The following is a 120,005-nucleotide window of genomic DNA, read 5'->3' on the forward strand; positions in this document are numbered from 1 at the left end:
GGTGATTGGCCTCTCAGTTCCTGAAACCAGAACTCTGAATCCTATGCAGATACTACATCCAACTTGAACTCAAGACCGTAGTTCCTCTCCACATTCTCACTCAGACTCTAAACCTCAGTGTCTATCCGCACATTCTGGCTCCCAGCCCCAGCCACACCAATCCCTCCCCGGCTGCCTCTCCAGCTGCCTCGCATCTCCCTTTTCTAAGAGAACGGAAGGGAGGGGAGGGGGAAGGGACAGGAGAGGAGGTGGCTGTGTGTTAGGGGCAACAATTCAGAGGTATATGGGGGGAGGGGGGAGTGGAAGAAGGGCAAGACTCAGAGACTGGGAGGGGCTCAGCTGCCCCGTCGGGGAAGTGGGAGGCGGCTGTGGCGCCGGGAAGCGCTTGAAGCCCCTGGGCGCCTGACCACCACCATCCCAGCTTCGTTTTCCCTGCTGTAGAACTCCCCAGGTCTTTTCCCAGGTCCTCTTCACTAACCCCTGTAGGGGCACCGCGCAGTGAGTATCAGATGAGCAAGAGGGGAATTCTGAGACCACCTCCCGTTTTGCCCCCACTCTCGTCCTCTTTTCCTGGGCCTGCCCTTCTCACCAAGCAGATAATGACCTGACATCGTAGAGACTTCGGGTCGCGAGAGAGAACCCTAAAAGGGGGAGGGGAAAGAGACTCATGTGGGAAGGAAGGCCAAGGGGACCAAGAAACTGAAAACCTGAGGCTAGGTAGAGCGCGGGACTGCGGTTAGAAGAGATGAGGGAAAGTGACCAGGCTAGAAATGAGAGAGATACTAAAAAAGCGAAATAGAGAAATAAGCTGGGAAAAGGAAAAGGGACTGAGCTGGGGAGAGAGATGGGAGAAGTTCTAGGAGAGAAAATAGGTGGGAGAGCTGAAGAGGGGCTGTGTCGAGAATCAAAGGAAGGCGAGTAAAAGCTGTAAGCGATTTGGGGGGAGGGGCTCTCCTTCTCTCTGGAGAAAGTAAATTGTCAATTTCTCCCCCCTCCCCTTCCCCATGTTCCAGCTGTTCCCTCGGAGCCCACTGTGACTTTGGGCCATTTAGGGTAGAGGGTGAGGGTGAAGAGATCATGCCCCGCCTCTTCAGCCCCCGACCTCCCCCCAGCGAAGATCTCTTCTACGAGACTTATTACAGCCTGAGCCAGCAATACCCGCTGTTACTACTGCTACTGGCCATCGTGATTTCCACGCTTCTTGCTCTGCTTGCGGTCACTTGGGCCAGCGGTCGGGTGAGGAGGGACCCCTTTGTCCAGATAAGGGAGATGTACTCCGGGTTTTCTCTCCTTTCAGCCTCCACAAGAGGCAAAGGGGCTGAGCATCCAGCAGATTGTCTTGTGGTTGGGTGAAGTTGAAAAAGAGAAAAAGATTGATTCTGGGTTTAGGACCCTGCCAATAACTAGCCTGGGACTCTGGGTCTCAGTTTTGTCATCTATAATATTATTGGGGTTGGATAACTATGAATCTATACTCCAGGATCAATCTTTTTCCAGGTTTTACATTTTTCCAGGAGGGGAATTCCACCCTGGCCCCTGGGAAATCCATTTCCTGGTTTTCTTTCCCTCTTAAGGATCTCAGAGGGGCAGTTGTACCCACAGCCAGTCTCAAAGGGCAAATATATCTAACGAATTTTCCTCTCACACAGTGCCCACGCTCACCCCAACTCCATTCCCAGGAAACAATCATCTTGCATCTCTCTGTTTTCTGCTTTATTTTCCTTCCAACTGATTTGAGGTCAACCTGGTTGGGAGCAGAGATAGTCAATTAACATTTATTAAGCACCTCATAAGCCAGGTTCAGTACTGAGCACTGGGAATAAAAATTGAAAAAAAAAAAAAGACAGAAGACAGTACCTGTGTAGCTCACAATCTAAGTGAGGAGAAAACTTGCAAACAATTACTTACAAACTATATACAGGATGAATTGGAGAAAACCAACACGGGGAAGACATTAAGGACCTTAAGGACCTTGTCCACTTTCTCTAGCCTCATAAAGGAAATTAAGAGAAAGTTGTCCTTTGCCCCAGTCTACTTAGTAAGTGACAAAATTCATATTGGCATCTAAGTTCTTCTGAGTACTAGATCTCTTTCCAATATGCTATACCAGGGTAGTACAGCAGAAAGGGCAACTTCCTCTGGAGTCAGAGAACCTAGATCTTGACATCTCAAGGTAAGTCTTCACCACTTTGCAGGACTTGGACAAATCATGTAATCTCCTGGGGCTTTGAATTCCTCATTTACAAAATATTAGCCTTGGACTAGATGGCTTCTAAGGATGCTTCCATTCTAATAAATGATCCTATGACCAAGATTAGACTGGGAAGCCTTGGGAGAGGAGAGCAGAAGGGAGGAAGGACAAGATTTCAGGTCAGGTAAGAGCCCAAGTGGGGCAGCTAAGTGGCACTGTGGATAGGGAGTCAGGCCTAGAGGTAGGAAGATTCATCTTAATGAGTCCAAATCCAGCCTCAGACATTTTCTAATTGTGTGACCCTGGGAGAGTCACTTAATCATATTTGCCTCAGTTCATCACCTGTAAAAGGAGCTGGAGAAGAAAATGACAAACCATTCCACTGTCTTTGCTAAAAAAAATCCTAAATAGGGTCACAAAGACTCAGACACAACTGAAAGGACTGAACAACAAGAGGAGCTCAGACAAGATTCATGAAACTACAGAAAAGGTCCACCAGTCAGCATCCTTACCAGCCACACCTGGTGTTTGCCCTAAGCAAAGTTTCAAGACCAACCAAACACCTCCCTAGTTCTTGCTTAGGAGTTAAAGGGAAGCTGAAAACAAGTAAAGACTTTGGGGAAATCTGTATTTAAAATAGCAAGATGTAAATAACACATTATCTAGCTGCTTTTTAGTCCTCTGTTTACTTTTTGGAGTATCCCTCTCTTATCCAGAGATTTCTCCCCAGTTCCTTACATCCTGGGTTCCAGGTAGATTCTTTTTCTCGATTCTACATCTCCCACAGGTCTTAGGCCCTATTATCTCCCTACAGGCGTTGGACTCAGACCCAGCCTTCCTGACTGGGGTGCTGTGCGCACTGGGAGGCTTTGCGATGCTGCTCTGCTTGGCTTCCCGAGAGCAGCGTCTGCAGCGCTGGACCCGCCTGGTATCAGGCCTTGTGTGGGCCGCCCTGCTGGCCCTGGGCCACAGCTTCCTGTTCACTGGAGGTGTGGTCAGCGCCTGGGACCAGGTCAGAGGGGAATGAGCCTTTACAAGGGAGGGGAAGGTGGGAAACAAAACTAAACCAGGAGGTCAGCTGGGGTGGCAGGAAGGAAAGTTGAAGGTAAATCATTGAGGCAGGGAGGAACTGCTTCTACAGGTGAAAGATGCCCAGGGCTTCTAAGGACATTATGGGGACACCTGGGAGCATTCCTTCTTTCTCTTCTCTGTCTCAGGTGTCTTTCTTCCTCTTCATCATCTTCACCGTGTACACCATGTTGCCTCTGGGTATGCGGGATGCAGCTGCAGCCGGCTTTACCTCTTCTTTATCCCATCTCTTGGTCCTTGGACTGTACCTCGAACCTCAGTCTCACACCCGGCCCACTCTTTTCTCTCAGGTGAGAGACATAAGGACCATAGAAAGTCCTGAGCTCTGGACAGTTCCCTAGTCCAGGGACCAGGTCCCCTAGGATTTGGCTGAGATTACTCCCTCTCAGGCTGTTTTCAGCCCCCAGTGTTTAATTCTGCCCTACACTTTGATCCCTTTATCTCACTGTAGTTGGCTGCCAACGCTGTGCTATTCTTGTGCGGGAATGCGGCAGGAGCCTATCACAAGGCGCTAATGGAGCGTGCGCTTAGGGCCACGTTCCGCGAGGCTCTGAGTTCCCTGCACTCTAGGAGGAGACTGGATTCTGAGAAGAGACACCAGGTCAGACCTGGGGCCTAGGACCAAGGACCTAGCACTGGGAGGGACAGATCATCATTGGGATAGTTACTGTAGGAGGAACAGGGCCCCGGGAACTGGGGACATCAATCACTTACGACTGAGTGTGATCAGGAGTGATGTATGGAAAGGGTGCTTGTTTTGGGGTCAAGAGACCTGGGTTGGAATGTGGGCTCTGCCACTGAGACTTTGAGTGAGTCACTCTCTGAGTTTCTTGTAAGTATAAAAGGGAGATAAGATTTCAAAGAGTTAACCTACCGGCTTGTCTCAAGTGTTAGGTGTTTTATAAGCCTTGACTGCTAGGTGGCGCAGTGGATAGAGTGCAGGACCTGGAGTCAAGGAAGACCTGAGTTCAAATTTGACCTCAGATGTTTAGTTGTGCAGCCCTGGGCAAGTCATTTAACCCTGTTTGCCTCAGTTTCCTTATCTGGAAAATGAGCTGGAGAAGTAAATGGCAAACCACTCCAGTATCTTTGCCAAAAAAAATACCTAAATGCGGTCACAAAGAGTCAGAGATGACTGAATAACACACACACACACACACAAAAAAAAACCGTTAAAAGTGCTAAATGAATACAAGACACCATTATTACCCAGGTGGAGTAAAGTGTTTGACAGGAGCAGTGTTTTGCAAAAGGAGCAGAGTTGGAGGGGACACAGCCTTGGGTTGGTATTTGGTGGGAACAATATTGAGAAATTTGGTGCCCACAGCTCATTCAATTCAACAAGTGAAGTATACCTGCCTGCTCTATGACAGGCACTATGCTAGGTGTTAAAGATAAAAAGAAGGAAAAGAAAAAAACCTAAACCATGCCTGAACCTCAAAGAACTCGCTTACATTCTAGGAACATCTCTTGCTGTCCATTCTGCCGGCTTATTTGGCCAGGGAAATGAAGGCAGAGATCATGGCTCGGCTCCAGGCTGGGCAGGGTCCCCGGCCTGAGGGCACCAACAACTTTCACAGTTTGTATGTGAAGAGGCATCAGGGTGTCAGGTATGTTGAGAGAGGGCGGGAGAGGGAAGAGAGAGAGAGAGAGGGAGGGAGGGAGGGAGGGAGGGAGAGAGAGAGAGAGAGAGAGAGAGAGAGAGAGAGAGAGAGAGAGAGAGAGAGAGAGAGAGAGAGAGAGAGAGAGAACGAGAACAGATGAATTGGCTGGGGCAAGAGGGAGGAGTGGAGAAAGGACAAAAGAAAAGAGGAGGGAACGCAGACACTCTATTCCATGGGATTGAGGGTTCTAATTTCTGTCCTCCACATCCTGCCTCAGTGTATTGTACGCTGACATTGTCGGCTTCACTCGACTGGCCAGCGAATGCTCTCCCAAGGAACTGGTTCTCATGCTGAACGAACTCTTTGGCAAGTTCGACCAGATCGCCAAGGTCAGAGCTGGTGAGGGACTCCCACCTTAGAAAGACCCCTTACTTCTGAGGCACGATCTCAGCCACATCCAGGCCCCCAGACGCTCACTCTCTCAGATTCTCGAGTCTGGGAGACCAGATAGTTGGGAACTGCAGCCCGCACCCCCTCCTACCCCAACCCTGACTCTCCGAGTCATCCCCATTAGTCAATCTCCTGCCCCTCTTTCCTCGTGTTGCCTCTAATCTGTTGCCCATGTCATGTGTCTCCCGCCCACCTCCCTCCCCCTTCCTTCCTCAGGAGCACGAGTGCATGCGGATTAAGATTCTGGGAGACTGTTACTATTGTGTGTCTGGTCTGCCACTCTCTCTGCCGGACCACGCACTCAACTGTGTGCGCATGGGGCTGGACATGTGCCGTGCTATCCGGTCAGAGCTTGGGAGACACCCTGGGGTGGACCGAAGAATGGAAAGAACAGGAAACACAAAAATTTGAGGGCCTGGGGTCCAGTGAGGGAAGTTGGGCGGACGGGATGCTGGGCTTACACTAGGCTGAGCAGGGGCAGGGAACCTGCGGCCTCGAGGCCACACGTGATCCTCTAGGTCCCTCAAGTGCGGCTCTTTAATTGAATCCAAACTTCACAGAGCAAATCCCCTTAATAAAAGGATTTGTTCTGTAAAACTTGGATTCAATCAAAAGGCCACACCCAAGGGTCCCCATCGTTGCTAATAATGTAACTGTTTGAGTAGGGGGCGTGGCCTAGGCAAAATCAGAAGCCAAGCGTCAGGGAGAGGATCTGGGTTCAGATTAAGCCCGGGGCTGAGCCAGCCCTCTTTCTGCCCTTCCCTAGGAAGCTGCGGGCAGCTACTGGAGTGGACATCAACATGCGTGTGGGCGTGCACTCGGGCAGTGTGCTCTGCGGTGTCATCGGGCTTCAGAAGTGGCAATACGACGTCTGGTCCCATGATGTCACCCTGGCCAATCACATGGAGGCAGGTGGCGTGCCAGGGTGAGCGGGTCTGCTCCATGAAGCAATAGAACAGTGTGCTTAAAAAGACATCCTATCTCAGTACGCTAAGACAAGCTTCTGTCCCCACCAGTCCAACTCTGCCCCAGCCCCCAACCAATATATCCCCTCCAAGTGTACTACAAGCCTAATAGATGTGTGTGTGTACATATACACAGGTATATGTGTTTATAGAGAAAATATATAGTATATGTGTACAGCATATATGCACATGTACATAGTATATATGACTATGTATATAGCATAAATGTGTGTATATATGTGTGTGTATGAATTTGTATACAGCCAGAGATGATGCAGAGTGACTGGGGGTAAGGGCTTCTTACTGGGATCAAGGGACTGGAGAAGGGGGTGGGAGGAATGGCGGCCTGGGCACAGAGATCCTAGGCCAAATACAAGCACCTTGCATAGGGCAGGTACTCAAGTAAATATTTGTGGAACGAACATTTCAGGTAGAAGCTGGTTAAGATGACCTGCAAAAGGAGAGATTTGGATTATATGGCTTCTGAGGTCTTTCCCAGCTCTGCATTTATGATACTATAACCTCTTAGGTCTCTTCTGACTCTTAAGATTCTGTTATTTTTGCAGCCAATGAATAAGAAGGCTGGGGCTACTGACACTCCACTTTCCCTTCTTCTCTCCCCCCACCCCAAGTCGAGTGCACATCACAGGGGCAACCCTGGCCCTATTGGGAGGGGCTTATGCTGTGGAAGATGCAGCCCCAGGGCATCGGGACCCATATCTCCGGGAGCTTGGGGAGCCCACCTACCTGGTCATCGACCCAAGGGTGAGATCCCCCACCCCAGCTATCAGCACAGCTGATAAGAGCCCCTGAAGCATGGTGACAGAGTAAAAAGAGTCCTAGATTTGGAATTAAATAACCTAGATCTAATTCCCGTTCTTCCACTTACTATCTTGTGTGGCCTTGAACAAATAATTTCTCTTTATAAGGCTTCTTCCTTGTAAAATGGAGACATTACTCTAGATGACCTCTAACTTCCCTTCTAGCTCTCAGACCTTATGATTACAGATGGTACCAGACCCAATTAGCCCCTTTCTCTTGAGCTCCAACAGAGCTACATTGCTAGCATCTGAAGTGGAATGCAGAAAAGACTTAAAAGAACTAGGTTCCTTCCATTCTCTGAGAAATCTGAGCTGGGGGATGGCATAATGGTGGAGGGGTCTTGTCATCAGCCTATCTTCCTTTGAAATCTTCCAGGCAGAGGAGGAAGAAGAAGAGGAAGTAACTGCAGGAGGACCACTGTCCCCTCCTGAGGGACCTAAAATGCGTCCTTCACTTCTGATGACCCGATACTTGGAGTCCTGGGGTGCAGCCAAGCCTTTTGCCCATCTCAGCCACCTGGACAGCCCAATGCCCACTTCACCCCCTCTTCCGGTATGTTCATTTCCGTATCGGGGAACCTCAAGTCTCTTCCTAGGATAGATCCCGCCGTTGTCATCCTGGGAACATACATCTCTTCTCTCAGTACTGTTCATCCACATGCCTATGCCTTCAGACCTCTAAGTACACCCATATTTCTCAAGTGAACTCTCCTCCCTATTAGAACCCTTGATACCTTCTAATATCCTGAGATTCTGAGTTCTCCTTCCAGCTGGGTAGGCAATGGATGAACCCAGACCTTAATCCACTCTTCCAGGAAAAGAGCAAAATTCACTCCTTCCTACCTACCTGGCTTCTAAGATCACCTCAGCAAAGATTCCCAAATCCTAAACCTCCCTAGCTGACCAGGCTCCTCAGGCATGATCTCAATTCCCTTCCAGTTCCACTTTCACCTCCAGGTGGAACATTCCTTTCTCCAGAGATGTACAGAGACAGATGCCACTGTTTGCCTGGGTCACTAGTTTCAGTATTACACACCCTTTCCTATCAGGAAATGTTTCTGTTTAATTTGAATACAGTCTGTTGCAGCTTTTAAAAAAATAGGAGCCTATTTAGTCTTTCTTAGAGGAGAAAAGATTTTCACAGCAATCTCCTCAGAGGAGCATGGTAAAAATGATGAGGGCACTGCAAATCACATTATTTGTACCCTATTTCCCCAATATCTTTACAAAGGTGATATCAAGTTAAAACAGTAACTTTTTTAAAGCTTTATTTTCTCTCTCCCTCGCACTTCTTCCTCTTCCCCATTATAAAAGAAATAAAAACAAAACCATTTTAATAAATATACATAGTCAATCAAAACAAATTCTCTCATTGGCCATGTCCAAAATGTATAGCTCAATCTGCATCCTGAGTGTATCCCTTCTCAGACAGGAAGTAGGTAACACGTTTCATTAGGCATCCTCTGAAAGCATGATTAGTCACTATGTTGAGGTGTCCTCACCTTTTCCTTATAAAGAAGAGGGTGGTGTGAGAGAAGTAGTGTGCTCAGTGGCCTTGCTCTAGGTTTGATACAATCTGCTTCTGCCCCCTTCCCTTTCCTTCACTCAGAGCACAGGCACAGGTTCTCAACCATTCTTTTTTTTTTGTCTTAAATTCCTGCTAGAGATCCAGTCTCCTTAGGTAGAATTTTGTTTGTTTGTTTGTTTAGGAATAGTCCTTCTCTCATTCTACCCTCCCTCTTACTCTCCTTTCTTTTCTTCCTTTTCACTCGTTTCCCTGTTGAGCGAAGTGTATTTCTGCACACAATAGTCTATGATATTTTCCCCCCATTTGACCAAATCAGATAAAAATGAGGTTCAAATGTCACCTGTTCCCTTAGCCCCTTCCTCCTTTGTTTGAGTAGTGTTCTACTTGCTCACAAAACTATGAGATGATTTCACTTACCCTCTTCCTTCCCCCATTCTATTCTTTTCCCCCCTCCCATTCTTCTAAGATCGTCATACTATAAATAAAAAACACATCTATGCCTCCTGTCTTCTTAGACTCTCTCAATAATCCCTGATAATGATAGGGTTTTAAGGGAACATATGTATCATATCCCCATAGTGGAATGTAAACAGTCCATTATGATTTTTTCACTCATATTTACCTTTTTACCTTTCTCTTGACTCCTGTGTGTGTTTTTCAAAGTTCTGTGCAGTTCTTGTCTTTTTTATCAGGAATATTTGGAAGTTCTCTGTCTAATTAAAAGTGTATTCCCTATCGATTTTACTGGGTAAGTTATTCTTGGTTGTGAATCATTATCTGTTGCCTTTTGGAGTACTGTAATCTAAGTTCTCTGCTTCTTTAGAGTAATAGTTGCTAAGTGTGGCTCATCAGTACTTGAATTCTTTTTGGCTTCTTACAGTATTTTTTCTTTGACCTGGAGGGTATGAATTTGGGCAACTTGTACCTAGGAGTTTTCACTTGGAGGTTACTTTTAATAGGTGACTGACTGGTGGATTTTATTTCCCCTTTGCCCTCTGTTCTAAGAAATCTGAGCACTTTTATTATTTCTTGAAATAATTTCTTTTTTTGGTTGAGATTTTCAGATAGTTCAAGATTCTTAAGTTCTCTCTCCTTAATCAGTTTTCCAGGTCATTTGTTTATGAGATATCTTGTACTTTCCTCCAATTTTTTTTTCTCAGTCTTTTGACTTTGTTTCAATAGTGTTTCATGAAGTGTTGTATTGTGAAGTCATTAACATCTATTTAGTTTATTCTAGTTTTCAAGGAGTCTGTCATGTGGTTAAGGTTTTGTATCTCTTTTGCCAAAAATGTTCATTCCCTTTACAATTGTTCCTTTAACAGCTAACATTTCTTTTCCAATTTTACGCTGGTGCTTTCTTTTCTTTTTCAGTCATTTCATTTATGGAGTTCTTCCCTTCAGTGAATTTTTATATATCTTTATACATTTGGCCAATTCTGCTTCTCAAGGTATTCTTCTCTTCTTTGGATTTTTGTGTCTCTTTTTACCATTTGGCCTATTCTGTTTTTACAGTATTTTTTTCTTCAGAGTTTATTTGTGTGTGTGTCTCTTTTACCAAGCTGTTGACTCTTTTCTCATGATTTTCTTACATCACTCTCATTTCTCTTCCCAATTTTTCCTCTACCTCTCCACAGATACCTGATTTTTTAAAAAATCCTTTTAGAGCTCTTCCATGGACTAGAGGCTTTGAATGTAGGAGTTTTGACTTTCTTGTCTCCTTCTGAATTTGTGTTTTGATCTTCCCTCTCACCATAGCAACTTTCTATAATCAGGATTTTTTTCTGCTGTTTGCTCATTTTCCAACTTATTTTATGATTTTTAACTATGCTAAAGTGGGGTTCTGCTTCTGGAGAGAAGGGGGCACTGTCCCAAGCTTCAGGGTTTGTTTTTTTGTGTGTGTATGCAGCTGTTTTCAAAGGTAATTCTGGGAACCTGTAAGTTTTCAGTTCTTCCAAGGTGGTATGATCTAGGGATAGGTGAGTTTATTATTCTTCTGTTCTTTGCTCTGGTCTGTGAGGAACTACAGACTTTTCCACCCTAAAATTTTGTTCAGGGTCCCAGGTTCCCTGTGACCACAAGTTTTGGTGTACTAGTGTTTCTCCTCACCCAGGGACTGAGACCCCAAGACTATGACCCAGATACAAGTATGGGCAATGCAACAGAGTTCTGCCCCTGATGCCAGCAAAGAGACCTACTGTAATCTCCTTCTGACCAGCTGTCTCACCCCTTGCCATCTGTGTGCTGAGAGGTCAAGAAACCTGCACCACTGCCACTGATTCACTCACTCCCCAGGGCTGCCTTTCTGGAGAGTTGCTGGCATCTGTGCTCCACTCTCACCCAATGTAACAGACCTTTTCTGCTGACCTTCTCAATTGCCGTAGGCTTGTTTTACTTTGTCCTTTCATGGATTCTGCTGCTCTAAAATTTGTCTGGAGGCATTATTTTAAAATGTGTAGAAGGGTTTTAGGGAGAGCTCAGACTAGCCCCTGCCTTTTCTCTGACATCTTGACTCTGTCTCCTCTCTCATTTCATTTATGAAATAATGTTTAACCCTAAAACAAAAACTCTTACTTTCTCTCTTTCAGGCATTCTAATTGAACTCATGCCCAAGTTGGGTTTTTCTTTGCTTGTAGCTGTTTTGGAATTATATTCTTCTTCTGAGTTTCCACCTCGAACGTTCTCATTATCGTAATAACTCTTTTTGGTAGTATTCTTTTTTGTTTGTTAATTCTTGCAATGTTACTTCCTGACTTTTATGTTCAGTCTGCGCTCTGCCATACTTCTGAAAGGAATGACTTGGCAGCACTTGGTCCCATTTTGTGTCCTCTTGGTCATCCCAGGTAGTCAAAAGAGGCCTGGATGTGGGTTGGGGTCAACAGTCCCAGTATTTTTCCCTCATAATGAAGAAGGGGAGGATTAGAAGCATTATAAAAACGCTGTCACATATATGCAGTTGTTTAAGCATTCCAAAGTGTCTTCATGATAGTACCACCAGACGATCATCTCCATCATATAAATGAAGAAGGTAAGGCTCAGACAGGTTCAGTTATTTGTGCAAGCTCACATATCAAGGACTTGAACCTGTCTATCGAGTGCAAGATTAGAGCTCCTTTTACAATACCAAGTATAAAAGCCTTGTTCTTTTTCTTAATAAATGGTGGTAGAGTCATGTCGTCCTTAACTAGTTGCCCCCTGGATGCTAGTCCTAGCCATAAGTAGTTTCAGTGTCAAGCAAAGGGTATTAGTGCGGTTATTTTCATTTGCCAAATTCTAGAATAGCATTACACCTTGCGTTACCCGCTCCAGACATCTCCAGTACTGAAATCAATCCCACTGTCTGCTCAAAATTTGTTTAGTATTTCATGCTTTCCTTTCTTAAAAACTTATGTTATTACACAACATATGTGTCTTAGTAATGCAGTGATTTAAATCCCATATGCTTAACACATTATTTTTTTGCAATAAGTACTCACCATACATTCCCAGAAGCAGTATTATCAATAGCAGTCCTATCCCATTAAGATAGTGCACTGAAATATATATATGTATACATGAAATATGTATGTGTACATATATATACATATATGTATATGTATATTAGTAACAAGATGATGTAATGTATTTTACCATTCCTCTTTGGTAGTGTTGATTTAGTGCAGGGGTGAGGAACCTGTGGCCTCGAGGCCACATGCAGCCCTCTAGGTCCTCAAGTGTGGCCCTTTGACTGAATCCAAACTTCACAGAACAAAGGATTAGTTCTGTAAAACTTGGACTCAGTCAAAAGGCTGCACCCAAGGACCTAGAGGGCCACATGTGGCCTTGGGGCCACCACAGGTTCCTCATCCCTGGTTTAAGGCCTGAGTTTTCATTCAAAGAAACATCACTGCACAATAGCCAATTGTATTAAAATAAAATGGCATAAATATCATTTGGGTTTTTCTTTTATTATTCTCTCCCCTCTACCGTCCTCCTCCTTAAGCAATATCTCATTATATGAGCAATATACATAAAAACATATGAGACCTTTCATTTGTATATGTTTATATATGTATATATTCATAAAATACATACAAAGCTGCATAATCCAGCAAAACAAATTCCCACATCAGTCCTGTCTAAAAGCTTGCATCTCTTTCTGCATTTTAAGTCTGGTGACCTCTCTATCCAGAAGCAAGTCGCATGTTTCATCTTCATTCTTTTGGACTCCTGCTTTATCGTTACATGGATCCAAGTTCTAAAGTCTTTCAAAGTTGTTTTTCGTTTTGATGTTATCACTGAATAAATTCTTCTCCTAGCTCTGCTCACTTCCAGCTATTAGAGTTTGTAGAGGTCTTCCTGGCAGCTGGATGGACTACAGCACCTGGAGTCCAGAAGACCTGAGTTCCAATTTGGTCTCGGTTACGCACTAGCTGTCTGACCCTGGCAAGTCTCTTAGTTTCCTCCACTCTAGTAATGAGGATAATAATAGCACCTCTTTCACAAGGTTATTGTGAAAATCAAACATGATAATTTTTGTAAAAGCTCTTAGCCCAGTGTCTGAAACGTAGGAGGCACTACATAAATGCTTATTGTTATTTCCTCCTTCCCTACCCAGTTGTCTTGCTTCATTTCTATGATACAATTTTCCATTGCATTCAGCTACCACAGTTTACTTAGCCATTTTCCAGGAGAAGGACATACCCTTAATTTCTAATGTCTAGCTACTATGAAAAGAGCTGCTATACAGATTAGTACTTTCCCTCATTCTTTGATCTCTTTGGGGTATATTGGCCTAGAAGTGCAATTGCTGGATGAAAGGGTGTACACAGTTTAGTGACTTTTGGAGTATAATTCCAAATTATCTTCTAGAATGGTTGAAATAAACCACAGCTCCACTGACAGTACTAGTGTGCCTGTTTTCCTGCAGCCACTCCAGCATTTGTCATTTTCCTCTTCTGTCATTTTTTTGTCAGTCATCACATCACATCAGGATGTGAGGTTGGAACCTAAAAGTTTCTTTAATTTGCATTTCTCTAACTATTAGTGATGTGGAGTATTTTTTTTCCATGTGGTTGCTGATAGCTTAGATTTCTTCATTTGAAAATTGCCTTTCATATCCTTTGACCATTTACCTATTCTAGAATGGCTCTTAGTCTTATCAATTTGAATTCATTCCATATATATCTTGGATATAAGACCTTTATCAGAGAAACTTCCTATAAAGATTTTTTCTAGTTACCTCTTTCCCTTCTTATTTTAACCCCTTGTTCAAAATAAAAATGTTTTAAAAGAAAGGTGGTAGCATTGGAAATGGAAATAAAAGGGTGAGTATGAGAGATATTAGAAATAAGACTTGACGGGATTTGGCAACTAAGTGGATGTAGAGGGAGAGGGTAAAATCAAAGATGACACTGAATTTAGGAGGCTGAATAAAAGACGATACCACTGAGGGAATGACAATGTTGAGAACAGGGATAGTTGGTGAAAGATAATGAATTCTGTTTGGAGCATGCTACATTTAAAATGCTGGTGGGATCCATGGGCAAAGATATCCAAGGAAATATGGGAATGGAATTTGAAAAGGTGATCAAGTCAGGAGCTGAGACTATCCTTGGTTTTACTACTGAGCGTTGTCTTTCTCCCTCAGCTACCTACCTGGGGAAAAGCAATTTTCCGGGGTTTACTTCCTCACATAGGAAGGCACCCAAGCCCCTGGAAACTCTAAAAAACCAGTGACTTGGAAGTACAAAATAAACACTCCAAACCAACAAGCATGTATTAAGTACTGTGCTAGGTGCTGGGGATACAAAAACAAAATGGAAAATTATCCCTTCCCTTCATACCCTTATACTACAGCATAAGTAGCAGCAGGGCAAGTGAAGGTCAGACATCAAAAAGGACTTCCCAGGTAGGAGACACTGGAATAAGGAGGCACTTGCAGACCGTCTCTTTCCCCAAGAAGTCCTTATCAGTCTGGCAGTAGAAAAGGAGAACAAAAAGTCAGAGGAAATGGACCATCTTGACTTAAGGCACCAATGATCATTTTTAACTTGAAATTTACAGCTTATGTTGCTGCAAGCAGAACTGAGGGATATTTGCTAACAGAGTTTCTTAATTCACTTTGTTTTCCCCTAACAGGAAAATGCCTTGGCCTCCCTGGGTCCTCAGAGGAGCCTGGACCGGTGAGAAGTCCAATACACATAACTTGACTGGCCTGGGGAGCTGGGATAAGGGCAGAGGGAGCTGAAACAAATCTCCTTGATCCTATGTTCTTACCACACAATAGCACCTGTTTAGCCCAGAGACATGAGGGTAACAAGACAGTTTCTCTGGTGATGGGCTGAGGTCTCCCCCAACAGGACTAGAACCCCAAGGGGACTTGAGGATGAGCTGGACACTGGGGATGAGAAATTCTTTCAAGTCATTGAACAGCTCAATTCCCAGAAGTAAGTAGAAATCAGAGCCTAAATCTCAGGACTTCCAGTATGGAGGGATCAGGGGATGAGGAGATTGGGAGAGAATGGGAATGGTATGAGGGTGAATGTGAGAAAGTACAGCATCTATCCCTGACTGCAGCTTAGATAAAAAGCTAACTTCTATGGCTAGCTCCCATTTCTCTGTGCCTCACTCCCACCCTCTTCCCCAGACAGTGGAAACGATCCAAGGACTTCAGCCCACTTACCTTATACTTCCGGGAGAAAGAGATGGAGAAGGAGGTATGGGGAGACTGAATCTAAGGGAGAGGTGAGGGGGAATACCAAGGGGATGACTCAAAGACCCCTAAAGAACTCCCTGACCCGTTGACCCAAAGTCCTTGCCCATGCCCAGTCATGGATTAGTCAATCAACTGTTATTGATGAAACCCCTCCTATGTGCTGACTACAGAAGACAGTTTCTGGGGTTGGGAACATTTTTCAGGTATGTTTAATGCTTCATACCTTGATACCACTTAATTATAACCTGATTCGTGGGGGGGGGGGGTGTGCACACATGTCCCACACACACACACACACACACACACACACACACACACACATTCCCTTGCTTTCCTTTTCTTTCCACCAATTTATATACCCAAATGAGGCATATATATTCCTTCTTGACCTGAGTTTCTCCATCAATAGAAGGGATATTCTGAGTATAATGAATTAAAAGTATGGTTGAGATGGGAAGGAATACACTGTGAGTTGTGGAGCCAAGGGATCCCACCTACTTGGCCTAGATTGACTCCTTCAAGGTGATAGACAGCATTGATCCCTTTGTCTCAACTCCCACACCTAATCCCTTCTTCCTTAGTATCGGCTCTCAGCTCTGCCAGCCTTCAAGTATTACGCAGCCTGTACCTTTCTGGTTTTCCTCTCCAACTTCGTCATTCAGATGCTGGTGGCCAACAGGTGAGCTCCTCCTATCCTTACCCCAGACCTCCACAGAGGAACCTGGGCAAGGAAAGGATATGGCTTTCTCCCCCATTGAAGTATTATAGTGGAAAGAATATTGAACCTAGCTTCAGAAGAACTGTACCACTACAATCAATGACCCCAGGGAAATCATTTTCAAGCCTTAGGTTCCTTCTTCATCAGATGGGTATGATATGTGTGATATGTGTCCTTCCTCCTTCAGAGAATTGTTATGAAAGTGTTTTGTAATTGTAAAGCCCTGTGTAAAAGGAAGTTCTTACTACTGTTGATTCCTCTTGCCCTCTCCTCCCTCCTTCCACATTTTCTCCCCTTCTTTTTCCTTCAGTCTTCTCATTCCCCATGGGGACAGAAGTGGGAAACAGGTGGCTGAGGTGGGAATATTGAGGTGATCTTGGGAACTCATCATGATCATCATCGTGATCATTCCTCCCATTTCACACACTCTCAAGAGCCTTGTAAATATACTTTAATAAAGAACTGAGATTTCATCAGGATAGATCGCAGTCTCTCCAGACTTTACTGGATCTTCATGAATTGTCTTGGCCTGATAATTTTTCTACCTAAGGCCAGCTCTGATGATAAGTTTATTTTAACGTGTCTAGGCTAATCCTCAAGTGCCAGGACAATACCTGAAACCTTTAACACTTGGTGTGATCTGCCAGAGATCCCAGTAATGAAAGCAATTCCTGGCATTTGTATAGCACTTGAAGGTTGGCAATGTATTTTCCAAATATTATCTCATGTTTTCTTCACAACGACCCTGGGTGGTAGGTGCTGTTATTATCCTATCCCCATGTTGTTATCCTCAATTTTTTTTTTTGCGTTTTTTAAAACAATATTTTTGTCCAATTACATGTAAAGATAGTCTTCAACATTCATTTTTATAAGATTTTGAATTCCAAATTTTTCTCAGTCCTTCTCCTCTCCCCTCCCCAAGCCATTTTACAAGTGAGGAAATTGAGGCAGACAGAGGTTAATGAACTTGACCAGGATCACAAAGTTAGTAATTGCCTGAGATTAGATTTGAACTTGGGTCTTCCTAACTCCAACTATAGTGTTCTTGACATTCCAATATATAGAATACAGAAAATAATTTTCATTTCTATAGTGCTTACAGTTACAAAGTACTGTTGTATATGTTGTCCCATTTGATCCTCACAGAAAAGCATTATGCTTATTTGACAGATGAGGAAACTGAGACTCAAAGAATTAAATTGCCTAATATCTAGAACCCTGGTCTCCTAACTTACTGTCCAGTGGTAAGATGAGAAGTCAGGACTGAGTTCAACAGGCTTGTGAGCATTTATTTGTCTAAATGCCCATGGTTATTTTGATGGAGATGCAGAGCCTCTGCTTCCCCATGGCTTCTGGTCTTTTCCTAATCCCCTTTGCACTCCAAGCCTTGGTTCCACAGCTATTCCACCTGGTCCTCATGCACATGTAATTCAACAACCTAAAATTGGGTTGTCCGAAACCTTCTCCTAGGCAAAAAGTTCTACCTAGATAGCCCATCAGGATGATTGCCCAGGGAGTCACAGGAGTGTTTTATTCCTGACCCTGTTAGGCCTCCAGCTCTGGCTGTCACATATGGCATCATCTTCATCCTCTTCTGCCTCCTCCTTTTCATCTGCTTCTCAGAACACTTGACGGTAAGAGAAGATTAATGAACACCATGCCAGATAATTATTATGTAGACTGCCCCAGGAAGCTGGGTCCAGCAGGTCTTTTATTCCAAGTTTCCCTGGGGTTTGGGGCTTTGCTTTGTTTTGGATCATACCCATTTTTCTTGGTACTTAGGCTGGGAAAGGACAGGGTTGGGGAATAAAAATAATGAAAGAAAGAAAAGTGATTCTAAAAGCTGTTAGACTTGGGACTCATTTTGGTTTTTCTTAAGTAAATGAGACTTAGACAAGGGGACAAAGCTCTGATCCTAGCTAAGAGAATCCACCTAGGGCCTGGGTCCCAGCAAGCTAAGCATCCTAGAGATATTCCAGAAACCTGCTCAGATCCTGCCAGCCTGGGAACAGGGTTGGGGCATAGACTATCTCAAGGGCATAGGACCAGGACTTCCTATTTCTGTCCCAGAACTTTTAAAAGAGAGGCAATTGGAGAGAGGCAATGGGACTCAGAGAACCTTCTGAGACAAGCCTAGCCAGAGGCTTGCCTGAAGGCAGAGCTGCAGCTTCATATCCAACTCACTTTTTCTCCACTCCTTCCTCCCCAGAGATGTGTCCTTAAGGGTCCCAAATTCCTGCATTGGCTGCCAGCCCTCTCAGGAACAGTAGCCACGAGGCCTGGTCTTCGCGTTGCCCTTGGCACTGCCACCATCCTTATCGTCCTCACCATGGCCATTGTCAACCTGGTGAGCAGGCCTGAGCTGCTGGGTGAAAACAGCTGGCCCTGGAGGTGGGGTATAAAGAAAAAGAAAAACCTCATTCTCTTAGGGTAGGAATGGGATAAAACAAGCAAACAAGTAAATTCTACGGGAAGGGCAGAAATGGAGAGTCAAGGGCTAGGAACAGGTTGGTTGATAGCTGGGAATTTGCCAGTACTCCTATCAGGTCCTACTCCCGCTACTCCTTCTCCCCTCCCCACCCACCCCCAACCCCAGTTAATAATAGCAAACTGTTTGTCTAGGACCTGGCCCAATACAGGAAGCATAAACTCATTACTCCAGGAAAATTAAGGACCAATTCCAGACCATTTTTGTGCTCAGAAATTTTTCTTGCTCTTCTCTCAGCCCTCTCTCCTCTAACAGTTCTTTCAGCCAATGTCTGACTGCTCCTTCCCAGCCCATAACTCCTCTGCTGCTGTCAACAACTGGAATAACTCTGGTCTGTTGCCTCTCATCAGTATCCCGGTGAGTCTTTTGCCTGGCTCCACCCAGTAACCACTGTTCTAGGCTCTGCCTAGAAACCTCCTAATCTTGGGTAAAAGATTTCTATTTTCATAATCATGATGGAAGGGATAAGAATCTGGCCACAAAGCTTCATCCTGTTTGGGGAGGGGAGTTAGAGAAACCCAAACCTTTCTCAGTTCTCTGTTTAATCATCAGAAATAGGAACTGGGAAAGGGGAGGGGGAAGGAAAGAGGGAGAATGGCAACCTTAGGGGCCAGAAAGGAATATAACTGGAAAGGCACCAAAGCACTCACTCAGGTGCGCGTGCGCGCGCACACACACACACACACACCTCTCACCTTGGCATAAGGGCTGTAGGGTCTAGAAAAGAGACTTTAGAGATCATCTGGTGCCATGCCCTTTTACAGAAGAGGCGATCTCTCCCTTTGGACCCTACCTGTGACCCTTTCCCCATTCACTGACACCACCATCTCTACCTGCTCTTTGTCTCCAGTACTCCATGCATTGCTGTGTGCTGGGCTTCCTCTCCTGCTCTCTCTTTCTGCATATGAACTTTGAACTGAAGCTGCTGCTGCTGCTGCTCTGGTTACTGGCCTCCTGCAGTCTCTTCTTGTATTCCCACGCCTGGCTCTCTGACTGCCTTGTTGCCCATCTCTACCCGGCCCCCAATGCTCAAAGGTACCCAGCCCTGAGGAGTGAGTTCAGCAGGTAGTAGCCAATGCCATTCTGGTGGGTGGGGGGGGATGATTGGATCTGTCCCTGGTGCTGACTCTGGCAGATAGAATAGAAGTAAAAAGGGGGGAGAGGAGCTTGGAAAATGGGGGAGGCTCAGGGAAGGGGTGTGATGAGAAGCTCTAACCTGTGGTTTCCCTAGACCTGGGGTACTAAAGGAGCCCAAACTGATGGGTGCCATCTCCTTCTTTGTCTTCTTCTTTACCCTTCTGGCTCTGGCTCGACAGGTCAGTCTACCACTTTCAAGCCTCTACTATCCCCAGTTCCATGGAGGGAGAAGGGTGGGGGAGGGCATGCACACAGTGCTCTGGGTTTGCCTAGTTGGGTCTCCCATATCTGTGACTTGGTATCCTCCTTGTCCTTGACTACACCCCTCATTTTCCCTCAATCATGTCCCTGTCCAATCTTTTATGTCCATAATCCTTCCCCAGGGTTGATTCCAGGGCAAAATTTCAAAGAAGAGTTTGTCTTCTGGGTGACTTCAGGTTCACCCCTTCCTTATTGCTGATTTCCACTCCTCACCATCTTCAGGAGTTCAGTGTCCTTAAACTCTTTCCTCTTTTCCCCAGACCAAAAAGGAAAGGATATATTAGCAGTCACAAATCAATGTAAAATTAAGTCCCTTTGTTACCTTTTCTGGGAAGTACAGATACCCCAAGCCCTCCCTTTAATTGTGAAATGAAATTTTAAGCATCATGGAGAAAGGGGAGGTGTATTTTAGGGGGTGTGTGTGAGGTGGGGTGGTCTTCCCAATGCACCTGATTGCAGATGAGACTGCTTCCACTGTTTGCCTACATGGAAAGTCAACTCTACCTTGGCCTCTTGTTTCCCTGAATTGATGCCTCCCTTCTCCCCCTCCCCAACTCTCTGTGGTGATGAATTCCTCTCAGAATGAGTACTATTGCCGCCTGGACTTCCTGTGGAAAAAGAAGCTTCGGCAAGAACGGGAAGAGACAGAGACAATGGAGAATTTGACTCGACTGCTGCTGGAAAATGTGCTACCTGCACATGTTGCCCCCCAGTTCATTGGTCAGAACCGGCGAAATGAGGTGACCTTGACCCCACAGAATTACCACTATAGAGCAACTTTTTGCTGCTAGGAGCTGACCTTGCCCCTGCTCTTGATCTTTGGCCCTCAGAATCACAGTGGAATGTACTCCAATCTTCAGCTTCCCCAAATGAGTTTACCAGATTGAACTGCCCCCTCCCCCAATCTATCCAAAAAGTTGATGGGCTGGGGGAATTCCTTGGAGTGTACAAATAAGGGGAGGAAAACATCCCATATGGACAAGGAACTTGAGGTAGGCATGTGCCTCCCCTTTCTGACTCTTCTACCCCCCCAGGACCTTTACCACCAATCCTATGAGTGTGTCTGTGTCCTCTTTGCTTCTGTCCCTGACTTCAAGGAGTTTTACTCTGAGTCCAACATCAACCGGGAGGGGTTGGAGTGTCTTCGGCTGCTCAATGAGATCATTGCAGATTTTGATGAGGTGAACAAACTTCCCACATTTGGGCCTTAAGTCCCATTCCCCAGCATTTCCCACCATCCCTTCGGAATCTTCCTGGCCTTTATATACCTACTGTATCCTTCCCAATAGCCAGCAGAGCTATCCTTTCCCCTTGAGGATTTCCCAGTTGAGTCTTCCACTTACCTCTCCCACAAGCACCCTCTTCCTCCAATACTCATCTACCCAAGCTTTTTACTCCTGTCCCAGTTACATATCTCTTCTATCCCAGTCTCCCCTCCCAAAAGCTGAGGCTTCAGCTGTAGGGATGAGAACAAGAACAGGGAGAGAGAGATGGCTCCAAACAACACTGCTGCCTCCCTCCACAGCTACTCTCTAAACCCAAGTTCAGCGGTGTAGAAAAGATCAAAACTATTGGCAGCACATATATGGCAGCTACAGGGTTAAATGCCACCTCTGGACAGGACACCCAGCAGGTATTTCATCCTTTCCCATCCCCATGTCCAGCAGGTTCTCCCTGCTGGAAGGCCTCTTGGGACCAGCCTCCTTTAGTTGTATCCCAAAGGTGAAGCCTATGTCTGTTCCCTTAGTAGTGTATCCATGGGAAGTGATCCTCCCCTTTCCTTCATTGATATGTTTTATATCATGTTCCCTCAATGACACATCCTAGAGAAAATACCTCCCCTGGACCCTCACTAGTGTATCCCATGAGTATAACCCATCTCTGTCCTTTGCTGGCTCATTCTGGTGGGTGGCCCTTTCTGCCAGGACTCTGAACGAAGTTGTAGCCACCTAGGCACCATGGTGGAGTTTGCAGTGGCCCTGGGGGCCAAGCTGGATGTCATCAACAAGCACTCATTCAACGACTTCCGTCTTCGTGTGGGTGAGGGTGCCAGGCTCCTTCCCCTAGCCCACCCAGAGAGTCCCTTTCTCCACACTCCCTCTCATATCTCTCAGCTCTCCCTAGGGCTTCCTTAGGACATTGTTTCCTTACCAACTCACCCTGTATCAGTTAGGCTTGAAGTAGGGGAGGGACACCAGACCAAGATCTTTGAAGACCAACTCCAATTCCTCATCTTTCCTCAACTATGGTGGGGTGACCAAGGTTTTATTTGTGGGACTATGACATCCATCATCACAGGTGGGGTGAAAGAAGTACATCTACCCTCCACAATCCTGAGGAATTTATACGTAATCCTGTTGGCAACATTAATCCCTTTCCCAAGGTTTGGTTGGGTAATTAGTGTGTTGCTTTGGTTCGTATCTTAGTGACCCTTCTGCTAGAGAACGAGCCTGACTAGTGTTTGGTTTGTAAATCATACCCTTTCTCCACATCTGTTACCCAGCATGCAACTGGGGCAAGAATTCCTCCCTCCTGTTTCAGGGTTGAATCATGGGCCAGTCGTGGCTGGGGTAATTGGAGCACAAAAACCACAGTATGACATCTGGGGCAACACTGTGAATGTGGCCAGCAGAATGGAGAGCACCGGTGTCCTGGGCAAGATCCAGGTGAAGGGGGCGGCAGAAATGTGACGAGCAGGCAGCCTGCCAGGGACACAGGAAGCAGGATCCCACCCCCAGCCCACCACCATCTCTCTCTCATCATTTCCAGGTAACGGAGGAGACAGCCCGTGTGCTACAGTCTTTGGGCTACACCTGCTATAGCCGAGGAGTCATCAAGGTCAAAGGCAAAGGACAGCTCCGTACCTACTTCCTGTCCACAGAATTAGCACGGACTGGGCCCACGCTCAGCTGAAATGCTCCCTCCCTCCCCAACTCCATCCTTTCCCCTTGGAAATACTCTATAAAACAACACTGCTTCAGCTAGACTAACTGGTGCTGATTGCTGCTTTCTGATATTACCACATTCATCGTTCTGTGTCTGAACAAATGCTGGTTCCTTCCCAAAGACAGATGGTGGAGTGGAGGATTGGGAGGGAGGAAGTTCTCAGTTCCTGGAAAAGAAAGAGCCAAACTGTCCTTCCCTCACTCATTCCAACTTGTCTCATTCACCATCTTAGAAAGGAGAAGGGCCCTGTTCTGAGGCATTCACTTTTCCTTCCTTGGTTCAGGATAACCAGGAAGGTCCCATTGTGGTTCTGTCTTCCCTCGCGACTCCAGACATTTGGGACCAGTGGCAGATGTTTCCTTTCTGTTTTCTTACAAATGGTAAGGGAAAATGCCAAAGAAAAATTTTCTCAGACCCACTAGTGCCCAGAATGAAGATTTTGAGAACGGCATACAATCCATTCTGAATCTAAAAGCATAGAGTTTGATTGAGGGGTCTCTGAGGCCACTGTTCATCACTAGGGAATCAACAGAGTGATTTAAGAACAGAAATTGCCTCAAACTAGATAGAAAAGGGAGCTTCAAAAGCTGACTCGTTAGCTATTTCATCACTCTAATTACCTCCTGTGTAGGACTAAAGTGATTGTCAGCAGGAAACCTGACAATCACTGATAGTCACCATGGGTACTACTCTAGATGAAGGTCAACTATGTAACCTCTTTGTTTCAGCTGTGCAGGGCTTCCAGCTGTGAGGGGTAAAATATATATCTGTGTCTATATATACATATACATACATATATACATACATATATATATATCTCCAATGATAAGAATATCTTTCTTGATTTTCTTATGAGTGATTTGGAATTGGCAAACTGCTATACATGGGTCTCCTAGTTCAAGTCAATGGTACATGTATGTAAGTATGAGCATGTATATGTGTCTATGTATATATGTATACGCATATATGTATATATGTGAGCTTATATGTGTGGCTGTCTTAACTAGGATGCCTAATTTCCCTCATTCTGTTGCCAGAAACGAGTCAGACTCAAACCCAATCATTCGGTCATCAGATGCCTCCTTCAGAACTCCAAAGATGTCAGTCTTCTCACCTCTCTCTACTCAGGGCCTCAGCAGTCCACTGCAACCAAGTCTGCTGAGGAAAAGTCTGGGTTGTCCCAGTCAGCACTCCAGGGAGATCCCTCATGAATAAACATTTTCAGGCTTTAGTTTTTAATTGTAAAAACTGCACGAGGAGATAGATAACAATGTGGTTTCTTTTCTTCTTCATGTTTTTCCATCTCTTCTCCTGCTGTCCCACCCCTATGCCGATTCATCTCCTACATAAACAGACTCTCAGTCCAAACTGAGAGCTTCCTCTGACTCCATGTCCCCTGGAGAAATGCCTGAGCTGGAATGAGACAGCATTTTGTTTCAGTCATCCCTAGGAATAGGGGAGCTATCCCGAGTACAGGCCCATCCCCAACTCCCCAGGCCTCACTCAGTAGTTCAGTCAATGGGATTGGTAGAGAGAGTGAGTTCCTCTGTTGGGCCAGGTTCTAGAGGATTATTGGGATTGCTACGGGGTGTTTGAACCTGAGTGCCTCTCCGGGTGGTGGAAATCTCTGAGCCAGTGCCCTCAAGCAGCTTGGCTACAAAGCCAACGCCAGCTGAGCGGAGTAGCCCACCACCAGCACAAGCATACAATATAGGGTTCAGGCTGCTACTCAGGAAGGCTAGGGCAATAAGAATGTATCGAGCCAAGTTCAGCTTCACCCCTGCCAATCCCTCCCCTATGTCATGCCCACCCAGGGCCCTGAAAGCCTCTGCCAGGTTCACAATATGGTAGGGCAACCAGAAGACAGTGAATGTCAGAATGATCAACACCACCAGGCGTCCAGTGCGGCGACTCCGACGGAATCTAGTGGCCCGCAGCCTCCGCCCAATGTCCGAGTAGCTGCCCACGATTGCCACGAAGGGCAGCATGAAGCCCGTGATGGATTCAAACAGCAAGTGGAAGACCACGTGGCCAAGCGTAGAGTACCATGTTTTACATTTCACTATGCCTGACTCCTCTGTATGTACCTGCCGGTACACAATAACCGGCACTGCCAAGAAGGCAGAAACCACCCAGATGACCACCAAGACTCGCCAGGCGACTGACTTGGTTCGAAATTTCTGAGAGACAAAAGGGCGAGCTACAGCCAGGGAGCGATCGAGGCTCATGGCTGTGATAAGGAGGACGCTGGCATACATGCTGACTCCACAGATGTAGTGGCAGAGTCGGCAACCAGCCAGACCAAAGGACCAGGTGCCACCAACCAGGGCATGGAGGAAGAAAGGTGCAGTAAGCAGCACAGCCAGATCAGCCACTGCCAGGTTCAGGACCAAAAGGGCAGTGACAGAGCGATGTCGCATTTGGGCCAGGATGCTCCACACCACAAAGCTGTTTCCAGGAAGTCCCAACACCAGGGCCAGCGAGAGCAGAATGATAGACAGGGACCGGATGAACATGAGGCTGGAGGGGATTGGTGCAAGGGTTGTGGTGTTGGTAGCCATTGGAAAGACCTGGATGATGAGTTCAGGAAAGAAAGGAAAGACTAGACATAGGACAAAGGGAAAACTTCCTGCCAGCCTCCACCTTTGTCTGGGGTCCACTCACCTCATAAGGACCATGAGTCAAGTGCTCAGTACCTGCCAGGCTTTCCCTACACTATGAGACAGCATCTCGGAAATCCTCTCATGTTCTAGTATCAGGATTTTCCAAGCCTGCTTTACAGGGGTTGATCTACCCTGCTCCACCCATCCTCACCCCACCCTTCAGCTACCTTAGAAGAGAGATGGACTAATTTCCTAACTGGGCCATAGGGCTTCCTGTCCACAGAGCCAAATTGCTAAATTTGCAGTAGTTGCATTTCCACACCTCTATAGACCTTCTTCCCTTCAGAAAGAGGCTAAGTCTCAGAATAAAATCTTCTTCACTAGCCCTGTCCTGTAATCAGTACCCCTAATCTCCTGTCTCCTCTTACACCTCTCTCCTTGGGGATGATTTACTGTAGCCTTAGCATTGACTGTCCAATTCTCCTACCATGCCACCCTCTCAATCCCCATCACCCTCAGCTTTCTGATTGTCTCTCACACCATTTTCTCTTTTCTCCTACATCACTTGCCCCTAATTCTTCCCTTGGATATCTGAGATGCTACCAGTGTGGGAAGACTGGGGGTATTAAGTGAATCCAAATGTTTCTCATTTTAAGTCCTCTATCTCACGTATGGACTAGCCCTTGTTTCCTTCATCCCCCTAACCCTAACCCTAACCCACTGTCTTGGACACTTACCTTATTTGCCAGAGGTTAGAGGCCTGGCTGGCCCAGGGTTTGGATGCTACTGTCTTGTTAGTCAATGGGGAAGGAAGTGTTGGGGCATAGGGGTGGAGAAAGGGGAGGGGGCAAGAGGAGGTTGAGAGAAGAACCCTTTTGAGGGGTGGTGCTTAATGCTATTTCCTACATCTGAGCAAGAAATAGCCCCTTGTGTTCCAAAGACGAAAGCAAGGAGGGAAGACAGGTCAGGGAGGGTGGGGCCAGATGTGATGGGAAATGAGAAATAGAGAGAGGGGAGGGGAGGTAGAGGTTCAGCACTAAAAAGCATGTCTGAACACCTCTAGGGCTGGTGCCCGGGAAGTATTAAGTGAGTGAGTCAAGTGTTGGGAGTGTGATTTCCTTACAACAGTATTAGGTTTTGATTTTTTATTAGTGTATGGCTAGTGTGAGTTACCTGAAGAGCTAAATTTTATCTCCCTTTCCCTTCCCCACTTTCAGTGTTTTCCATCCTTTCTCGTCCCCATGGCATCACAGCAACATAAATTCAAGGGGATATTTGAAATGACCTGATTCAATCCACTCATTTTAAATTTCCAGCAGGTCAGCCAAGGACAAGGCTGGGAAAACCCAGAACCTTTCCCCTCTCTAGCCCATTAAGTTGAGGTCCAAGTTGATTGATGTTAAGGCTATCCCAGGATTTGGAACTATTCCTGTTCACAACTTGGGTGGAATAAAGCCCCCGAATCAAAACCAACTGAGATTCATCTTAAAGTCAGTCCCCATTCCCTCAGATGAGACTAGCCTCAACGTACTTTCCTGGATTTGGATCAGAATGCTCATCTGCCTCATCACTCTCCCTTAATGCTGATGTGTATGCTCTTGTAGATCTAGAAACTTGGGGGCTTAGCTAAGGGGTGCAAAACTTGAAAGCAACATAGCACAAAAGAAAGGGCACTGGAATTGCTTTCAGAAGACCTGGGTTCAAGTCCTTGCCCTGACAGTTCTAGTTGCATAGCTGTAGGTCACACAAACATGTGTGACCTCTCTGAGCTTCAGTTTCATCAGCTATAAAATGGTGATCATATGTACTCCTTACCTCACATAATTATTATAATGAAAGTACGTTATAAACCTTAATATATTATGTAAAAGTTATTAACTCCAGCATTTGGCAGTCCCCTCAGATTCTCCCACATTGATCTGCCCCACAGAGGGCAATGAAAGAGGTATAGATTTGGAGTAGGAGCTTACTACATGTTTATTAAGAAAAGGTGAGACTGAGATCCAAGGAACAAAAGGAAAGATGGAATTGGCCAACTAAACCAGAGGCAGTCAGATGGCACAGTGCTGGATTTAGAGTCAGAAAGACCTGAATTCAAATCTAGCCTCCAACACTTACTGTGTAAGCTGCGTAACCTTGGGTGAAGCATTTAATTTCCTTTGACTTCAGTTTCCTTATCTGTAAAATGAGGATACTAATAGCACCTACCTTTCAGGGTTGCTATGAGGCTAAGAGGGGGTGGTATTTGCAAAGTACTTTGCTAACTTTAAAGCCATATCTAAATATTATTATTACAAGGATAGAAAGATGGAAAGTATTCCAAGGAAGATAGTGGGTGAGACATGCCACCAAACGCTACCTTGTGCATACCTTTGCATCAAGGTAGGGTGACCATCAGAATGAAAGGGAGTCTCCTTCATTTGGAGAGTTTCCCAGTGCAGCTGCCCCTTTGTCCCTGAGAGAGAACTTTCTTTCATCTGACCATGAGCCTTCCTGCTATGGTTTCAGCAACTCACTTCCTCTTGTTCTACTCTCTCAAAAGATGCAGGAAGTAATGAGGGTTACTGGGTAATTTTACCCTCCCCCAGTTATCTGTTGTATTATTGGAGTAGTCAGGGTAGGATGATCAAGTAACCATCAGGCAGAGGATGTGAGGAAAAGCTTTGGACTGAAACCACAAGTACTGAGGTCCGAGGTGAAAATTCTCAAACAACGAGAGATATGGTATGTGAGATGAAGTGTGAGAGTGGAAGTGAGTAAATTCTCTGTTTCAGAGATCATGATAGAGAGTTGAGTCCCATTTGTCTGGTCTGGAGAAGTAACCATCTCACTCAGAACCAAATGACTTTTTAAAAAGCCAGTCAATAAAGAAAGCATAGTTTTCATAGAACTATAGGATTAAGAGATAGAAAGGGTTTTTAGAGATCATCCGACCCAACCCTCTCTCATCTTACAGACAAAAAACAGATCCCCAGAAACAAAGTGGCGATCACACAGATAGTAAGTTGAAAAAGACATCCCCCAGGTCTTCCTTTCAACTCTTTCCTCCTCCCCAACAAGGACTGAACACAGAATACTCTTATCTCCTTTCACTTCTCTGTGTTTTAGAGCACCATATTCCAGACTAAGCACCTGAACAATTCATTTATCATGACTTTTTACATCACATTTATATCCATACCACATTAAAATAACTTTCCTCCTTTCCCTTTGCCAAACTGTAACCAGAGTAATCACACAAGTTGAGTTAGGAGGAAAGATGCTAGAGAGTATATGTGTATATTGTGAACTTGCCAGGGATAAACAGTGTGTATGTATGTGTGCATATGTCATTGCTGGCCATGTGGATAGACACATGTATAGACAGCAAATTTCTTTCTTTTTCCGTTTTCCCTCCACCATTTATCCTCATGAGTTCACAAGTATAACTCGTCCTAGGTAGATCCAGGGAAAAGGACTACCTTTTCCCCAAGACTCCATGACTCAAGGATGGGCCTATTTGAATATTCTAAGACTTCAATTCCTGTGACACTGTATGCTTACAGCAAAGGATGATTTCTTCAGGAGACAGAAACAAGAACTAAGGCAGAGCCAGGTAGGAATATGGTCATGTCAAGAAGATCTGAAGTGCCAGAAGGAGGACAGCAGCAATTTGGGATTCTAAAGGCAAATGGAAAGAAATATACCAAGAGATCTCTGTATCTACTAAGAGATCTGTATGAAAGTATATAACCTAAGCTTTGGTTTGGTTGTACCAAAGATGGTGCTGTGCCTTCCCCATCCCAGAGCATGGCTGCTAGAAGAGATTGCCTTCCTCCCTACTTCTTGGGAATGAGACCTAATCTTTTACTAATTACCCAAGTCCCAGCTCTTAGTATGGTTCCTGGAATATCAGGAAGCTGTTGTTTTTTAATCATGTTCAACTCTCTGTGATCCCATTTGGAGTTTTCTTGGCAGAGATACTGGAGTGGTTTGCCATTTCCTTCTCCAGCTCATTTTACAGATGAGGAAACTGAGGGAAACAGGTTAAGTCACTTGCCAAAGGGTCACACAGCTAGTATGTGTCTGAGGCCAGATTTGAAGTCAGGAAGGAGTCTCTGAATCCAGGTCTGGCATTCTTTTCATTGCGCCACCTAGCGCCCCAAACTTCAATTGCATTGGTGAAGAATAGAACCCGGAACAACTGCTTTGTAGGTAGCTATGCTCACCACCATACCGCCAACACTAATTTTACTTTAAAACTCTTCTTTTACGATTTTTTTTAGCCCCAATGAGGTGTTTTATTTTTATTGTGTATGTTCTTTGTCTGTTCTTCTACCTTGGTGGTACTTGAATTTAGATGGCCTTCAAAGTTCCCAACCAGGCTAGGTGGAGCAAAATTATTAAGCAAATTTATAATGAATAATTAAGCAAAATTGTATACGCTTATTCAAAGTACTCTCCATTAAACCTTGCAATCTGATTGAATTCAGAATAGAAGGGCATGTGGTTTCCATCAGTTTGTGTGACCTAGATATAGGGGATCTGTGAATGACAAAGGAGAAAGAGTAACTGGGAGAGCCTAAGGGAAGGGAAGGAAAATGCCAGGAAAGGATGCGTCATTCGCCCTCTTTAAACTGGCATCAAATCTTGTTTTGATGGAGACAAGGGGGCCACCTCACCCTTTGCTCCTTCCTATGTCTCCTCTGTTCTCTTTTTTCAGGCTCTCTCCTTCCAAGCCCTTTCTACCCACACACACTCTATCTCAATGGCATACCTTGTCTCTTGGTGCCAACCCTGTTGGATGCCAGGTACCCTGGATATTTGTTAGAGATATGGGGAAAGGAGAGGGTGCTAGGTTGAGGAGACTCAGAGGCTTTTCATCTGAATCAGAACAAAGCTATTTATACACCCCAATCAAGGTTTAAAAACTTCATTCCGAAGACATGGCCCCAGTGCTTTCAGTTTTCTTTTGACAACTAACCTAACTTCCTTTAACAGATCCACCACTTCATCCCTTTACCCAGAGATCACAGATTGCCCATGCCTTCCAAACTGTGTGTGTTGTTCACGCTTTTCTAGAAATCTCCTGTTAGGGATGCGACATTTTGAAGGCCTTCCTCAGATTCTTTTAACATCTCAATGAACCAGGTTAATTAGCTCTTGGGCTGTCCATCGGTTGCCCTTTTTTGGATGATATGACCAGGGCTCATCCTTTCCAAGTTACAGAAGTCCTAGTTGTCTTCCCTACCATTTCTCCAACAAAAATCATTCCTGAGAACATGTCGCACCTGTTCATACAAATTGTGTTCTTTCCATTGACTTTTGGGTTACTTATCATTTTGATTCTTCTGAGATTATGACATACAATATAGCATCAACTAGAGGCATTGTCAGACCTGCGTTTTAGAAAAATCAGTTTGAAAGTTAAGAGGATGGATTGAATAGGGAGAAGACACAATGCAGAGTCTTGAACATAGTAGCCCCAAATAAATGTTGAATTGAATTGATTAGGCAAATAATGGTATTAAAGGGAGAAACTTTTGTGGCAAGAAATATTTGAGAATCGTGACAGAACAACTCACATTTGGGTAATATATGAAAAAAATGCCTATGAAATGAGGAATTCTGCTTTCCTTGTTTTCTCAATGGTAGAGGCAGGGAGTGGCAGGGAGAAATTTTTTTTTAAATTTAATGCAAAAAGAATACCCTATGTGCCACCTTGGAGGGCAAAATTTTCTGGTACTAAACAGAATTTATGTGATCTTGCACCTCCGCGTTGCTCCCTGGGTGCTGTCTGCTCCCGACTCTTATGAGGAAATTTCCGGACTGGGATAGCCCAGCCCTAGACTGACCGCGTGGAGAAGAAACTAGAGGGGGAGACTTTAAAAACATCCTTGTATTTTTATGTTGGCTGGAAAACCATTCAAGTGACATGTATAAGGTTATACAAATGGCTGTCCATTGTATGGACAATCTACACCTCTGGCAATGTTGGTCAACACAGCTGAGCACATGATAAAAACAAGCCACATACAACAAATTCTGCTCCCTGAGATCGGTGGGCCAGGGGTGGCTACCACCTTTAGGAATGCACAGTAGCAGTCTCTGGGCCAGTGAGGACTTCAGGCAGGAGTAGGGGAGTCGTTCCTCTCGGGTACCAGCGGGAAGGGGGAAGGAGGAGATGTTCAAACACGTACAGGGAGCTGGTGGGAGAAGAGGTGTTGGAGAAATAGAAGGAAGGAGACAAAGGACTTCAACTTTTACAATCTGAGCTGTCCCCCTGGACCCCGCCATTTCCTCGTCCCTGCTCTGCCCCTCCCAGGCGTCTAGTAGCTCGTAGTTCCATGGTCCCCTCATGGGAACGGCTTCCCCCTCGTGCCTCCCCGGAGCCCTCGAAGATTCGGGTGAGAAAGCGGGGTCCAGCCCGAGGCAAAAGGTCCCCGGCGGCAAAGACGTAGAGAATGGGGTTGACGCTGGAGCTGAAGAAAGCCAAAGCTGTGGCCCCGGCCCTGGCCGCCTGTCCTGCCCCTCCGAGCCGTGCCAGGGACCCTTCGGAAGGTGCCAGGGCGGCCGCCGCCTGCAGCAAGTTCACAGCGTGGTAGGGAGCCCAGAGCAAGCCGAAAGCCAGCACGATGGCGCTCACCAGACGGCCTGCCCGCACGCCCTGTCTCCGGGTGCCCCAGCGCCCGCTCCGCAACCGGGCCAGAGTCACTCCGTTGCAGCCCAGGACCAACCCGAAGGGGAGCACGAAAGCCGTCAGGGTTTCCAGGAGCAGGTGGGCCGCGGCCTCGGGACGTGAGGAGTGGCACAGCTGGCACACGTGTCCCCTCCACATATGTCGGTAGGTGGCCGCGGGGAGCGCCAGGAGCAGGGCAGCTAACCAGACCCCGAGCAGCAGGCGTCGGGCGAGCGCTGGGCTGCGCAGGGTGGGTGCCAGGAAAGGCCGGGTGATGGCCAGGCAGCGCTGCAGGCTGAGCAGCGCGGTCAGCAGGACGCTGGCATACATGCTGACCGTGCACACGTAGTACACGGCCTTGCAGCCCGTGAGGCCCAGGGGCCAAGACTGGCCGGCCAGAAAAGCCACGAAGAGCGGGGTGAGCAGCAGGACCGCGCCGTCGGCCAAGGCCAGATGCAGCACCAGGGTGGCCGCCAGGGGCCTTCCCCGAGCCGGCCTCCAGCCCACCAGGCTCCACACCACGAAGCCATTGCCGGGCAGCCCCAGCACGGCTGCCAGCAGCAAGAACACGGTGCCCGTGGCTCGCGAGGCCGGGGAGCTCAGGAGAGTCTCATTGCCCGGGGGCTGGACGCAGACCGGGGGTGGGGGGGAAGGTAGAGAGGGGAAAATGAGGGCTGTGTGGGAGAGATCGGGAGGGCCGGGATCGGGGCCAGACATCTCCCCGGCTGCCACGGTGCCACCCTTCCCCACCCTTGGATCTCAGGGTCTCCCACCCTCAGATCTCTTGGAGTGGTAGCCCCTAGGACAAGCCCGGCCCATAGCCTCCAGCTGTTTTCCACTTCTCTGTCCCTTTCTCGCTTCCTCTCCTAGAACGAACCCAAGTGTTCCGTTCTGAGCCCTTCCACCCCACCGCCCAAGCCCCGGGCACCTTCCTGCCCAAGAGACTCCCGCTCTCTTCTTAGAACCCAAGCGTCCTGTCCCACAAGCCCACCTAGACTCCCAGGTCATAGGAGATATGACCCCTTCCCTACTCTGCTCAGCCCCTCCCTCTTAATTCAAGCCCCCACGGATGGGGAAGGTGGGGAGGGGTTATCCAGTGAAGGAGGGAGCGAGCTGGGAGACTCACCCGGCGGAGAGAGCAGGGCTGGGGGGCGATACTAGGTGACCCAGGGGGACTGCTCAGGTGGCCGGTCAGGTACTAGGCCCGTCGGGTTCTCTGGGGCTGGGGCTGGGACAGGTGGGAGTTGGGGAAGTGCGGGTGGAGCTCATCTCTGAGCCTATCCTGCTGCCCCTCCCTCCCCTAAACTCCAGCGAGTCTAGGCGTGAAAAAGAGGGCTCCGCCTGCCCCAGGAAACAGGATGAACTGAGAGGGTGCCGATAAAGCTCCTTGGTCAGGGATGTATGAATAGAATGTCTCATTCCTGGTCCTTCCCACCGCCTCCCCCTTAACTGACCAAGTTTCTGCCCCCACTTCTCTCCCCACCTCCATCCATACCTCGGTGCATTCCTTAGTTTTTACATCTCCTTTCTGTGTGAGGAGGGGCGGGGGAGGAAAGAAAGACAGAAAAGGGAATCCAAATCCATTCTCCCACGGTAGCCTCCTAATCTTGGTCTCCTGTCTTCCCATGCCATTGTCCTCCAGTTCCCTGGGTGACCTGCTTCCCAACTTCCAATCCTCCTGATGAGGCTCTTGTCAAATCAAACAATTCAGTTCAATTCAACTGACATTTACCATATGCAAGCCTTTGTGTTATGGTCTGTGGAAGATATTGTAAAAGGATATAAAACACAGTTCCTGACCTCAAAGAGCTTAAAATCTATGTAAAACAAGACATACACATGTCAACAATAACAGACCTAATTCTTAAATGTCATCTGGGATGGGAAGGGATTTGAGAAGGTGGTCCTTGAATTAGACTTGGAAGAGTGGATAGGAATCAGATACAGTAGAGAGGAGAGGGAGGGCATACCTGAAATGGGATAGTCACCAAATAGAAGGGACAGCGAGTACTCAGTTTGGCATTTACGTAAGAAAACTTAAGATTCGAGATTGCATTCAACATTTATCAAGGGCCTATGTAGTATCTTGGGGAAAATGGACAGAGAGATTCCTAGGCCTCTCTCTCAACTAGGGCAATACCCTCCTGTTCTAAATAAGGAAATAGGGGCTCAAAAAGTTAAGTGAGTTGGCCAAGGTCCTATGTGGTAAGCAGAGTAGGTAGGATTTGAATGCAGATCCCTTGATACCTAACCCAAGTACACATTTACATAAGAAAGTTTGGAAGTAAAAGGGAAAAAGCTCAGAACCTGAAGAACAGATTTTAGAGAATTAGAGAATTCCCCACGTCTGAAGTGATCTCCTTCCTTCCACCTCTTGGCTTCCTTTAAAACTCAGTTCAAATTCCAACTTCTCCAAGAAAATTTCTCTTTCCTTCCTCTCTCTCAAACCTACCTCCACCCCAGGGTTTTTCCTCTATTGTTGAGTGCTCTGATTTGTCATTTGGGGTTTTCTCAGCAAAGATACTGGAGTGGTTTGCCTTTGCCTCCTCCAGAAAATGTATGCAAACTGGGTTAAGTGACTTGGCCAGGACCACACAGCTAGTAAGTGTTTGAGGCCAGATTTGAACTCAGGAAGATGTCTTCCTGGCTCCAGGTCCTTCACTGTATCCACTGTGCCACCTAGCTGACTTGTATGTACATTGTTTGTACCTAATCGTTTGCATATTGTCTTCCCCATTAGCATGTGAGCTCCTTGAGTGCAGGGGCTGCTTTTGCCTTCCTTTGCATCCCTAACAGCCTTAGCAGATAGTAAGTACCATTATGGACAGGCCAATATTATGCACCCCAGGATCCTTGGTGCTCTGACTTTCCTAAAAACACTCAGACTTTTACTTTCAATTGCCCTCCCCCTCAGGCCCCACAAAGTGACCAACCTTTGTATTCATGTTTGATACCTATCAGCTATCACTTATGTTAATCGCAGCTAGGTGGCAAAGTGGGTATAGTGTTGGGCCAGGAGACAGAAAGACTCATCTTCCTGTGTTCACATCTGACCTCAGACTCTTTGTAGCGGTGTGAACCTGGGCAAGTCACTTAACGCTATTTGCCTCAGTTTCATCTACAAACTGAGCTGGAGGAGGAAATGGCAAACCACTCCAATATCTTTGCCAAGAAAATGTCAAATGAGGTTGGACTTGACTTAACAACAAATCACTTGTATTCCCCACGTCTGTAGACTTCTCAGATTGCAGACCTCATTTCCCCATCCCACTTTTCCTTGAAAATTGCAGTTTTTAGCTTTCCCAGCAGGTGGAAGCAAACCCCTATAATAACAAAGAGATGGGCATTAGTGGGGGAAGAGTAGGTTGGGGGCCAGCAGGATCACTGGGCAGAAACTGTCCCTAGGAATGACCTCCAAAGAAACAGATAAATAAGCACCCAATTACTATGTTCCCTTTTCCCAAATCTCTCTTACTTTTAGTGCTCCCTCCTCCCATTTTTGGTCCAAGAACTTCAGGGTCCCACCAGACCTGGTTCCTCCACCAACTCCCCCCAGGCCCCTCCCCTTTTCCACTAAGTCTCAGCCCTCTTGGACTTTGCCCTACTTCCTGTCCAGGCTTGGGGACCAGAGTCCGACCCTGACTCATTCCCCACAATCTCTTCTGGTGCTTAAACTCAGGCCAAGTCACAAAAATCAACAACAGCTCTGCTGAGAGTCAGACCAAGCCCCCATACTGAACCAGATCTTTAAGGAAGGAATCCCCTAGAGAAAACCACTTCACCTCACCATGGAATACACCAAGGCTAAGGACTATATCTCAGCTTTGAGCCCTACCTCCCTGCTCAGGTAAGTCCTTTCCTATCGTCCTCTCTCTTCTCCCACACCCTGCTCCCCAACATCAGGTAAAGAAAGTATGGGGTATAGGGTGGTCTATGGGCCAGACAGAAATATCCCCTCTCATATGCCCCCAGATACACCATCCAGACCATCCCATTCATGCGACACTGAAAAGTGTGTCTCCCACCCAGTTCCATCTTTTCCCACCTCATCCATCTACCCACTATGATATGTTCATCTTTTCTTTTCTAAGCCTACCTCAAAACCCTCTCCCACTTCCCCCTCACCTCCAACCTGTTTTCTCCCAATACTTGTGACTTTACTCACTATACCCTACACTTATCACTTCTGACATTTTCCCCCTGACTCCCAGGTCAGTATCCATTGTGGGTTCTGAGTTTGGTCGTCGGGTCTGGGCTTCGGGTCCCCCACCCCAGCGTCCTTTCCGTGTCTGTGACTATAAACGGACCACTCGAAAAGGTCTGACAGCTGCCACCCGCCAAGAACTGCTAGAAAAAGTGAGTAGGGCCTGGATGCCTGTGTTCTTATCCATAGATCTGGGTCCTTTGGCCAAAGAATAGTGAGAATATGAGATAGTACAGACTCAGATATACCAACACTATCCATCACAGAGAGGTGATGAATTTAGGGTGTGGAATGAGACAGATATTTTAAGTACAGCCACTGGGAGTTTGTTTTGCTTGACACTGTATATTTGTTACAAGAAACTTGCTTTTTTTCTCTCCCCAATAGGGTGGGGAATAGAAGGAGAGAAGTTAGATTTATGTTTGGTTTTTCTTACTTGCATGAACTTTCAACTTTCCCTATTCGTTTTACCAAAAATCAGGAGTAATCTTTATATGTAATGCAAAAACAGAACATCAGTAGAAATGAAAGTAGAAAAATATATTAATTAAAGTAGAATTTGAAAAGATTTTAAAGAGAGTTAAAAGTTAAAGAGTTAAAGTGAGGGTTATGAAACCCTAGCAGAAGAGATTGTGGACGCATCTTACCTTAAGTTCAAGAAGCAATCAAATAGCCAACAAACGTTTATTAAGCAGCTGTGTGCCAGGGGGCTGACATTCGGGGGGGGGGGGGGTGACAGGAAAGAGACAACATATACATATGTAAGAATAAGTACAAATAATAAAAGATAATTACATACAAGTTAAAGAAGGTGCCAGCAGTTGGTGGGATCAGGAAAGGCTTCCTGAGTTGAAGTAAAGGTGAACAGGAGTTACACTGCAGGTATGGAAGATGATAGCCCCCTGAGGTTTATCATAATGTGTGAGGTACTAAGAGAAATCCACTTTGGCTAGACTATAAAGAGGAATAATGTATAGTAAGGCTGAAGAGATAGGCTGGGACCCCGTTGTAAAGGATTTTAAAAGAAATATTATCTCATTTTCCCTCCCATTGTATCATACCCTAGGTGGCTACCTAGTTTCAGCTCTTATGAGGGATTTTCCCAGGCTAAGATGGTTCAACCCAAACCTATTGGTATGGAGTTTATAGTCAAATGAAAGAGTTTATATTTTATCCTAGAGACAGTAGGGAGTCACTGAAATGTATTGAGTAGGGGAGTAATATAGTCTGATCTGTACTTAAAGAAAATCACTTTTGTCATCTGTGTGAAAAATGGATTGGAGGAAAGAAAGACGAGACAAGGAGATCAATTAGGAGTCTGTTACAATAGTCCAGCAGAGAGGTGATGCAGGACTAAACTAAGGTGTAAGGAGTGAGGAGAGGAACACAAGAAGTGTTGAGGTAGACATAGTGAGATTTAGCAGCTGCTTGAATGTGGAGGGTGAGGAAGAATGAGCAGAGGGTAACGCCAAGGTTACAAGACTGGGAGAGCACTTAACAGAAATAGGAAAATTTGATAAGAGGTAAGTATGTAGGGGTGAAGTGGAGGAAAGATAGAGTTTTACGTTGAGTTTGATATGTCTATGGGACAGACAGTTTGAAATGGCAATTGGTGAATCAGTTGCACAGACAAGGTCACTAAATTAATAGGGGCTGATGAGGTGAGAGAGAGAGAAAGGAGAAGAAATGGGAGAGAAGGAGAGAAAGGAAAGAAGAGGGAGAGAGAGAAGGGGAGAAGAAAGGAGAGAGTGCAGAGAGAGAGAGCAGAGAGAGGAAGAGAGACAGAGGGAGAGAGAGAGACAGAGGGAGAGAGAGAAGAGAGAGAGAGAGAGAGAGAGAGAGAGAGAGAGAGAGAGAGAGAGAGAGAGAGAGAGAGAGAGAGAGAGCAGAGAGCAGACAGAGTGCAACCAGGACAAAATCTTTCGGTGTATACCCCACAGTTAGAGGATTGATGATGAGTCAGCAATGGAGAACCAGGATCAAGCAGTCACTAAAATCCAGCAAAAGTATCCGGGAGGAAGGGAAGCTTAACTGTTACCCAAGCTACAGAGGTCAAAAAAGACGAGACCTGAGAATAACAGGTCATCAGATTTGGAAATTAAGAGAACTTCAGAGACTTTGGAGAGGTTTCAGTTGAGTAACAATGTTGAAGACAGGTTGCAAAGAGAAACCTAAAGCAAGAGACGTGAACAGATTAAAGCTGAAAGAGACTTCAGAGATCACCTAGATCAAACTCCTTATGTTTTAGATGAATAAACAGACATCAGAAAGGTTGTTGTTTGTCTAGTCATGTAGATATTAAGGGCCAGAGTCCAAACTTGAACCCGGATCCTTTGGCTCTCAACCATCCGAAATGAATTAGGCACCATTATTCCTGCTGCCTTTCTGCCACATCCAACCACCTCTTCAGGACCCCATTTGGGATTTTCTTGGCAAAGATTTTGGAGTGCTTTGTCGTTCCCTTCTCCAGTTCGTTTTACAGATGAGGAACTGAGGCCAATGTGATTTGTCCAGGGTCATACAGCTAGCGAGTGTCTTGAGGCCAGGAGTTGACCCCAGGCCTTTTGTGCTACGTACCTGCCCGTCATGCTCAGCAGCAGGGAAACAGGCAAGGTGACCTCTAGAATAATGTGTCAAACTCAAATAAAAACGGGTCACTAAATCATTCATAGTAAGAATCCCTGCTGTCTACCCATTGGCTTAGAAAAACTCTTATTGACATTACCTATGTTTTACTGTATTCTTATTTTATTAACTATTTCCCAATGACATTTTAATCTGATCTGGGCAGCACTTTGAGAATATTGTAGCCGGCAGATTTCTTATTTGTCTCATCTGCTCTAAAAGGACTGATCATCTCTTGGTACTGTTGGACTACAAGCTAACAGTGGAGGGGTGTGTGTGATAGGATGGTAAATGTCAGCAGTGATGACCTATTAAAAGCAGGGAAAGCCAGGAAAACGCAAATGCGCTTGCTGGAAAGATTGATTCTAGAGTACTTCTTGGCAGGCCTTGCAGGGGACAGGGAGAAAGGAGCACATGGAAGAGGAAAAGGAAAGGATGTGTCCTCAGGGTGGCTGGGGATGAAAGTTGGAATCTGAAGGAGTAGCACAGAAAAGGACTGAAGAGGTAGACAAACAGCAACAGCAGTATTTAAGGCTGGATGGGATTCAGGATGGGGAAAGAGACAGGCCAATAGATTACAAAGAATGTTGGAGAGAGAGGAGTGCCCGACAGTATCTTCTTCCCTGCCTCCTTCCCGGGCAGGCACTTGAGACCTTGCTACTGAGTGGTGTGCTAACATTGGTGCTAGAGGAGGATGGGACAAGCGTAGAGAGTGAAGAATTCTTCCAGATGCTGGAGGATGACACAAGCCTGATGATCCTGGAGGAAGGACAGAAGTGGAGCCCTGTCAGAGTGAGTGTTTCACACAAGGATGTTGTGTCACCCAACACGTGCAGGAACTCCTACATGCCCACCATCTTGCCTGGCTCTCCTATCCCTGAATGGAGAGGCTACTCTCCGTTACTTGACCCAAAAGGGATCCCAGGGGAATGGTCTAAAAATGGAGAAGTGAGGGAAGTTCAGCAGTGTGTGTAAGCGAGGAAGGAGAGAGAGTTATGGGGAGCTAGACAATCTGAAAGGGCCCCCATATGGAAGTTTGAGGGGCCGTGGATCTAACCCAGGGCTGTTGGTTGGGATCTGGGGTGGTTTATCAGGAGGTTGTACTGATCATAATGGTACTCTTCTAGAGTGGAGTGCTCTCATATGGCCTGGGCCGAGAGAAGCCAAAGCACAGCAAGGACATTGCCAGCATCACCTTTGACGTATATAAGCAGAACCCCCGGGACCTCTTCGGCAGTCTCAACGTCAAGGCCACGTTCTATGGGCTCTACTCCATGAGCTGCGATTTTCAAGGACTTGGTCCCAAGAAGGTGCTCAGGTCAGTGAACACTTTAGACTCTCCTCATCCATAAGACTGGCCAGTGGCATCACCACTCCTATCCCCCACCCCTCTGACTTCTTTCCCTTGACTTCTCTCTTTAGAGAGCTCCTGCGATGGACTTCCACACTCCTGCAGGGCCTGGGAAACATGCTACTGGGTGTTGCATCTACCCTTCGCCATGTAGTGGAAGGTGCCGAGCAGTGGCAGCGTCAACGCCGGCTCCAGCCCTACTAAATACTCTACCCCATCTAGTCTAAGGATGGATTTAACATGGTGGTCTCCTTATTTGGTCTGCTAAACCAGACATACTCTCCACTAACATTCATTCCCAATATCATCCGTACCTGCAGTAGCCACCACTGACCAAGGGACTATATTCTACATCCCCTACCAACTCTTCTCCCTGTCCCTGAGCATGCCCAGACCTGATGAAGAGTCCATCCTGGATGTCACCAAAAGACTCCATTCCCTTTTCCCTTTAATGCCGCCTCCCCACTTCTAGGGGGAAGAAAAAAACCACACAAATCTCATTTCCAATAAAAATAGAAAAATATTTACTATTAGAACTTTCTCAGTCAAATTAAGCCAGTTCCCCGTCCCAGCACTGCTCCACCCCCAGGTCCAAAGACCTCAGTCTCCAAGGATGGTGCTCAGGGCTTTTCTCCGCTTGGCTACTGCCCCCTGCTGCTGTTCCCAGTCTCCTCGTCGCTTCAGGAAAGTGCCCAGCCCTACATTTCGGGCCACATGATGGCCAAAGGGATCTCTCATCAGCTGCTGCTCCTGTTCTCCTGTGAAGAAAACCACTTCCAATATCAAAATCAGCGGGCAGCAGGGTTCCCAAATTTGAAGTAAAGACCTTGCCAAGGGTAAGGCTTCCTTTCTCTCCTTTTACCCTGAAGCAGGTCCTAGAACAAAGCTGCCATTTTACTCCCCATGAAACCCAGAAGGTGAGAAAGAAGCTTGGGCTACCAATAACAAGTTTGCGGACCCCCAGTCCAGACTCCCCTTGTTCTCCAGAGTTTAACGCCATCCCCACAGGTGCCCGGATGCCCTGGATGAGAAGCTCAGGTACTCACCCAACTCAGCAGCAATCTCCTTACGGGTCCCCAAAGCGGCTTCATTCCAGATGGCATCCAACACTCGACTGCCATGACGGCTGCAGGCCAAAGCTACATAGTGTCCCTGGGGAGGGAAAAACAGGAGAAACAGATCCCAGGACAGCTCAGATGAGGAAGGCAAGGAGGGAATGGGAGAGAAACAGAGGTCCACAACAAGGTTTGTCCTCTGGTACAGGAAGTGGTCAGAGGTTTCAGTCAAAGCAGCCTGGGAATTGGAAGAGCATCTTATCTGAAAAAAACTGCAAGTTTGGAATAGGAGAGTAACAAAGCAAGGATGCAGGAAGCCTGACCTTGAGAGGCCGTAAGACTTTGCGCCGCTGTTTTCTGGTCACAGTAGAGCTGGTCAGCACAGCGTCTAAGATATGGGAACCAGCAGGGCTTTGGGCCAGGGCCACAAGCTGTGGGCCTTCCAGAGAAGCCAGACTTCGAAGCACAGGGCCCAGGGTTGAGAAGTGCAGCAGGTGCTGAACCAACAGTGACCCAGGAACAGTCACTTCCCCCAGGGGCCGAGCTGCAGCCACCTCTAGCTGGTGAAAAAAGAAATATTAAATCTGAGGTCAGAAATGTCAAGTGAGGGTCTAGGCCCATTTCCAGTTATTTTTAACTCAAGAAAAGCCAGGTATTTTACTCAACAACTGTCTATGGTCAAGAGTTTAAAATACAAGTTTCTTCCTAAGAATCAGGGCATGGCTCCTGTTAGCCATTTAGAATTCCCACCTCACCTTGTGTTCAGAAGGCACCTCCTCCTCCTCCTCTACTCCATAGTACACCTCATAGGCTGTCAGGGAGCCAAAGAGGGGTACACATGCCACATGCCGGGATGGGGGTTCTGCACAGTGGAATGCCTGTAGGGATGAAGAGGAGGAATATACCATGGGTCTGAAGACTCTTTTTCCACACACTTTAAGGCAGGGTTTCTTAGCCTAAAGTTCATGAACTTTCTTATGCATTTAAAATACTATTATGATAAGGGGTCTATAGGCTTCACCAGATTGCCAAAGGGGTTCATGTCACAATAAGGACTAAGAATCTCTGCTAAGGTCTGGGATTAGAAAACAAAGCAGCCAGAGAAACACAAGAATATTTCTGAGCATCAGAAGAACTAGATATGAAGAAAAGAAAGTGGGGGTGGCAGAGGGTAATTAAGATTTAGAGACAGCATTGCTAGTAATAAAATTCCTTGAAGACATCTGAGAGTTGCTTCTGTTTGCATTAAAACATGACAAGCTAACATGACAAAACAGGAAAAGGATAAATGTTGGAGAAAACTCAAACTGGTGAAGTTGTGAGCTGATCCAACCATTCTGGACAACAATTTGGAACTATGCACAAAGGGCTACAAAACTGGGCATTACCCTTTCACCCAGCCCTTCTAGGTCTATATCCCAAAGAGATCATAAAAATGGGAAAAAGAGCCCTCACATACAAAAATATAGCAGCTCTTTTTGTGGTGGCAAAGAATTGGAAATTGAGATGTCATCCATCCATCGGGGAATGGCTGAACAAGCTGTGGTATATGAAGGCAATGGCATACTACCATGCTATAAGAAACGATGAGCAGGCAGACTTCAGAAAAACCTGGGAAGACTTGTATGAACTGACACTGAGTGAAGTGAGCAGAACCAACCAGGAGAACGCTGTACAAACCAAGAGCCACACTGTGTGATGACTAACTGACAGACTTGGCTCTTCTCAGCAGTGCAAGGATCTAAGACAACTCTAAGAGTCATGATGGAAAATGCTGCCACATCCAGAGAAACAACCATGGAGCCTGAGAGCGCACTGAAGCAGACTACGTGCTCTTTTTTTGTTTCTTCTTTCTTGCAGTTCCTCCCATTGGTTCTAATTCTTCTTTACAATACGACTAATGTGAAAATACGTTTAATGCGAACGTATATGTATAGTCTATATCAGATGGAAAGCTATCTTGAGGAGGGGAGAAAATTCAGAACTCAAAACATTATGGAAATGAATGTTGAAAACTAAAAATAAGTAGACCAACAAACAAATAAAAGGGGAAAGGGGGAAAAAAACCAGGCAGGAATATATTAATTGCCAATCAAACTAGGTTTAGCAAAAAATGTCAAAACCAACAAACCCAATGGATAGAAAACTGCCCTCCAAGTTAAGAAGGCCCCAGGTTCAAGTCCCACCTCTGATACGCACTAGCTCTACGAACAATTAATTTACTATTCAGTGCCCTAGAAAAAACACTCCTGGACTAAGAAGGTGCCCAACAGTACTGGTGGTGAGTTTCCTCACTGGAAAGTTCCCTGAACAATAAAATCACAGGTCCAGTCCCCATCCCTTTATAAGTTCTAAGAGGGAGAGACAAGGTGGCAATGCTTTTCACACATGGACAGCCTATGAAAAAGCATTTCTACCACTACCAAGGACAAGTTGGGTACAAGTTGGTTTTTGTTCTAATGGAGATAGAAGGCTAAAGGAACAAATCCTGGACCTTCAGGTTATCAAGGAATTCTTTAAAGACTTGAAAAAGTCTTCTCTGGAAAACAAAAAGAAAAAAACTTCAAGAAGTAAAGAGGGAAGCACAAGTAGAATCTTAACCTATCAGGAGGCTGGAGGTTCAAAGTACATGACACCAAAGAAGAAAGAGAAGAACGACTACTGAACATTTGCAATCAAATAAGAAACATAATGCTGTTTCTACAGCAGAAGGGAAAGCTGGGAACTCCCAGAAAAAAGGAGCTTCTTGTGCTCCATTAAAAGATAATGTGGAACCACAAATGCTATTAGAAGAAAGGTCATGTAGTAATAACCAGAAGAAGCAGGGAAAAGTCAGTTACTCACTGGTCTGGCATTTTTAACAGTAAAGAAGTCTGTTATCTCTCTAGGGCGTGTACACCGGACAACTGAGAACCTTCCAGGATTTTTGAAACTGATAACTCTTCCTACTAGAATACTTCATGTGGGGATAAATGATCCTGCCAAAAGCAAAGCACTGAGGAAAGGAAACGGAAAGGGAAAGGGGAAGGGGAAAGGAAAGGAAAGGGGAAGGGGAAGGGGAAGGGAAAGGGAAGGGAGAAAGAAAGAGAAAAAGAAAGAAAGAAAAAGAAAGAACTGATCATTATAAAATTCTGAGGAAGAGACTGAAGACCTTGAGAGTACAAGGAGTTTTTATCACTAATGTGAACTATAAGTAACATCTAGGAACTGAACAGCTGATTAAGAGAATGAGGTTCACATTTCTAAACCATGATTTAAAATATAAGAACAGAGGACTTTGGTTGAGGATGGAATGCATCTTATAAGGGCCCATGAAATATATTTACTTGGAAGTCTTTTAAATCTAATCAAGAGGGTTTTAAACTGCACACATATTTGCCAAACAAAGTATCACAGTCAGAGCATTTAGTAAAATGGAAAGGACAGCAGAAAAGTACTCACAAGAAAATATTAAAGAACATCAGAATTAAAACTCCATGGCTTCCATTCCCTAAAAGCTAAGTGTGCAAAGGATATGAACAAACTTTTCTCAGAAAAAGAACTTCAAACTATTAACAATCACATCAAAGAATACTCCAAATCATTATCACCAAAGAAATGCAAATCAAAACAACAGCGAAATGTCACCACACACTGTGCAAATTGGGAAAGATGTCCAAAGAGGGCAATAACCAATGCTGGAGAAGTTGTGGGAAAATAGGCATACTGACACTGGTGGCCGAGTTCTGAACCGGCACAACCGTTCTGAAGAGCAACATGGAATTATGCAAATGAAGTGACTAACGTCCCCATTTCCTTTGACCCAATAATTCCATTACCAGGCTACAATCCAAGAAGGTCATTGATAAGAAATTAACCATATACAACAAAATGTTTATGGTGGTACTTTTTGAGAAATAAATCAGATTCCCCTTAGTTAAGGAATAAGTAAAGAAACTGGTATGTGAATATAACAGAATAATACTGTGCTGTAAGAAAAAAATGAATTGATGGGGAGAAAATTTGGAACTCGTAATTTTGTAGAAATGAATGTTGAAAACTAAAAATAAATAAACATAAAAAAGAATACTACTTATGAGATGGGCTCCCTAAGAGGGGGGATGATACTCAAATTATGATGATGTAGAAGACATCAATAATCAATACTTATTTTTAAAAAAACTCCATGGCTTCAATTGTCTTTATGCTAACGCAACAAGGATGAGTAATAAACAAGGGGAGCTACAGACACTCATAGACAAAAGCACATCTGAGAAAATTTGGCAGGACTGGAATACGCCATGATTGAAATATGGGTACGGAAGAAAGATCTTTTTTCAAAGGAACAAAACTGATAAAAGGGGCAGTGGTGTGGTATTTTACATGAAGAAGATGTGCTTTTATGAAGAAATGAAAAGATCTGTAAGGAGAAACCTGGTGAAAGAACTTGAGCAAGGACCAGAATTATCATAGGAATATACTGCAGGCCACCTAGAGAGCAGGGATCCAGGCTAGACGTGGGAGGAAAGGTACACCCGGCAGAGGCCTGGTCTAGCAATGATGGGAGAATTCAGCTCAGATCCCTCTGGGAAAAGGAAGAGGAAAAAGATTGTTTTAAAAAGCATATCAGCTGATAAAATCTTGATTTGTCTAAATGATTTCACTCTTGAAAATGTAATAAAAATAATTCTGGAAAGGGCTGTGATGAAGAGAAACTTAAAATGGAAGCAGATATGATGAGAAGCAAGCAGGTGATCACCCAATCTTAGAATCCAATATAAAATATGAAAGAAAGGCCACAGTCTGATACAGCCCTGATTCTGGGAAATCCATTTTTAAGGAGTCCAAGAAAAAGCAGGCAGGAATCAATGTAAAAAATCTGTAGAAAAAGTCAGAAAGGGGGGGGAAATTATAAAAAATAAAATTCCAAAGAAGCAATTACTGTGAAAAAAGGAAACTAACACGATTGTGACTTCAGAGGGAGAGGGGCGATCAACAACAACGGGGTTGTTTTAATGACAACCCCTCGGCCTTCACTAACCGTCCCCCCGTCGGACGCCCCGCTTCCCGGACAGACAGCTGAAGGAGAAGAGGTAAAGAACGTGAGGAACTGAGGGGAACGCTGAGAGAACCACAGGGGCTTCTTCTTAGCTGGGGGGAACCCAATGAGTTAGGCTGAGGCGCAGGTGAAGGGGGCGACAAGGGATGGGCAAGCACGGCTCCTGGGGAGCAGAGGGTGGAGGCGCACAGGCTGCTTCAAACGAACCCCACAGCCCAACGAGAATGAGCCGCCCCTGCTCACCACTGACGGACAGCAGGGGGGACCCTGCCGAGACTACGGGCAATGGGGTGACTTACCAAAGTGGGGGAAGGGCAGCCAGCAAAGCCTGCAAGTTCTGGGCCCGGAGAACGTATCCTCAATGGGGGGTTCAGAAGCAGTTAGGAAGGGGGTGATCGTCACCAAGCGCCTCTAAAGCCAAGGTTCTGAACCTTTTTGGGTCATGGGCCCTTTCTCCGAACTTTTTTAGACACACAGAACCAAACACACGGGGTTGTAAACAAGTCAGTGTTTCCAAAAACAGTTTACAAACCCCTCTCAAAACCCGCTCCGCCATCCAGAGGCGAACAGGAACCAAACAAAGGCCATGCCCCCTGCGGACCACTGCAGGACCCGGGAAAGGGGGGCGCTGCAAAAAAGGCATGAAAGCTAAAAAAACCCAAAAACGAAACGTAAAGAAAAACCTCCCCAGAATCGGCACCGCTAGAAAACTAGGGCACTGCCCTGGAGGCGGCAGGGGGCTCCCCTCCTGAATGAGGACGGCCCGGCCCGGCCCCTCCGAGCCCGGTCCGGCCTTCCGTCCGGCCCTGGCCTGGCCTGAGCCTCCCTTCTCTCCACCCGAGGCCCTCGGAGGCCGGAGCCCAAGGAACAAGCACGGGCGGACCGAAGCGCCCGCGGGAGCCGCCTCCTCACCCACCTCCAGCAGCAGCCGCAGCACCTGGGCCTGGTGGGTCCCGACCCGGCGGCAGGCGCCCACCAACGCCACGACCACGCCCGGGTGGCCTCGGGCCAGCGCAGCTTCCAGGGCAGGGCTCAGCTCCTCGAACACGGGGGACAGCTGCGGGTCAACACGAGGGATGAGAGATGGATCGCTGACCAGATGGCTGACCGCTGACCGCTCCCGCAGCACCAGCCTCGCCCAGCCTCACCTCCCTCCACCCGCCAGGCTCACCAACTCGGGGGCGGTGATGGCGTCCAGGAAGCGCTGCAGGGGGAAGTTGGCGATGGGGTGCTCCGCCAGGGCGCCCAGCTGCCCCCGGAAGTGCCCCTCGAAGAGGGCCTGCAGCTGCCGGGGCTCCGACACCAGCAGCACGTGTTCCAGCAGGCGGGAGCTCGTCTGGTCCCGCAGGAACAGCAGCAGGGGACTGGGCACAGCGAGAGGGTCACTGCCCGCCCTGCCGCCGCCTCGCCCCCTGCCCAGCCCGCTGCCCTCCAACCCCTCCAACCTGCCGTCCGCCGCGGGGTTCCGGGCGCTCAGGTAGCCGATCACGGAGTCACAAAGGCGGCCGCACGCCTCGGGAAGCCTCCGGTGCAAGACCTGCAGCGCTACTTGGAGGCAGAAGCTGGAGACCTTGTGGGTGATGAACACTGCGGGGCAGGGGAGACCCTGTGACCCCAGGGCCTGCCCCCCCATGCCCCACGGGTGCCCCCCCACGTCGGTGCCCCCCACGCGTCCTCTCTCCGCCCCCTCACCAGAAATGTCCTGCAGAAAGCAGGAGCACAGCTCCCGCAAGCAGCCCAGGAAGGTGTCGGGAACCTCGAAGCTGACCGGCGTCCTCTCCCGGGCCGGGCCCTGCAGGCCATCTGCGGAGGGGGCAGGGGCGCGCCCCCGTAAGACACCGGGCTACTTCCGCGGACGGACCGCCGTGGGTTTCGGGGGCCGCTCGCTGTGCCCTCCCCCGCCCCCCAGGGAGCTCACCGGCGGCCTGGGGCTCCAGGATGGTGCCCCCCAACACCTGCAGCAGGGTCCGCACCACGAAGCTGCCGTGGGTGTCCCCGCCGTAGAGGGCCAGCGCCCCGCGCACCTCCGAGGCCAGCCTCAGCACCAGCTCCTCCAGGCTGTCGGGGGCCCCGGCCTTGTCGGCCAGCGCCCCGGGGAGCCCGGGCAGCCGCAGCAGGGCGCTCTGCAGCACGTGGGCCCCGCTGCGGTGGCACGCCACGGAGCGCAGGTGGGGCAGCAGGGCGGCCAGCAAGGCGCGCAGCGGGCCGGCGGGGCTGCGGGCCAGAAGCCGCTGCAGCATGGCGCTGCCCGCCCGGTCCGTGGCCAAGGCCGCGGCCTGCGGCTCCAGCTCCCGCAGGACGTTGTGGATCAGGAGCTCTGCAGGGAGAGCGGGGGTCAGGCTCTGCTTGCGGGGGGGGAGGGGCGCCGCGGACACGCCCCGGGGTTCGGACCCGCACCCCCGCCCTCCGGCACCCCGCCCCCCTTCCCACCCCGGGGCAGCCCCCACACCACCCCGCCCGCACCGCGCTCCTCCCCAGCCTCGGGCGTCTCCTTCAGAGCCTCCAGGGCCCGGCGAAAGTAGGTCAGCGACTCGGGGGCGGGCCGAGGGTGGGGGTCGGGGCCCTGCTCGGGCCGCCCCCGGCCCCGGCCTGCGCCCCGCTTCTGGGGCACGTGTGGGCGCACCCCCATGGGAGCACGCGCGGAGCCGGCCCGCGGACCCCGGCCCCGGCTCCTGGAGCGTCGCGGTCCCAGCTCGGAGGCCGCTGCCCCACGCGCGGCTCCACGGCGGTCCGGCGCCGCGGTGCTTCCGTCATTGCTATGCGACGGCCGCCTCCCCCCGGGAAGGGGGCGTCTTCCCCGGCCGGGCCCCGCCCCCCACGCACGCCCCGCTCGGGCCAGGGTCCTGGGCTTTTGCAACGCTGCTAACGGCCCTGGGGCGCGGGCTGGGCCCGAGGATCCCCGGGGGAGGGGACGGCGACTGCGCGCGCAGGTCACGGGCGGGCGGCTTCCGAAGCTGAGGCCCGCCCTCGCCCTGCTCGGGCCCGCCCTCGGCGTTCGGGAGCGCGCCCTGCTCGGGCCCGCGCCCTCGGCGTTCGTTCGGGAGCGCGCCCTCGGCTTTCGGGACCGCCGCTAAAGCCTCCGAGGCGCGCGCTCGTCTGCCTGGGCTTGCGCTGCCTCCCCGCCCCCGCTCCCCGGGAGCCGAGGCTGCGCGCCCACGTGACGGACAGGCGGCCTCCGAGCTGAGCCCCGCCCCCGCACTGCTCGGGTCAGAGTCCCCGCTGAGCTTCCGCGCAGCCGGAGGCCCCGATCAGCGCGCTCGTCGGCCTGGACCCCAGGATCCCCGGAGCGGACTCCGAGGCGGCGCCGGGCGCGCAGGTGTCTGGCCCCCGGGAGTGGGGGCTTGGGGCTGCTCCTCGGGGGGGTGCTAGGCTGGCGCCCCTGGGCGGGGGAGGAGGCAGCCCCTGCCCCCTCGGGCCCCCGGGCCCCCAGTACCCCCATGTCCCCGCCGGGGCCCCGTGCCCCCGGTGCCCCCCGTGCCCCCGCCCGGGCCGTGCCCTGCCTCCGCGCACCATGCCCAAGCCGCGGGTGCATTCTCCTGCTCCCTCCCCCCGCAGGTTCCCCCATCCCCCCAGTACGATGTTGGGCTCCCTGAAGGGGCAGGTGTGCGTGGTGACCGGAGCCTCCAGGGGCATTGGCCGGGGCATTGCCCTGCAGTTGTGCCAGGCCGGAGCCACCGTCTACATCACGGGCCGAAAGCAGGACACCCTGCAGGCCGCTGCCGCGGAGGTGAGCTGGGTTCTAGGCCCTGGTGAGTCAGTGCGGTACCAAGATGGCCCCTGCCCCACGTTGGCACCTCAAGCCCTTGGCACCCTGAGCCGTAACAGCAGGCATCCAGCCAGAGAATGTTGCAACCAGCTGGCGCAGAGGAGGCGTGGATCCCAGGGCAAGGGCACACCTCCGTGGAGTCCTGATGCCCCAGTCCTTCCCTCCGTCAGGGTGGCATGGTCAGACCTTCACTTTGGCCAGGTAGCTGGCAGCTGAGCCCAGAGAACTCGAGGCAGGGATGCTGCCCAGCGATCTGTTGTCCTGGTGCAGGCTCGATGTGGGGGCCTGCCCTAGGTGGGCACTTGTTTGTAGAGGAGGGGACGTATGTGAAAAATACCCTTGAATATCCTGACAAGACTTGGCAACAGGCTGGACAAAGGGGTTGTGAGTGAGGCATCGAGGAGGACATCAAGGTCGCAAGCCTGGGTAAACGAGAAGGATGGTGGTACCCACAGCAGTAACAGAAGTATGCCAGAGAGCAAGATTTGGGGAAATAGATAACGTTCTGTTTTGGACATGCTGTGTTTGTGATGCCCATGGGACGTAAAATTTGAGACATCCGCTAGGCAGGTAGTTATATGAGGCTGGTGCTTAGGAGAGAGAGTCTGGCTAGGTAAATGGATCTTGACAGTCATCTGCATGGACAGCTGATGGGTTCCCCAACTGCGATGGTATAAAGGGAGAAGAGGAGAACACTTCAAATCAGGGTGACCTCTGGCATGGGAAGCCGACTAACCAGTACTGATGACTTCACTCCGCAGATAGATCAGTCTGAAGCCCCAAAGTGTAAGGGGTCCTGTTCCAAGCAAAGAGTAGCTGCCCAATGGGACTATAGATGGAACACATTCACACTTGCAAGGATCTGAGTCTAGAGATAGCATGAGCAGGAGGCTCCCCCAAGAGCGGAAGCTTGGTCAGAAACAGCCGTCCGGTGGGCAGTGACCAGGGCTGGGGCAGTCCTCACACCACCACTTCCACCCTCCCCTTAGGCCTGAGGTCGCCATACTCTGTCCTGAGAATCTAGAAGCCTCAAGGCTACATGTGGCCTTCTAGGTCCTTGGGTGCAGCCTTTTGACCGAGTCTAAATTTTACAGAACAAATTCTTCTAGATTCTAGAAGATCAAGTGTTCTGAATCTTCAAGATTCATGGAACCCTGACTCAGGAGATAGAGGCAAACACAGGACCATAGGTGACCAAGGGCTAACCATACCACTCAAAAGTGCAGCCTGGCCTTGGCAAAAAAAAAGCCTTCATTCCGGAACTAAAGCTGGAGAGATGGAGCAAATAAAACAACCAGTATAAAAATTTATTACACGTAAAGAGTTCCTCAAAAAGTAAAGGGAAACTTTTTGGAACAAACTGAATTTCCCACAAGAACCACATATAAATCCCTAGGAGAAATTAAGCAAGAGATTTAAAAGTTAAAAGCTCTTGAGAAAAAAAAATCGGAAAGAGAACAAAAAACTTAGAAAAGAGAATGGTAAATCATATACAAGATTGAGCTCCCTGAAGATTAGATTAAGTAGAAAACAGTGATTCTCTGAGAACAAGAAACAGAAAAAAAGAGAGAAAAATAGTAGAAACATACAAAAGATAACTGATCTGCAATGTAGATCAGAGAAATAAAATTTAAGAACCGTTGGGGTGGGATGGAGGCATCCTTGAAAACTGTGATTTAAAAAAAAAGTAGACAAATGCAACTCAACAAATCATAATGGAAATTATTGTAATTGTTAGAACCAGAAGGCAAAGTGCCCTATCGTGTTAGAACAGCAAGGTCACTTTGGCTGGCACTACAAAATGCATGGAGGGCAGTAATTTATAATAAAGCTGGAGAGCTAGGATGGGACCAGGTTGTAATAAACTTTAAATGCCAAACAAGGCTTCATACTTGATCCCAGAGCATTTTTTCCTTCCGCTTTGCTATGAGGAATTAAAGTGTACCAATAGTCAGAGTCCATGTGTCCATGGGATTGCCACTGTAATTGCAATAGCTGGTATAATCCATGCAATTAATTTGCTGCCCTCCTTTAAGAACCCTGGAATTCTCAGGAATCCTTGCTCCACACCTGCAATTCCTTGTGCAAACTCCAAGGGGTAGCCTTACTTCATTCACTGAGATCTGCTGGCCTCAGAGCTAGGACCAGTTGAATAGGGAGGAGGGACCTGGTGTGATGCCAGGCAGAGGATGCCGATATGTGCTCATGGGACTCCTGTGTCCATCTTACCCCAGGCACAATCCAGAGGGGGTCGATGTGTGCCCGTGGTTTGTGACTCATCCCAGGAAGATGAGGTGCGGAGTCTGTTTGAAAGAGTGGATAGAGAACAAGATGGGAGATTGGATATACTCGTTAACAATGCCTATGCTGGGGTCCAGGTACCATCCCCCACTCTCTTCTCTCTCCCCCCTCCTCTTTTAATTCCCTGGCCTACCCATAGTTTCAGTTTTGTTTTTTTTTTTTAACATTCTCTGGGCTTGACTCTTAATTGACCCTTAGACCCTGTCTGCCTGTCCCTATATATTTGAGACTCTTCTGCCTTTCGAGTCACACTCCCTCATGCATGCACTCTGCCCCCCCCACTACCCTCCCCACCTTCCATCCCCTTCCTTATTCTTTTCAGAGCATCCTCTCCCATATGAAGAAGCCATTCTGGGAATGCCCAGCCTCTCTGTGGGATGACATCAATAACGTAGGACTCCGGTGAGTATTCTCTCTCCTGATCTACCCTATAATCAAGGGACCAGTTACCCTTCTTTTCAGTTTGTCTGGTAATTCAGAACTTTACCTATCCTTTTATTTTCTCATTGTTCCCCTATCTCTGTCTTATTCTTCACCACTAAGAAGCCCCCCAGATACCCTCACCTATTCGTCAGTGTACCTTTCGTGCATCTGAGAGTCTTCAACCTCCCATCCACTTGCCTTTGCTAACACTCTTCTAGAAAGCCCCCAAATGATAAGGTCAAGAAAATGCCTACCTCCCCTCCAGTCTACTTGCTAGCTGTGGGTTTGGTTTTGTTTTTTAGGTTGTAAAGAATACAGTGTTGTAGAAATCTGTCAAATATCTCTTCTTTTGAGAATTAGCATGTGGTTACATCTTCCCCTCTACCCCTTCTCCATCATATAAATACATTCTGTCCAGTTTTCGTAGTGCACATAGGTTGAATTGAGGAAAGTTTATGTACATCATAAATTTGAAGTGGAAACCACAGAATTTCAAGCTTGTTGTATCTTTTTCACTTTAATGAAAGACATTACGGTGCTGCGGATTGATCTTGGGACTTGGAGACAGGAAGCTGTGAACTCAGGTCGCAATTCGTAGTTCTTACTATCCATGTGACCTTGACAAGTCACCTTTTTGAGCCATCCAATACCTCTTTATATAAAAAGGGAATGACAGTGTCTTAAGCAGTTACCTCACTGGGTACTTACTTATTGTAAGACTTAAATGAGGTAACGAATGTCTAAAGTATTTTAAAGCCTTCGAGTATTATGCAGATGTTGACTTGTTACTGTTGTACTTAGAGTCCTGTTCCCCATATCTAATTAGGATAAAAAACGAATTGGAAGTATAACTGAAGGGATATAGGTTCCATACAAGCAGGAACATTCCTGAAAGTAAGAAATGAGATCTTCTAAGCTAGGAGACCAAGGGCAGCCATTGGGCTTCCTTTTCTGGAGGTCTTTGGGGACCAAAGTCTACGTTATCTAGGCAAGTTTCTTTGAAGATGAGATTAATAAAGTATCCTCTAGAGGGCCCTACCAACCACAATGAGAAGTGATGACAAGTCCTGCTTGGTTCGTCAGAGGTTAGGCACTTGTCTCTCTGCTCTGTGTAGCACCCAAAGCGTGCAGTTAGATGCTGTTTCCATCTGTGCTTCACTTTTCTCCCCTTCAGAGGCCACTATTTATGCTCAGTGTACGGAGCCCGGCTCATGGTGCCGGCTGGTCGAGGGCTCATCGTGGTCATCTCCTCACTTGGTGGGCTGCAGTATTTATTCAGTGTACCCTATGGTGTGGGTAAAGCAGCGGTAAGGACCTGATGACTGGGAGGTGAAGGTAAAAGCTTGACAAGATTCAAAGAAGGTGTTCTCACTGGGTCATGTTGGAAAGAATAGTTCTGTCCCTTCATATACGCACCTTCCTTTTTGGACTTTAAGAACAAAACCCATAGTCCTAAATTCTTTCCTGAAATTAAGGGGGTGTTATGGAAAGGGAAATAATTTAAGGGTTTCTGGGTAGGAGAGAGTTTTTTGATAGGGAAGGCTCTGAAATTGGGAGCAGGTATATGTAGGTAAAACTTACAGGTAAAACTGGAAAAACAGTAGGGGAATGAAGTTAAAGGATCACAGCTTTCATTTCTGTCCTGTTTCCTCTATAGTGTGATAGGATGGCCGCAGATTGTGCCCAGGAGCTACGACGCCACGGTGTTGCCTATGTGTCTCTTTGGCCAGGGTTGGTGAAGACAGAGCTAGTGACGGAACACTTGAACAAGGAAGAGGACCACATTGTACCTCAGGTCAGCAAAGAAAGGGCATGGGAGTGATCATCTACCCACCTAATACTTAGGCACAGAACCCAAGGGGCACTACTAGATCCAGCCTCAAGGAGGGTTAATTCAGCTTCCACTCAACTTGCATTTATTAAACCTTGTGGGTGCAGAGCACCGTGGTAAGGTTATGGAAGGGTACAACATTTAGATAAGGCATAGTCTCTGCTCTCATAGATTTACAGTCTAACATGGACTTGTAAATAGAGCTGGATTTGGAATCAAAGAACAGGTTAAAATCCCAGTTCTGCCTCCTATTACTTTCGTAGCCTTGAGCTACTAGTTTTACCTGTCTGGGCTTCATTTTATTCTTACACGAAATAACAGGCTGGAATATCAAACTATTAAGGTCCTTTTCAGCTCTAAATCTATGACCTAGGAGAAAGGCAGTAGTAGCTCTAGAAAACCAGTGGAAGGGGGCTCTACTTCATTGCCTGAGAGAGAGGCAAGGAAGAGCCCCTTCTCAAGATTTTCTGAGGGGAGAATAAATTCTTTTCCACCCCTAACCAAACCTTGATTTGGCTGCTTGAGGCAGGGCTGCAAAGAATGATCCTAACCAGGTCGACTTCGGATGATGCTGTTAGACTAATAGTTTGTATCTTTTAATCGTGCCATGTAGATGAAAGAACATTTTCTAATTGCGGAGACCACAGAATTGAGTGGCAAATGTGTGGTGGCCCTGGCAACAGGTAGATTGATGGGATGGGAGGCCGGGGGCATGCAGGATGTGCTACTAAAGACATCATGGGAATCTGTAGAGCTAATATGAACCAGAGCTGGGTTCTCCTGCCTTTGGAGGCAAGAGAGAGATCAACAACATTGTTTGGGACCTTGGGAACCGTATTGGGTACATACATTTAATAAACTTAATAGCCACGTGCTCTACGTTCCCAGACCCAGAGGGATTATATACTAGAGGATATCTCCCTGAAAGGAAGGGGCAAAAACATATTGATAGCCATGGAGCTAAACTCATTCTTTTGAAATTTCTAAAGTAGATACTTTTTTATTAGGCTACTCCCTTCAGTCTATATGCATTGATGCTTTCTGTCCCCAGATCCTGATATCCTACAACTGAGTGGTCGAGTTCTGCCATCCTGTGATCTGGCTCGAAAATATGGCTTTAAGGATGTGGATGGTGAGAAGCTGGAGGGCAAGGGAGTGAAAGGGGAAATGTCCTTATGTTCTCAAACTTTCCTTCTTCCTCCATCCATTTTTCACCTTTCTTCTTTTACTTCCTTTCCCACCATTTTTTTTATTGCCCCTTCCTTATCTCCCCCTGCTCCCATTTCCAAGGTTTGGGGTAGCTTAAGGGTGGGGATGGACAGTCTGAGCTCACTAGCCCAGTTTTCCTTCCTGTTGCTTCAGGCCGTCCTGTCACTGACTACCTATCCCTGCAATCAGTGCTTTCTCAGGCTCCCAGACTGGCCTGGCTGGCCCCTTACATGCCCAGCTTCCTCCGTATGCCCAAGTGGATTTTGACTCTTTATTCCAGTAAGTTCTGATCTTACCAGCCAGCCAATACGAAGGGGTGAGACTTCCTGTCTTCCCAAACTTGGCACAACTGCTTTCTACTCTGCCAAAATCATCAGCCATTGATCAAGGAGTGATTGGACATATCTGGATGAAGAAAATTCCTATTATCTCACATACCTGGACTCTTGAGCACCCCCGCCTTTAGCTGGGTCTTTCCCTGTATCATCTGTATACTCCACCCGAAGCCAGGAGAGTCCTGGTGAGAAGAGCTTTTAGGTGTGGCACAGATTCTGGTCTTACCTGAAGCAATGACTGGCTTTGGGATTCTTGGGAGCGCTAACACCACTGGTGCTTTGTCTTTGATTTTTTTGTTCCTGTACCTTGTTCGGCCTTAAAATGGAAAAGGAAATAAAAAACTCAGTTCAGCTATTAATTTAACAAACATTTATGGAGTCTTATGTACTGTGCCCTCAAGAAGCTTGTAATCTAACAAGAGATACAATGGCTGTACAAAGGGACCACATGGTATGCTGGATAGAGAGCCAGCCTTGGCGTTAGGAAGGACATGAGTTCAGGTCCTACCTCTAGCACAGCACATGTGCTCTGAGACTCAGTCTCCTAGCTTCCACTGCATGGGCAAGTTGAGTACCCAGAGAGTCTTTAGTGCTTTTTTCCCTCAGGGTCCTAGGAGAAGGGGGATGTGGTTTCTCTAAGTATAGCTGGTATACTTCCCCCAGTGATTATCACTTGATATCAATTAGCTGTACTTAACATTTAGGAAAGAGTATTTACTGAAGAAGTACGGCAAAACCACCAGATAGAAAAACATCCCTCCATACTGGGGCACACTCTCCCACAAGGACATACAGAAACCAGGGTCATAGGGCCCAAGCCTAGAGCAGTCTGTTGCAATAAGGGTGACCCGCAGCTCCTGGAAATCTTTTTGCTGAAGGTCCTTTTGTCTCCTTTGTGGTGCCCTTGTAAAGGCATGGCATGATACAGCTTTCTGCTAAGCTTTGGAGAGTCCTCAGGCTGTCTCCTTTGTCCTCGGTTCCCTATGAAGACACTGCTAGGATATCCAAAATCTTCTGACATTTCGAAGTTCACAAGGTCCTTTTATTAAGAGGAAGAGCAGAGAGAGGACAGATCTTCACCATGCAGTTCCCTATCATGGTCTCCACTAGACAGCTCTCTCTTCTGGGTTGGCTAAATACTCAGATACCCTGGTTCCACAGCCCATGGGGCACTACTGAGTCTCCCCAGCCAATCCCAATACACTTCCTGTGCAGAGTTACTTTATTTCATCCAATGGCTTTCATTTCCTCCAAATTAATCAAGGAGTTTTCCCACCTAGTTCATTGCCTTTGATTGACTGATTCAATAGAGGTTCTAACCTGACAAAAGTAGTTTCTTTAAGCGAGGTAAGAATGATTTCAGTGGATACCTGTCCTCCCAAACACCTACTGACTCTGATTTGTGCAAGTCACCGAACCTCTAAGTGCCCACAGGCAACATGAAGACTATAAAGTACAGAGAAAGTTCTGACCTCCCTTGACTGAGGAAGAAGCTCCTCATCAGGACCTGATAAAGTCATACGACCTGTTTAGGGGCATGATTGGACGGCCAGTTGCAGGAATCTAGCACCCTATGGCTCTTTTAGCTGATGATCATGAGCCCTTCACTAAGAAAAAGGGGAAGCCCTATGGACCCCCTGGGATTATTCCAATGGGTGCTAACAAGAGACTGACAGATAAAATAAAGAGGTTGAAAGAATTAGTATTCCCTGGATCTTGCAAATGTTTTAGAAAAGTAGGACCATCAGTGTTGTAGACCATCAGTGTTGTAGACCAGATTTGAGTTAAGACAGTCTGATGGCTCAAGTTTAGGACTGGAATGAAAGGAGACAAATCATCTCACAGTTAACAAAAGGAAGTTTACTTAGCCATATTATGGTAAGGTGATTCATCAAGTTTATACATTAATTCAGTTGGCATTCAACTTACCTGCCAGTGAAGAGATCTGTCAAATCTGAAGTAGTCCCTGGTGGCTTTTGTACTTAAACCACAAGGAAGATCTCTTTACTGATTTTAGCCTTAGTTTCTTGGACCAGTTAAGTCCTGAAGTGGTTTCAATGCCATTTAAGAGAAACTATGCAGATGTTAATGCTTATGACAGCCAACATGAGGAAAATGAAAATGGATTGTCTATACACTTTCAGCTGTGTGTGTTCGTCCTTTGTTGCCAAAGAAGACCATGCCATCAGAGAAATGATGACATGACTTGCCCTTGACTTTGTTTTGAGTGAGGGAGGGCTGTGCAGGTCACCAGCCTTACTTCTCCTCCAGAGGCATCTGAATCCAGTGACCAGATATTCATCAGCATGACTGGAGATGACCCAGGATGAAGTATACTAGAGACAGATGGAAGCAGGGACCAGTAGGCCACAGGCAAAAGCATGTGTTGAATTCTGTTAAGATCAGAGCTATTTGTGAAGAGAAGGGGAGTAGGAACAAGGATGAGAACTGGGAACAGGCATCGGTGGTAAGAAAACCTCAGGTTGTTCTACTATCGCTCCCCACAGGATACATCCTCCAGAGTTAGAGTGGATAGGCTTTTACCACCAAGGAACTTGGGAGGCTACAAGAGAAGTTTACAACAGTCTAATGAGTCATTAGAACAGTGATTAGTGAGAGTATGGTCTAATGAGGTCAATTCAATCTCCCAGCTACAGTTCCATTGGTATAAGGAACCTCACAGAAGATTTAATTTTGCAAAGCCAGTTAAATCAGTTAAATGGAGACTTATTGTCCCTTTTTGGTGACCAAGATGGGGACTTCTGCTTATCTAGCCCTATAAAAATGAATTCCCTCAGTCAAAACTATCTATAGTCATATGAAAAGATGCTCTAAATCACTATTGATTAAAGATGAAAATTAAAACTCTGAGGTACCACTTCATACCTATCAGGTTGGCTAATGTGACAGAAAAGGAAAATAAGTGTCAGAGGGGATATGGAAAAATAAGGACACTAATGCCCTGTTGGAACTGTGAACTGATGCAACCATCCTGGAGAGCAATTTGAAACTATGCTCCAAAGGGCTATAAAACTGTGAATATCCTTTGACCCAACAATGAAACTGCTAGGTCTGTGTCCCAAAATGATCAAAGAAAAAGGACAAGAATATTTATAGCAGCTTTTTTGTGGTGGCAAAGAATTTAAAATTGAGGGGATATCCATCAACGGGGAAATGGCTGAACAAGTTGTGGTATATGACTATGATGGAATACTATTTCCTATAAAAAATGACGAGCAAGATGGTTTCAGAAAAACCTGGAAAGATTGTGAATGACTTAGCTGCTCTGACCAACACAATGATCCAAGACAATTCCAAAGGATTTATGATAAAACATACTGTGCACTTCTGGAGAAAGATCTGGAGTCTGAATGCAGATTGAAGCATAATTTTTTTCACTTTCATTTTCTTGCTTTTTTGGCAACATGGCTAATAGTAAATATGTTTTGCAGGATTTCACATCTATAATTGATATCGCATATCTTGACTTCACAATGGGTAGGAGAGGTGTAAGAGGGAGGGAGAGAATTTGGAATTCAATTTTTAAAAAATGAATGTTATAAATAATAAATTTTTAAAATTTTAAATGAATTCTCTCTATGGCCAGTTCCTCAGTGGGGGTCACCAAGGGATGGGGTGAAATTCTTAGGAGAGAAGGGGTTTAGTTGACCTATTACCGCTATGACCAACATATGTCAGGACCAGTTATATCTTGCCTTTTATACTGAGCCCTGACTGGTGGCATCAGCCTTTAACTGGATCTCCATTGCCATACCACCATACAGGCCTGGTTAGACCAACTCATGAAATTTAAGGAGATTAGGGCAGACTTAACTGTCTAGGCTAATATGACTACCACACAAACAAGCATACTAGAAATGTTGGGAAGAAATACTGCTACTGCTCCCAGATTAAGTGTTTGGAGAGTAACCTTTTCCCATAAGATGCTTTGGGTGTGGCTTTGAAGTATGAAAGATTATTATTACTTTATGGGGGTGTTAATAAAACTTTCTCATATGGGATTCAGGCAGTTGGGGTCCTGATCTGTCCAGATTTAGGACATCCCCCAAAGCTTCCAACTTTATTTGCTTGTTCTAACCACCTAAATCTTTGTATGTAGACAAGAAGTCTTAGAGATGTCTCCCTAGGGCAGAAGCTGAGGTTCCCCCAAGGTTCAAGTTCTAACTGCAGAACCAGAAGGAGGCCAAAGTCCATATACCCAAGTCATGGTAACTTACAAAGGGCAGAGCCACCAAATGTATAAGGGGCTGCTAGATACCCAGGTTACTATTATACCGAGATATCATAGGGACACTCTACTTTCCATCAGGAGTTTTGGAGGGATAGCGGGGAGGTCCTTACTCAGGCGAAGGTGGTTGGAAGATTCTCCACCTAGGCCTTGTGATGGTTAATCAGTGTGGTTACCTTGTGGAAAAAGATGCTATGATTCCTTGGGGGTCAGTACAGAAGCTCCTGTACATCTAAGAGAAACAGTTCAGATCATCCTTAATTGGCATATCTCCTTCCTCCTGGGATAATCACTGGGTGATTCCTTCCCAAAGGATAGGATTGTTGGGAAGCACTTTGCTTTCTAATGACATGGGGAAGGAGAATTCAACTAGAAGAAAGAGAATTCCTTCACTGACCTGGCACTGCCCAATGTTCGGTTCTTAAGATGAATAGGTTCAAGCTAGTGGTAGTAATGCCCCCTATTGATTAACATAGTGCTAATGAAGGTATGCATTTTTATGTGATGGTTTTTAAAGATTCAAGTACAATCTTGGTGTTTATCTTATTTTTTGGTGTAGTGGATAGAGTCCCAGGTTTGGAGTCTGGAAGACCTGAGTTCAGATCTGGTCTCAGACACTTATTAGCTATGTAACCCTAGGCAAATCACTCAACCTCTACTTGCCTCAGTTTCCTCATCTGTAAAATGGAAATAATAGAATCTCCTGGGGTTGTGATGAGATAATAATTGTAAAGCACTTAGCCTTGTGGCTGGCACATAATAAGTGCTGTACAAACACTAGCTATTATCGTTACTACAACAAACGGAAGGTAGAAAAGATCAGCAGAGATTTCTCAAATATTCTTTTTGTCATCAATCTATGAAGGCATAGATGAATCTCATAAAAATTCTATAGAGATAGGGGAAAAGGCATATGGTCAGTAGGTATTAATAAGTTCCAAGATTGTTTTCATGCTTTTGATAACTTCCTCTTCCTCAAATCACTTCTGATTTTATCTCTCAGCACCCTTACAATTTTGCTGACTTTATCACTAACCTGCTCTTCATTCACGTATGTGACCTATCCTACCTACTTTTGCAACACTTTTCTTTCTTAAGGCTATTTCTAATCCCAATGAGAGGGCAGCTAGGTGATGCAGTGGATAGAATGCAAGACTTGGAGTCAGGAAGATCTGAAATCAAATTTGACTTCAGACACTGGCTGTGTGACCCTGGGCAAGTCGCTTAACCCTGTTTGCCTCAGTTTCTTATCTGTAAAATGAGCTGGAGAAGGAAATGGAAAACCACTGCAGTATCTTTGCCAAGAAAACCTCAAATGGAGTCACAAAGAGTTGGACATGACTGAAAGGACTCAACAACAGCGTTAACCTTATATGCTAATGGGGGAGACAGCAGGTACATGTAAAAATATATACAGTGTGAAATTTACACACATGCAGAGTAGGTAAAGGCAAAACATTCTGAAAAGGAGGATACTAACAGCTGGAGGAATCAGGACAACTTCCATGTGGACGATGGTGCCTGAGTCAAGGAGGAGGGGTCTCTGAAGGAGAGGTAAGGCAGGAATGCATTCCAGGTATGAGGAATAGCCAATTCAAAGGAACAGAGAGATGGGAGTGTCTTGAGCGCAGAACAGAAAGAAGGCCGGTTGGATTGGATCATCGTGTATGGTAAAGTGGAATAATGTCTGGGTATACCCGAGTAGGTTGTGAAGGGCTTTAAAAGCTAAACAGAGGAGTTGATACCTTCCTCTAGAGGAAGCACTTCAGGAAAACTCTTAGTCTGCAACACATGTAGGACATACTAGAGTGGGGAGAGACTGAGGCAGAGACCAGTTAGGAGGTGATTTACAATAATCTAATGACAGGTACCATTTATATAGTGCATCAGAGTTTACAAAATGCCTTACACATTTCTCATCTGATCCTCACAAGCCCTCATTTTACAGATGAGGAAACTGAAGCCAACTGATTAAACGAGTTCCCCCAGGGTCACACAGCTAGTGAATGTCTGAAGCAAGATTTGAATTCAAGAATTCCTGACTCCAAGGCCAAAACTTCATCCCCTTTGTCACTTAGCTGTCCCTAAAGTAGAGATGTTGAGGACCTGAACTAAGGTAGTAGTGAAGAGAAGGTGTCCAGGTATAAGAGATGTTGTGAAGGTAGACATGGCAAGATTTGATTGTTGGTTGGATATATGGAGTGAAGGAGAAGCAGTAGTCAAGGATAATATGGATTATAAATCTGAGACATTGGAGGATGTTGTTGCCTTCAATAGAAATAGTGAAGTTTGGAAGAGGGGAGAGTTTTTAGAGGAAAAGATCAATTCAATTTCAGACATGTTAAGTTTGATGTCTCTGGGAAATCCAGTGTGAAACGACTGAAACTCAAGGAAGACACTGGATCTGGATATATAGATCTGAGAGACGTCTGTATGGAAATAACAGTTTGAAATATGCTTTGCAAGATTTCGTATATGTAATAGGTATTTTATTTCTTGCCTTCTCAATGGATGGGGAAGGAGCTAGAGAGAAGAAGAGATTTTTAAAAGTTTTAAAAGAGAAATTATGTATTAACTATTTAAACTTATTTTTCATTTATAAACTAAATAAAAGCATGATTTGGGGAGAAATAATGGTTTAAATCCATGGGAGCTGATAAGGTTACCAAGACAGAAGAGGGGCTAGCAGTGAGCACTGGAGAATATTCTGAGTTAGGGAACATGATCTGGATGATGAGCCAGAAAAGGAGACCAAGAAGGAGCAGTCAGATAGGTGGGATTTCAGCCAGTAGGGGGCAGTGTCACAAAAATCCAAAGACGAAAGAGTAATCAGCAGGAAAGGGTGGTCAGCAGTGAGTCATAAGGTCAAAAGTCAGACTGCAAAGGATTGAGGAAATGGAGGCATATAGAGAATGTTCTCAAGGAGTCTGGCTGAGAAAGAGAGTAGACATAAAGGATAATAACTTGAGAGAATGGTAGTGTCTAGTGAAAATTTCCTAAGGATAAGAGAGACTTGGGCATATCTGAAGGCAGCTGGGAAGGCACCAGTAGGGAGAAGTTAGAGATTTGAGAGGGTGAGAGGATGGCTGTGAATATAATCTTCTGGAGAAGAAGGGAGGGAAGGGAAGGAGTTAAACCTTGGCAAGAAAGGACCATCCTTTATCAGAGGCTAAGAGAAAGAAGGACAAAGTGGAAGACAATGTCAAGGGCTTTTGAGATGAAAAGAATGGGAGAAGAGAGTAGCTGTTCACCTCAAATGGCCTTAGTATTTTAGCTGATGGAGGAGAGGTGAGATGAAGTAGGAGGAGGGCATTAAAAGAGGAGCAGTGGTCCTCAGCTGACAAGAAGACACTAGTGGGTGGCTAGGCCTGGGTCTGAATTTGGCCCGGGTCCAGTAATGGTAGCCCTACTCACTCTCTGGAGTGTCTGGTAGAAGGGAAGAGGGCATGGTATTGGGAATTATGAAGAAAATTCTTGGAATTCAGTCCTCAGACTCAATCCCTGACATTTACGAGGATTGTTCAACCCAACATTCTTTGTTTCCTTTAAAGACTAAAGGAAATGGGTTACCCCAAGAAAATAGACTAGATATAAAGAGCCAATATATACCAAAGAATTCTTAGCAGCACTCTTTATGACAGCAAAGAACTGGAAATGAAATGTTTCTATTGACTAGGGAATGATAATCAAATTCTGGCACATGAGTATAATAAATACCCTATTATGCAGCCATAATAAATAATCAATGTGAGGAATTAGAGAAATGTGGAAAGATTTGTGTGAAATGATGTAAAATAAAGTATGCAGAACTAAGAAAATATAAGCAATGATTACAACAGTATAAATGAAACATTCCAAAAATGGAATAGGAAAAGCCAGGAAGGTTGATAGAAAAGACAGCGAATCACTTTTCCCTCTAGGCCAAGAGGTGGAAAATCACCAGGGCAGATAGTGTACACATTGTCAGATAACCTCTTATCAGATGTTTTTGCTTAAGTATTTTTCTTTGTCACAAGGAAAGATACAACCCAGAGAGCAGAGGGGATGGGACACAAAGCTAAAAAGCATCAAAATGAAATGTTTTGTTTTGTTTTTTAGAGAAAATGAGTTTGAGTTTCAGATAAGTCAAAACCAATGAAACACTTGCTCCTTAGAGAGTGGTAAGATAAGGACACAGCCTAACTGTGAAACCTTTCTTGATTGAACTTGAAGAATAGGAGACGTCTGTCCATGATTTCTAAGGAAAACAGAAGTATCTTGTATAGAATATGATATAATGGGGATAAAAGACTGATTTGAATCCCAGAGCTTGGGTTCAAATCTAGCCCTGCCACTTGTTACCTGTGTGACCCTGAACAAGTTACTTCATCTCTGAGAGTCTTTAAGTCTTCTGTTATAAAACAATGGAATTTAAATGACCTCTAAAATCTCTTCCAATTCTAAATTTATGGTCTTATCAACACCTATTATATACAAAGATGGATTCAATGATAATTTAAGGCCACTGGTGTAACATAAAGAAATGTCATCTGATTATGGAAGTCCCTGAGATATTCAAGAGGGAAAAAAGCCCTTGATGAATGAAAAGAAGCAAGAATAGAAAAGAAGAAAAGTAGATTGTCTCTGAGGGAGTCTGAAGAGCAGGAGCCTCTGCCACCATAGCACACACTGAATGATAGGAAAGTGAGCTCAGAACCGGTGGCTGTCCAATAACAGAAGTTCCCCCGAGCTCCAGCCTCTCCCCTTTACTCCAGTTCATTGTCTCTTGCCTTGTTCCCATGAATTGTATTCTAGAATTATCTAGAATAGACAAAGATTTTTTCTTTCTCCACCTGCCTGGATTTCTCCTACTTTTCCAGTCTTCTTACAGAGAGGCACACTTCCCTCCACATACTGCGTGATTGAGTGACACGGGTCACATTGTTGTTCCTCCTTGTAAACATTTCCAAACTCCCACCTCCCAACTTCAAGAAATTTCACTTGCCATGCCCCATGCCTGGAATTCCTTCTTTCCTCAATTCTACCTCCTGGCTACCTTCAAATCTCATCTGAAGTCCTACATTCCTCAAGCAGCCTTTCCCAGCCCCCTTTAATGTTAGTGCCTCCCCTTCTGTTCTCTATCTCTGTTTTATCCTGAATATAGCTTGTTTGTACATAGTTGTGTGTACCTCCTCCATTTAGACCGTGATCTCCTTGAGAGCAGGGATTGCCTTTTACCTTTCTTTGTATCCCCAAAGTTTAGCACATTAACTAGAACATAGTAGGCACTTAGTAAATACTTGCTGTAGGAGCAGTTAGGTGGTTCAGGGGATAGAGTACTGGCCTTGGAATCTGGAGAATTTGAGTTTAAATCAGATCTCAGATGCTTACTAGCTGTGTGATCCTGGGCAAGTCACTTAACCCCAACTGCTCCCCCCCCCCCAAAAAAAATGTTTCTTGGCTGACTGACCAAATGCAAAATCTAACACAGGTTCAAAAACAAACAAACAAACAAACAGCTACGTAGTAATTGGGAGAATAAAAGATCTTGGTAGATAACAGCTCACATGAAAGAGATCTGAGAGCTTTAAAGGTCTGCAAAGATGACTTGACAAACAAAAAAAGCTAATTTGGTCTTGAGTTGTATTTATAAACTTCTAGTGTCCATATAAGGGAGGTGAGCTTCTGTTCAGACCACATCAAGAGTATTCTGTCCAGTTCCAGTTTTACCAGATTTTAGGAAGGAAAATGACATATTCATCTACAGAAGTGTGCCCAGGACAGTGACGGACTGGAAACCATTGACTTACGAATATTGGTTGAAGGAAACGGGAATATTTATCTTAAACATAAGAAGACTTGGGGGGAAGGGCAGAGTACGGAGGGTAGGAGCGGATATACTAGCTAACATCAGATAATTGAAAGATTATTCTATTTAGTCCCATAGAAAAGAATAAGGAAAAATGGATGGAGAAAGGTAGAGCAGGGGAAAGTGTTGGATTTGGAGTTGGCCTGGGTTCATTTCTCAGTTCTTGCTACTTACTAATTAATAGTACTTTTGGAAAGTCATTTAATCTCTCTGGGGCTCAGTTTAGTCATCTGTAAACTGGGGATAGAGGGTAAATTAGATGCCTTCAGTGATACTATTATCCTAAGTAGGAGGGAATTTTTCTATTTGATATAAAGGAAGGATGCCCTAACCATTTAAATTATCCAAAACCGCGTGAGCTTTTTGAGAGTAGTGGAATCAAATGAGAGAATATATTTAAAGTCCTTTGCAAAACTTTATTTTTTCCTTTTTTCTTTTTTCTTTTCTTTTTTAAATTTATTTTTAAATTCTCAACATTCACTTCCACAAGAATTTGAATTCAAAATTTTCTCCCCATCTCTCCCCACCCCCACCCCAGGACAGCATGCATCTCCATCCACCCCTTCCTCCAGTCTGTCCTCCCTTCTATTACCCACCCTTCTTCCATCCCCCTTCCCCCTTCTATTTTCCTGTAGGGCAAAATAGACTTCTATACTCCATTGCCTGTATAGCTTAATTTCCAGTTGCATGGTAAAATAATTTTTAACATTCATTCTTAAAGCTTTGAGTTCCATATTCTCTCCCTCCCTCCCCACCCACCCTCATTGAGAAAACAAGCAATTCAATGTGGGTCATACATGTGTAACAATGCAAAGCATTTCCATGATAGTGATGTTGTAAAAGACTAACCACATTTCCCTCTGTCCTATCCTGCCCTCCATTTATTCCATTCTCTCCCTTGACCTGTCCTCCCACAATAGTGTTTGCTTCTGATTATCCCTCTCCCTAATTTGCTGTCCCTTCTATTATCTTCCCTCTCCTATCCCCTTCCCCCTTGCGTTCCTGCAGGGTAAAGTAGATTTCCATATCCAATTGAGTGTGTTATTTCTCTTTAAGCCAAATTCCATGAGAGTAAGGCTCACTTATTTGTTTTCATTACCCTCTTCTCCTCCTCCTTTGTAAAAGCTCTTTCTTACCCTCTTGTATGTGAGATGATTTGCTACATTCTACCTCTGCCTTTCTCTTACTCCTAGTACATTCCATTCAACAGTAAATTTTATTTTTTTAGGTATTCACCCTTCATATTTAGTTTACCCTGTGCTCTCTGTCTATATATATATGTGTGTGTGTGTACATACATGTATGTATACATACATACGCCCATGTACATATACATACCTACACATATATAATATACACATACATACATACCTATACATGCCTACATATATATTCCCTCTCTCTACCCTAATACTGAAAAAAGTCTCATGAGTTACAAATAACATCTTTCCATGTAAGAATGTAAACAGTTCAATTTTAATAAGCTCTTTAAGGCTTGTCTTTCCTGTTTACCTTTTCATGTTTCTCTCGATTCTTGTATTTGAAAGTCAAATTTTCTATTTAGCTCTGGGCTTTTTAACAAGAATGCTTGAAAGTCTTTTATTTCATTGAAATTCCATTTTTTCCCTGAAGTATTATACTCAGTTTTGCTGGGTAGGTGATTCTTGGTTTTAATCCTATCTCCTTTGACCTCTGGAATATCACATTCCAAGTCCTTTGATCCCTTAGTATAGAAGGTGCCAAAACCTGTGCTATACAGATTGTATTTCCACAATACTTGAAATTGTTTCTTTCTGGCTGCTTGTAATAGTTTTCTCCTTGACCTGGGAACTCTGGAATCTGGCTACAATATTCCTAGGAGTTTTCCTTTGGGGATCTCTTTCAGGAGTTGATCAGTGAATTCCTTCCATTTCTATTTTACCTGCTTGTTCTAGAATATCAGGGCACTTTTCTTTGATAATTTCTTGGAATATGACGTCTAGGCTCTTTTTTTATCATGGTTTTCAGGTAGACCAATAATTTTAAAATTGTCTCTCCTGGATCCATTTTCCAGGTCAGTTGTCTTTCCAATGAGATATTTCACAATTATCTTCTATTTTTTCATTCCTTTGGTTTTGTTTTATAATTTCTTCGTTTCTCATAAAGTCATTAGCTTCCATCTGCTCCATTCTAATTTTTAAAGAACTGTTTTCTTCAGTGTGCTTTTGAACCTCCTTTTCCAATTGGCCATTCTGCTTTTTAAAGCATTCTTCTCCTCATTGGTTTTTTGGACCTCTTTTGCCAGTTGAGTTAGTCTATCTTTAAAGGTATTATTTTCTTCAGCATTTTTTGGGTCTCCTTTAGCAAGCTGTTGACTTTCTTTTCATGATTTTCTTGCATTCCTCTCATTTCTCTTCTCAATTTTTCCTCTACTTGTCTTACTTGATTTTCAAAATCCTTTTTGAGCTCTTCCATGTATATATGTACATATATAGAGACCATTGTATATATTTTCAGAGGCTTTTGATGTAGAAGCCATGACTTTGATGTCTTCCTCTGATGATATGCTTTGTTCTTCCTCATCCGAAAGGATGGAAGAAAATACCTTTTCACCAAGAAAGTAATCTTCTATAGTATTATTTTTTTTTCTCTTTTTTGAGCATTTTTCAAGCCAGTTACTTGACTTTTGAGTCCTTTGTCAAGTGGAGGGTATACTACCCTAGGCTTCAGAGGTTTTGTGCAGCTGTTCTCTGAGATATCTCTAGGGACCTGTAAGTTCTCAGTTCCTCCAAGGTGGCACAGTCAAAGGAGAGGAGTTTACGCCTCCCCTGGCCTACACTCTGGTCAGTGTGCAACCACAAGCACTCTTTTCTGCCCTGGAACTGCGAGTAGGGTTCCCTCTCCTCAGCTACCATCAGTTCTACTACTCCAGCGCCAGTGCTCCTCCTCACCCCAGGACAGTCACTCAAGGTTGAGATCCAGATCAGCTGCTAGATGTAGCTGCTGCTGCTCTGGGGCCAGGACTGGGACCAGACCACACTCCCCACTCACCTAGGTAAAAGAGCTTTCTTACTGACCTTTGAAGCAGTCTTTGGTATTTGTGGGTTGAGAAATCTGGGAACCGCAGCTGTTACCCATGATTTTGTGCCCTGAAGCCTGCTCCAGTCCTGTCCTTGCCATGTGTCCCAGGCTGGGCTGGGCTCCACTCTGAGCCTGGAGCCATAGACCTTTCCTATCAGCTTTCCAGGCTGTCTTGGGCTGGAAATCTCTTTCACTCTGTCATTCTGTGGCTTCTGCTGCTCTAGAATTTGTTTAGAGTTATTTTTTTACAAGTATTTTATGGGTTACAGGGGAGAGCTAGAGCAGGTCCATCCTTGTACTCCGCCATCTTGACTGTGCCATCCTTTACAAACCTTAAAGGACTATATGAATGTTGGCTAGTCTCATTATTAAACAAAGCTGGATGACAAGCTGTCAGGAGATGTGAGAAGGCTGACACCAGCACCCTGTTAATTTGGGTTCAATTTTGGGAGGAAATGAGGCACTTCAAAGTCAAGTAACAGTTTAAAAAAGGAGATATATTTAGCCTTACTACATGGTGATAAAAAGCCTTCTAATTGGCTGCTGGGTCCGCATGCTAAAAGAAGAGACAGACAAAATCTCCTCTTGTTCTCCCTGATGTATTTTGGGTAAGAAGGAAGATATAGTGTAAGTCTCTGGGTTGGGAGGGAAGTGAGGGAGCCCCTGTTACCGGGTCACCATGTGGCTATAAACACTTGGTGCTTCTGTTTCTTCTGTGTATGTCACGTCTCTTCTTTCCTATGCTAGATAAATGAGAGTCAGAAAAGGAATAGAACAGGTGACAACCTTGGGAGCTTCCAAAGTTTCTATGAGTCACCAGAGGTCCCGGAACTGGAGTCTGAAGCAGATTTTCCTGTCTTCCAAGCCCAATGAGGAGCCAGCTCTGAGGAGAGATCTGCTTGACCCAGCCTAGCAGTCAACTGAACTAGGGGCCAGGGCACCAAGTCCTAAGCAAGGGAGTAATTTTTCCATCAGTTGCTCCATACCCAGAAGTGAACATAGTGGGATGGATGTCTGATGAATATTTTGGTACACATGGAAACTTAGTTTCTGTCTTTGACCTGGTTGGGTTACATAGCCAGTGACGGGATCTTGGCATCAAAAGATATGGACATTTTAGTCACTTTAGGGGCATAGTTACAAATTGCTTCCCAGGATATTTGGAGCAATCCACAGCTACACAAACAATATACGATCTTTCCATGACCTCTCTAACACCATTTCCATTTTTTTATCATTTTTGCCAATTTGATATTATTCTCTTTTCCTCATTGATCAACAAGAATTTAATATGAGAACTCTATGCCAGTTCCCATTTATCATAAGGGTAGGAACTTTCTCTTAAAGTCTGTACAGTGTCTGGCCCAATATCTTTCTTCTAGTAGGCATAATATCACATGATTTGGAACTGGATGGGTCATTAGAAACCTAATCCAACTCACTTCACAGAGGAGGAAACTAAGGTCTAGAAAAGTTCAAACATATCTCCTCTGACTCCAAACCCAGTGGTCTTTTGAGGACAACACATTGTCCCTCTTCAACTCACTGATTCTAACTGTGCACCCTTAGGGGCCAAGCAGAACAAACTTAATCTCTCACACAAGAAACATTTTTTGAGTTGAATTAAATTTATTATGGCCAGTAAGAGAGTCCCTACCCTCAAGAAATTTAGAATCAATTGGTTTAACAAAGTTAATACACAGGGAATTGTTGGGAAATACTTTAAAACACTAGATAATCCAGCTCAAATTGATATGGTCCAGATTCCAATGGGATGGCACCGGATCTGTTACTTTAATGTCATTCATATATAAAGAACTTCTTGGTGAGAAAACTCCCAGCAGGTTGTCACTTTCTCTGCATCTTAGGGTCTTCCAGAATTTTCCAACTCACCAAGAGGATAAGTGACTGGCCTAAAGTTACATGGCCACTGTATAACAAAGGTAACACTTGAACTCTGGTTCTCCTAACCCTAAGGCCTGTCCCCATCCATTACATTACACTAGACTGTCTTTCTCTATAGAATCTAATAGTTCTCATCTGATCAATCAGCAAACATTTATTAAGCACCTATTATATGCCAGGCACTGTGCTAAGGGCTGGAGATACAAAAAGAGGCAAAAGACAGCCCCTGCCTTCAAGGAGCTCACAATCTAATGGGGAGACAACTTGCAAATAGATGTATACAAATCAAGCAGCTATGTATGGAATAAATAGGAAATAATTAACTGTGGGAAGGCCCTAGGTAGAAGATGGGCTTTTAGTTTTCTAAGTATAATGAGAAGATGATACAGGCAGACTATTCTCTTCTTTTCTGCTTCCATACGCCCATACCCATCTTGTAAGTTTTTGCTAAAACAACAATAATTGTAGCTCTCCTACATCAGGAGAAGCCTTGCTTTTCTTTCCTCAGCCTTATTCCTTCATCCCAGCTCAGAGGAGGTGAAGATACATCCACTCTTCTAGGTAGTTTAATTGAATTCATATCACCTAGGGACACTCCAACACATCTCCCTAGGTTCCATTTCCTTTTTCCACTTTTCCACTTGTCATGTCCCTCTCCCCTCACAAGCATGCATCCACCCATGGATGTGTCTCAGGAGTTGCCTGATGTCTATATTGCCTTCCTGTGTATTTCTGCTAAATATGACTGAATCTCTGCCTGACCCGGACTGGTCCTATACAGTGGTGGAGGGAAGGACAGTCTCACTCTAAGACCTAGTAGAAGGGACAGAGGAGGTAGGGGAAAGAGATGCATCACATCTGACAAGCAGTGAGACCAATGATGATAAAGTAAAAGCAAGCCAGGAGCCTGGGGAGGGCGGCAAAAAGTACACTGTCTGGGCATCTTTGTTCTATGGAGTCTCCTTTTCTCCCTTCCCCCAAACCAAACCATATACACATTCTGTCTTTAGTACCAGGTTTTCTAAAGGAACTAGTATTACACCAGTATTGGCTGACTCAGCAGGACCAAGCAGCTAATTTTGCATTGAATCTCAGAAGAGTTGGAGGGGCATCTGGGAGTCATCTAAGCCCACCATTTATATTATATGATCAGATATATCCCTGGTAAGCAGCTCTGCCCCCAAATTAGAAGCACTGCCAAGGAGTTGTGCCTGCCTTACCTGAGTGAGGTCAAGAATTAGAAGGGCTGGGGTCCTTTCCTCTCTGCCTGCCACCCCCTCACAATGCTCAGTTGTGAATCACTTCCAGTCCATTCATCTATGGGGGCTGTTTGTGTGTTCTGTGTTGCCAGGGAGGAGCAAGTATACATTCCAGGTGCTTTATCTAGAACTGTTAGGGAAGTTTGAGAAATGGAAGGATGCCACGAAAGAGGCCAAAGGAAGTGAATGGAGGAGGAAATGAAGCAACCCAGCCTCTGGTGGTAGAAAGTGAGCAATTGAGGTATCGATGATGTCATTCATAGGGTTGGAAAGATTACAAAGGAGTGAGCGACCTTTTGTTCTGGGCACGCTCTAAAATTCTTGAAAGTTGAGGAATCAAAGCTCAGGAGGAACCAGAATGAAACTGGTTCTGGTTCTGTGCTGACTCGCAGCCTTGGGCTGGATCTGCTTGGCAACATTCCCATCCTGGGGTAGGAAATATTTCCTAATTGAAAATAACGAGAACAAACTTCTGATAAAAACACTAAGGCTCAAAACCTTGGAGTAAACTCCAACCTTTCCTTTGCCTTTCCCTTAAGTCCCGGGGACTCTTCCTCCCTGACGTCTCTCTCACTGGTTTGTCTGTCTGCTCACAACATTATCACCTCAGTTCAGGCCTTCATTGCTTCCCACCTAAGACCATTATTATAGCCCCCGAGCCCCAGTCTTTCCCCTCTCTAATCCAACCGCAAAAATGCTGCCAGTGATTTTCCAAATTTTCAAGTATGAGCACCTCACCTCTGCAGCTCAAAAACCTTCAAAGGCTCCCTATTGTCCCACCAAGTATAATCTCACCACCTTAGCCCTGAAGACCCTCCTTGTTATATGCAAACTACTTTTCACATAAGGCTTTCACAAGCCTTATTCACATTAGTCTTTTGGATGCATTCTGTATTCCAGCCAAACTAGAGTATTAGCTGCTCCTCAGTCTCCACCTGCCTGTTCCCAGCTCTCAGAATTTATTTGTATGGGTTGTCCTTCATGCCTAGAATGGACTCTGTTCTCCTCTTCCTCAGACAAAATCCTTCTCCTCCTTCAAGTTCAAGGGCCACTTCTCCCAGAAAATCTTCATCCATCCATGCTCCACTGCCTGATGAAAATAATTTCTCCCACATATTCCTCATAGTCGTTTGTCTAGATCTATTCCCACCCATCCCTCCACATCCCCCACCCCCCACTTCTCTAGGTAGTTCAGCGTGCCATCCTGAGTCATTGTGCCCTAGGAACCCTGCCACAAATGCCAGTTTTCCTGTTACTAATCCTAGAAAATCTTCTCAGCATCCTGATACTCTGCACCACTGTACCACGTTTTTGTCCTCCTCTCCCTGCCCTTCCCCTACCACACCTTCAGAGAGCCTTTCTCCTAGCGTCCAGTTTATCTGACGTCTCCCAATCACTCACCATAGTGGGATTAAAGCAATCTTCAGCTCCTCCCTGTAATTCCCAGCTCCCCCTCCCCGCCCCCCCCCCCCCCCGCCCCGTGTGACCTTGCCCAGCTCAGCTGGCAGGGGCATTGGGATAAAGCAGACCTGCACAACTTGGCAGTAGGGAGGGGTCAAAATTAAAATAAGCTAAACTTCTTCAGGCTGAAGATAGGTTTTTAGCAGCTCACTTTCCAAGTGAAGGTATAATTAATAGTTAAACTATTAACAAATAAACCATATTTTTAAAATGGAAAATTTCAATTAATATCAATTAATTACACTTGTTACTTCAGATTTTTATTTATTATGAAATTGCTTCTTTCAGACTAGAAACAGATGGTTAGTTGCTATGGGTCACATGATAAACAGGAGAGAATGTGCAGTGGCAACCCACCTACCAAGTTACATGATGGGCACAATAGTGACCAGTGGAGAAAGCGTGCTAAGCGAGGTATGGACAAAGAACTGGTTGCATCTTTACTTTCTTTTACATCCTTTACATTTTCGCAGGCTGCCTGAAATCCTTTGGAAGGCCTCGAGTGGCTGGCTGGCTGTATGTCATGCAGGTCTGGGACAGAGAGAGAGTTTTCCCCAGTACTGCATCTCCCTCTTCTAAAGAAACAACCCCAATTGCCTCCTCCTGGGTCATCTCCAGTCATCCTGATGAATATCTGGTCACTGGACCCAGATGGCTCTGAGGAGAAGTGAGGCTGGTGACCTGCACAGCCCTCTCTCACTCAAAACAAAGTCAAGTGCAAGTCATGTCATTATTTCTCTGATGGCATGGTCTTCTTTGGCAATGAAAGATGAACATACACAGTCCTACATCATGACAGAAATGGAAAGAACTTGGTCTTCATGAATTCTTCAGGATCAGGGATGAACTGAGACTGGTTTATTTATAACAAGCTTGACCTGTGACCTTCCTCCAAGCCCCTTCTCTCTAACCCTCTTCCCAGAAGCAATCCCCCATCCCCAAAGCAAAGAACCATCTCTGGAGCCTGGTCCTGCATTCATCATCCTCTCCCAAACTGGACATTCTCCTCTCTGGGACCTCACATCCTCCTCCACTTCCTCTAGGACTCAATAGCTAATTGGGAGCAAAGAGTTTTTATTATGGGCTAAAGGACAACTGAAATTTCCAGTTTCAAGGTAGCATCATCAGAGTTGTCATGCAGCTGTCAGCCCCTCCTGCTGGCTCAGGGATCTGACCAAGGGGGTTTTTCTGGCTCTTCAGCTCCATTTCACTTTGCCAGATTCCCTAGCCCTTGGTGCCCTTGAGTCATATCCCACTTCCCCCAAGACTCTGAATGAGATGCTTCCCCTGTAGGCCCTCCTCATTTCTCTGAAGCTCTGTCTCAGCTTCCTCCTAGATCATTCGATGGAAGGGGCCTAGGCTTGCCAGCAAGCATGCTACAGTCTTGCCCAGGCTCACCAAGTCAGAAAGCAGAGCCCAGCTTCATTGTGAGGGAGTTTCCCCATTCAGCCACAATTTGAATTGTAATGATTGGCTAGGGGGAGGGGAGAAGGTGGGGAAGAAAGCCAAGGCAGTAATATTAATGTACAAGAAGATCACAAGAATCCTCAGAAAACAGGACCAGTCCTGGAGGTCTACGGTTTTTTGGTTTACCAGAGATGCATGAGTTTCGTGACCTGGAGTCTATGAACTTGTGCTTTAAATATAGATAGATAGATAGATAGATAGATAGATAGATAGATAGATAGATAGATAGACAGAGATAGATAAGTATTTCAATATAACTATCTTCCTTCACAATCCTATGTATTTTATCTCATGTACTTAAAAAAACTTTTTCTGAGTCTGTGACTTCACCAGACTTTCAAAAGGATCCACTGATACAAAAAAAGTTAGGTCTAGAGGATCCCTTAGAGGATCACAGTCAGTCCTGCATGGAACAGCTAGGTGGTGCAGTAGATGGAGCACCAGTGCAGGAATCAGGAGGACCCGAGTTCAAATTTCACCTCAGACACTGGACACTCACTAGCTGTGTGACCTTGGGCAAGTCACAACTTCAATTGCCTCATCCTGGGTCATCTCCAGTCATCCTGATCAATATCTGGCCACTGGACCCAGATGACTCAGGAGGAGAAAGTGAGGCTGGTGACTTTGCACAGCCCTGCCTCACTCAAATCAAAGACAAGTGCAAGTCATGTCATCATCTCCCTGATGTCATGATCCTCTTTGAGAACAAAGGTCAAGCTACACGCAGGTTTTCATGATACTCACTACTCTGTGTTTGATCACTTAGATGTTTGATCACTCCTTTTTGGTCTCTTCTGCTGGATCTCCATCCAGGTCACAGTTACTAATGGTAGATATCTCCCAGAGCTGTACTCCAGACCCTCCTCTCTTCTCTCTCTATTACTATCTATAACTTGATGATTTAATCAACCACCATGGATTCAATTATCATTTGGTGCTGAGGATTCTCTGATCTATTTCCCAGCCTAAGTATCTCCAGTTACTTAATGGGTATCTCAAAAAACATCTTGAACTCAACATGTCCAAAACTAAATTCATTATCTTTTATCCCAAAGGCTTTTCCCATTTCTGAGCATCCTCTTAGTCACTCAGACTCACCACCTAGAAGTCATCCTCGACTCCTCACTCTCTCTTACAAATCATATCCAAACTATTTCAAAGTCCTATAGATTTTACCTTCATAACAGCTGTCCCATACAGCCCCTTCCTTCCTCTGAGGGCCCTACTTCCTTGGGACAGGCCTTTATCACTTCTGGACCACTGCAATAGCCTTCTGCTTGGTGTCCCTGACTCACATTTCCCTCCACTCCAGTCTGTCCTCCATTGAGCTGTCAAATTAATCTTCCTAAAGCACAAGTCTAATCAAGTGAACCCCATTACCTCCAGGGTCAAATATAAAATCCTGATCTCTTCCTACCTTCCCAGTCTTCTCATACCTTACTCCCTCTGAAATAAGACAAACCACCTCCCAACTCTGGGCATTTTCACTGGCTCTCCCCAGCACCTGGAATCCTCTCCCTCCTTATTTCTGCCTCATACACTTCCTGACTTCCTTCTAAGTAAAATCCCACCTTCTACCGGAGCCTTAACCAATCCTCCTTAATCCTAGCAATCTCTTCTATTGACTTATTTAATTTATCCAGACTCTGTCTTGCTTGTACATACATAGTTGTTTGCATGTTGTCTCCCCATTAGACTGTGAGCTCTTTGACAGCAATGAATGTCTTTTTGTCTTTGCATCCTCAATGCTTAGTATAGTACCTGGCACATAATTAGTGCTTAATAAATGTTTACAGACTTGACTTAACCACTTCAGGCCTCAGAAAACAGATAATGAAGAAGCTCCACTATATGACTGTATGTTACAAGATAAATAGCCCTTTGGGGAAAAGGGAACTAGGCGGAAGGGAATGGACTTTGCTTGCTCAATTCATCTGTTCCCATCTGTCCACTCCCAAGGGCACCACCCCAATTCTGCCCCTTTCCCCTTCCCCCAACCACCATACCTTTCTCATCTCCCTTTTGACATCCTCCACCAGTTTACATTGACTGTCAAGAATTCAACTTTCTCCTAAATCCCTCAGGGCTCTCTCTTAAATACTGATGACCTGATGACCTGATCTTGTCATAGAAAATCCATACCACCATGCTGAAACTCCCCAGTCAGGTTCTTTCTCCACTTGGACATGAGCCTTCTTGCTGCATTCATCCTGTTTCCCATAAATCTCAGAAAGGTCTCTTTGCTGCTGCTACCTACCTAAGCCCTTTGCCACACATCCCTATACATCAGTGTCCTGGTTTATATAATACCATCTTTGTCTGCAGACAAATGGAAGCTTACTTTTTTTACTTACTTTTTTCTAGAGGGTTTTTTTTTTTTGGTCTATGCTTTTCTTTCTTAAAAGTCTATAATTTTACAGAAATGCTTTGCATGTATACAACATGTATAACCTATATTGAATTGCTTGCCTTCTCAATGGGGGGGGAGGGAGGGAGGAAGGGAGAGAATTTGGAACTCAAAGTTTTCAAAACAAATGTTAAAAATTGTTTTTACATGTAACTGGGGGGAAAAGAAAATATGAAATAAACAAAAAAGTTTTAAAAATTTTAAGCCCACCGTCTTACTTTTAGCCTCTCTGGCATCATCGTTTCTTCTCTCTTTCTTTTCTGTCTCTAAATACATCCATCATTTCACTCCGTTGCTCCTTTAGGGGTTCCTGAGCCATGTCCAAGGGTCATGGATCCCGTTGACAGTCCAGTGAAATCTATAGACCTCCTCTCTCCGAATATTGTTTTAAAATGTGTAAAATAAATGGATGGCACAGGAAATGTATTACAGTGAGATAGTTAACAAAATACTGAAAAGACAAGTTCAAGGACCCCAGGTTATAAACTCCTGTTCTAATGACGCAGCAACTTGAATATATCATTTCTATACCTCACTTTCATTTCCTGGAAGAATTGATAGAGGGTTGGATTAGGAATCAGGACATAGCTGGGTTCAAATCCCCTCTGCAGCACTTACTAGCTACGGGCCCATGGACAGGTCTCCTAACCTCCCTTAGTTTGAATTTTCCTACATGCAAAATGGGAATGATCATATCTGTAATACCTGCCTCCCAGTATTGTTGTGCGGACTACATGAAATAATGTACATAATATACTTTACACGCTTCAAATCAACTAATTAATAAGCATTTATTAAGTGCCTACTATGTGCCAGGCATCCTGCTAACTGCTAATGCCCCAGTTATTATTGCTACCTCTCTGACTTCCTGGGCCTAGCATTGATCCATCCATTCTCAGCAGCTTCTCTCAGTATGGTCACATGTGATCTCTCCCTCAACACACCTAGTTGCCCCCTTCTGTATCCTCTTGCTAGATCCTAGAGAAAAAGTTGGATGTTGAGAGTCAGAAGATGTGATCTGTAGTCCCAGCTCTGCCACTGACTGTCCTTTACACACATTTGGCACTTAATAAATGCTTGTTCAATGTCTAACTAGATTGAGTGAGTGAACTAGCTATTGTGGCAAGTCATTCAGCTCCTCTGAGACTCAATTTCCTTGATTTTTAAAACATGTTGAGGGGAAAGCGAAATGGCTAAAAGAAGCTAGAGTTGTTTAGACCAGAAAAGAGAAAAATCCTCTTTCCTACAGATGAGAAAATTTCACTTTACAGATGAGAATGTTTTTTTCTTTTCCATTTGAGTACATTATAATTGTCTTCAAATAACTGAATGGCTGTCATGTGAAAGAAGGATTAAATTAGTTTTGCTAGCTCATATTTTTCCCACAATTCCTCATATGATCTGGTTTTAGAAAGAGGTAGGGAAATTATCATCTATAAGCAGCTGGGACAAAATTGACCACAGGGCAAGAGTTAATGTTGGAGGCATAGGGGTCTGAAAACCAGCCTAGAGCTCATCTTTAATGGCATCTCTACTAGGAATATCCAATCAGCCCTGGGTTCCATGGGTTACTGAGGTGACCCAGACTTCTTGGCATCAGCAAAGTTATTACTCTCCATGCCAGGATTGTAAGCTCTGTGAAAGCAGGACTATGTTATATGTGTCTTTGAATCCTCAGCACTTAGCATATGACACTACACATTTTTAATATTTGGCCTTTAATATTTGCTGAAATGAATTAAATTTTATATAGTTCCAGAGAATAAAACTAGGAAAGATGAGGGGAATGATGCGTCAGATCTGATAAGTTACAATTTAAGAAGAATAAATGTAAAATTCTGCCGTTAACTGAAAGAAAAATATCATTACACACAGGAGAGAAGAGTTAGCAGTTTATTTGGAAAAGCTCTGGGGTTTTAGTTGTTTCCCAGCCCACCATCCATCACCAATATGACAGGGAGACTAATAAAAGTTAAGCAATCTTAGGTTGCATTAATAGAGGGAAAGGGTTCTGATGATGGAAGGTGATTGTCCTATTGTTCTCTGCCCTTGTTAGACTCCTCAGGCAAGGAAGCATTTTATTCTGGAGGAGCCATGATTTAGGAAGGACACTGGCAAACTGGAATGTATCTAGAAAGGGGGAAATCAGGATGGTGAAGAGATTTTAAGACCATTCTATTTCTGTGGAAGGAACTGAGGGTGTGTAAGCCTAAAATGCCCCAGCAAAGACAAAAGTAGACTTCAAGTAGTTGAAAGCTTGTCATATGTCTATGCGTAGAGACAATTAGATGGTGCAGAGGACAGAGTCTGAGACATGGAGTCCGGAAGATGAGTTCAAGCTCCATCTCAGACATTTACTTAGGCATGTTAACAATCTGCAAGTCATTTATCCTTCCTCATCTGTTCGGTGGGGATTATAACAGCACCTATCTCCCAAGGTTGTGAGGATCTTATGAGATATCTGTAAATATTACAGCAAACCTTAAACCCCTATATAAATGCTAGTTATTATAATCACATGGAATAAAGATTAAATGTGTTTTACATAGCTTCAGAGGCCAGATCTAGAACCAATGGGTGGAAACTATTAAGGGACAGGGAAATTTCAGGTAAGGAAAGAACTTCTTACCTATTAGAATTGTACCAAAGTGAAATGGGATGCATTGGGTGGAGTGAGTTCCATCAGTGGAAGACTTTAGACAAAGGCTGGATGAATACTTACCAGGGATGTACTGAGAGTGTTCATGTAACAGACCTAAAGATGGCTAAGTTGGAGTCAGGGGACCCGAGTTTGAATTCTGGCTCTGCCACTTACTATCTATATGAACATGAGCAAGTTATTTCACCTCTGAAAGTCTATTTCCTCACCTGTAAATGAGATGACTAGGGCTAAGTGAATTCTAAGGGCCCTTTCATCTCTATGTCCATGACTCTAAGCTTAAGGTCATTTCAAAACCTGAGATCCTTATGATCCTAGGTTATAGGACAGTCAATAAGCAGCTCAAGAGAAAAAAGAACTTTCTAAAAATGGAATGTTGTCCATAAGTGGAAGGGGCTGCCTGATACTGTGCAGGTATGGGATCTGTTGGGGAGGAAACTCTGTTACAGGGTGTATGTAAGGTGAATTTTAGTTCAAATAAGGTGGATTTTAATATGTGTTAAAGGAAATTTTTATTATTATTTCTCAGAGTTCAGTTTCCCAGGATCCATAATCATAACAATCTCCTGTTCCCAGGTACTAGACATTAGTTCTCACAGTTATGGTTCAAAATATCTCCACCACACTTGCCCAGAGTTATATAATGGTAAATAATCTAAACCTTCACTAAGGCTGCACAGTGAGATACAGGAATGAGGTGATATAAAGTTGTGAGGCTATGTCTGTTGGCCCATAAAACAGGTGGTCACCAGACAATGAAGGGGGAACCCTTAGGGTTAAATGCACAAATGCTGTGTGTGCCTCAACTGGCCCCCATTGAGGCTTGAAGGGATTTAGGGGAAGCACGAGTTGTGCCTGTCTCAATTGCCCCCACCAAGATATAAGGATAATTGCCTCCTCTGCTTCTCCCTGGCCCCTTCGAGAAGGGGGATTAAGAAATTGATGAAGGCTGGAAGGGGGTGTGTGAGACCCCCACAAAGACCGGGGTACCAGAAGGAGGTTGTCTGGAGAAGAATTCATGGACTCAAGCATTGTTGAGGTCAAGGTAAAGATTTACTAAGCTTTTCAGCTGGCAAGAGTTCTTAAGGAATCTGCAGCCTTAAAGGGGTACAGAGAAAGTTTATATTTAGGAAATGTGCCAAATATGCTAACTAGGTGTTTTGGGGTGGGATTAAGGAATGGTCAGTTTTTAAAGAACATGCACTTTTGGTATCTACTGCGCAGGTATTTTACCCAAAACTCATCAAGAAATAGCCCAGGGGGGCTACCTAGAGGTGTGGTTTTAGGCCTGAAGCATCACTAAGTCAACCAACAGTCAGGGCTGGCTCAGAAATACCAGGTTGCTCTCATCAATGTCTTGTTAGACAAGTTAAATGTAAGGGAGTATCCGTATGTCTAAGTCCAGGATACACATGACTGGTCAGTGAGTAGTAAATGTCGTTATGACCCAGTGCACATCCTGTTCAGCCAGTACACAGCTGGCTCAGACTAATGAATTCTATAGGTACAGCTGGCTACTGTTGCAGGAAGCGAGATAACAGTTGTTGCTGGAGCAGGCTGTGTCCTTGGGCTGGGGAGAAACTGCCTGGGATAGTATTTTGAGGTTAGGGAGAAACGTGATTTTTAAAGAGAAATGGGATTTTAGAATTGGGGCCCAAGCACATGCACCCAAGCATCCCATCATAATCTGTAGGAGTTCATGCTCTAATTATCAGTGATCCTTTTCTGGGAAAACTAGACTAGAATAAAGTAGATTATTAATCCATTCTTAGTGCCTTTCTTGTCTGACCTGATCAAGAGTGAACCTGAGCTAGCAGCCCTCCTGTGTGCTGTGTTTATCTGTCTTATACGGGTAAATCCTATGATGGGGTAGGCTGTGAGGCCTGATGAAGTGGGAGAACATTTCAAACTCTAGCGAGCAGTCTGTAGCTCTGTGGCTTCAGCTCTAAGAGCCACTGCTTTTGTCTGCTGTCTAATACTGAAGACCATCCTCTTTGTGAAATTTTCCTGATGTATTTCTTTCTCTTTGCCTCATTAAAGGGGCCATACCCTGGCTACTTAAACAGGCCTATCCAATGAATGGGCATTGCCTCACCCGAAGTGAATACCTGCATAGAACTTGCCCTAAATGGGCCAAGGTCTCCCAGTGCATCCTGGGTCATCTCCAGTCATCCTGATGAATATCTGGTCACTGGATTCAGATGGCTCTGGAGGAGAAGTGAGGCTGGTGACCTGAACAGCCCTCCCTCACTCAGATCAAAGCCAAGTGCAAGTCATGTCATCATTTTTCTGATGGCATGGTCTTCTTTGGCAATGAAGGACAAACACAACTAAATGGAAAAGGCCTGTAGAATTGGCCTAGAGATGGAGTTTGGGTCTTTGGTTCAAGGGGAGGGGCTCCTCACCAAGCTAACAGCAGAGCAGTGAGTTTTTCAGCCACAGAAACTCATGAAGATCTACTCAAGTCAGAGAGGGGTTGTGATCTATGTCAGAGGAAGTAGGACCTGCACCCAATGAAGCTACTGGGTCCTTGAAATATTGGAGGAGTAGAAAGAACTCTGGCCGGGGCTGCAGGGCACAGGATCTCAGTTTGGATCCTAGCTCCACAGCTTACTAACCTGGGTGATCCTGGGCCTGAAGAAATGACTCTAACGTCCCTTCCAGCTTCAAATCCTATGATTGTAATCAGAGGCCTACAGCTAATTTCTCTTTACACTTAACCCACATCTGTGCTCACACTGGCCATAACTGCAGCATAGCCCTCTTCCATGGAATCTCCTCGGTTTCCTAATGGGCCTCAGTGCATCCTTTATCTCTCTCCCTTTTCTTCCTATATCCGGCAGAACTCATCAGGTTTGAGCATAGTTTTAATCACTGTACTGCTTAGAAGCCAGCATTAGGTCCCAGTTGATTCATGCACCACAATATCATTCTTGTTAACTCCTTTTGCCTTTAAGCAAATGATCTGTCATGGATTCCACTCCTCCTGCTTCCCAGGACACCTGATTCAGAGATAAGCAGTTCAATCTATTTTTGTCTCCTTTCGCCCACTTTCAAATCATAACATGGTTTAAATTCCCTTCCTACTGATCCTTTCCTTACGATAAAACGAACTCTACCCTCTCTCCAACACTCACCTTTTCTCTGGAGTCTTCCCTGACTAAAACTTTCCAGTTGCAGGAATGCTGATCATTCAAAAAAAAAAAAATCAGTCCCATTCATACATCTGACATCCTTTTTTCTTTCAACTTCCTTCATTACTCTAAGCGTGTACTTTTGTAGAAGCATAGTTGTGAGCATGTGTGAACCTAGTTTGTTTGATCTCTTTCCACTTAGGGCAAACAAGAGTATTTTCAAATAGGAGTACTATAGTGGATGAATGAAAAAGTATTTATTAAGTGCTTCTCATGTACCAAGCGCTATGCCAAGGATTGAGGATACAGATACAAAAGCAAACAGATCCTGTATTCAAGATGTTTACATTCTAAGGGGCAAAACAGCACGCAGGGGAGCAGCAGCCAAGAGAAGGCACTTTGCTCCAGAAAGTTGACAAGGATGGCAAGACTCAGAGGGGAATAAAGTGACATACCCCACTCAGGGACAATTGATTTGATTTATGGTTCATGGTTCTAGACTCGAAAACAGGGCTCAGGGAGGAAAGGAAAGGTACAGTACAGAGTAGTTGTAAAGGCTTAGAGGAGATGGTCCAAGTATAAGGAGTAAAGCAAAGCACCGCGGTTGGGGCTTTCCTGAAATTATCATCTGGGAGAGGCAGCCATTCACCAGGACACCAAGTGAGGGGTGGCTGATTTTGTAGGGTATCAAGGTAGTTGACAAACTGTCAAGATGGCTGGAGTAGCAAAAGAACTGGGTTTCAAGTTAGAGGATGTGGGTTTGAAAGTTCCTGCTTTACCACTTACTTGTAAGGTGACTTTGCGCAGGTCAAGTAACTTCCCTGAGCCTCAGTTTCCCTATCTGCTAAGTGAGTATCATACTCTTGCAATACCTACGTCCCAGGATTGCTGTGGAGAGCAAAGGACACCAGGGACATAAAGAGCTTTGTAAACTGTAAAGCGAAGTAGGTGTGGTTATTAACGTGACTTCTCCAGGTGCCTGGAACAAGTTACTGTATCTGCTGGTTGCAGTCAAAGGAACAGCTGAATGACTGAGGTTTCACAGGACTGTGCGAGTGTAACTGTATCAGATGTTTGATCTTGGGGAATTACAATAAAACAGAGGACTGGCAAAGGCTTGGCGCGGGGCTCGAGGGAAGCCAGCAGGTGAAGGGGAGGAGCGGGCACGGCAGGTACGGGACACGGACCGAGGAAACGTCCGGGGCCAAGCGGTGGCATGCTTTGTGTCGGAGCCGGGAAACCTGGGCTGTCTCCTAACCCCGCCTGCGTCACGTCTGGACGCGCTTCTTCGTCTGTAGGGTGGGGATAACGACACCGGCCCAGGCACAGGGCTGCAAAGAGCCGATGGAGCGCTCCGCGGACTCTAACCCGCTCCACGGGCGCCATTCACACTGACGCTCCCACGGCCTTCCCACACCTTACAGCCCTCTCCCATTTCTGACCCATCCCCCACGTGTGTCTGAGGCCTGGGGGCAGCCCGGGGCAGCAGAGAAGGCGGCTGCGGCCCACCGCGGTGCCAGCCTCCGGCCATGCCACCCTCGCCTGGTGTCTGGGTCTCCCGGCCCCGCTGCGCCGAGGAGCGGCCGCAAACCTGGACGCGCCAAGAAGGCGAAGCCAGGGGCGGGGAAGGGTCCGGCCGGGCCGCGGTCCGAGGCGGTCACCCGGCCGGGGCGCGCAGGGCGGACCCCTGACGAGCTGCGTGACCCCGGACAGGTCACTTAACTCAGTTTCCCCGGCTGTGAACGGGGGTAATGAGCGTGAGGGTCGGGTCTGTAAAACTTGGGGCTCAGAAAGCGCTACCCCCGCCTCATTTTACAGACGGAGAAACTGAGGCCCGACGGCCCAACATCCCCAAGATTCCGGGGGGTGGGGTCCGCGCCTCCAGCCGAAACTGATCCCAAAGTGGGGGGACCGGCCCGGGGCCTCGGCGGGCACGCCGCCCCGGCACTAGGTGTGCAGCCGCCCGCGGTGGGGGTGCGGAGGGGGAGCGGCCGGCGCGCTCCGAGGCCCCAGGCCGCCCGCCGGGCCTGGCCCTTTAAGAGCCGTCCCCCGCCCGCCTCCAAGGGGAGGGGCGCCGTCCTAGCCGGCCGCTCCGCCCCTCCTCGCAGGCGCGCACCTCCCGGGCCCGCTCCGCCGCCGCCGCCGCTCCCGCCGCCAGGCGTTTCCTGCGCCTCCCTCCGGACGCCCCGCAGGTGGGTTAGTTGGTCTCGCCCATGCACCAGCCCCGCAGGACCGCGGGCCTCCCTCCCCCGGGGCCGGCGGTGGCTTCGCCCTGCGGAGCGCGCCAGCTGCTGGACTGGTCCATGTGACCCAGCCCTGGGGGGGGAGCGGGGATGGGCCGGGCTCGGGTGGGACTCGGGGGCGGCGGCACACCTCGCCCCCCCCCCCCAGCTGTGCAGAGGTCTGACCCAGCCGCGTCCCTGCCTCCAGGCCTGAGCCACTTCCGGCAGGAAGGCCGGGGAGGGGGCGGACCGGGGCCAGGAGCGTGCGGGGACGATGGGGCGGAACTGCCAGATGATTGTCACCTTTTGCACCCAGGTCTTCCTCGGTCACCTGACTCTTCGCCCCACCCAGAACCCTGAGCCTCAGCAACATGGTGAGACCTCCCCCCTCCCACACACCCATTCTCCCCCTCCCTCTCTCCAATGGACCTTCCCCTGACCCTTGACCTTTCCGCTAATTTTCCTCTCCGACCCCTGACCTTTCAAACCCTTCCGGTTCCTACCGCCGAAGCTCGGAGGCGAAGCTCGGAGGGGAAGCCCGAAGCCCCCCGGCCCCTCCAGCCCCGGGCGCTTAGGAGGTGACCATGGACGGCACGGGGGATCCGGGAGGCTTCAGGATCGTAGCCGCGCCATCGCCCCCCTTCGTTTATCCGCAGCACGGCCGCCTGAAGGTGAAGACCACCGAGGAGCAGGCGGAGGCCAAGCGGCTGGAGCGCCAGCACAAGCTGAGGCTGTACCAGGAGGCCACCGAGGCCATCTTCCAGAAGGTGGAGGCCCCGCCCCGGGGGGGGGCTGTCAGAAGGGGGGGCATCATCAGAGAGTGGGGGGGTCATCTGAGAGTGAAGGGGCCGTCAGAGAGTGGGGGGGTCACCAGAATGGGGGGGTGAATCAGAGTGGGGCGCCATCTGAGAGTGAGGGGGCCATCGGAGAGTGGGGGGGCTGTCTGAGAGTGGGGGGGGCCATCGGAGGGGGGGGCCATCCGAGAGGGAGGCATCAAAGTGGGAGGCCTGGGGGGCTGAAGAGCCACCAGGACAGGACCACCCAACGGGCTGTCCCCTTGGTTGCAGCGACAGGACGGCAACCTGGATGAGTCCATCTTGGAGCTGACCAGCCAGATCCTGGGGGCGAACCCCGACTTTGCCACCCTGTGGAATTGCCGCAGGGAGGTGCTGATGCTGCTGGAGACCCAGAAGTGCGTTTCTTCCTGGGGGGGCAGGCTGGGCAGCTCGGGGGACCAGGGTGGGGGGGCCTGTTATCTTTGACACTGGGGAGTCTGGATAGGCACCCCCAGTCTGGCCCAGCGTGGTGCTCAGGCTGCCCAGAGCGATGACACCCAAGCGGAGCCGACCAGAGCTTCCCTACAGACAGAACTGGGGAGCAGGACGAGGAGAGCCAGTCTGCCCCACCCCCAAAGAAAGGGATGTCAGTGCTGGCTTCGTGGAGTAGAGTGGAGGACAACAGGGTTTGGGGGTGACAGGCAGTACCAGCAGCATGGCCTTACATGGGAGATTTAGGGGGAGACCCAGGGTTCACTGTTATCACCTTTTTGGCACAGGTCCCCTGAGGAGTTTGCCTCCCTAGTGGCAGCGGAACTTGAGTTTTTGGAGAGCTGCTTACGGGTGAACCCCAAGTCTTATGGAACCTGGCATCATCGCTGTTGGCTACTTGGCCGCCTCCCTGAACCCAACTGGACCCGTGAGCTGGAGCTGTGCGCCAAGTTTCTGGAAGCTGATGAACGTAACTGTACGTTCCCCACAAATTACCTGATTTCTTAGGCCCCAGCCCAAACCAGAAAGTTGGGATGGGACTCCTGAGCTGGTTGGTAGAGTGACAAGTGAGTAGATTTCTGCGTGTGTGATGTGTTCCCATAGGACCAAGTAGCACCCCGGATGATAGTTCTGGGAGCTAGGAGTAGGGGTGCCCCCCAATCAGCCCCGGATCTGAGATACGTTGCTATCCACAGTTCATTGCTGGGATTACCGCCGGTTTGTGGCCCAAAAGGCACCTGTGCCACCTGAAGAAGAGCTAGCTTTTACTGACAGCCTCATTACTCGGAATTTTTCCAACTACTCCTCCTGGCACTACCGATCTTGCCTCCTGCCCAAGCTGCAGCCACTGCCAGATTCTCAGCCACCAGGACGCCTTCCTGAAGACGTTCTACTACGTGGTGAGCAGGGTGTTTGGGGGCTGCAAGAATCAAATGGAAGGAAGGGAGAAATAAAGAATAGTAGGTCCCAAGATATAACCTCTAATTCATTTTCTGGTTCAGAAATTAAGAAAGGTTACAGTTATCAGGGAAGGATAGATAGAAACCTAGGGGGCTCTGGGAATTGTAGAATCAGGAAAGAGTGGAGTTCTGAGGTGAGGTCAGTCAGTCATTTTTGAGATGCCTGTTATAAGGTTAGCAATGTGCTGGGCATTGGGGGTAGGTAGTATATAGAAACAGAAAAACTACCGAGTTTACCATTTAACTAAAGAGACAAGTATGTGAAACCGTATTGAATAATTCAGAGCAACGTATATCTAAGTGTTGAATGGTGGTACAGACAGACTCTAAGGCCAGTTTGAGCGAGAGGGGGGTTGTTGCCTCCCATGAGCTAGAGGAGGGGCAGCAGAGCTTTCATGTGGAGTTAGTGAGGCCCTTGAGTCCTAATGACAACCTCCTTTTCTTATGATCCCCGGAGAGCTGGAGCTGGTACAGAATGCCTTCTTCACAGATCCCAATGACCAGAGTGCCTGGTTCTACCACAGATGGCTTCTGGGGCGAGGTGAGAGGTGGGGCCAAGGCCACAGGGAAGCTTTTGAGCTGTTTGGGCATCAGGTGAAGCGAGCTGGAACTGAATGCCACTACTTCACCTATTGTTCTTTTACCCCTGCCCACAGCTGACCCTCAGGATGCCATTCGCTGCCTCCATGTGAGCCGGAATGAGGCTTGTTTGACTGTCTGTTTCTCTCGGCCCATAATTGTGAGTTCTCAGGACATACATGAGACAAGAGGGGAAAGAAGGAGTAAGGTTGGGGGGTGGGGTGGAGATGGGGCTTATGTGTTTTCTACCTTGTGTTTTGTCACGCAGGTGGGTCCTGGCATAGAGACTATGATGCTTTTAGTGGATGAGTCTCCCCTACCTGTGGAATGGAGGACACCAGATGGCAGAAAGCGGCCCAGCTATGTCTGGGTATCCCCTTCCAGACAGACACACACACACACAGACACACACAGACACACAGACACACACACACAAACACACACACACACACACACACACACACACACACACACACACACACACACACACACACACCTCTGTCCCCCTCCCCCGCTTGATAGGTTGAGAAGTGAGGGACTGAAAAATGGATGAATTCTGTAGCATTTCCTTGACCTGGCTCATTCTAGCTGTGTGACCTGCCATCTGACTCCCTTAACGAGCAGTGCTCTCAGCATTCCTTCTTCCTGATGTGGGGTGATGTCCAGAAGGAATGCGTACTTTACAAAGGTGATGGAGCTCTCCCTCGCCCCTCCCCCTTCTCTTCAGCCACTTCACTGCCACTTCTCCAACCTCTTAGGGATGTTCTCCCTGAAAATCGTTCCCTACAGATTTCCCTAGAATATTTTATTTGACTCTCATTTGTCCTTACTACAGTCTACCTCATTCGTGTATATGTCTTAACTGCTTGCTCTGTATCTGTTAGATTGTAAATGCCTTGAGGATAGGGACTGTGCTGTCTTCTGTTTCATCTTTGTGTTTTCAGCTTCTAGGAAACTACGTTGCTTGTAATAGGTTTTTCATAAATGTGTGACCCCATGTACCCTGCCCCCATCAGATTCTTTCATTTCTCAATTCCTTCTCACAGACTCCCTTCCCTTGTCCTAATCTATTCTCTAGGTCGAAAAGAAAGTTGGTGCCGAGACTCTGCCACAGATGAGCAACTCTTCAGGTGATGGAAGAGATAAAAAGGGATCATGTCTGAGGGTTTTGTGTGTTGGGGGGGGGGGGGGTTGGAGAACCAGAGCAAAAACTAAAAACTTGGGGGCAGGCATTCCCTAGGATACTTGAGACCTTGGAGTACAGGAGGGTGAGGAAAGGTGGGTATGTGTTCCTCATCCCTCCATTACTCTGCCTGTCTGTCAGAACGGAGCTATCAGTGGAGAAGTCAACTGTGTTACAGTCGGAGCTGGAGTCCTGTAAGGAGCTGCAGGATCTGGAACCAGACAACAAATGTGAGGTCCCTCTCTACCCCCAACAGCCTGCCCCTTCAGGGAGCTCCCTCTCCTGGAGACCTTGCCTTTCCTGATGGATGGATCTTGGGCAGTGGGAAGAGTTAGACGGAGGAGGAACTAGGGATAGACTCTCTGCCCTGCTCCCTCCTCCACCACCATCATCCTCACTCTCAGGGTGTCTATTGACTATCATCCTGCTGATGCGGGCTCTGGATCCGCTGGTGTATGAGAAGGACACTCTGAAATATTTTCAGACCCTCAAGGTAAGTGGAAGAGTACAAGAAAAGAAAGTGGGGGACTTAAGCGTTGGAGCTCATTTAGGGCCCTGAAGAAGCACAAGGAAGGGTAGGGAATGGGGGAGTGGTCAGTTGACCCTTCTCCCTCTATCCCTTTGGCAAGGTAGCGGACCCAATGCGAGCTTCTTACTTGGATGATCTTCGAAGCAAGTTCTTGATGGAGAACCACATCCTCAAGATGGAGTATGCTGAAGTGCGAGTGCTGGACCTGTCTTACAAGGTAGGCTGCCCCCTCCCCGACAGTCTCACCACTCCCCTTGCTCATGAATCTCCTTGGCCCAGCCCCTGACCTTGCTCCTCCAGACTCAGTCCTCATTGACACTCAGAAAACTCATCCGTATTCTCTGAGCTTGTCTTTCTGTTTTGAAAGTCTCTTTTTTATTATGAATGAATTTAAAAATCATTAAAAAACACAGACATACCCATATGCAAAGAACAAAATGTAAAGTGAACATTATGTACTAGGCACCTGGCACTGAGGGTTGTATGTGGTGAATCTGTCACTTCACTTTTATAAAGTATATTCCGAGACTAACAAAATGACACTGTTGCTGTTCCCTGCTGAACTTTTTTATCGTGTGTATTTTTAAATGCTTTATAGGATTTCCTTTACTTCCTTCCTTTCCGTTTCTGTCACTACCCACGAAATCACTCTGTCTTGTAAACACGTTAGAGCGATTAAACAAATCAGCATATTCCTTAAGTCTGAAAACGTAGGCCTCATTTTGGGCCTGTGATGCTGCACTTCTTTGCCCAATAAGTGTGCAACGGCATGAGTAGTCACTGGATTATCGAAGGTGTGAAGTGTTTCAGTGTGGTTTGCCCTTACGATATTGTAGTCATTGTGGACATTTTTTGCCTGGTTCTCCACATTTCACTCTTCCTGCGTTCATGTGAATCTTCTCAAGTTTCTCGGAATCCTTCATTTTGTTATATCTTATAATGTAATAGTATTCCATCATTTGCATAACAGTTTTTTCAGCTGCATCCCAGCTGATGGCCATCTGCTTTGTTTCTAGTTCTTTGCTATGACAGAAAGTTCTGCTTTAAATGTTTTTGTTCAGGCTCTTTGCTTCTTTTCTGCTCTCAGATCATTGTCTTTTTTATCTCTGAACTCTGTTACGTGTGTGATGTCTTTGGATTAGTGGTTAATTAAGTTCCCTGAGCTCAGGGAGTGCTTTTTATTTTTTCTTTATATCCCCAAAGCATTGCATGGTCCCTAGCATAAAGTAAGTACTTAACGCTTATTGGATGATGATTGATCTCTAACTACTGATTAGACATTTTCATTTGTCTAAAACAGAATTTATCATCTTTCCATTTAAGTCATTTCCCCTCCAAACTCCCTGTTTTCTGTCAGTGGTCCTTTTTCTGCCCCATTTTAAGACCTCACTGTCATTTTATCTCTTCACACACGCAGTCCTCTCAGTCATCCAGTGATTGTAGCAGGTCTTCCTCTGAATTATCTTCTATCTGCCCCTTCCCCTCTATTTCTATGGCTACAACCCTCATGTAGTCCCTCCCTGCCGGAACTATGATAATAACCTCTTACCTGCTCTCTTAGGGTCCTCCATGTCAGAGGTGTCGTATTCACAACTGAAAGGCAGGAAAACTACTATGTATGCCTAAAACAGATTAAAACATAATTGGGAAATAGATATCTAACAAAATACATACAAATTGAGTACGACATAGATAATGCTAATTTGTGGTTATCATGGGGCTAGCAGAATCTTGTCTGTTTGAGTTTGATCCTACTACGCTATATCATTGCTGGATTAATATTCCAAAAATACCATTTTTTAATCATATCACTCTTCTTAGAAATGCTTTTTGTTGTTCACATCTGTGATTTCACATATATTATTTAACAAGTATTTAATAAATGTGTGCCAGGCACTGTACTAGATACTGAGGATACAAGTATAATGAATGAAATAATCCCTTTTTTAAGGAACTTGCATTGTAGTGAGGAGATAACAGGAATGAATATACAGGTAGATATAGGATGAATCTGAAGAGAATGAATACAAAGCAGTTCCATTGAAGGAGTTTGAGAGGAGGGAAGGCACAAGGTAGTGCTTGATCTGCATCTTGAAGGAAGAGGTGGAGGAGAGGAGAAGGGAACACATTCCAAGCATGAGGCATAGCGACGGTGGAGAGAGAATCCTGAGTGAGTTAGGAACAGAGACAAGGCCAGCTTGGCTGATCGCAGTGCAGGAGGTTGGATAACGAAGTCTTTCTTGGTTGTGAAAGTGTTGAAAGGTAAATAGAGGAGGTCATGTTTTATCTCAGAGGCAGTAAGAGCCACTGGAGTTTGGAAGTGTTGTGGTCAGATCTGCCCGTCAGAGAAATCTCTTTGGCATCTCTGTAGAGGATGGGCCAGAAGCAGGACTTCTTAAACTTTTTCCACCCTCAGTCCCATCAGCGCTTCTTAAACTCCTGTATGGGATTGAGACCCACAGTTTAAGAAGCACTGAGTTAGGGAAGCCAGTTAGCCAGCCATTGCAGTGAGTTAGGGGGAAGGTGATGAGGGCCTGAACTAGGGTGGTAAGATGTGTTAGTTGAGAGAAGGGATGGGGTTCAGGAAATGTTGTAGAGGTAGAGTTGGCATGTCTTAAAGCTGATTGGATACATAGGGTGAGGGAGAAGGCACAATTGAGAATAACCCAAGGTTACAAACCTAAGAGACCAGAAGAATGTTGGCGCTTTTGAAAGAAATAAGTTTGGGAGAGAAGTGGGAGGTTTTTTTGGGAGGTGGGAGGAAGATAATGAATTTTTTTGGTTGCCTTGAGTTTGAGATGTCTCTGGGACACCCAGTTTGAAATACCCAGGTAGCGAAATCTCTCTCTACCAGCCATACTATGCTGTCTCTCTCAAAAGTTCCCCATTACTTCTAAGATAAAATTCATGCTGCTTTTCTTGGCATCCAAGGCTTTCCCCAGCCTACCTTTCCAACTTTATCTGTAGCTGATTCCCAACATGAACCCTTTGCTCCAGCCAAACCGGTCTTCTCAGTGTTCCTCAGACATGCTGGGCCTCTTATAGCTATTGTTTTTGACATTCTCCCTCTTCTCTCCACCTGTCTACATCCCACCTGCTCCAGCTAATCCAACCCACACCCTCTTGCCTCTGAATTCCTCTAGCACTGGTGACTTGTATCACTGTCTGGGCAGTGATCTGCATTGCCTCATTTTATTGAAATGTGTGCACGTGGCCTTCTGGCAGCCTCCCTGCCCTTGGCTTCGTATCACCTTCACTCTCTGGCATGCTGCTATGTGTGTAGTAAGAACTCAGAATTCTGAAGGAAGGACCCCAAGATCAGGGCTCCCCTCTTTGGACGGAATTTCTATTAAGGTCTTCTTCCTCAAGCCTCACTTCTTTCCTTAGGATTTGACCGTGCTCTGCCACGTGGAACAACTGCTGTTGGTCACTCACCTTAACCTCTCCCACAATCTGCTGCGAAGTCTGCCTCCTGCCCTGGCTATGCTGCGCTGCCTCGAGGTAAGAGATGTCCCTGTCGCTCCTTTGCTTCTGAGGAGTCTTCTGCCCTTGCATCCCCAGCACCCCAGCTGAAAGCTTTGTTGCTCTCTGGTCATGAGGAGCTGCTCAGCTGTGGCCTTCATGAAGGCCACAGTGAAGCTGTGCTCACTTACATCCACTTACTCTCTTTTTAGGTCTTGCAGGCGGATGGAAATGCCATAGAGGCTGTGGAGGGTGTTGTTAATCTGCCCAGACTACGGGAGCTCTCCCTGTGTGACAACCGTATCCTAACCCTTGGTAGTTAGGCCAGAAAGTGTAGGAGGGGTTGGCACATAGAAGGAATCCCCAGTGGGTAAAATAGTATCTTGTGATTTCCTAGGAGAGTTCTTCCTGAAGAATAAAACAAGGGTTAAATGGGTGGCCTGGAGGATTAGTAGATTGGATTACTAACATACAGATGTCAGTACTGGTTCTACTTTACGTGTGCATCATTTTCCTATTGGCCAGGTCATATCTAAGCGTGCTCTTCTTCTTGTGAAAGTAGTTATGTTAAGCCCAGTTACCCCAATGGAGACAAATAAGGGACCCCAGGAATGTCTGTCACTTCCCTTCCTTTGTCTCCGAAGTCTCTGTTGCACAGCTGACACAGATCATATAAAAGTGTCCAACCACCTCCCTGAGGTGCTGGGAATGATGCCTCCATTTTCCTTGACTTTTCCACTTCAGGCCTTCAGCACATTGCGGCCCTTCAGACCCTGGCTTCCTGTCCAAAGCTGTCCCTTCTCAACCTGGAGCGCAACCCCCTCTGCCAGCTAGATACGGCTCCAGAGGAGCTGAGGGCTGTGCTGCCTGGTGTGGACAGAATCCTGACCTAGGGGACTCTCCCACTACATACCCTGGGTACCCTTCCCACCCTTGACTTTTAATTTATTTGAACTGAATGAATAAAGGACAGAAAAGCTTCCATTTGGGGTGATGAGCTGCTGCTTTGGCCTCCGCCACCACCACTGCCACCATCATCACCCTTCAGTTTCTGGAGAAATGCAAAGAAAAGGATTGGCCTAGAATGTTAACTGGGCCAGAGGAGAACTGAAAGTGGGGAAAAAAGGTGACAACTCATGTCTTTCTCTCTGTCCCTTGAAACCAACCCCCCTATATCTCTGTCCATGTCACCTCCCAGTGTGGCGTAGCAGACAGCATGCTGGACTTGGAAGACCTGGGTTCAGATTCCACCTGGGACACTAGCTAAGTGATCAGGGCGAATTTCCTCCTCTGTGAAATGTTGATAATACCTGCATCCAACTCACGCGGTTGTTGTAAGGATGAAGTAAGCTAATGTGTTTCAAACACTTGGCAAACTTTAGAATGCTATATAAATGTCCCTCATTTTAGGTGGAAGTGAACTCCAGTCCCAGGAGCTGCTTTTGAAGATAACCTCATCTCTACCCTAACTCTTCTGTAATGGCAAAGGTCCCAGCTGGTGCCTGGCACCTCTCTATCTCTGTCCCTGTCCCTCTCCATACACATACCCTCCTCTTCCTTTTCTTTCTCTGGATCTACTTTCTACTTGTGGCTCTCTCACTTTCTTTTGTGACCATGGTCAAGTCATGTCCTCATCCACAACCTCAGAGTTGGATTATGTGATCTCTAGAATCTGGTCCAGTTCTAAAGTTTTATGATTTAATCCAAAATGACTCCCTCAAAGAGAGAAATAGGAGGAGCTCAGGCCAGAGCCCTAAGTCCAAACTTGTCATGTAATGACAAAAAAAAGATGCATTGAGATGGGTGGGAAGAAAGACTGGCTGCCTTGGGAATGTCCCTGAGCTCACCTGTATACACACCCTGATGCTCACTGGCACTGCCCAACCTCTTCCTGCCTGCCATGCCTGACGAGGTTGATTGGTTCTGACCCTTCCCTGCTTATTTTTCCTGTACCATGTGTCCCCCCGGCCTGTATCCAGACGTTGAGCCAAGTAGGCACCAGTAGTCATGTGCTTGTAGTCTGAACTCTCACAGCTTAGGTTCCCAGAATAAAACTGAGCAGAAAAGGGGAAAATAGGGACTGATTGGGTAGGAAGTGATCTGAGTGGCACACAGAAACACAATGGGACTTGTCCCCATTCCTTTTGGATCCTCCCTTTTTTTGAGTCAGACCTTTTCTGCCCGCTGCTAGGACCCCTTGCTGCCTGTATTTCCGGTTCTTGGTCACTGCTCTTATGTCATCATCCCAGATGAAGTGGAGGATGGAGGTATTTAGCCAGGTGGTCCAAGAAAAAGGAACTTTCACCCCGAGTATCTAGAGAATTATGGATAGAGCATCTCTGAGCCCTCCAGGGAATATCTAACCTGTCCTGTCTCTCTCTTGCTGGCTGCTTCTGTGTCAGTTTCCAAGGTGTTGGACAGGTGGAGTTGAGTGCATATATAGGCGGGTGTTTGAGTGGTTGGTCAGCATTCCCTGGGAGAATTCCATAGTCTGGGAAGGGAGCAGCCCTCAGAGCCAATCTTCCAAATCTGCTCTTTAAAAAACAAAACCATTTATTTAACTTTGTGGTAAAAGAAAACAGGCATCAGTCAACATCAATAAATCTATAACCTCTTCCAGGTCTTTTAATTGTGGATGTGTGGGCACAGATAACTGTCCCTATTAACATTTTGCCACTTCAATCCAGTGTTCAACCACTTTTGTCATTGGTAGGGGGAGGGGGAGTTGTAGTGCAGGCTGTTGAAGAACTATCTGCTCCCCAAGACAGTCCATCTCAGGAAAAAAATCTATGTGTACCCATTCTTGGGCTGAAGATACCCATATAAAAGCTTCCCATTCCCTGACTAGACCTGTAGAAGAAAGGCAAAGACCACACTGTCCCAAGAGGGTGAAACAGGTGTGGCTGGTGTGAGTAGAGTAGTCCTGGGGCCCAGTAGGCCTGGTGGAGGACAGCAGAGCTGGTGGAACAGGGCAAGGCAGAAGAGCAGCCGGTGGAGCCAGTCTGAGTGTTAGGCCTATGATGTCACCCAACCTGCACACACTCGGGACTCTTCAGACATAAGGCAATGGACACTCCACCCCAGACTTGTCAACTTGGTCTTTCCCAGTGAAACCCCATCTCCATCCCTTCTTGCCTCAGTCCCTCTTTTTTTTTTTTTTTTTTGTAGTTCAAATTCCCTGGGATAGATAAAGGGAGATACCGGGAGAAAGAAGGTTATAGGGGATGGGACCTAGTAGGGTTGCAAATACTGCTCTGGAAAGTGGTAGGATATCAACTCACTACTTGATTACATGTGTAAGGGTCCTGTGCTCAAATTCATGTCCCCCTCCCTCAAGGGCTTTAAGAATTCACACATACCCTACCCACCATATTCCAAATAGAAGCTCTGTGTACCTCCAGAGAGCTGAACTGGGCCACTCCTGCTAGCGACCCCCTCATCTGGTTTGGTTTCGGCCTTAATAGCCTGATGTGCGCATCTGGGGTTTAAGAGAATGAGGAAAGGGAGGTGGGGTGAGTGTAAGGGATCAGGAGAGTACTGAGGTGAGAACAGATTAATGAGGGGCACTACTTTTTTGTGACTTCCTCTGTCTCAGACTGAGAAATCCTCTTGGGGAGGGAGAGTTATGGTTCAACACTCATGCTAGAGGGCTCTCTAGTACTATCTTACCTGGGGGCCGCGGTGCGGGGGAAGAGACGGGAATCTAGGTCCTAGAATTCCCTTGCTCAGAGGCAAAGATTCTCCAAAAGGGATAAAGTACTTGAGAACAGCATGGTCTTCGCTGGGTTCTGACTCCCCTTTTCTACTCCCCCCGCCCAAACTCGGGACCCACACCCAAATTCCGCGGCACCGCCTTAGAGTTTGTATTTCCTAGAAAGGGGAAAGCTAGGGGTGAGGGCGCCCTGCCCCTGTGCCCGTTCCTCCTTCCCCTCGTAGGCACCCTGCTTCACTCACTCCCCCAGTATGGGGCAATCTTCGTTTCCTCTTCCCAGCAGCCCAACCCCGCCCCTCCTCTCAAACCATCACTGGCCACCCCGCCCAAAGCTTTAAACCTGAGCTGTCCGTCCCGTCCGACGGTACTACCATCGGGTCCCGAGCCTGGGACTCAGCGCTAGCGCTGCGGCTGCCACCACCGCCAGGTGAGAGGGAGGGATGGAGCCCTGCAGTCTCTAGGCGACTCATCCTTGGCAGACTCAGGCTTCAGGACGGGAGGGAGTTTTTGCCCCGTCCTCAGTTAAGGTCCTAAGGCTTTCTCCATAATCTCCAGAGCCTACTCTTTGCCCTAGAGCCCAGACAGTCCCTCCTCTTGCCTATCGCCTTCGGATTTCCGCTGCACCTGAAGCAACGCAGCCGAACCTCCCTCTCCTTTTGCACTCCTGGAATTCAACAGACTGCACGGCTCTAGGCAGTCCAGACAATTTGTTTGAAATTGGGTAGGGAAGAAAGATTGGTGCTCCAACCTGAACAACTCTCCTCCCCAGCGACCACAGCCAATATGCCTCTTTGGGATGAGTACAAGTGGAGCTGGAGTGGACCAGGAAGGAGATCATGGGTGTAACTGAATATAGGGGTCCCTGGGTGTATCTGAGTGAGAGGAAAATTCCAGGACCCCAGGATAGGATCCCTGAAAAGGCTTGGATATAAGGAAGCTATCCCTAGGTAGATCTGGTTGGAGTGGAGGGGTGATCCTAGGATAAGTCTAGTTAGAATTGGAGACCCGGGGAGATCGGATTAGAAGATACCTGAGTGTATCTTACCATATCTTACCAAGCTTATCACTGCTTCTTGGCAGCAACTATGACTGACGGATCACGCTCGGATGTGGGGCGATGGGGTGGCAGCTCCTGGCTGCCCAGCGTCACACCTTCTCCTGAGCCAGAACCAGATACCCGCTCTCGAGGGTCAGGTCGCTCTTTCTGGGCCCGATGTTGCAGCTGCTGTTCCTGCCGAGGAGGAGGTGATGATGATTGGGGCCCAGAACCTGCAGGCCCCCGAGGTTCAGGATCTCGGGGCTCTGGTCGTCCTGGCTCCAGAGGTTCAGGATCTCGGGGCTCTGGTCGTCCTGGCTCCAGAGGCAGCGGCATCAATGGAGCAGGCGATGGTGTCATCCGAGGTGAGCCTTTAAACGTCTCTCTCATTCAAGGAGGGGAATCCTGAGACATCCCCTGACCCTAAGTAAAGGGGTTTTGGGGCCTTGGTTAACATGTGGAGTGGGGAAGGGTGAGTTTGCCCCTTGCTGTTAGCCATTCAGGTCCCCTTAAAGATGGAGCTGCCAAGCTGGGATTGTTGGGGTCCTCCGAAGGATTAGATCTGGGATTCTAGATTCCTTGAGCTGAACAGGGAAAAAGAATACAATAAGCTTTTATTAAGCATCTACTATGTGCCAGGGATGGTGCAAAGCACTTTGCAATTATTAAATCACTGTGATTTAGATGCTATTATTATCCCCATTTTACAGTTGGGGAAACTAAGACAGAGAGAGGTTTAAGTGACTTGCCCAGGGTCACACAGCTAAGTGTCTGAGGCTGGATTTGAACTCAAGTGTTCCTGGCTGCAGGGTCAACACTCTACTGCATCACCTAGTTGCCTCAGGGGCCCTGAGTCCTTTGTTCTGGGTTGGTGTGGGGGTCCTGGACTATAACCAACCGTGACCCTTCCAGATGGCATGCTGGTGGTGACTGGGGTGGATCTGATGAGTAGGCGCTCTGATCAGAATCGGCGGGAACATCACACCGAGGAGTATGAATATGATGATCTGATTATTCGCCGAGGCCAGCCTTTCCTCCTCACTGTCAGCCTGTCCCGACCCTACTCATCCTCAGACCGGATGGCTGTTGAGCTGCTTATCGGTCAGTGCAGAGGGAACAGAGAGAAAGGGGGAGACCACAGCTAGTCTTCCAACTGTGCTTTCCTCTGGCATTAGGACCATCTTTCCTGTGCCTCTATGTTGATGTGGTGCCCATTTCTACCCATGGTGGCATGTCATCATTTGTCTGTATACATACATGTATGTACATTAGAGTCTCTCTATATCTGTCCCTTTCTCAAGATGCTCTCTCCTACGTGCCACATGTCCGTCCCATGAGAATAGGTAGATGATGGGTGTGTCTTTTTCTGTTTCTCTTACTGGACTTTTTTTTCCTCTGAGCTTGTGGGTGTCTCTCTGACTCTCCTGGTGACTCTGCATGTCTCAGTGTCTCTGTCCCCTGTGGCCTGGGGCTGGGTGGCTCTGCTGCCGCGTTGCTCTCTGGCTGCTAAGGCCAGTGATTATGCAGCTGCTGGGGGCGGGAGACTCCTCTTACCCTCTGATTAGAGCCTACCTAACCTTGCCCACCTCGGCCTCTAATTTCCTGGGTCCCCTCCTGGATGCCCTGGATTCTGCTGCAACTCTGGGGAACCGATGAGGTTAGGGCTTAGGGTCTAGGCTGGTCCTTTCTCCTGTCAGAGGCCTCTTGTGTGCATGTATACCTCAGGCCTGGTTCTGGATATACTCTGGGTTCTGTGCCAGCCCTGGGAAAGGTAGCAGGGAGGCTAGGCAAGCAGTGGCCTTGGAGGCTTGTCTTTCCCTCATTCTGGCTTAGAGTGTTGAGCAAGGGCTTTGCACTGATACACAGACAGGTTGAGTGGAGATGGAAGTTGATAGTCATTGACTAATGTTACCAAGACAAAGCTGCGTGAGGATCAGAGATACCCCACAGGTTCCATCCCATTTGAGATCTTTGCCCCATTGGTCTCACCTCCTCAATTCTCTCTCTTCATTTGCCCCCACTAGGTACAAACCCTGAAATTGGCAAGGGTACACATGTGATCATCCCTGTGGGCAAGGGAGGCAGTGGGGGCTGGAAGGCCCAGGTGCTCAAGTCCAGTGGGCAGCATGTGGACCTAAAGGTTCATGTTTCCCCCAATGCCATCGTGGGCAAGTTCCGCTTCACTGTCCGAACACGAACTGATGCAGGAGAGTTCCAGCTGCCTTTTGATCCCCGAAATGAGATCTACATCCTCTTCAACCCTTGGTGTCCTGGTGAGCCTGTGGGATAGAGGCAAGAAAGCGAAGTGAGTTATTAAGAGAGATGGGAAGAGGACAGAATGGAATGGTTACCACATGTAAATTGGGCAAATTCCCATGATTCCATTCCAGTAGGCAGAGCTCTCATGGATTTCAGATTCTTACAAGATCTAAATTGGAAAACACTTCATAAGGCCTCTCGAGATTCAATCCCTTTATTTTACATATGAGGAAACTCACGCAAGGTAACACAGCTAAAAAAATAGCAGATTCAAAATCTGAACTTGTCTTCAAGCTCCAAATCTGGTTCTCTTTGCACTTCATGAAAGTATCTTCCACTTCCCCATGCCCTTTACCCCCTGACTTCCCTCTGCCTCAGGCCAATGGTGGAGGAAAAAGTCCGATTGTCCAGTGGAGACCCTCAGCCAGAAGCAGGCCATGATGACTTCACAGGGACAGCTCTTCTGCTACCACCATCCACATCCCTTTCCCTCCCTTGATTTGGATTGAGGTTGGGCTGTTCTGTCCACCATCACCATGGCATGGTTTTTTTAGCTGCTCTTTCCCAGAGGAAGAAGATTTGCCCCATGACTTCCACCCCAAACCTACAGCTCCATTGTAAACCCCACAGGCTTGACCTCAGGTGGAAAAGCAGGGTGTTTAGGGAAGGCTGGAGGGCATCAGGGTTAGGGGCCCAGGCTATGCCTTTGACAGGTCTATATGTTTGTCCTGGGGGCTGACAGATGATCCTGTCTATGTGGACCATGAAGACTGGCGGCAAGAGTATGTACTCAATGAGTCTGGCCGAATTTACTATGGCACAGAGGCGCAGATTGGGGAGCGCACCTGGAATTATGGTCAAGTACGGACAAGGAAAGAGAATAGGACAGGAATAGGGCTGGGGCAAGGGGATGAGTGAAAGGGGAGGGCTGGGGCAGGGGGATGAGTGAAAGGGGAGGGCTGGGGCAGGGGGAGATGAGTAAGAGGGGAGACATCTGAGGGAAAGAAGAATGGGAAAGGGGAGAAAGGTAAGGAGGTGAGTGGTGTTACAAAAAGAATGGGAGGAGAGAGCCTGAGTCAGGGGATATTGGCAAGGTTGGGAAGCCTGGAGAGTCTCAGATAAATATGACTGCCATTTTCTCCCCTCCCAGTTTGACCATGGCGTACTGGATGCCTGTCTCTACATCCTAGATCGGCGGGGAATGCCATACGCAGGGCGGGGGGACCCTGTGAGTGTCTCCCGTGTCATTTCTGCCATGGTATGTTCCCCACGCACCCCATCATGTGCCACATTCCCTTCTGCTTCCCACCTCTATATCCATTCACACACTTCTCAAAATGCCTTCACTTCTAGTCCACCACCGCTTTGCTATTTCTCCCCCAATGCCTTCTTTGGGTAAAGAAACTATAATAAAGAAACCTTTCTACCCCCAGCCTCCTGGTGTACCCCCACACACACACCCATGCTGGCTCCTGTCCCGACTCTTCTGGAATGTGTGGCCAAACCCAAAACTTGGCACACCCAAAAATTACATTCCTATGTCAAAACTTGGGTGGGAAAGGGTGGAGAGGCAACTGAAGCTTGGAGGGGAGGGAGAAAGAATTACTTAGGGGGCCAGCAAAGAGAGAGACCACTGTGCGTGTACTCTGTGAGCAGAGGCTGCAGAGAGGACATCCCTCAGCTTCCACCCTTTGCCCTTAGGTGAACTCTCTAGATGACAATGGGGTGTTGATCGGAAACTGGTCTGGAGATTACTCCAGAGGCACTAACCCCTCAGCTTGGGTGGGCAGCGTGGAGATCCTTCTGAGTTACCTTCGAACAGGCTACTCTGTCCCCTATGGCCAGTGCTGGGTCTTTGCTGGTGTCACCACCACAGGTAATGGAGGAAAGACCAACTCTGACCCCACAGGAGACCATGAGCTCCAGGCATCCCCTATATCCCCACCCTCAATTCCCTTTAACTCCGTGACTCCAGAACACCTGTGGCACCAGGGCAGGGCTTAGGCGGGGGTGGCCTGGCAGGCTGGCATTAATTAATAGTAATTAACCTTAACAAGGGAAGTGGGGGGAGGAAGGAGGGAAGGGCGGCTGAGGCAGACAGGTGGCCTGACCCATAGTGTTTCCCTCCCATACTTCCTTCCCCCCAGTCATTTAATGACCCTCTTCCCTTTCAAAGTGCTCCGATGCCTCGGTATTGCCACCAGGACTGTCACCAACTATAACTCAGCTCACGACACTGACACCTCACTGACCATGGACATTTATTTTGATGAGAACATGAAGCCTCTGGAACACCTAAACCACGATTCTGTCTGGTGAGGAGTGAGGTGGGGTGTGTTTGGGGGGAGGCATCTGTATGGGGTGACAGAGGGTATGGTCTGAAAGCCCTGCCTGCTCTTTTTCCCACCCTGTCTTTTGCTGCTTGTGGGACCATGCTACAAATGGGGAGTTGGTGGGTGGAAAGAGGGGTAATGAAAAGGGGATATTTAAGATGGCCCCCTCTATCTGTGTCCCAGGAACTTTCACGTCTGGAATGATTGTTGGATGAAACGGTCAGACCTACCCTCAGGCTATGATGGCTGGCAGGTGGTGGATGCCACCCCCCAAGAAACCAGCAGTGGTAAGGGAGCACCCACTCCATGTTTGTTCTCCTCTGCCCTCTTATTCTCACCTCCTGCTCACCATTCAGCTCTACCCTCTCCCAGTCTTTTTTGTTCACTGATCCTATGTCCTTCACATCTTGAGGAACTTCTCCTTCCTTCGGCTTCCCATATTGTAATTCACCATAAATTTCAGAAGGGACCTCCCTCTTTCTAATCTAACCCATCTGGTTCAATCCATTCTGAAGAGGAATCTTTACTGAGGTTAAAGCGAGATATAGTTCCCCAGCCTTTGTTTAAAGACCTCCTGGGAAGGCGAACACACTACCTCTCCAAAGCAGCCTATTCAACTTTTTGGTATCTGTAATTATTACGCTTAATGTAGGGAAAAGCTTCCTAAATGTGTCTCTTTGCAACATCTGCCCATAATTCCTAATTTTGCTTTTTAGAGGTTATCCTTCCCTGTCCTCTCTGCTCCTCCCCTTCTTTTCCCTCTTATTCTCTCCAGCTTATGGACTCCTCCTCTCTGTCTCTAGCCAGACCCTCCTTTGGTGCTCCATCTCACGTCCTGCCCCACCATCCTGTGTCCCTTAACCCCATTTCTGGGTGCTCATTTGTCAACCCCCCTCCATTCCTTCAGGTCACCTAGATTTCAGTAGAATAAAAACCAAGACACTTCGATTGGAGTTGTGTGAAGCCATGGAAAGTTTGCTTCCCTTCTCTGGGCTTCTGTTTCCTCATCCACAAAATGAAGGGGTGTGGCCCACCTCACCTTCAGGGTCCCTTTGGCCCCCAACCTTTCTTTTGATTCTGTGCAGGCACAGTCAGCCATATAGTGTTGCTGCAGAAACTCTTTGTTCTTTCTTGCCAAAAAGCTGACTGGTCATTCTGTTTGGAAAAATCATAGAATGGTTCTGGTGGTCAGAGAACATCTGAACCTTGTAAAGCCGATCTGATTGGAATATGCAAATGACCTCGTTATCGTATGTTCTTCCCAGTGGGAGACTCATCCTAAGCCACATAATCAAAGAGAGGAAACATAGGAAAATCCATGGGAAAGCAGAGTGCCTTGCACATTCTCAAAAACACACAATGAGTTCAAGTTCTCCTTTCTGGGTTCTTTTTTATCCCAGTGTTTCCTTTGGGTGGGACCCCATGCCTTGTTTTTTGAGGAATCCTGAATTTGTTGGTGGAAGACTGATACAAACATCCTTTATGTTAATGCTGTGGGGTTGGCGGGGAGGAGGGTGGAATGATTGAGTAAATCTGTAGCATATTGTCAGGCTACTAGAGGATCTCTAAAGTACCTTTTAGCTCTTCCTTTGTGATCTCAACTTAACATGACTGTGGACAAGTCAGTCAGTCTCTCCAAGTCTTGGTTTCTTCATCTGTAAACATCTGTAAACGGGGTATTATAATACCCCTAATAATGGCCCTTATAATGAGGCTCACAGTGAGGAAAGCATTGTGCAAATTGTGAACCATTCAACAAACATAAATAATTATTATCATTATTGTTACTTGCTACCCTGAGACTCTGAGAGCTTCTTCAGTGACTGTGGCTAAGCCACAGTCACCATCTACCTCAGAGAAGAAGCTGAAATGCTGCTGCTCAGCCAGGGGAGTGCTGGAGCCAGCTTGTACAGGCCATGAGAGCTGGTTGTTAAACTTTTAGCATAAGCATTTACACCTTGGGAATCAAGGAAATGCTACCAATCATGGCCTGATTTATGGTTTTATTGGTTGTTTAGACGTAAGAAAGTGCTAGAGAAAATGTTAATAATATAGACAAAGCATACTACTGTGTTGTGTGTTTATTTTTTCTTGGAGAGCCAGTTGTTAAACATTTATAAGCACACACCTGTGCTCAAACCCAGGCACAAAACCCCTGATCAGTATTCCCTGATTCTCTAGGCATTTTCTGTTGTGGTCCCTGCTCAGTGGAGTCTATTAAGAATGGCCTGGTATACATGAAGTATGATACACCCTTCATCTTTGCTGAGGTAAGAGAACTTCATGGAACAGAGGCATCTGTTTATCTTTCATGCCCATGATCTTTTCCCTTTAGCATCCAATTGTATTGACATGTGTACCCTGTTCATTCTATTGCATCTCTGACCCTATCCTGTATAACAAGAGTGACCCCATTGGAGCATGGGTTATGGCTCTGTGGGGGGGATGAGACATAGGGTTCAACCTCTGCTAAAGGACATGAACAGCACCTTGTGTGCCTCCCCCCAACCCCGTGATGGGAGCCGCATCAAAGGATTGGCCACCAGCGGGAAAGAGCTGCCCACTAAGGAGACAATGAAGGGAGAAACAATTTCTGTTCTTGCTTCCTTCTTCCTGTCTTGTGAATGTATGGCTTGAGTCTCAGACAACTCTCCCTTGGACTTCCTATGAGAGGATGGGAGGGGTTTCCTTCTCCCTGGTACTTATGGTAATTACTCACATATGGAAGCTGGGGAATGTGCTCAGCCAGAGCCTGAGACTGGATGTCAAAAGTCTTTTACCTGAGCGTAGGTGACCAACAGTGATCCTGAGATGGAAATCATCTCTCTGAAATCTACACACAGCTGCTCATCGGCCAGACTTCTATGATTCACGGGGAAGAGGGAGGGACCAAAGGACTCGGGTGTGTATGTCCTTCAGCAAGAGACTGAAACCTGTCCCATCATCCCACAGCATCAAAGCACATGGTCCAGGGGCTCTCCTTTCAACAAACAACAAATTGGGTACCTATTAGGTCCTAGGGATACAAAGATTAAAAAAAAAAAAAAACAAACCCACTGACTCTGTCCTCAAATTTACAGTTTAATAGCAGAAATAAGATGTGTCCTTAGGGGCAGTGTGGAAAAGTGAATACAGAGCTGACCCAGAATCCGAAAGGTCTAGGTTCAAGTCTTGACTCTGACCCATACTGGCTGTGCAACCCTGCACTAGTCACTTATCATTCTGATAACGGGGCAGTTTTCTAAGACTATAAGCTATAGGGCCACCACCAATCTTGGTAGGAGAAATTTCCTCAGTGGGACTTCCTACATAAATTGTCATAGTTCCAGACCAAAATAAAAAAGATAATTACACAAATAAGTATTATACAAAGAAGACTGTAAGGGTAATGGGAAAGGAATGGTCTAGATTATAAGGGTTATAAGATATAGGATACTGGGATAAAGAGATATAAGAAGTAGGGATTAGGGGGGGTCAGGGAAAGCTTAATGTAGAGCTGTTGTCGAGTTGTTTCAGTCATGCCTCTTTGTGGCCCCATTTGGGGTTTTCTTGGCAAAGACACTGGAGCAGCTAAGTGGTTTTACAGATGAGGAAATGAGACAGATAGGGTTTAGTGACTTGCCCAGGGTCACACAGCTAGTAAGTGTCTGAGGCCAGATTTGAGTTAATGAAGATGAGTCTTCCTGACTCCAGGCCTAGTGCTCTATCCACTGCACCACCTAGCTGCCCTCATAAACCTGGTGGGCTTTTAAGAAAGAGAAGGATTTCCACAAGTAGAACTGTGAAAGGAGCGCATCCCAGGTATGGAAGACAGCCTATGCAAATTCATGTAATGCAAGATTAGTGGAATAACTAGTAGTCCAATTTGGTTGGAACACAAATACCTTAAAAAGGAGTAGCTAGTGAAATGATGTGGAAGGGCAGTTTAGAACCGTATTGTGGAGAAGTAGGTCTGTTCTCCCTAGCGTCATAGGTCTTACTCATTACCTTCTTCCCTACTCTCCTTACCTTCTTCACCATTCACAGGTGAACAGTGACAAAGTCTACTGGCAACGGCAGGAGGATGGAAGCTTCAAGATTGTCTACGTGGAAGAGAAGGCGATTGGGACCCTCATCTGTACCAAAGCTATTGGCTCCAACATGAGGGAGGACATTACTCACATCTATAAACACCCTGAAGGTACCTGCTCTGGGTCCTAGGAAATCCTTTTGCTTTGTGGCCACCTCCCTGACTCTGTGGCTCCATACTCTATCTCTATGGTCCCACTAGTTGGTATCCAGAACTCTGAATATTCATCATGTATTTGTTGGGCATCTATTGTGTACAAGATGCTACTAGGCCTACGGGAGATGTAAAGATTTAATCTTTGGCTTCCCAGAGCTAGAAGTAGAAGAGATAAGACATACTCAAATAATAAAAAATTAAATTGGGATAAGAACATGTGGGGTGCAAAGTACCTTGGAAATTCAGATGAGGGAGAAGTTTCTTCTGCCTGGGAATAATGAGGGAAGGCTTGGTGAGGCAGGTAGCTTTTGGGTTGGATCTTGAAGAAGAGATGATATTTCAATAGGTATCACTGAGATGGAGAATTCTTTTCCTGGTCTCATCATCAGGGCCTCCCTGACGCCACTTTTTTTTTTGTTTGTCCCCTCTCCTGTCGGTCACCAGGGTCTGACGCAGAGAGGAAGGCAGTGGAGACAGCGGCAGCCCATGGCAGCAAACCCAATGTATATGCAACTCGGGACTCAGCTGAGGATGTGTCGGTACAGGTGGAAACACAGGATGCAGTGATGGGACAAGACCTAGTGATCACTGTGGTGCTGACCAACCGTGGAGGGAGTCAACGTACTGTAAAATTGCACCTCTACCTCTCTGTCACCTTCTATACTGGTGTCACTGGCCCCGTGTTCAAAGACAGCAAGAAGGAGGTGGCACTATCCCCTGGAAGCTGTAAGTCCTTCTTCTTCTCTAGGCTTTGCTACTCATGGTCATCTTGGCATAATCTCTCTATTCCCATGGCTCCCTCCCTTGGTTAGGGCCTTGTCTGCTGTTGCCTGGAATATCTGCCTATCTCAAGTCTTTCCTTTCTCCACAGATACCAAAGCGATTTTCCTAAAGCACAAGTCTGATCTTGTCACTGCCCTGCTCAATATATCTCCAGGATCAAATACTAATTTCTCTTTTTGGCACTTAGAGACTTTCACAGCCTGGTTCAAGTCTACCTTTCCGTCTTAAATATATATTACTTAACCTTCACATACTGTAGTTTCCAGCCAAAGTGACCTTCTCCTCCCTCTCCAATCTCTGTGTTGTTTTCACAAACTGTCTCCTTGCCTAGAATACATTCTTTCGTCTCTCTGGTTTCCTTCAAAACTCAGCTCAACTGCCACTTTCTACTTGAGGCCTTTTCTAATACCCACCCACCTCCAGCTGCAAGTGTTTCCACTGTGCAAATGACCTTGTATTTATCCTGTATGTATTTTGTATATTCTTATATGTGTATATTTTGTCTTCCTCGATAGACTCTAAGTTCCTCGAGGGCAGAAATTGTTTCATTTTTGTCTCTGTATCTCCAGCATCTGGCACATTGCCTGGTGAATGTCTGAGTGCTTGATTACTTGCTACGTATCCCCTCTTGGCCAGTCTTTATGTCTATCAGCATAGGAGAAAGCTCAGAGAGAGCAGGGTGGGCAAAACTGGGAGAGGGATGTAGGTGCTCTGTGTGATATCTCTTCTCCTTTCTCCCACTCCAGCTGAGCGTGTGACCATGCCTGTGGCCTACTCGGAGTACCGGCCACATCTGGTGGATCAGGGAGCTATGCTGCTGAATGTGTCAGGGCACGTCAAAGAGAATGGGCAGGTGTTAGCCAAACAACACACCTTCCGTCTTCGAACCCCTGACCTCTCCCTCACGGTATGGGCAAAAAGAAACTAATCTTATCTGGGGTAAAAGGAGAGCTGCTCAAAAGCGGCACATTTGGGGGCAATAGTGAACTGTGGGAGGATTCAGAACTGGAAGAGGGTTAGCCTGAATTCTAACAAGCAGTCCAAAGAAGAAAGGTTGGATTTGAAAGACATTATAGAGTTGAAAGAGACCTCATCTGAATGGCCTTGGTGGGGGTGCAGCTTGGTAGCATCCCTTTGCCTCAGCTGGTAGGAGAGCCTTGGGTGATGAGGTCCTTAGGGAAGGTAGGATCATTGCTAAGGGTTTCTAACTCTGGAAGGTTATCTCAGGTAGTAAAGAAGTCCGTCCATGCCATTCAGAAGACTCTCATCCTCTTTTTTTCTCTGTCTCAGGTGCTGGGGGCAGCTGTGGTTGGCCAGGAGACAGAAGTACAGATCATATTCAGGAACCCTCTGCCTGTCACTCTCACCAAAGTAGTCTTCCGACTCGAGGGCTCTGGACTCCAGAGGCCCAAGGTTCTCAATGTTGGGTGAGTCTCACTCCCTTGCTCTGACTCTCCTTCCCTCTCCTGTCCTCACTCTGGGTTTATTAAGGAGGGAGACATTCAAACAAACCAGGAAGGAACTCGGCTTTGTTTGGGGTTGGCTAGCTTGACATCTTCGACATTCGGTTTCTGTTTGCTGAGCCCTAATGTATGCAGAGAAGTATATATATGACATGCTTTTCCTTCTTGGGGAGATCAGACTTAACCACATTAAACCGTTAGAGAAAAATTCAAGACAGGACCCAGCTTAGTGGCATATATAAGCATTGCAGGAGCTCAGAGAAGGGAGCTCAGTGTGGGCTGGAAGGATTTAGGGAGTTTGTGGTTCCTCATCTGGTACACTCTATCACTCAGGGCCTGAGGGTGCAAACCTTTTACTAAAAACATATTCCAATACACCCAGGCAGAAGCAGATCCCAAGGTGGAGGTTAGGAAAAGAAAAGCACGTAAGAGCTACTGGTAAAGAGGTTAAAAATGCTGAGCAAGGAAATTCTTGGGGGCCTGAAGCTTTCCACTGGCATTCTGAAAACTCATTTTTCTTGCCAAAGGGCCTGCAGCCAGGTCCCAGGCCAATGCTCCCAGTGGCCAAGTTAACCCAAACTCTCACCAGATCTGCAGGACAACTTCCTTGCTTGTAACAATCCTGGCTGATGCTGTGGGAGGGAGGGAGTGTTGTCGTTTCCCTGGTTCCCAGTATCTTGACTCACAACAACACCTTGAAGGGCGTACTAGTCCAGTCTCCTTATTTCAAGGTGAGAAAATCAAGTCCAGAAAAGTTTAGCAATTTGCCAAAGCTAATCCAGGATAGGGAGTGACAGAGGAGAGATTCGAATCCAGTCCCTCTGACTCCAAATTCGTTGCTCATTATTCTCATATACGGTATTGTCTATATTAATATGCCATAGTTTGTTCTGATGCTCTCCCAGCGAGGGAATGCCCATTTTGTTTCCAGTTTTTATCGTTCAGTCATTCAGATTCTTCGTGACCCCATGGACCATGCTCTCTCCTGGGTTTTCTTGGCAAAGATACTAGAGTCGTTTACGTTGCCTTTTCCAGTGGATTGAGGCAGAAAGAGGTTTAGTGACTTGACCAGAGTCACACAGCTAGTAAGTGTCTGAGAGTAGATTTGAATTCAGGTCTTCCGGACTCCAGGCCTAGAGCTCTCTCCACTGAGCCATCTAACTGCTCCCTCTTTATTATCACCCGGAAAAGGCTACTATGAATATTTGGGTATAAATTATACTTGTGTTTCAGTCTTTGTATCCTTGCATATGTGCCTAACATTGGCTCGCTGGGTCAAAGGATGTAAATATTTTGGTCCCTTTGCTCAGTAATAGGAGCAGCACCTTGGTCTTGAAGTCAGAACACCTGGGTTTGAATCCTTCTGCAGACTCTAATGACCTCCCTAAGTGTTGGTTTCTACATATATAAAATGGGAATCTGAACAGCACCTTCCTTCAAGGGTTGTAATGAGGATCACGTGACATATGTGTGGAAAATGCTACATGTCTGTCATAGTAATAATGATGTTGGAGGAGGAGGCTGGGCTTGAGTTGGGCATTATCCCATCATCATCCTCATCACACCTATGTGGCAGAAACTAGGTGGTGCAATGGATAGTGCTGGACTTGGAATCAGGAAGCTCTGAGTTCAAATCCTGCTCCAGACACTTAGCTGTGTGACCCTAAAGCAGGTGGCCTACCTTTCTCCACCTTAGTTTCTTCCTGTATACAATGGAGAGGATAACAGCACCTATCTCACAGGGCTGTTGTGAGGATCAAATGAGTTACTATATGTAGAGAGCTTGTGACCTTTCAAGCCCCGTATGTATGCCAGCTATTATTAGCATTACTGACATTTCTCAGGGTTGTACCCAAAGTACTATATACAGATGTGAGCTGTTATTGTTGAGTTAGTCAAGTGTCTTTATCCAGTACTCACCTTCTCATGACTCTGAGCCAGGCACTGTATCCAGGTAGAACAAAGACACAGTTGTTTCTTTTTAGTGGGTTATTATAGATAACCAACCTATAGGGAGCCTGATCTAAAGGATGCTCACAGGATAAACGCAGAGAGTAAATAATGACAATTCACGTGTACTTTAAAGATGTACAAAGTGCTTTTCATACAATAACCCTGTGAAGCAGGTAGTGTAGATGCTATGAGCTCCATTTTACAGATCAGAAAGTCAGGGCTCAGAGATTAGGTGATATGCTCCATGGTCACACGGTGAGTAAATGTCAGAACCAGGTTCTAACCCTGTGTCTTCACCTCACTGCTCTTTCCACTAGGTCATCATGATGAGAAAGCCTCAATGTTAATATTATATTCTAACTGATCATAACTAAATGCATTAGTGAGGGGGTTGTGAGGAGGGAAATGTCTTAAGAATCCCTCTGGAAGAGAAGCAAGATCTGTCTTTCTGGAGGGAAGTACTGAGGGCAGGTCATATGAAAAGAGAAGGAAAGCATACTGGATACAGTAGAATTCTGATCCTTGTTCTGTGCTATTAGAAATGGTCTTGTTTCCTATCCATAAGCTACAGCTATAGCGTTTGTGAGCCCCACTCTGACCCTGGACTCTGTCTCTATCCTTAGAGCTACTGGGGTTTAACTCCAGAGATTCTGCTTTCTGCCTGGGCCATAACGAGAATGGCTTAGCTCACAGGGAGACAAGTTAGAGTCTCAGACAGACTGATGGACTTACACCTCCCTCAGTCATCTGACCCATCGCCCTGCTTCTTGACAGTCTCTTCTCTTTGTCATAGTAGTTGGGGAGGGGGAATGTGTCTTATTTCTGTTCTAGGAATAGACCTCATAATCTCACTTATTCAAATCTCCTCTCTTCCTCCTTCTCCTTCTCTTCTCTTCCTCCCCCACCTCTACCCTGGCCATCCCAAAACAGGTTTAGCCTGGAGTCCATCCCTGTATTCATTTCCTCCTTTGGAAGTTTCTGCATCTTATTATGTGCCCAACAGAGTATAGATCTTGGAAGAAGAAGCCCCTGAGCTATTGACTCAGGAGTAATAGAATCCAATAGAATCCAACCTTACTCGAATTCTCATTTGCATATAAAAATACATGGCATGGACATGTATTATACTGTCTTTACAGTATAATATAAAGCTTTGTTTGAAGAAATATCAGCTGATTATTTTTTTTTAATGGCAGCATTCAAATGAGTACTATCCCTTTTAATCTTAGGATTAAGCAAAGTTTATTTCCATGATTCCACCACTGTTCAAAACATTTTTTGGATGCCTCTTGGAATTGCCTTTAGAAGTAAGCCCTTGTGAATGTCTCCTACGGGAGCAGTTCATCAGCCTTTGAGGGTGTACTTGACTTTGGTAAATGGTCATTTGTAGCCATGTCTAGCACATAAAGCAGTTGAAGTTGAGTAATGCCGTTCTAGGTCAACAAGTAGGTGTGACTGATAGAGTTCTGAGATGAATTTTCTTGTGTGAGTCCAACTAGCTCTGGCAGTCATTTCAAAAGGTGTGCCCCTAAAGGTCTGTAGTAATGGCAGTATAACTGGAATAAGAGCATAGCCTTCCAGGGGGCTGCTTTGAAGGGACAATATTCCTCTAGAGGCATAAGTTCCGATGTGTTTGTTGAGTAATCAGTATCATGTAATCAGAATCATTTTAGCCATATCATGTAATATAAGGCAGATCTCTATTTAGAAATACCTGAATTACAAATTATAATCAGTATGTACACACCTACTTCCTCTTAAAGCCATAATACAGCGGCCATGAGGAATCACTGCTGAATCCAAAGGAAATCATGTTGTGGAAGGGAGGTTTCTGATTGGAATATGAACCATAGAAACTATGTTTTCAATGGAGGTACTCTGGTATGGTGGAAAGAATATGGGAGTGAGAGGCTCTGAGTTCAAATCTCAACTCTGCTATTTCCTATCTCTCTGACCCTGGGGATCACTTAACCTCTTTCTATACATTAGTTATCTCATCTCTAAAATAAGAGGGTTGGACTCAGTGATCTATCTCCAAGGCCCCTTCTAGTATGATCTTATTATGCTAGCAATATAATTAAGCAATAGTAAAAACTTGAAAGCTCTATATGAATTGTTATTATTGGTTAGGAAAGCATTTAAGGACTAGTCTGGGCACCTCACTAGCCCTTAAAACATTGTTTCTGTGGGAAAGTACAAACTTTTTAAATAAAATCTATTTTTAGTTTGAGTCTTGCATCATAATATCTAAATTCATAGGACACCTCAACAGTCCCCTGAATCCTTACTTCATAAAATCTTAGCACTAGAAGGGATCTTAAAGGCTGTCTAGTCCAGCCCCTTTAGTTTTATAAATCAGGAAACTGAGGCCCCAAAAGATGTTCAGGGAACTCTTGTGACATCAATGTCCAAGCCAAATATCGTTTTCCAAAGTTACAGGAGGGGGATAGTTTTAGAAAGAGAAGATGTTCTCCAGGAGCTTTGGAACCAATCTGTTTCCCTCAAGGTGATTGCCTCTTTGGAGATAACTTCTGCTGAGACTGGATTTCTCAAAGAAGGCTCTATCTTTGAGTAGAAATGAGATAAACACACTAGGCAGGGAAGATTTGATTTAAGGTAAAAGTTTGATCAAGAAAAGAAGATAGGATACGCTTAATAGAAAGATCATTAAGGAGAAGGCATTCATAGGTGGTAGAATGATAGAGAAGATATAGAAGCGTCAGGAAATGGGAGATGAGAGGAAGAAAAGGAACCTAGACCAGAAAAAGAAAGGATCTAGGACAAGGACACCCCTTGGAAGGCCTCAGGCTCCTAGCTCTTCTTTGACCTGGACCTGACCCAGGAACAGTTTCAATCCCTTGAGGCATTTGTCATTTCCTGCTATGTCCAGGTGTCCAGCTTAGCCTGGGAAAATTACCTGGTTAAGGTCTACCTCAAGTTCAGCCTATGACCTTAAGCTTGGCTTCCTGCCTTTCTGGAGGCCGTCTCCCTAGACCAGACTTTAGCCTTCCCTCATGTAGCTCTTTCCAGCCTCACCTCTTGGCCCTCATCTTTCCCTACAGAGACATTGGGGGTAATGAAACAGTGACACTGCGCCAAACCTTCGTGCCTGTGCGGGCAGGTCGACGGCAGCTCATCGCCAGCTTGGACAGCCCTCAGCTCTCCCAGGTGCACGGAGTCATCGAGGTAGATGTGGCCCCTGCTTCTGGTGGGGGCTTCTTCTCCAGTGACCGAGGAAGCAGCCGCTCTGGGGAGAATGTCCCTATGGCACCCCGAGGAGGAGCCTGAAATTGACACTGGAATGGGACAGATGCAATAGGAGCATGGACACTTCACTGAAGTGGGGGGCTGGGCAAAATGACACCTTGTGGCCTAAGAAGGAAGGCCTAGGAGACCTGGGGTGGGATCCAACTTCCATACACATTGCATGGCACTGAAGGTAATAAAGACTGTTTTGGTTTTGTTTTTTTTTTTTAAGTGAAGCTCTTGGCTTTGTTCATCTGTTTGCTCATGCCATTCTAAAGAGAATGGGTTCATCATCATCCTTTTGGTCTTTGTGCCGTACTTAGAGTCATTTCTGTCTCTGGAATCCCAGGCATTCTAGTGACTAGTCAAATTAGAGTATATTAGAACTGGAAGGGTTCAGGGGTGGGGAACCTGCAGCCTTGAGGCCACATGTGGCCTTCTAGATCCTTAAGTGTAGTCTTTTCACTGAATCTGACATTTAAAATTTGGACGTTTTAAATTTTAAATTTAAAATTCAGATTCAGTCAAAAAGTCTCACTTAAGGATCTAGAAGGCTACATGTGGTCTCAAGGTCACAATTCCCCACCCCTAATCTAGTTCAACCCCCTGATTTTACAAATGAGGAAACTGAAGTTTAAAGACTTTTCTAAGGTCATATAAGTCAATTAGATAACAACTAACATTGTTTGAATCACAAATAATGTCAAGATGCTTTATATACATTCTGAATTGTTGAGTTAAAACAAAAAGTGAGACCGCTGTTCCCACAGAAAATTTCAATGGATTTATTTTCTGAGTTCATGCTATAGTAAGTAAGTAAGTGGAAGAACCAGGCAGGGTTCAAATTCAGATCTTCTGACTCCAAGCCAGGCACCTCTGCCACTGTATCCTACCATGGGTCTTCCTAGACCAAACCAAATGTGGGCTTTAGGATCAATCTGGCCTCTCAGGTTCTTTGGACTGGGATTTTCTTAAATTTGTTTCACGTCCTCCTACCCTGATGAGATTTGGATGAGAAAAGCATCTGTATACTTAATCCCAGGACAAATCTAAATCCAAGGGCTTTTGTTGGGGGCCTGATGACAGGACAGGCTATTTGACTTGATTCACTGCCTGGGTCTTGTCATCAAGGTGCTTTCTCCCTGTAACAATCAACCAACTGAACAGCGTTTACAGAAATACTAGTTAAGTGCCCAGTCCAATTCTAAGTAATCCAAAGGAGCCCCTTGTCAGGAAATGAACTAGGATGGTATAAAGTAGGAATATGATAGGATAATAAATTGACAGTTGAAAGGAACCTTAGAGGTCATGGAATACAACCCCTTTGTTTTATAGATGAGGAAACTGACACAGGTTAAGTGAATTGTTCAGGGTCACAAAGCTAGAGAGTGTCACATCCTGAGGTACAATTAGAATCCAGCTCATCCTGACTCTAAATTCAGTTTCCTATCCCCTATTCAATGCTGCTTCTGAAGATGCTACAAGTTTAGAGGCAAGCTGGTGTTTCCTCTAAAATGTGAAGGAAAAGTATGATCCTATGAGTCAAGTCAGCCAACAAGCATTCATCAAGTGCCTTCTTCATGCCTGGAACTGTGCTAATAAGCATTGGAGATTCAGAGAAAGACAAAAGTCTACCTGCCTTCAAGGAGCTCACAATGTAATGGGAAAGACACCATGCAAACAACTATAAACAAGATATATACGGTATAAATTGGAGATAATGGAAAGGAAGCATTAGCAAAAAGAGAAAGGCTTCTTAAAGAAGGTGAAACCTGAAGGAAGCTAAGAGGCAGAGAAAAAAAGGGAGAGAACTCCAGACCAAGGGAACAGTCAGTGAAAACTATTTCAGTAGTCTAGATTTGAGGTAGTCAGTTAGTGTTAGAGGAGAGAAAGAAGTATAGCAAAGGGAAAATGGGAAGAAGTTGGCAACAGAATATATATAGGAGGGTGAGAAAAAGCAGGATGACAATTAGATTGTGAGTCTGGGTGACTAGAAGGATGGTGGCCCCTCAACAGTAACAGAGAAGCTAGGAAGGAGGAGGAAGGGTTAGGGGAAAGACAAGTTCAATTTGGGAAATGTTGAGTTTAGATTGTCTATAGGACATTCACAAACAGTGACCAGACACTGCACCCAAACCAACATTTTGGGATGTGGCATGTCATGCATTTCTCTGTCTGCTATGAGTTGGGACCCAGGTCCGGAACTGAGATGTAAGCTGCCTACGAAAACTCTGAGGAGTCAGCACTGCTGCGGTGAGTTAGGTCTGGAGCAAAGACAGATTCTAAGGTGTCTGGTCTACCCACTTTTGGAAACCATAATCAACTGGTGACATGGAAAGGGCGCAAACTCTTCCTTCCCACAGTGTTTGTTTGCACCAGTTGATTGATCCCTGAAAACGGATATCAATTGTGTGTGTGTGTGTGTGTGTGTGTGTGTGTGTGTGTGTGTGTGTGTGTGTGTGTGTGTGTATCTTGCCTCTGAACCTTTTGCAGGAAAAGGCAAAGTAGGAATGTTTTCCCATGTTGGGAAATAGTTGGGAAGACCAGCCACAGACACTCAGAATGAAGGTGTAACTTGTAACAAGAACCTTATTCATTTATGTTGTTACCCTGTGGATTGCTTGTGAAATAAGATAAAATTTAGGGAGGTGGTCAGATGTAAGGGAACTTCCACCCTAAATTTGGGATACCTCCCTTACATCTGACCACCTCCCTAAATTTCCCATGTTTCCCTGAATTTTTGGTTATTCCTTATAATGCAGAAATAACCTATTATATTCACATACCATAGCTTGCCTAGCTATTCCTTAATCCTTGGGTACTTTTCTTTCTATGTTTTATCTTCTTGCAGTGGGATTTCTGAGTGTGAAAAGGTATGGATGTTTTAGTCACTTTGAGGGCATAATTTCAAACTATTTTTCTAAATAATTGGAACAATTTCTATTTTTTCTGGTGGTGTATGGATGAGCTTATTTTCCCACAGCTCCTCCAACATCGAATATTCTCATCTTTTTTGGGGGCCAAATTTCTAGGTGTGATGGATATTTCTCTTATTGTCAGTGATTTGAGGCAATCTTTTGTAGGATCGCTAATAGGTGGACCTCTTTTGAGGACTATTTGTTCATCTCTGTTAACCACTCGTCTATTGGGGAAAGGCTCTTGGTTTTACATGTTTTGTTGTTCAGTCATTCAGTTGTGTCTGATTTTTTGTGACCCCGTGGACCATGTGGTTTTCCTGGTAAAGATACTGGGAATACTGGAGAGATTTACCATTTCTTTCTCCAGTGGATTAAGGCAAATAGAGCTTAACTGTTGCCTAGTGCCATACTCTTAGTGTCTGAGGCCAAATTTGAACTCAGATCTTCCTGACTGCAGGCCTGGCACTCTATCCACTGAGTCACCTAGCTGCCAACATGTTTGTGTTAGTATCTTATATTTCTTATATATCAGCTCTTAAAAGAGATATTTAATATGAATATTTCCTAATCAATAAGTTTCTTATCTTAGCTACACTGATACCGACTATACAAAAGCTTTTCAATATAATTTAATTGAAATTATTCTATCTTTTTGTGATCTATTTTATCCCTTATTTGGTTATGATTTCTCTGTTTAGTCATAGTTGTGAAAGATGCCCCCATACATTATTTATCAACTTTTTTAAATATTGTGGCCAAATATTCTATTTAAGTTGAATATCCACTTGGAACTTATTGTAGTATATAGTATAGGATGCTGGTCTAAACTATTTATTTTTACCAAGTTGTTTTCAGTTTTTCCAATAGTTTTTGTCAAATAGGGAGCTCTTCCCCAAATAGTTTTTGCTCTTGGGTTTCTCAAATACTAACATACTGAGCTGGGTTATCTCTGCTTCTCACTTCTGTAGACTATTATTTTAGCTATTTTGGAATATATTCCATATCATGATTCTATACTTTATTGAATCTAGGTGCCACAAACAGTGGGAGTGCCAGGCAGTGGGGATACTTAAAGAATTTCTAGACTGAGTGCCCTTTCATGAACTAGGGCATACTGAGGACTTTGAGAAAACTAGTTTGTGTGCAATAAATAATCTCTAAAGAAGTCACTGGGCTAGTAGCCTGAGGTTATTGCCACTTAGTGGCTAAATTATATATTACACTCCCTTGCTAGTTACGTATTTATGTCAGTTTTTTTCATACGTTGCAAAAAAGCAGAGAAAGATTCAGGCGTGCAGCACCACCAAATGCCCATCTAGCCTATGCCAATTGTCACAATATTTTATCCTAGAGGAGATAGGAAGATGCTGGGGTTTTTTGGTTTTGTTTTAGTATGTGATTGATATGGTGAACCCTGTGTCTTAGGAGCTGTGTGGAGGATGGATTGGGAAGGGGAGGAGAAAGAAAACAGGAACACCAAGAGAGGCATGATGAAGGCTGAAACAAAAGTGGTGCTTACATGAATGGAGAAGGATAGAGGTGGGAGTGTTGTTACTAAGGCAGACTCAACAACTGACTGGATGGAGGTAGGGAAGAGAGGAGGATTGCTCCTAAGAGTATGTTGCCCTCAACAGAAACAGGAAAAATCAGAAGAAGGGCAGGTTTAAGAGAGAAGATGATGAATTCTGTTTTTGGAATGTTGACTGAGATAACTATAGGATAAAGGGTCCAACAAACACTTGGCAACTTGAGACAGACATTCTGCAAAAAAAGACTAAGGTGGAATATAGAGATTTGGGAGCCATCTGCATAATAACTGAATATAATAATAATAGAATTCACAAAAATAGACAAGATGATCAAGGGAAAGTATATAAGGAAAGAAAAGAAGCAGCCCAGAACAGAGTTTTGCAAACAGGGCATAGGTTTTGAGTGTGAGGGATGGCTGGCAATCAAGTAAAGTAGACTGAGAAAGAGCAGTCAAATGAGTAAGAGGAGAACCAGGAATGCGCAATGTCATTGAAGCAAAGAAAGGAGAAAGAATTCAGCAATGCTGGGTGCTGCATATGGAAAGGACAAGGAGGGTAAACCAAAAAAAGTCATCAAATTTAGCAGTTAAGAAACAGCTGGTGACC

At 46.1% G+C, this 120,005-nt stretch overlaps 8 protein-coding genes across 13 annotated transcripts; 5 read left to right on the forward strand and 3 right to left on the reverse strand.

Annotated features, from left to right (window-relative positions):
* The first annotated feature begins 312 nt into the window (after positions 1–312).
* Positions 313–22,932, forward strand: ADCY4 (adenylate cyclase 4). Of its 3 annotated transcripts, XM_072624552.1 has the most exons (26): positions 325–498; positions 1,014–1,236; positions 3,006–3,203; positions 3,409–3,570; positions 3,732–3,881; positions 4,742–4,890; positions 5,162–5,273; positions 5,551–5,678; positions 6,101–6,259; positions 6,932–7,064; positions 7,497–7,673; positions 14,766–14,809; positions 14,987–15,073; positions 15,274–15,343; positions 15,924–16,021; positions 17,610–17,694; positions 18,270–18,407; positions 18,804–18,905; positions 19,399–19,583; positions 19,780–19,864; positions 20,528–20,686; positions 20,981–21,127; positions 21,472–21,579; positions 21,872–21,986; positions 22,488–22,612; positions 22,716–22,932. In XM_072624552.1, the coding sequence occupies exons 2-26, from the start codon at positions 1,078–1,080 to the stop codon at positions 22,857–22,859; spliced, it is 3,219 nt and encodes a 1,072-aa protein (XP_072480653.1). In that variant the 5' UTR covers positions 325–498; positions 1,014–1,077; the 3' UTR covers positions 22,860–22,932. The 3 variants fall into 3 exon arrangements, with proteins under 3 accessions (XP_072480654.1, XP_072480655.1, XP_072480653.1); XM_072624553.1 differs by lacking the exons at positions 21,872–21,986; positions 22,488–22,612; positions 22,716–22,932 and having other exon boundaries at positions 313–498; positions 21,375–21,579; XM_072624554.1 differs by lacking the exons at positions 21,472–21,579; positions 21,872–21,986; positions 22,488–22,612; positions 22,716–22,932 and having other exon boundaries at positions 313–498; positions 20,777–21,071.
* A 162-nt stretch (positions 22,933–23,094) lies between these two features.
* On the reverse strand, positions 23,095–26,315 carry LTB4R (leukotriene B4 receptor). Its single transcript, XM_072624556.1, has 2 exons — positions 26,233–26,315; positions 23,095–25,462 (listed from the first exon to the last, which is right to left on the reverse strand). Exon 2 carries the CDS (start codon positions 25,451–25,453, stop codon positions 24,404–24,406), a length of 1,050 nt encoding a protein of 349 aa, XP_072480657.1. The 5' UTR covers positions 25,454–25,462; positions 26,233–26,315; the 3' UTR covers positions 23,095–24,403.
* Positions 26,316–31,630: 5,315 nt separating this feature from the next.
* LTB4R2 (leukotriene B4 receptor 2) lies at positions 31,631–32,956 on the reverse strand. Its single transcript, XM_072623581.1, has one exon. It carries the CDS (start codon positions 32,868–32,870, stop codon positions 31,731–31,733), a length of 1,140 nt encoding a protein of 379 aa, XP_072479682.1. The 5' UTR covers positions 32,871–32,956; the 3' UTR covers positions 31,631–31,730.
* A 2,783-nt stretch (positions 32,957–35,739) lies between these two features.
* On the forward strand, positions 35,740–40,869 carry CIDEB (cell death inducing DFFA like effector b). Its single transcript, XM_072623584.1, has 5 exons — positions 35,740–36,000; positions 36,365–36,509; positions 39,625–39,774; positions 40,110–40,300; positions 40,405–40,869. The coding sequence occupies exons 1-5, from the start codon at positions 35,942–35,944 to the stop codon at positions 40,535–40,537; spliced, it is 678 nt and encodes a 225-aa protein (XP_072479685.1). The 5' UTR covers positions 35,740–35,941; the 3' UTR covers positions 40,538–40,869.
* Positions 40,834–49,360, reverse strand: NOP9 (NOP9 nucleolar protein). The gene is made up of 10 exons (XM_072623580.1): positions 48,890–49,360; positions 48,345–48,743; positions 48,119–48,229; positions 47,872–48,013; positions 47,598–47,790; positions 47,343–47,483; positions 42,144–42,266; positions 41,712–41,948; positions 41,380–41,485; positions 40,834–41,091 (listed from the first exon to the last, which is right to left on the reverse strand). The coding sequence occupies exons 1-10, from the start codon at positions 49,053–49,055 to the stop codon at positions 40,934–40,936; spliced, it is 1,776 nt and encodes a 591-aa protein (XP_072479681.1). The 5' UTR covers positions 49,056–49,360; the 3' UTR covers positions 40,834–40,933.
* A 643-nt stretch (positions 49,361–50,003) lies between these two features.
* DHRS1 (dehydrogenase/reductase 1) lies at positions 50,004–56,659 on the forward strand. The gene is made up of 8 exons (XM_072623583.1): positions 50,004–50,153; positions 52,427–52,570; positions 52,816–52,895; positions 54,091–54,223; positions 54,574–54,711; positions 55,361–55,430; positions 55,799–55,879; positions 56,110–56,659. The coding sequence occupies exons 1-8, from the start codon at positions 50,004–50,006 to the stop codon at positions 56,244–56,246; spliced, it is 933 nt and encodes a 310-aa protein (XP_072479684.1). The 3' UTR covers positions 56,247–56,659.
* A 29,137-nt stretch (positions 56,660–85,796) lies between these two features.
* On the forward strand, positions 85,797–94,924 carry RABGGTA (Rab geranylgeranyltransferase subunit alpha). Of its 3 annotated transcripts, none has more exons than XM_072623411.1 (17): positions 85,797–85,932; positions 86,279–86,336; positions 86,474–86,729; positions 87,030–87,154; positions 87,518–87,705; positions 87,926–88,129; positions 88,647–88,730; positions 88,846–88,928; positions 89,037–89,138; positions 89,357–89,456; positions 89,847–89,898; positions 90,093–90,181; positions 90,356–90,444; positions 90,581–90,697; positions 93,868–93,981; positions 94,155–94,242; positions 94,687–94,924. In XM_072623411.1, exons 3-17 carry the CDS (start codon positions 86,547–86,549, stop codon positions 94,833–94,835), a joined length of 1,767 nt encoding a protein of 588 aa, XP_072479512.1. In that variant the 5' UTR covers positions 85,797–85,932; positions 86,279–86,336; positions 86,474–86,546; the 3' UTR covers positions 94,836–94,924. The 3 variants fall into 3 exon arrangements, with proteins under 3 accessions (XP_072479512.1, XP_072479511.1, XP_072479513.1); XM_072623410.1 differs by having other exon boundaries at positions 86,487–86,729; XM_072623412.1 differs by having other exon boundaries at positions 86,619–86,729.
* Positions 94,925–97,969: 3,045 nt separating this feature from the next.
* TGM1 (transglutaminase 1) lies at positions 97,970–115,188 on the forward strand. Of its 2 annotated transcripts, none has more exons than XM_072623404.1 (15): positions 97,970–98,081; positions 98,735–99,055; positions 99,603–99,791; positions 100,715–100,963; positions 101,692–101,810; positions 102,100–102,207; positions 102,651–102,825; positions 103,126–103,264; positions 103,466–103,569; positions 105,464–105,552; positions 107,309–107,462; positions 107,952–108,233; positions 109,037–109,197; positions 109,581–109,717; positions 114,769–115,188. In XM_072623404.1, the coding sequence occupies exons 2-15, from the start codon at positions 98,740–98,742 to the stop codon at positions 114,992–114,994; spliced, it is 2,448 nt and encodes an 815-aa protein (XP_072479505.1). In that variant the 5' UTR covers positions 97,970–98,081; positions 98,735–98,739; the 3' UTR covers positions 114,995–115,188. The 2 variants fall into 2 exon arrangements, with proteins under 2 accessions (XP_072479505.1, XP_072479504.1); XM_072623403.1 differs by lacking the exon at positions 97,970–98,081 and adding an exon at positions 98,354–98,375.
* The last annotated feature ends 4,817 nt before the right edge of the window (positions 115,189–120,005 follow it).

This window comes from Notamacropus eugenii, chromosome 7, assembly GCF_028372415.1.
Source record: "Notamacropus eugenii isolate mMacEug1 chromosome 7, mMacEug1.pri_v2, whole genome shotgun sequence".
In the NCBI taxonomy this organism is placed as follows: Eukaryota; Metazoa; Chordata; class Mammalia; order Diprotodontia; family Macropodidae; genus Notamacropus; species Notamacropus eugenii.

Bases quoted from the DNA above. Each gene is read 5' to 3' on its own strand.
- ADCY4 (XM_072624552.1), top strand. From the start codon at position 1,078: ATGCCCCGCCTCTTCAGCCCCCGACCTCCCCCCAGCGAAGATCTCTTC. The intron at 4,891-5,161 runs GTATGTTGAGAG...ATCCTGCCTCAG, and splicing joins AAGAGGCATCAGGGTGTCAG to TGTATTGTACGCTGACATTG. The intron at 14,810-14,986 runs GTGAGAAGTCCA...CTCCCCCAACAG, and splicing joins CCTCAGAGGAGCCTGGACCG to GACTAGAACCCCAAGGGGAC.
- LTB4R (XM_072624556.1), bottom strand. From the start codon at position 25,453: ATGGCTACCAACACCACAACCCTTGCACCAATCCCCTCCAGCCTCATG.
- LTB4R2 (XM_072623581.1), bottom strand. From the start codon at position 32,870: ATGTCTGGCCCCGATCCCGGCCCTCCCGATCTCTCCCACACAGCCCTC.
- CIDEB (XM_072623584.1), top strand. From the start codon at position 35,942: ATGGAATACACCAAGGCTAAGGACTATATCTCAGCTTTGAGCCCTACC. The intron at 36,510-39,624 runs GTGAGTAGGGCC...CTTCCCGGGCAG, and splicing joins GCCAAGAACTGCTAGAAAAA to GCACTTGAGACCTTGCTACT. The intron at 40,301-40,404 runs GTCAGTGAACAC...TTCTCTCTTTAG, and splicing joins GGTCCCAAGAAGGTGCTCAG to AGAGCTCCTGCGATGGACTT.
- NOP9 (XM_072623580.1), bottom strand. From the start codon at position 49,055: ATGGGGGTGCGCCCACACGTGCCCCAGAAGCGGGGCGCAGGCCGGGGC. The intron at 47,791-47,871 runs GTTGGAGGGGTT...CGCTGTGCCCAG, and splicing joins AACCCCGCGGCGGACGGCAG to TCCCCTGCTGCTGTTCCTGC. The intron at 41,092-41,379 runs GTGAGTACCTGA...TTTTCTTCACAG, and splicing joins GGAGATTGCTGCTGAGTTGG to GAGAACAGGAGCAGCAGCTG.
- DHRS1 (XM_072623583.1), top strand. From the start codon at position 50,004: ATGTTGGGCTCCCTGAAGGGGCAGGTGTGCGTGGTGACCGGAGCCTCC. The intron at 52,896-54,090 runs GTGAGTATTCTC...TCTCCCCTTCAG, and splicing joins ATCAATAACGTAGGACTCCG to AGGCCACTATTTATGCTCAG. The intron at 54,712-55,360 runs GTCAGCAAAGAA...CGTGCCATGTAG, and splicing joins AGGACCACATTGTACCTCAG to ATGAAAGAACATTTTCTAAT.
- RABGGTA (XM_072623411.1), top strand. From the start codon at position 86,547: ATGGACGGCACGGGGGATCCGGGAGGCTTCAGGATCGTAGCCGCGCCA. The intron at 87,155-87,517 runs GTGCGTTTCTTC...TTTTTGGCACAG, and splicing joins ATGCTGCTGGAGACCCAGAA to GTCCCCTGAGGAGTTTGCCT. The intron at 93,982-94,154 runs GTAAGAGATGTC...CTCTCTTTTTAG, and splicing joins CTATGCTGCGCTGCCTCGAG to GTCTTGCAGGCGGATGGAAA.
- TGM1 (XM_072623404.1), top strand. From the start codon at position 98,740: ATGACTGACGGATCACGCTCGGATGTGGGGCGATGGGGTGGCAGCTCC. The intron at 100,964-101,691 runs GTGAGCCTGTGG...GGGGGCTGACAG, and splicing joins CTTCAACCCTTGGTGTCCTG to ATGATCCTGTCTATGTGGAC. The intron at 102,208-102,650 runs GTATGTTCCCCA...CTTTGCCCTTAG, and splicing joins CCCGTGTCATTTCTGCCATG to GTGAACTCTCTAGATGACAA.